At 34.6% G+C, this 128,649-nt stretch overlaps 8 protein-coding genes across 11 annotated transcripts; 3 read left to right on the top strand and 5 right to left on the bottom strand.

Moving 5' to 3' along the window:
- Positions 1-26,175: 26,175 nt before the first annotated feature.
- On the top strand, positions 26,176-26,610 carry LOC141715232 (uncharacterized). The gene has a single exon (XM_074518707.1). It carries the CDS (start codon positions 26,176-26,178, stop codon positions 26,608-26,610), a length of 435 nt encoding a protein of 144 aa, XP_074374808.1.
- An 11,044-nt stretch (positions 26,611-37,654) lies between these two features.
- LOC141711168 (uncharacterized) lies at positions 37,655-42,114 on the bottom strand. Its single transcript, XM_074513593.1, has 5 exons — positions 42,025-42,114; positions 38,845-38,970; positions 38,236-38,343; positions 38,039-38,140; positions 37,655-37,935 (listed from the first exon to the last, which is right to left on the bottom strand). The coding sequence occupies exons 1-5, from the start codon at positions 42,028-42,030 to the stop codon at positions 37,885-37,887; spliced, it is 393 nt and encodes a 130-aa protein (XP_074369694.1). The 5' UTR covers positions 42,031-42,114; the 3' UTR covers positions 37,655-37,884.
- A 1,554-nt stretch (positions 42,115-43,668) lies between these two features.
- LOC141713669 (transcription factor MYB3R-3) lies at positions 43,669-52,525 on the bottom strand. Of its 4 annotated transcripts, none has more exons than XM_074517183.1 (9): positions 52,380-52,525; positions 51,835-52,014; positions 50,701-50,752; positions 50,542-50,599; positions 48,640-48,734; positions 48,411-48,514; positions 47,681-47,809; positions 44,536-45,583; positions 43,671-44,119 (listed from the first exon to the last, which is right to left on the bottom strand). In XM_074517183.1, exons 2-8 carry the CDS (start codon positions 51,981-51,983, stop codon positions 44,545-44,547), a joined length of 1,626 nt encoding a protein of 541 aa, XP_074373284.1. In that variant the 5' UTR covers positions 51,984-52,014; positions 52,380-52,525; the 3' UTR covers positions 43,671-44,119; positions 44,536-44,544. The 4 variants fall into 4 exon arrangements, with proteins under 4 accessions (XP_074373286.1, XP_074373284.1, XP_074373285.1 ...); XM_074517184.1 differs by lacking the exon at positions 52,380-52,525 and adding an exon at positions 52,150-52,338; XM_074517185.1 differs by lacking the exon at positions 52,380-52,525 and having other exon boundaries at positions 43,669-44,115; positions 51,835-52,339.
- A 28,660-nt stretch (positions 52,526-81,185) lies between these two features.
- Positions 81,186-82,951, bottom strand: LOC141711167 (metallothionein-like protein type 2). Its single transcript, XM_074513592.1, has 3 exons — positions 82,813-82,951; positions 82,623-82,697; positions 81,186-81,508 (listed from the first exon to the last, which is right to left on the bottom strand). Exons 1-3 carry the CDS (start codon positions 82,878-82,880, stop codon positions 81,409-81,411), a joined length of 243 nt encoding a protein of 80 aa, XP_074369693.1. The 5' UTR covers positions 82,881-82,951; the 3' UTR covers positions 81,186-81,408.
- An 861-nt stretch (positions 82,952-83,812) lies between these two features.
- On the top strand, positions 83,813-86,247 carry LOC141715231 (putative inactive receptor kinase At2g26730). The gene is made up of 2 exons (XM_074518706.1): positions 83,813-85,100; positions 85,434-86,247. Exons 1-2 carry the CDS (start codon positions 83,813-83,815, stop codon positions 86,024-86,026), a joined length of 1,881 nt encoding a protein of 626 aa, XP_074374807.1. The 3' UTR covers positions 86,027-86,247.
- A 1,334-nt stretch (positions 86,248-87,581) lies between these two features.
- Positions 87,582-89,082, top strand: LOC141715230 (myb family transcription factor EFM-like). The gene is made up of 4 exons (XM_074518705.1): positions 87,582-87,799; positions 87,859-88,307; positions 88,388-88,464; positions 88,651-89,082. Exons 1-4 carry the CDS (start codon positions 87,663-87,665, stop codon positions 89,038-89,040), a joined length of 1,053 nt encoding a protein of 350 aa, XP_074374806.1. The 5' UTR covers positions 87,582-87,662; the 3' UTR covers positions 89,041-89,082.
- A 130-nt stretch (positions 89,083-89,212) lies between these two features.
- LOC141713668 (uncharacterized) lies at positions 89,213-96,985 on the bottom strand. The gene is made up of 7 exons (XM_074517179.1): positions 96,548-96,985; positions 95,924-96,059; positions 94,562-94,643; positions 91,666-91,841; positions 90,377-90,514; positions 90,161-90,300; positions 89,213-89,672 (listed from the first exon to the last, which is right to left on the bottom strand). Exons 1-7 carry the CDS (start codon positions 96,672-96,674, stop codon positions 89,392-89,394), a joined length of 1,080 nt encoding a protein of 359 aa, XP_074373280.1. The 5' UTR covers positions 96,675-96,985; the 3' UTR covers positions 89,213-89,391.
- Positions 96,986-125,368: 28,383 nt separating this feature from the next.
- On the bottom strand, positions 125,369-128,407 carry LOC141715229 (putative nucleoredoxin 1-1). Its single transcript, XM_074518704.1, has 4 exons — positions 127,958-128,407; positions 126,562-127,089; positions 125,922-126,434; positions 125,369-125,815 (listed from the first exon to the last, which is right to left on the bottom strand). The coding sequence occupies exons 1-4, from the start codon at positions 128,405-128,407 to the stop codon at positions 125,369-125,371; spliced, it is 1,938 nt and encodes a 645-aa protein (XP_074374805.1).
- Between the last annotated feature and the right edge of the window lie 242 nt (positions 128,408-128,649).

The raw sequence follows: 128,649 nt of genomic DNA, 5'->3' as shown, positions 1-128,649 counted from the left end.
TCACATTTAATCCATATTGATATTTTAATTTGAACGAGCCCATATTTCGCGGAATTCGGACGAGAAACCATTGGGATTTGGCTGAAATGGTAGTTTTACCGGTGGAAAACTCAAAGGAGGTTATAGTACAACATGGTTTTTCCTCTGATACTGATCGTCGGGTATGCACTTATGGAGATTTTTCACATACTGTTAAAAATATCCATATTGATATTTTAATTTGAACGCGGGAGCCATATTCCGCGGAATTCGGACGAGAAAACCGGATAGATTTGGCGGAAATGGAGTTGTTCGGTGAAAACTCACAGGGTTAGTTATATCCACGTTTTTTCCTCTAGATTACTGATCGGGGAATGCATTTGATGGATAGTTTTCACATACTTTAAAATCCATATTGATATTTTAATTTGAACCGAGCCATATTTGCGCGGAATTCGGACGAGAACCGAGTAGATTTGGCTGAAATGGAGTTTTCGGTGAAAAACTCAAAGGGGTTAGTTAGTACACGGTTTTTTCTCCGATACTGAGTCGGGATTGCAGTTATGGATATTTTCACATACTTTAATCCATATTGATATTTTAATTTGAACCGAGCCATATTTCGCGGAATTCGGACGAGAAACCGAGTAGATTTGGCTGAAATGGAGTTTTCGGTGAAAACTCAAAGGGGTTAGTACACGGTTTTTCTCCGATACTGAGTCGGGATGCATTATGGATATTTTCACATATTAATCCATATTGATATTTTAATTTGAACCGAGCCATATTTCGCGGAATTCGGACGAGAAACCGAGTAGATTTGGCTGAAATGGAGTTTTCGGTGAAAACTCAAAGGGTTAGTTAGTACACGGTTTTTTCTCCGATACTGAGTCGGGATGCATTATGGATATTTTCACATACTTTAATCCATATTGATATTTTAATTTGAACCGAGCCATATTTCGCGGAATTCGGACGAGAAACCGAGTAGATTTGGCTGAAATGGAGTTTTCGGTGAAAACTCAAAGGGGTTAGTACACGGTTTTTTCTCCGATACTGAGTCGGGATGCATTATGGATATTTTTCACATACTTGAATCCTATTGATATTTAATTGAACCGAGCCATATTTCGCGGAATTTCGGACGAGAAAACCGAGTAGGATTTGGCTGAAATGGAGTTTTCGGGTGAAAACTCAAAGGGGTTAGTTAGTACACGGCTTTTTTCTCCGATACTGAGTCGGGATGCATTATGGGATATTTTCACATACTTTAATCAATATTGATATTTTAATTTGAACCGAGCCATATTTCGCGGAATTCGGACGAGAAACCGAGTAGATTTGGCAGAAATGGAGTTTTCGAGTGAAAACTCAAAGGGGTTAGTACACGGTTTTTTCTCCTGATACTGAGTCGGGTTGCATTATGGATATTTTCACATACTTTAATCCATATTGATATTTTATTTGAACCGAGCCATATTTCGCGGAATTCGGACGAGTAACCGAGTAGATTTGGCTGAAATGGAGTTTTCGGTGAAAACTCAAAGGGGTTAGTTAGTACACGGTTTTTTCTCCAATACTGAGTCGGGATGCATTATGGATATTTTCACATACTTTAATCCATATTGATATTTTAATTTGAACCGAGCCATATTTCGCGGAATTCGGACGAGAAACCGAGTAGATTTGGCTGAAATGGAGTTTTCGGTGAAACTCAAAGGGGTTAGTTAGTACACGGTTTTTTCTCCGATACTGAGTCGGGACTGCATTATGGATATTTTTCACATACTTTAATCCATATTGATATTTAATTTGAACCGAGCCATATTTCGCGGAATTTGGACGAGAAACCGAAGTAGATTTGGCTGAAATGCAGTTTCGGTGAACAACTCAAAGGGGTTAGTAGTAACACGGTTTTTTCTCCGATACTGAGTCGGGATGCATTATGGATATTTTCACATACTTTTAATCCATATTGATATTTTAATTTGAACCGAGCCATATTTTGCGGAATTCGGACGAGAAAAACCGAGTAGATTTTGCTGAAATGCAGTTTTCGGTGAAAACTCAAAGGGTGGTTAGTTAGTACACGGCTTTTTCTCCGATACTTAGTCGGGATGAATTATGGAATTTTTCAATACTTTAGTCCATATTGATATTTTAATTTGAACCGAGCCATATTTCGCGGAATTCGGACGAGAAACCGAAGTAGATTCGGCAGAAATGGAGTTTTCGGTGAAAACCTCAAAGGGGTATAGTACACGGTTTTTTCTCCGATACTGAGTCGGGTTGCATTATGGATATCTTTCCACATACTTTAATCCATATTGATATTTTAATTTGAACCGAGCATATTTCCGACGGAATTCGGACGAGGAAACCGAGTCGATTTGGCTGAAATGGAGTTTTCGGTGACAACTCAAAGGGGGTTAGTTAGTACCCGGTTTTTTTTCTCCGATACTGAGGTCGGGATGCATTATGGCTATTTTTACATACTTTAATCCATATTGATATTTTAATGTTGAACCGAGCCATATTTCGCGGAATTCGGACGAGAAACCGAGTAGATTTGCAGAAAATGGAGTCTTCGGTGAAAACTCAAAGGGTTAATACACGGTTTTTTCTCCGATACTGAGTCGGGTTGCATTATGGATATTTTCACATACTTGAATCCATATTGATATTTTAATTGAACCGAGCCATATTTCGCGGATTCGGATGAGAAACCGAGTGGATTTGGCTGAAATGGAGGTTTCGGTGAAAACTCAAAGAGGTTAGTACACGGTTTTTTTCTTGATACTGAGGTCGGGATGCATTATGGATATTTTCACATACTTTAATCCATATTGATATTTTAATTTGAACCGAGCCATATTTCGCGGAATTCGGACGAGGAAACCGAGTAGATTTGCTGGAAATCGGAGTTTTCGGTGAAAACTCACCAGGGTTCGTTACACGGTTTTTTTCTGATACTGAGGTCGGGATGCATTATGGATATTTTCACATACTTAATCCATATTGATTATTTAATTTGAACCGAGCCATATTTCGCCAGGAATTCCGGACGAGTAACCGAGTAGATTTGGCTGAAATGGAGTTTTCGGTGAAAACTCAAAGGGGTAGTTAGTACACGGTTTTTTCTCCAATACTGAGTCGGGATGCATTATGGATATTTTCACATACTTTAATCCATATTGATATTTTAATTTGAACCGAGCCATATTTCGCGGAATTCGGACGAGAAACCGAGTAGATTTGGCTTGAAATGGAGTTTTCGGTGAAAACTCAAAGGGGTTAGTTAGTACACGGTTTTTTCTCCGATACTGAGTCGGGACGCATTATGGATATTTTCACATACTTTAATCCATATTGATATTTTAATTTGAACCGAGCCATATTTTGCGGAATTGGACGAGAAACCGAGTAGATTTGGCTGAAATGCAGTTTTCGGTGAAAACTCAAAGGGGTTAGTTAGTACACGGTTTTTTCTCCGATACTGAGTCGGGATGCATTATGGATATTTTCACATACTTTAATCCATATTGATATTTTAATTTGAACCGAGCCATATTTCGCGGAATTCGGACGAGAAACGAGTAGATTTTGCTGAAATGGAGTTTCGGTGAAAACTCAAAGGGGTTAGTTAGTACACGGCTTTTTCTCCGATACTTAGTCGGGATGAATTATGGATATTTTCACATACTTTAGTCCATATTGATATTTTAATTTGAACCGAGCCATATTTCGCGGAATTCGGACGAGAAACCGAGTAGATTTGGCAGAAATGGAGTTTTCGGTGAAAACTCAAAGGGGTTAGTACACGGTTTTTTCTCCGATACTGAGTCGGGTTGCATTATGGATATTTTCACATACTTTAATCCATATTGATATTTTAATTTGAACCGAGCCATATTTCGCGGAATTCGGACGAGAAACCGAGTAGATTTGGCTGAAATGGAGTTTTCGGTGAAAACTCAAAGGGGTTAGTTAGTACACGGTTTTTTCTCCGATACTGAGTCGGGATGCATTATGGATATTTTTACATACTTTAATCCATATTGATATTTTAATTTGAACCGAGCCATATTTCGCGGAATTCGGACGAGAAACCGAGTAGATTTGGCAGAAATGGAGTTTTCGGTGAAAACTCAAAGGGGTTAATACATGGTTTTTTCTCCGATACTGAGTCGGGTTGCATTATGGATATTTTCACATACTTTAATCCATATTGATATTTTAATTTGAACCGAGCCATATTTCGCGGAATTCGGACGAGAAACCGAGTGGATTTGGCTGAAATGGAGTTTTCGGTGAAAACTCAAAGAGGTTAGTACACGGTTTTTTCTCCGATACTGAGTCGGGATGCATTATGGATATTTTCACATACTTTAATCCATATTGATATTTTAATTTGAACCGAGCCATATTTCGCGAAATTCGGACGAAAAACCGAGTAGATTTGGCTGAAATGGAGTTTTCGGTGAAAACTCAAAGGGGTTAGTTAGTACACGGTTTTTTCTCCGATACTGAGTCGGGATGAATTATGGATATTTTCACATACCTTAATCCATATTGATATTTTAATTTGAACCGAGCCATATTTCGCGGAATTCGGACGAGAAACCGAGTAGATTTGGCTGAAATGGAGTTTTCGGTGAAAACTCAAAGGGGTTAGTTAGTACACGGTTTTTTCTCCGATACTGAGTCGGGATGCATTATGGATATTTTCACATACTTTAATCCATATTGATATTTTAATTTGAACCGAGCCATATTTCGCGGAATTCGGACGAGAAACCGAGTAGATTTTGCTGAAATGGAGTTTTCGGTGAAAACTCAAAGGGGTTAGTTAGTACACGGCTTTTTCTCCGATACTTAGTCGGGATGAATTATGGATATTTTCACATACTTTAATCCATATTGATATTTTAATTTGAACCGAGCCATATTTCGCGGAATTCGGACGAGAAACCGAGTAGATTTGGCAGAAATGGAGTTTTCGGTGAAAACTCAAAGGGGTTAATACATGGTTTTTTCTCCGATACTGAGTCGGGTTGCATTATGGATATTTTCACATACTTTAATCCATATTGATATTTTAATTTGAACCGAGCCATATTTCGCGGAATTCGGACGAGAAACCGAGTGGATTTGGCTGAAATGGAGTTTTCGGTGAAAACTCAAAGAGGTTAGTACACGGTTTTTTCTCCGATACTGAGTCGGGATGCATTATGGATATTTTCACATACTTTAATCCATATTGATATTTTAATTTGAACCGAGCCATATTTCGCGAAATTCGGACGAAAAACCGAGTAGATTTGGCTGAAATGGAGTTTTCGGTGAAAACTCAAAGGGGTTAGTTAGTACACGGTTTTTTCTCCGATACTGAGTCGGGATGAATTATGGATATTTTCACATACCTTAATCCATATTGATATTTTAATTTGAACCGAGCCATATTTCGCGGAATTCGGACGAGAAACCGAGTAGATTTGGCTGAAATGGAGTTTTCGGTGAAAACTCAAAGGGGTTAGTTAGTACACGGTTTTTTCTCCGATACTGAGTCGGGATGCATTATGGATATTTTCACATACTTTAATCCATATTGATATTTTAATTTGAACCGAGCCATATTTCGCGGAATTCGGACGAGAAACCGAGTAGATTTTGCTGAAATGGAGTTTTCGGTGAAAACTCACAGGGGTTAGTACACGGTTTTTTCTCCGATACTGAGTCGGGATGCATTATGGATATTTTCACATACTTTAATCCATATTGATATTTTAATTTGAACCGAGCCATATTTCGCGGAATTCGGACGAGAATTCGAGTAGATTTGGCTGAAATGGAGTTTTCGGTGAAAACTCAAAGGGGTTAGTTAGTACACGGTTTTTTCTCCAATACTGAGTCGGGATGCATTATGGATATTTTCACATACTTTAATCCATATTGATATTTTAATTTGAACCGATACATATTTCGCGGAATTTGGACGAGAAACCGAGTAGATTTGGCTGAAATGGAGTTTTCGGTGAAAACTCAAAGAGGTTAGTGTTAGGAATATGTGTATTAGTTTGATGATGAGTTAAACAAAACACTTAAGTAGAAATCTAGTGTTTGTAGCCTCAACGGATAAGACCATCTTGGCTATCCGTTGAAGGAGTAGCTTTACTTAGCAATAAGTTCAGTATTGTAGCACATTTCATTCTCTGGATTAAAGTTGTAATTCTTAGATGTTGTAGGAAATTATCAGTCATGTTGACTACTAGTGGATATGAAAATAGGAGGGCTAATTGTAAATATTTCATGCCTTGTAATTTTGTATAAGTGAAGAAGTATCAACTGATATTGAAGATCTTCAACGGATAAGAAACAAAGCTTCCACGGATGTCTCTAAAGCTTCAACGGATAATATCCATCAACGGATAAGTGCTTCAACGGATAAAGACTTCAACTGCTAATGCATCAACGGATAAAGCATCAACGGATGAAGCCTCAACGGATAAGGCATCAACGGATGAAAGCTTCAACGGATGCTTAGTTCATTAGTAGTTGATAGTGAAAATTCATAAGCTGACAGAGGCACATGGGTTGACAGAGACAAACTGGAATGTGGAAGCCTCTAGGAGGAATCAAGAAAATGCAGCATTTCCATTCTGGTGCAAACAAGGAAGTATTCAAAGATTAACAGTTAAGCCTAAATTGCATTGGATAGAGAAATGAAGAAGAAACATGTGAAGAGCCTTTTTAATTATATTTTACAGTTTTGTCTTCACTTGTAAACTTGGTGATATATAAACCAAGTAGCAGCTAGTAATTAGATATGAATTTTTCCAGAGCTGTTTAGAAAAATCCAGAGAGAAAATCATCTAGTTTGTACTAGGAAGCAGCTGTGATTTAATTCTTTGAATCACAGATTTTCTGAAATAACACATCTCTGGTGGAACAACAAATCCACCAGAAAAGTTGTTAAGTTCTCTGTGTTCTTTACATTTATGTTTGAATACATATTTGTCTGCATTAGCTTCAAGCAATTCACACACACTTGCTCTCAAAAACACTTAGCCTTAGAAACTGCTCAAAACTTGAAAAAGTTTTGAGATTTACATTCAACCCCCCTTCTGTAAATCTCATTGTTAGTCCACTGGGAATAACAATTGGTATCAGAGCAAGCTCTTAACATACAAAGAGTTTAAAGATCTATTCTACTAACATCATGAGTAAGAAGGATATTGGTGTAAAGATTCCAATCTTGGAAAGAGATAACTATCATCACTGGAAGGTGAAGATGCATTTACATCTTCTCTCTCAAGATGAAAGCTACATCAACTGCATTGAAAATGGTCCTCACATCCCTCACAAGGTGGCCACAGCTGCTACTGCAACAGTTGCTATTGGACAGTCTATTCCCAAGCCAAAAGCAGAATGGACTTGTAATAACCCCAATTTTTGGGAAATTTTTGAAACCCTTATGAATAGTGTTTTTGCTGAATGAGAAAACTTTTCATGCCACACTATGTAGGGGTTCTGATATGGATATTCTGAGATTTTATTAGTACTTTATATGGGATATAAGTGTATGTAAAGATCGTCAGAATCCAAATCCGAACACTTTGATTTTTCCCGGAAATACACTAGATACGGAAAGATTTGAGAAAAAGGTAACAGGATAAAAAGGATTTAAATTAAAGGATTATAGGAGAGGATCATAAAAGGAATATAATATATTGAGAAAGGTTAAGGGAACCTAAGTAATAAGATCCCGGGTATGATCCCTCAAACGATAAACGAAAACGAAAGTTAAGCGAACCGTATAACAGATCAGCGGTCATTAGACAAACAATTAGGAAGTTAATCAAAGGGATTAGAGAGGATGATGTCACCCAACCAATGAGAAGAGGACAAGGAGGGAAGGATGACATCATGAGGATGATGCAAGCATGACATAAGAGGGAAGGAAATGTGGTGGAATATTAACCACACAAAGTCAAGGCTACAAAGGGAATTAACCAAAAAAACAAGACAAAAAGCAACCAACCAAGCAAAACAAATCACAAAACACCAAACCTTCCATTTCTTCATGAAGCTCTCGGCTTCTTTCTTAAGAAATGGGAAGTCCAAGCTCCTCCACTTGCTATTTTACAAGGTAATTATCCTAGCTTCTCCTAGTTAAGTTACATACTTCCTAGAAATCTTAGCTTCAAAATCCTTTCCTAGCATTTCCTATAAATCATTCAAGAAGATGGTGAATAGTACTTTCTTGAAATTAATTTTTGTGTTCTTGATTTCTTTGAAAGAACAAGCTTGTAGGAGGTTAGATTAAGGCTTCCATGGGCATTCCAAGGACCTTTCATGGATTAAAAGCTTCAAGGAAGGTATAACTCTTCATGGTCTTAGTTTTAAGTTTTGTTGTTTAGATTTCCTAATGTTTAGATGATGGGTTAGTGTAATCATGTTTAGAGCTTGTTATGAGTAGTTTAGTTGGTGAGAGGCATGATTATTGTGTGTTTAGAGATTGGTTGATTTTGTGATATTTTTGGAGTTGGAAATCTTGGTTATTAGTTAATGAACTTAAGTAAACTCTTAGTTCATAATTGAGAAATAAGTATGAATTGGAAATATTGAATTGTTGGGGCTGTTGTAGTATGGTATGGATGGATGTTGGTTGTATGAATGATATGTGGTTGAATTGTGGTTGTTTTGAATTGGTTTAAAATTGGGAAATCGCGTAAACATAGCCGTCGTAATGTCCGATTTACTTTAGACTGCTTTTGTTCATAACATTAGGACCCGAGAACCCCCTGCTAGAATATGACCACTGCCATGTTTAGATAGCTCATGTTACGAGCTTCGTTTTGATATGTAGTTTGTTCGATTCCGATGCACGGTTTAGGAGAAACGACCGTTTCAAGTAACGGCGTTTCGTGAACGAAACTTTTCCCCTCGCCTTACTTTGAAACATAGGTTAAAGACCAAAAAGGGTTAATTAATGTATGAAACATTTATGGTAAGTGTGCTAGGCAGTTAGTAAGACACTCGCGAAGGAATCGCCTTAAAACTCGTAAAGGTTAAATTATTAAAAATGGTGGAGCCGAGGGTACCCGAGTGACTTAAGCGAATCAGTGAGCGCAAAACAAGCGTTAGAGTCTAAGTTAGTTAAAGTATAGATTTACAAGTGACTTTGGTTTAATTCCAACTTACTTGTTGTTTATAGGTTACCAGACTCGTCCCGAGCCATTCGTAACCCCAGTCGCTCAGGCAAGTTTTCTACCAGTTATAACTGTTGTTGTGATGTAAATATATGTATATGCATTATCTTGTGATAGTGCATGATTGTTATTAGCAAATTCTTGCGATATATTGTAGCATGTGATATGGTATATATGCATGCCTGTTTCATATTCTTGAAATATATATCTGTTGGTTCAGTTGATAATACCTATGCTAGAGGATAGCGGTAACTTGCATATACCCTTAGTATAGGGACCCAAAGGTGAAAATATTTTCTAAAACCGGGAGTCGAGGATCTCGAGTAGATTTTGTATATATGGATATGGATATATATATATATATATTTATATATATATGGTTATAGTTTTCCAAACTGTTAATCGAATAAGGTTTATTCGATAACTTTAACTTTATTTTATTATTGAATATTATTTTGAATATTCATTTGAGGACTTATGACTCCTTTTATTTTAATTATCTGAATATTATTTGAATATTCATTCGAAGGCTTATGACTCAGTTTATATTATTTAATGAATATTATTTGAATATTCATTTGAGGATCTATGACTCCGATTATTTGCTGAAATATATTCTTTATTTTATTAAAGAATAAGGTGTTAATAATCAAACTTATTTTTGATTATTCAAATAAAGATAATACTTTCATATAAGTATATCTTTGGTTATTTAATACTCGTTTCAAGTATAAGTTTTAATACTTCTACTTCAATTATTTTTATAAAGATTATTCTTTATGGGAATATTAATTAAATAATAATATTCGGTCATTTTCTAAATATTCTGGGGACTGATTTACTTCATTAAATCAGCTTTACTCCAAACACTCTTTAAAGTGTTTTCGAGTCTTCAAAATGATTTTTAAAAGTCAGAGTGGATCCCAAAACTCTTTTTTTTATATTTAAGATCTTCCTTTTAAGGGGATTTAAATACTCGCTCAAAACCTGGGGAATCCGGCTCTGTGGTGTATTTTATATTCGCAACGAGGTTGCAGTTTTGGTAAATGAATTGATTACTTGCCCAACGTTCGGGAAGTAAGCCCATCTAATTGAGTCGGCATAAGCGACAGGCCGGGGTACGGTCTATTATTGTGTAAGTGGCTGGGTGGCAGTCCATCAACGTGAGGGGCCGGGTAACGGTCTAGCGCGAGGTCCTAATGCGGCCAGGGTAATGACCGGTGAGGAATTCATCCATCTACAGTAGAAAAGGTTACTTATTGGTATCTTTGCCTGATCAGCAAGATATCTGGTTTATGCCAAAATTCTTTTCCTTTCCAAAATTCATTGGATGTTTCAAACTCTGTTCATACTTTTCATGACAGAGGTTTCAGGAAATGTATGGGAGATATATATGAATATATATATATATCAGAACTTAATGAAGTATGTCATAACTTCATTTCCTTTAATGATATTTTAAAGATGGAATCTATTCAAATCTTGTCTTGTAGTCTCATCTATGTGATGAACTTTTGAAGCTGATTATAACTTGAACGGTGGTAGTTCAAGTAGTATTGGGAAAGATATAAGTATATTGGGGTATTTGGTAACCTCATCTTTTAAACTTATATCTAATTAATAATTATCTTATGGATGACAAAGATTTTCAGAAAAACGTTGAGACAAGGTTAGATATATGAGATCACCTTGCAACGATATTTTTTATACAGTGATACACTGGAACGTTGTGTATATTATGCATGGAAGAGGACTTCCAATATTTTGAAAAGTATATATGTATATATATACTGAATATTTTGAGACTTCATCGCATTAAGATATCAACTTGGTTCATTTCTTTTGACCAAGACTTTCATGAGTACTATGAGAAGGCTCATATATTGTTAATCATTATACATATTATTTTGGTGGGCTTGCTGCTCACCCTTGCTTTCTTCTTTCATCACACAACATCAGATAGACAAGATGAACCGGACCAAGCTCCCGATTCGCAAGAGGTTAGGAGACGTTCCGCAGTTTTCTAGAAGCACTGATGCCGCCATAGCTGAGGTAGGAACTACCAATAGGCTAGGCTTTCAACTTTTGATGTATCAGATTATGTATATTTATGAATTGTAATAATGGCAAAGAAATGTAAATTTATTCAGAAACCTGTTTAAGGTGTATTGGCATATAATTGTGGAATAAAATGACTTGTGATTATTTTTGGATATTCATCTCTGAGACTATAACTTGTGGTGTGTGTGTTTATTGTGGGGTCACAGTACAGAGTAGTTGATTATTTATTAAGATTGGGTGTTGTTAAGGGAAATGGAACTCGTGACGACCCGGATCCCCGACCCCGGATCTGGGGGTGTTACAGAAATGGTATCAGAGCTAAGCGTTATAAACCTCAGAGATGATGGGACGTTAAGATAATAAGTTCACTAAGATAATAAGAACTCTTGCCAAGTTCATAGTCGGGCTACCTAACGTAGTACTGACAGTTAAAACCCTTATGGGAACCCTTATAAATATCGTGATAGGAGCGTAGTTCGTTATCGTATATGGTAGCGGGACTCCGAACCCTGAGGTTGAGGAGCAACATCGCGATGATATTTTATTACTAATTGGAGATCGGATTGTGGATCCGATAGAGTGTCCTAATGCAGGACCGGATGATGTTGATATTGAGGATTTAGCGGTTGAGGATGTTGTCCTAGAAGGGATAGTTGTTGAGGAGGATCCCATGGAGGATCCTGACAGGATTGGATAAAGGACCATTGATGAATTGATGACCATGGTTTGGTCGACTACCAGAGGTAGGATTGGCCGGTCACTACCGGAGGTTCGTTCAAGTTGTAAAGATAGTAGCCCCTTTAACGCGGCTTACTCGTAAGACTGAGAAGTTCGAATGGACAGAGAAATGCGAGAACAGCTTTCAAGAACTGAAGCAGAGGTTGGTGATGGCCCTTATGCTGGCGTTGCCGGATGGAAAATGAGGATTTTAAATTAAAAGATGACCCCAATTATGGGGAGTAGGATGAAACATTTTATACTAAGGAAACAGAAAGTCGAGTAAGGAAAGGAGACCCGAGACGGTGCTCCTATACGGCAATTCATGGACCTGTCTAAAAATAACTTAGACTATTATCCCCAACCACCACCCTGAGGAGACAGTGCGGTGAGAAATTCTTTCAGGACCTTTAAATCGCTAAGCTCTCAGAGTTCCAAGGAACAAGCTGACCCAGTCGAGGCAAGAGCCTGGCTAAAGGAAATATAGGAATCATTTGAGATTCTAAATGATTGACGAATCACAAAAGACTGTTTTTATCACTTACCCTCCTAAGAGAGAGACAACCCGCCGGTAAAAGGCCAAGGAAGGCACGGAGCAAGAGATTATAATAAACTGATTTAAGTTCAGTCAATTGTTTTCGGGAAAGTAATTCCCAAAGATAAGGAGATAGTGTAAAAGCTTTAGAGCCAGAACAAAGGCAGACGAGTATGATAAATTATGAATCTAAGTTGTAAAAGTTATCAAGATTCGTTCTGAGGACACGAATCCAGAATGACGGGATGTTTGAAATCAATGCTTATGTTGTGTTGGTTCATGAAATAATGATAAGAGAAAGGAAAATAAAAAGAAATTGAAGTGGAAAGGAATATAACGGCAATAGAGTTTGAGGTATGATAAGGGAGTTGGGTATGAGGAAACCCTAACGACTCGTAGCAATAGAAATAGAAAAGTATGCATTCGTCAGGATGAGGGTGATTCACCATAAGTTAAAATTGATGGTTGAGGGCATAAGAGATACATATAGTTTATCCCCTGTAAGTTGGGAGGATTCGAGGAAACCTTGAGATAATTCGAAGGATAAATAATGAGACGCGGATAGACTAAGGGGATAAGGAAGTAAGAAATTAGGAAAAATTGGATGAAGGAAGTGACCTTCAAGAAGGAAATATAAGACCGGTGGCTTGATACCCAGAAAGGGAGACGCCAGGTATGAAAGATATCCCAACATTGAGGTGACTGTTGAGATAAACAACAGAAGTAAATAAGGAATTATTAAGAAGAAGTTCACGTTGAACACGACCAATATCTTCCAGAACATCCTTGTTATCGTTACCAAATTAGGCAAGACAAGCGGATAACCGTTGTTATCTTTTGGAGGCCATATGGATTGACCTCAATTTGAATAAGGATGCTATTATGAAGTTAGGTATAGACTATCGAGGTGGGAATGATGAATATGATAATCTATCAAGGAAATATGACTTGATTTATTCGTGGAAGGATGCAGGTACCTTTTAAAGGTGGAATTAAGGATAGAACATTGGTAACTTAAAATGAATCCTAGGGGACTGCATAAAGGTTGGCATGTCACCCTTAATAGGGACAGTATGAGTTTTGACAGTATGATTGGGAAAGGGTTAAGGTAACAACAACCTTTAAGAATCAGTGGAGAAATTTTGCAGAAGTATATAGACAATGGTTCTACTATTAGTAAATGGTATTGTGATATGCCCTGTATCTAGGGAATACAGGAGGAACGATTGAAGGATAACCTTAGAGGTTTTATAAGGAAAAAGGTAATATTCAAAATTCTCAAGAATAGAAATGTGGATAAAGGAAATATGACGTAATTATAATGATGCCAAGTGGGGCACGTGTTAAACCACGAGAAAGTATGGATCGAACCAGTAATGGTCGAAATTGTTCAGGGCAATTAGGACTTAAGATAAAAAAAAATGTTCTAAGTATGATTGAGAGTCAGTCTTGACAGTGATTAGCCTCTAAAGACTGAGGCAATAACTTATGGAAAAATGGTGATATTTTTTTTCCCATCTGATTTTAAGGAAAACATCTTCACTCAAGCAGTGATCGGAAATAAGGTAGAAAATTTATTTGGAGGTGGTTAAAATGACATTGACTGTAAGGAAATTTTACTATCAGGAAAGGCCAAAGAGGTGGCCGACACTTTAAGGGTAAGAGGATAATTATAGGCGCGTGTGCCAAAAGAATACAGTGATGATGGTTAAAAATGTGAAGGTTGAATTATGGTTTGGAAGATTGACATTCCTTCTGATGACTGTGCAATACCCAACCGTAATAGTAGTTGGTAAAGGTTTAATTCGTGTAATCGCCATGAACGGGCTATCTATCTTAGAAGGTCCTATCTTGAGATAATCCAGGACCATGTTTCAAAAAGGACTAGATGAACCCTTGAGTTAATTCTTCTATTTAGGGCGTATGATTAAGAATAGTATTAACCTGCTATCGTTGCTTTGATTGAAACTCTTCTGCACTTTTATCTGCTTCATGTCATGTATGTATGTCAGGATCAGGAGTGTTCTTCATGAATCATGAATGGTGATTATGTTACCTCCTTAGAAGGATTTGGTACGACATGTATGGACTCCGTATGGTTAGCTATTAAGACTTCATGGTAAATGAATGACGACAGTAGGTCAGTGGTGGACCATAGTAAGGCAGCAATGATTCTGCGAGTATTGAGCTGATTACAACCGTGAGAGTTGTATTAGAATGGGTGTTGAGATTGAGTACCACTAATCGGGTCGTGGTAGTGTATAAGTTATCATTGATAGACTAATTAAGTAGAGTATCTACCTAGTGAATAATTATTCTTTCTTATCAATAAGAGAGTCGTATTATTATACGAGGAAGGTTGCGGTGCGAGCATAGAATTCTAGTAACGATGATGTATAGAATGAGATCCCAGATTCGATTTTCGATGTCGAGGGAGTTTCAAAGGTAATTGTGTATAAGCTCGAGGAAGAGCATGGGTCCATAGAATGATGGACGGGATAGCGAAAATATTTAGGCACGTGAAATGCGATGCTATAATACTTGATGTTGATATAAATACATATATGTTTTGTTCTTCTATGACAAACCTCTATAGTTCAGAGGTAGATTCCAAGCCAGATATTTTATGGCAATAAAATTTTTTTATGAATATACAATTCTCTTCAATTTGTTCTTTTCTCTTCTTTTCATTTCATGTAAGCTGAGAAGAACAACCCTTCCAGAAGGGGAGGTATTGCCGAATGACTATCTATCTGTGTGATAGAAGCCGAGTAGGATACCAGCTATTGTTTAATTGCTTGTCAAGTACTAAAGGCTGGCCACCTTCTGTACTAACTATGCGATATAACAAGTGTTCATGATCATAGTGATCTCTCAACAAATTCCTTTACTTCTATTTGATTGATCAAATTTTGGAAAATAGAAACAACTGAAAAAGGAGTAATAAAGTGGTGGTAGTATGCGGAATGGGAACACATTCGTGATACTAAGGTTGACGTGGTTATTAAAAGGTTATAGAACGCTAGCGAGCAAAAGTATAACCAGTATAATATTAGGAACGAAAGGTGATAGCGATTACGAACTGGAAAAGAATGGGTATTGAGAAGCAAAAGTTCTAATGCTAAAAGCTATAATGAGAGTCTGTGCAATAGACTTGAAAGAATTTGGAATGATCATTTAACGCGGATTAAGTTATCTTACGACAATAGATCATATGTCAGTATTGAGGTATCGCCTTATGAGATCCTTGAGGGAAGACAATGTCGATCTCCCTTATGTTAGGATGAAGTTGTAGAGCGCAAGATGCTCGGACCCGCAGTAGTCCAAAGGACCAGGGATATAATAGATCTAATCAGAGGACGGCTGGTAGTAACCCAAGATGGACATAAGAGGTATGCTGATTTGACTCAAAAAAGGACAAAGAGTATGAAATAGGGGGCCTAGTAATGTTATAGGTATCCCCTTGGAAACCCTTGAAAAGGATTGATGAGGTTCGGAAAGAAAGGAAAGCTAAGTCTACAATTTGTTGGACCCTTGGATATATTAAGACGTTTGGGAAGTTAGCATATGAGTTAGCCCTACCCCCGAACCTGTAGCAAGTTCATAACGTGTTCCACGTATCAATGTTAAGGAAGTGTAATTCGGATGCCAGACAAATAGGGGCATATGAGCGCATAGACATGCAACCAGACGTAACCTATATGGAGCAACCAGGAAGGGTATAGAGTAAAAAGGAACGAGTGCTTAGGAGAAGGGTTATCAAACTAGTAAGAGTTTGATGGTAGAACCACAATGTGGGAAAATTTACTCGAGAGTTAGAAAGTGCAATGCTAAGAGAGTATCCCTATTCACTTTCTATCTGATTCCGGGACGGAATCCTTTTAAGGAGGGGAGACTGTAATAACCCCAATTTTTGGGAAATTTTTGAAACCCTTATGAATAGTGTTTTTGCTGAATGAGAAAACTTTTCATGCCACACTATGTAGGGGTTCTGATATGGATATTCTGAGATTTTATTAGTACTTTATATGGGATATAAGTGTATGTAAAGATCGTCAGAATCCAAATCCGAACACTTTGATTTTTCCCGGAAATACACTAGATACGGAAAGATTTGAGAAAAAGGTAACAGGATAAAAAGGATTTAAATTAAAGGATTATAGGAGAGGATCATAAAAGGAATATAATATATTGAGAAAGGTTAAGGGAACCTAAGTAATAAGATCCCGGGTATGATCCCTCAAACGATAAACGAAAACGAAAGTTAAGCGAACCGTATAACAGATCAGCGGTCATTAGACAAACAATTAGGAAGTTAATCAAAGGGATTAGAGAGGATGATGTCACCCAACCAATGAGAAGAGGACAAGGAGGGAAGGATGACATCATGAGGATGATGCAAGCATGACATAAGAGGGAAGGAAATGTGGTGGAATATTAACCACACAAAGTCAAGGCTACAAAGGGAATTAACCAAAAAACAAGACAAAAAGCAACCAACCAAGCAAAACAAATCACAAAACACCAAACCTTCCATTTCTTCATGAAGCTCTCGGCTTCTTTCTTAAGAAATGGGAAGTCCAAGCTCCTCCACTTGCTATTTTACAAGGTAATTATCCTAGCTTCTCCTAGTTAAGTTACATACTTCCTAGAAATCTTAGCTTCAAAATCCTTTCCTAGCATTTCCTATAAATCATTCAAGAAGATGGTGAATAGTACTTTCTTGAAATTAATTTTTGTGTTCTTGATTTCTTTGAAAGAACAAGCTTGTAGGAGGTTAGATTAAGGCTTCCATGGGCATTCCAAGGACCTTTCATGGATTAAAAGCTTCAAGGAAGGTATAACTCTTCATGGTCTTAGTTTTAAGTTTTGTTGTTTAGATTTCCTAATGTTTAGATGATGGGTTAGTGTAATCATGTTTAGAGCTTGTTATGAGTAGTTTAGTTGGTGAGAGGCATGATTATTGTGTGTTTAGAGATTGGTTGATTTTGTGATATTTTTGGAGGTGGAAATCTTGGTTATTAGTTAATGAACTTAAGTAAACTCTTAGTTCATAATTGAGAAATAAGTATGAATTGGAAATATTGAATTGTTGGGGCTGTTGTAGTATGGTATGGATGGATGTTGTTTGTATGAATGATATGTGGTTGAATTGTGGTTGTTTTGAATTGGTTTAAAATTGGGAAATCGCGTAAACATAGCCGTCGTAATGTCCGATTTACTTTAGACTGCTTTTGTTCATAACATTAGGACCCGAGACCCCCTGCTAGAATATGACCACTGCCATGTTTAGATAGCTCATGTTATGAGCTTCGTTTTGATATGTAGTTCGTTCGATTCCGATGCACGGTTTAGGAGAAACGACCGTTTCAAGTAACGGCGTTTCGTGAACGAAACTTTTCCCCTCGCCTTACTTTGAAACATAGGTTAAAGACCAAAAAGGGTTAATTAATGTATGAAACATTTATGGTAAGTGTGCTAGGCAGTTAGTAAGACACTCGCGAAGGAATCGCCTTAAAACTCGTAAAGGTTAAATTATTAAAAATGGTGGAGCCGAGGGTACCCGAGTGACTTAAGCGAATCAGTGAGCGCAAAACAAGCGTTAGAGTCTAAGTTAGTTAAAGTATAGATTTACAAGTGACTTTGGTTTAATTCCAACTTACTTGTTGTTTATAGGTTACCAGACTCGTCCCGAGCCATTCGTAACCCCAGTCGCTCAGGCAAGTTTTCTACCAGTTATAACTGTTGTTGTGATGTAAATATATGTATATGCATTATCTTGTGATAGTGCATGATTGTTATTAGCAAATTCTTGCGATATATTGTAGCATGTGATATGGTATATATGCATGCCTGTTTCATATTCTTGAAATATATATCTGTTGGTTCAGTTGATAATACCTATGCTAGAGGATAGCGGTAACTTGCATATACCCTTAGTATAGGGACCCAAAGGTGAAAATATTTTCTAAAACCGGGAGTCGAGGATCCCGAGTAGATTTTGTATATATGGATATGGATATATATATATATATATATATATATATATATATATATTTATATATATATATGGTTATAGTTTTCCAAACTGTTAATCGAATAAGGTTTATTCGATAACTTTAACTTTATTTTATTATTGAATATTATTTTGAATATTCATTCGAGGACTTATGACTCCTTTTATTTTAATTATCTGAATATTATTTGAATATTCATTCGAAGGCTTATGACTCAGTTTATATTATTTAATGAATATTATTTGAATATTCATTTGAGGATCTATGACTCCGATTATTTGCTGAAATATATTCTTTATTTTATTAAAGAATAAGGTGTTAATAATCAAACTTATTTTCGATTATTCAAATAAAGATAATACTTTCATATAAGTATATCTTTGGTTATTTAATACTCGTTTCAAGTATAAGTTTTAATACTTCTACTTCAATTATTTTTATAAAGATTATTCTTTATGGGAATATTAATTAAATAATAATATTCGGTCATTTTCTAAATATTCTGGGGACTGATTTACTTCATTAAATCAGCTTTACTCCAAACACTCTTTAAAGTGTTTTCGAGTCTTCAAAATGATTTTTAAAAGTCAGAGTGGATCCCAAAACTCTTTTTTTTATATTTAAGATCTTCCTTTTAAGGGGATTTAAATACTCGCTCAAAACCTGGGGAATCCGGCTCTGTGGTGTATTTTATATTCGCAACGAGGTTGCAGTTTTGGTAAATGAATTGATTACTTGCCCAACGTTCGGGAAGTAAGCCCATCTAATTGAGTCGGCATAAGCGACAGGCCGGGGTACGGTCTATTATTGTGTAAGTGGCTGGGTGGCAGTCCATCAACGCGTGAGGGGCCGGGTAACGGTCTAGCGCGAGGTCCTAATGCGGCCAGGGTGATGACCGGTGAGGAATTCATCCATCTACAGTAGAAAAGGTTACTTATTGGTATCTTTGCCTGATCAGCAAGATATCTGGTTTATGCCAAAATTCTTTTCCTTTCCAAAATTCATTGGATGTTTCAAACTCTGTTCATACTTTTCATGACAGAGGTTTCAGGAAATGTATGGGAGATATATATGAATATATATATATATATCAGAACTTAATGAAGTATGTCATAACTTCATTTCCTTTAATGATATTTTAAAGATGGAATCTATTCAAATCTTGTCTTGTAGTCTCATCTATGTGATGAACTTTTGAAGCTGATTATAACTTGAACGGTGGTAGTTCAAGTAGTATTGGGAAAGATATAAGTATATTGGGGTATTTGGTAACCTCATCTTTTAAACTTATATCTAATTAATAATTATCTTATGGATGACAAAGATTTTCAGAAAAACGTTGAGACAAGGTTAGATATATGAGATCACCTTGCAACGATATTTTTTATACAGTGATACACTGGAACGTTGTGTATATTATGCATGGAAGAGGACTTCCAATATTTTGAAAAGTATATATGTATATATATATATACTGAATATTTTGCGACTTCATCGCATTAAGATATCAACTTGGTTCATTTCTTTTGACCAAGACTTTCATGAGTACTATGAGAAGGCTCATATATTGTTAATCATTATACATATTATTTTGGTGGGCTTGCTGCTCACCCTTGCTTTCTTCTTTCATCACACAACATCAGATAGACAAGATGAACCGGACCAAGCTCCCGATTCGCAAGAGGTTAGGAGACGTTCCGCAGTTTTCTAGAAGCACTGATGCCGCCATAGCTGAGGTAGGAACTACCAATAGGCTAGGCTTTCAACTTTTGATGTATCAGATTATGTATATTTATGAATTGTAATAATGGCAAAGAAATGTAAATTTATTCAGAAACCTGTTTAAGGTGTATTGGCATATAATTGTGGAATAAAATGACTTGTGATTATTTTTGGATATTCATCTCTGAGACTATAACTTGTGGTGTGTGTGTTTATTGTGGGGTCACAGTACAGAGTAGTTGATTATTTATTAAGATTGGGTGTTGTTAAGGGAAATGGAACTCGTGACGACCCGGATCCCCGACCCCGGATCTGGGGGTGTTACAGGACTGTTGAAGATATTGAAGAGGTTCACAAGGACAAGAAAGCCATGAACATTCTGTTTAATGGCCTGGATCAAGATATGTTTGACAATGTCATTAACAGCCAAACTGCTAAGGAAATTTGGGATATTGTGCAGCTTATCTGTGAAGGCACTGAGCAAGTTAGAGAAAACAAAATGCAACTTCTCATTCAACAGTATGAATATTTTCATTTTGAAGAAGGAGAATCATTGAATGATACCTTCAACAGATTTCAGAAACTGTTGAATGGATTGAAGTTGTATGGGAGAGTGTACCAAGTCAAGGACTCCAATTTAAAATTTTTAAGGTCTCTACCAAAGGAATGGAAGCCTATGACTGTTTCTCTAAGAAATTCTCAAGATTATAAGGACTTCACACTTGAAATATTATATGAAATTTTGAAGACATATGAACTTAAGATGGAGCAAGATGAGCTGTTGGAAAAGGGGAAGAGAAAAGGAGGAGCAATTGCACTTGTAGCTGACAGTGAGAAGGTTGAAGCCAGGAATGAGGAGAAGACAATGCCAAGTCTCAAAATTGGCACAAGCAAATCAGAATCAAGCAAGGGTAAAGATCAAGTAGCTGAGGATGAAAACAATTCCAGTCAGGATGACTCTGATGATGTTGATGAACATCTGGCTTTTCTGTCCAGGAGGTTTGCAAAGATGAAGTTCAAGAAAAATACAAAATTCACTAAGCCAAACAAAAACATGGTGGAAAAATACAAGTTCAAATGTTATAACTATGGCATTAGTGGACACTTTGCAAGTGAGTGTAGGAAGCCAACCTCTGATAAGAAGAAATTTGAGCAAGTTGATTACAAAAAGAAGTACTTTGATTTGCTCAAACAAAAGGAAAGAGCCTTTCTAACTCAAGATGATTGGGCAGCAGATGGAGTCAATGAAGATGATGATATGGAATATGTCAACCTAGCCCTGATGGCTAATTCTGATGAAAATGAAACTAGTTCATCAAGTAACCAGGTAATTACTACTGATCTCTCTCAGCTTTCTAAAAATGAATGCAATGAAGCCATAAATAATATGTCAAATGAATTATATCATTTGCGAGTTTCCCTTAAATCACTAACCAAGGAAAACACTAGGATCAAAGAGAATAATGTGTTTTTAAGTGATAGAAATGTTGTGTTAGAGGATCAGGTAATTGAGCTTGAAAAGATTAAACTTAAATGCTTGATTGTTGAGAGTGAACTAGAAGAAGCTGTTAAGAAAGTAGAAATTCTTTCTAAACAGTTAGAAAGTGAACAAGAGGTAATCAAGGCCTGGAAAACATCTAGGGATGTTAGTGTTCAGATTGTCAAGGTTCAGGGAATTGAATCATTCTGTGAGGATGCCTGGAAGAAAAACAAAAAGGAGTTAGAATTAATTGATGGATTGTCAACGGATGTGGAATCAACGGATGATGAAAGTTATCCGTTGAAGGAAGAAAAAGAGCATCCATTGAAGGCTCATCAATTAAAACAGGCAAGTAATTTTAAAAATAAAAATCTCAATAAGAAGGATGATTCAACTTTCAAGAACTTTGTCAAAGAAGGAGCTAGCACATCCAAAGATGTCAGTAAGGTGAATATAGGACACATGACTTTAGATCAGCTGAAAAATAGGCTTAAGTTGGTTGAGGATAAGAAGGAAACTAAAAGAAAATCTAAAAGAAATGGGAAGGTAGGGATTAATAAACATAACAATTACACACCTGATAGGTATGCTCCTAGAAAAAGCTATGTGCATTGTAAAAGTGTTAATCACCTATCTGATAATTGCAAATCTGTTAAAAATGCTCCCATGCCTTCAAATCCCTCCATGCCTAACATGTCCATGTCACCTCTGCATGCTATGTCTGTTATGTCTCATCAGAATCCCCATGCATATTTTGCAAACATGCCATATATTAATAATCCTTATTTTACTGCATTTAGTATGCCTCAAATGCCATACAATATGCCTATGTGGAATAACATGTTTGCACAATCTATGCCTTATCAAATTCAATCAAATGTGCTAAATGATTCTGTGACTAACCCTACACTTCAACCAATCACATCTGAGATCAAGGTTGACCCAAAGTTACCTAAGTCAAAAGATGCAGGAGGAATGAAGTCTAGGAAAAAGACTAACAAGGCTGGACCCAAGGAAACTTGGGTACCAAAATCAACTTGATTGATTTTGTTGTGTGCAGGGAAAAAGAAGGAATTTATGGTACTTGGACAGTGGTTGTTCAAGACACATGACAGGAGATTTCACCCTGCTCACAGAGTTTAAGGAGAGAGCTGGCCCTAGCATAACCTTTGGAGATGACAGCAAAGGATTCACTATGGGATATGGCTTGATTTCAAAAGAAAATGTCATCATTGATGAAGTTGCATTGGTTGATGGTCTCAAACATAATTTATTGAGCATCAGTCAACTATGTGACAGAGGGAATACTGTTTCCTTCAATTCTGAAGCCTGTATTATCACAAGTAAGAAGGACAATAAAGTAATTCTAACTGGAGTTAGAAAAGGGAATGTGTACTTAGCTGACTTCAACTCTACAGATGTAGAATCCATTACTTGTCTTCTCAGCAAAGCAAGTCCAGTTGAAAGTTGGCTATGGCACAAGAAGTTGTCTCATTTGAATTTCAAGATAATGAATGATCTAGTCAAAAAGGACTTAGTTAGAGGAATGCCTCTAGTAGAATTCACAAGGGATGGACTGTGTGATGCTTGTCAGAAAGGAAAGCAAAATAAAGTATCATTCAGTAAGAAGCTTGAATCTGCAATTGATGAACCATTACAACTGCTACAATGGATCTTTTTGGACCAGTCAATGTATTGTCAATTTCAAGGAAAAGATATTGCCTAGTGATTGTAGATGATTTGTCAAAGTTTTCATGGGTTTATTTTCTTGGATCAAAGGATGAAGCTAGTGAAATCATTATCAATCATATCAAGCAAGTCAACAATCATCTTGATTTCAAAGTAAGGAATATTAGGAGTGACAATGGAACTGAGTTCAAGAATTCAACCATGAAGTTGTTCTGTGAAGAAAATGGGATCATGCATGAGTTCTCAGCTCCAAGGACCCCACAACAAAATGGTGTGGTAGAAAGGAAGAACAGGTCACTAATTGAAGCTGCAAGGACAATGCTTGAAGAGTCAAAACTCCCAACTTACTTTTGGGATGAGGCTGTTAACTGTGCATGTTACACTCAGAATATTTCTCTAATCAATCAGGAAAAAGGCATGACTCCCTATCAATTATTCAAGAGAAGAAAACCAACTTTAAACTTTCTGCATGTCTTTGGTTGCAAATGCTACATCTTAAGGAATCAATCTGATCACAAAGGGAAGTTTGATGCAAAGGCTGATGAAGGAATATTTGTTGGATATTCTGCTCGAAAATCATATAGGGTCTACAATCTAAGAACCAACATTGTCATGGAATCTGTGCATGTTGTGTTTGATGATAAAAAGATTGATGGACTAACAGATGAGGGACATCATGAAGGACTCAAATTTGACAATATTGAGATATATTGTGATGATAGTGAAGATGAGAATGATAAAGAAGGCATCTCAAGAAGAACTTAAAATCTGCCTTTGGATAATGCACAGAATGTTGCATCCGTTGAAAGTCATAATGCAGCATTCGTTGAAAGACAAAGTGCATCATCCGTTGAAGTTCATAATGAAGCATCCGTTGATCACAGTCTGTCGACGGATAATCAATTCACTTCATCAGTTGATAGATCTCCCAACTCCTTTCAAAGGATCAACAACTCAGGGGGAGTGTCAACCAATCAACATTCTATCTCACATCATGACAATACTGAGGCAACCTCATCTAGAGCTAATCTACCACCTCAAAGGAAATGGACCAAGAATCACCCTTTTGAACTGATCATTGGTGATGCTACATCTAAAGTGCAAACTAGAAGGGCTACTCAAGATGAATGTCTGTATAGTAGCTTTCTATCACAGGAGGAACCTAAGAGAGTAGAAGAAGCTCTATTGGATCCAGATTGGATTTTAACAATGCAAGAGGAGCTAAACCAATTTGAGAGGAACAAAGTATGGAAGCTGGTACTCAAGCCAAAGAACAAGAGTTCTATTGACACAAAATGGGTATTCAGAAACAAGATGGATGAAAATGGCATTGTCATAAGGAATAAAGCTAGATTGGTTGCTAAAGGCTATTCTCAACAAGAGGGAATAGATTTTGTCAGGAGGTACAGGAACAACTTCAGGTGCGCGAGAATGAGAACCCAGGAAATTATTTGGGTTTACCTATGAGAGTTGGTCAAAATAAAAAAGCAGTGTTCGGGTTCCTAGTAGAGCTGTTAGTTCTAAGTTACAAGCACGGTGAATGGGGAATATTTCTAAAGTTGGTAAGGTAAAACTGCTTAAATCAACAGCACAAACTATACCAACATTTTGGATGAATCTGCTACTAATTTCCTCGGATGTATGTGATAGAATTAAAGAGAAGATGAATTTGTACTGGTGGGGGGGGTTGAAGGGAACATGGTGAAATTCGATGGATTAGCTGGGACCGGTTATGTTAAGTGAAGGAAGTGGGTGGGTTTGGATTTCAGAAATTGAAGGAGTTTAATGTGGTAATGTTAGCCAAGAAAGGTTGGAGATTAATAAATAACTCCAATCCACTACTGGTTGCAATCATAAAGGCAAGGTACTTCGCGAACACTGATTTTTTAAATGCAGAATTGGGATCGAATCCTAGTTTTATGTGGAGAAGTATCATTGAATCGCAAGAGATAATAAAATGAGGGTGTAGGAGAAAAATAGGAGATGGTTGAGATACTAATATGTGGATGAGTCCGTGGTTACCATGTATAGAGAATGGTTTTCTTACGAGTAATGCTTATGTTAGTCTTCAGGATGCAACTATCAATGGACTGATGATGGAGGGGCAAAAGAAATGGGATATAGAGGTGCTGAATGATATTTGTAATGAACGTGATAGGAACTTGATACATCAGATTCATGTCCCTAGTAGAAATATTATGGATTTTTGGTACTGGTTGCTAGATGATAAGGGGGAATTCTCGGTTAAGAGTTGTTATAGACAGCTGAGGGGTGAGAGGGAGAGTCATAATAGAGGATTTTGGAATAAATTGTGGAGCTTAAATCGACCAGGAAAGATAGTAAACTTTCTATGGAGGGTATGTTGAAATTTGTTGCCTACAACTATTGAGTTGATTAGGTGTGTAGGTTCAACAGATGTGTTCGTGGTGTCATTTGCAGGTTGAAGATACGGTACATACATTGTTCTCTTGTTGTTTTGCTCGTGACTTGTGTAGCACGGTGGGATTGAAGGAGGTGGTGAGAGTCAAGGAGGGTATGAAGGGGTTGTAGGTGCTCAGACATGTATTTCAATATAGTAACAGGGAACAATGTATTATGTTGGGTGTCATTAGTTGGAGCTTGTGGGTTAGACGGAATGAATGGGTATGGAATAAAAAGAACATGTCAGTTTTTGGTGTTCGGTCTATGGCTTTGAACCTGATATGGGAATGAAAAAACGTTAATGAAAGTGGGGTTGGAGGTATGAAGCTGAAGGAACCATCGATGAAGAAATGGGGTCGACCACTTGAGGGTTGGATAAAAATCAATGTAGGTTATATAGGTCAGGGTAATACGGAGAATATAGGAGTGGCTTGTATAGCTCGTGATGACATTGGAAGATTCTTGGGTGCTAGAAGTTTTAATTATCGGGGGTACACACAGATTAGAGAGGCAGAAGTAGTGGGACTTCGTGATGCATTAGTATGGATGGAAAAATGGAGAACTACGAACTGCATATTTGAATTGGACGTGAAACTGGTGTTGAAGGTCATCTATAATAACAAGGGAAGATCGAACTTTCATAGTATTATAGATGATTGTGTGAGTTTACTTCAATATTTTGAGAATGTGTTAGTTGTGCATGAATATCGATCTTCGAATAATGTAGCTCATATGTCGGCTCGAGTTGCATTTTCTATGACAGGTCATATGGAATGATTTCATACCGCCCCATAGTTTATTCGTTGTAATTTGATTTCGAAAGGATATTAATATATGTAAGTACGATTATTTCAAAAAAAAATACTTTTTATCTATAGGTTTACAATCATGAAACATTAGATTTTTTTCCAAACAGACTTATTTTCAACATGTATGGTTGTTGCTTCTCTCAAAGGAAAATGAATTGTCTTCAACAGTCTCCTCGACCCCGGTGCCTGACAAGCAATTAATGTAGCAAATTTGTACTCAGTTTCACAAGTTGAGAGGGTTACTTTTTGATGTTTCCAAAGAAGTGTCTTCCATGAAAAATATGAACCCACCGGTACTTTTACGATCATCAATATCTCCTTCCCAATCAGTATCTCTATAACCATAAATTTTAAATCTTGTAGACGGAAAATAGGCAAGACCATAGTTAAGGGTAGCTTTGTTGTAAGGGAGAATCCTTTTTGGCACTTTTATATGTGTCCCAATAGGTGCTTCCATATACCTACTAACGAGGCTAATACCATAACACCTAAATTTCTCACACTTCCGATAAGGCTTCTATGACAGATTAAATTTCATAGTTGCATAAAACTTTGTCAGTTTAGTTCCACATACAACTGGTGTACTTATGGGCTTGCAATTCTGCACCTAAGACTTTTAAGAATTTTCTCTACAGAACCTTTTTGAGAAACAAAAATATGATTTTCACTTCGCTTCAGTTCCATTTCCAAAATATTATGTCATAAGACTAACATCAGTCATCTTAAACTCTAGTGGCATTGCCTCCTTGAATTCTTCAATCAATGGTGCATTATTTCCTACGAATTTTAAATCATCTACATATATATACACACAAATATATCTATAGGTTGTTCTATATAAAATTCTTCTTCAAAAATAATTAAGCTTATTTGACATTCACTGAAATATTCTAATTATCCTGAGCTGCCACAAAATAATTAAACGAATGGTTTCTAAACGCGCAACAAGGACAAATATGTCTATTTATAGTCGATTTCATACTTCTGAAAATATTGTGATTAGGTAATATTTCTTTTCTGCTATTAAGGGAAATTATATTTCTTATTAAAAAAAGACTCTCGTGTTATAAGATAAATGATAAATATGTGATTCAAAAATTAAATACTGAAAATCGAAAAAAATTACATTCGTCTTGCTTTCAAAATTTAATTTTATTAATTCGTTATTATTTTTACAAATTTCAACAATTTAAGTTCTAAAGTAATAACTTTATCTAGTTTTATAATAAACTATAAGTCCAAAAATACCTTTTGCCGATAAGTAATGAAAGTATGACCTTCATGATTTTAAATTTTGAAATCACTACTTTTCCTGCACATAGGTTTTGATCCATCTTTATTGAATGATTTGATACCGACTGGCAGCAATAAATAAGCACCAAATAAAGAAATCCAGTTTTCTTTATTCTAATATTAGTATATGTATAGATATGAATACATGGTTGGGGATATATGTGAATACGTGGTTGGAGATAGACTGAAACATGTTTACAATTTAGCTGACATATTTTGATTGCTTTTAATTTCATTAATAATGATAACCCACTGTATGCACACAAAATCTCATCAATTAAAATGATTGGTTTTAGTTTCAATAATAATGATGACCCACTGTATTCCCAATTCAACTTCGGTGTAATAATAAGTTAATCTGGTTTTTGTAGGTAATTGAAAATACAAGAGCTGTGAAGTTTGTAAGCGTGTTAATAGTAGAACCTCAACCAATGTATAACTTGATTTCATCCTTCTTCATTCACTCGAGATATTCACGGATGTGAACATTGAGGGAAACGTGTCCCATATCCATTTCATAAGCTTCAAGGTTGACGTACTGTTAATTTCCAACTTGGCTTAGCTATGTAATGGGTTACCTTCACTGTGGACCCTTTGTTCTTTGGGTTTTTGGTTTGGTTTGGGCATTCATTTTAAAATCATTGATGGACAGAAAGGCATGTCGGCATAAAATAAATTAAAGATGCTGAACTTTTTGATACAATAACGATATTTCTTTCACTTTTCTAATTTCATATTAAATATCAAGTAAGACACGCGCACACATATATATAGTCTGGATATTATAACAAGAACATTATTAATAATAAAAACAAGGCCTTTTGTTTCCTTTATTGGGTTGTCCAATATCTCCACATATCGAAACACGCCACAGCCTGCTACACCATAAAGGTTATAGCTAAATGTTATAGTTGTGTTTTCTCCATAAATAGATGCTTTTGGAGTCGCGGAAAGCGTTTGATCTTAACATCCTTTTCTATTACGACTCTTCTCTGGACCAGAATTTAATCTAACCTTATAACTAATCATTTTTTTCAAGTGAAAAGACTTTATTTAAAATCAAGTTTTTAATATCCAACACTCCTTTTTAAACTTGATTTTATTTCCTGACTTCAATCCACGTATGTAGTCTTATAAAATGTTGAGACTTCAGAGCCTTATTAAAAATAACTGCAACTTGATCATTTGTGTTAACATATGTCAACTCAACCGCTTTAAATTACGCACATACTTTTGGCTCCTTAACATCTACAAGCTCTCATCAGCCTAGCTCAACCTCTACAAATCTTCAAATCCAATCTCTTCAACAACAAGTCTCAGACTTGCAAACTTCAAATGCATCTCTCAATGCTCAAGTTCAGGCTTTGACTTCTCTAGTCAAAAGTCAACAATCAGACATCAAACCCCTGGTGGACTCTCACAAGCATCTTCAAATACAAAATTATGTTGCTTTGGGAGCCATTATGGGGAAACTCAATATACCACTGCCCTCATTACCTGAACAAATAAGGCCAGAAATTCCAACTCCCCTACTCATGCCTGTCACCAAGACTAAGGGGAAGATTGAGGCTAGGATTCAACAATCTAGAGATGCTAAGGCAAAATCTCAAGAGCCTATTCAAGTTGGTCAAAGCTCAAGTGCTCAAATTGATGTTGGAAAAGAAAGACTTCAAAAGGCTGTAGATGGACCCAATCAAGATCAGGAATTCAATGACCTTCTTACAGCACTAAGAGTGTCTCTTCAAAATAACTATGTGACCTGCAAGAAAGCTTTGGCTAAGAACATCAACTTTATAAGGGCAGTGCTGGTGAAAATTGATAACTTTTTGGAGAAAAGGATTGTCATGAACATCAATGATGGTGGTGTGGACAGGTGTCTTCAGGTGACTCTCACAAATCTTCAAACTTTAAGAGCATCTGAACTGGATGTAATGATTGACAGAGTGAATCCGGTTATTCCAGAAGACACTCAACTTCTCCAAGAGCTCAAAAAGGCACAGATAACAGCTTTTTCAGAAGCCTATCTATATCCAAATCAAGGAGTAGTTTATGTATGTCCAACAACCAAACAATCCAGACATCTCCTTGTTCCTAAACATTGTTCAGATCAAACATGAGGTTGATCATGACCTTGCAGTCTAATTTAAAATACAAAAAGAACAAGAAGCATGAGGATGTTGAGATGATAAAGATTTTGGACAGATATCTTGTAAATATTGACACCATATTGCCAAACACTCAATACAATTTAAGAAAAGACAAGGATGATGATGAGCAGAAGGATGACAAACAAAAGCCTTCTGGCTCAAATCCAAGTCAAGCTTCTAAAGCAACTGGCAGCAAGGACAAGAGTCAAGGAGAGAAGGAGGATGAGAAGAAGGATGGTGAAAGTAAAAGGAGAGGAGAAAGGAGGAGCAAACAAAGACATGATGGCTCAGAACCACAACAACCCCTAAAAATCCAAATAAATCTAGCTTAACCTTCAATGCTAACAACCTTAATCATTAAACCACCTCTAGCCTCTAAGCCGAAGTTTCTATACAAATAAACTGCAAACACCTTCCTAAAAACACCAATCATCTCAAACCAAACATCTCTCAAGAAAATCACAAACTTACCTTTAGACAAGCCTTCACTCAACATTCACTACAAAACTATTGGGAGGAAACCTAAGAAGGCTAAGGATGCAGAAAAAGAACAAGTTATTGAAAGGGTCATCTGGAACTGTTTCAAGCAAAGTGACTTTCTACCTTTAAATTGGTGCATCTCATATGAAGATTATTTTCAACAACTAGCTGAGGAAATAGTTAAAGTATGGATTGTATCTCTAAGAGAAGTTAGAATTTACTATGAAGATGGGTCCTTCACATTCCTTGGTTGTGCTTTAATGGACCCTCTCTCCCACAGAAATCAAGAGAGTGATAAGCTTGCTAAAAGATAAAGATACTGCTACAAGAGCATGAAGATCAGTTTTGGCTGAGTGGTTGATTATAAGGGAGGAAATAAGAAAAAGAAATGAGGCTGAATATGAAGAAAGAAATAGGAAGTATGATGAGGAAATTGAGATGTTCATAAGAAGATCAGAAGAACTCAAGCACAAAGGAATCAGAAGAATCTCTAAGGATGGAAAGTTTCTAAACATTAAAGCTGGAAAATTCACAAGATTTAGGATTGATTTACTAGACAGTGGTTATCTAAAGGTAGACAGACTCAAACTTGTAGAAGCTCTAAGTGGACCACCTATTATAGAAGAACTTGAAATTCTTGATTACTTAAAGGGTCTCATTAGAAAAGAAGCAGAAGCAAAACAGTCTTTACCTGATGCTTATAACTATTTAAACTCTGTAAATCTCCTAATGTATAAAAGTTGTAATTGTGTCAATTTTTATGTATTAATTTTATTTTCCATTATAACTTGGGGTTAGTCTTGTTAACAGGCATGAAATTGTGTTAAACAATCTTCTCATAAATTGGGGGAGATTGTTGTGCAAGACATGTCTGTACTTTAACAAGACTAAGTAAAATTGACAACCCTAAGTAAGTTGTATTGTAATATTAGTTTGTATTTTGTATTGTAACATTTAAAGTCTGTAAAAAATGTCAAAGAGCAGACTGGAGTATTTTTCTTTAAACAGTATCAAGCCTAAGAATTCTATCAGGAAGAAGATCAAGAAGATCATACCTCGGAAGAATTATGAAGAAGCTTGGAGTTTAATAAATATGTTTTGAGAAAAATATTCTAAGTCAAGATCTCTACAAGACACAGATTTAGTGTTATAGAGATGTCATTCGAAAAGTTCAGAATGACTTATAGAGAACTCAGGAAAACTACTAGAGAACTCAGAGATATCGACAAGACAAACTGAAGACATGAAGATTGGAGATATCGACAAGTCATTTCTTCACTAGAGAACTCAGAGTTATCGACAAGTCAAATATCACTAGAGAACTCTGAGTTATCGACAAGTCAAATATTATTAGCGAACTCTGAGATATCGATAAGTCAATTATCACTAGAGAACTCTGATATATCGACAAGTCAAATATCACTAGAGAACTCTGAGTTATTGACAAGTCAATTAGTCACTACAGAACTCAGAGATGTCTATAAGCCAAAGTGGAGACATGAAGTGGAGAGATCTCGACAAGCTAAATTCTCTTATAGAGAACTCAGAGACCTCTATAAGTCAAATCAACTATAGAGTAATGAGAGATCTCGATAAGCCAATATACTTATCAAGATGTCAAGTTCTCTATATACCAAACTGGAGATCTCGAGGTAAAACTCAAAGTGCAAAAGTTCAGACCAGTTCAATATCCAAGATTAACAATCAACAAACAATCCAATCAGTTGGATTGACAAGTCTACAAAAAGCAGCTTGAAGAGTGTGCAAGATCAAGGGTGAAGATTAACTGACAAAGGAAGATCAAATTTAACACAGTATGCAAAGATATGCTAAGCCGGAAATGGAAGATATATTTTTCCTAAAATAGAATGATAAGTGGCAGTTTACTAAAGTAAATAGCATCTCTTATTATACATTGTGTAAACCAGTAGTTAACTATTGTATAAAGTTAACACTGATCCTTTGTTAGAAGTAACAATTTAGATAAGAAAAACCTTGTAATCTCTCAAGAAGAAGCTAAGCTCTTTTTCAACAAAGAGCTTAGAAATTTTGTAGCAAAACATTCTTAATTTTAATATAAAATTAAGTGAGTTCTGAAAGATCTGTGTTATTCATTGTTGCATGTTTAATTTCAGCACTAACACATTTCACTACAAGAATTGATTTACTTTGTTCACAACCATAAACACTTCAAGAAAAGCATAAAAACACAAAAACACAAAAGAGGCAGAAGCAAAAACAGTCTGTACCTGATGCTTATAACTATTTAAACTCTGTAAATCTCCTAATGTATAAAAGTTGTAATTGTGTCAATTTTTATGTATTAATTTTATTTTCCATTATAACTTGGGGTTAGTCTTGTTAACAGGCATGAAATTGTGTTAAACAATCTTCTCATAAATTGGGGGAGATTGTTGTGCAAGACATGTCTGTACTTTAACAAGACTAAGTAAAATTGACAACCCTAAGTAAGTTGTATTGTAATATTAGTTTGTATTTTGTATTGTAACATTTAAAGTCTGTAAAAATGTCAAAGAGCAGACTTGAGTTTTTTTCTTTAAACAGTATCAAGCATAAGAATTCTATCTGGAAGAAGATCAAGAAGATCATGCCTCGGAAGAATTATGAAGAAGCTTGGAGTTGAATAAATATGTTTTGAGAAAAATATTCTAAGTCAAGATCTCTACAAGACACAGATTTAGTGTTATAGAGATGTCATTCAAGAAGTCCAGAATGACTTATAGAGAACTCAGGAAAACTACTAGAGAACTCAGAGATATCGACAAGACAAACTGAAGACATGAAGATTGGAGATATCGACAAGTCATTTCTTCACTAGAGAACTCAGAGTTATCGACAAGTAAAATATCACTAGAGAACTCTGAGTTATCGACAAGTCAAATATTATTAGCGAACTCTGAGATATCGATAAGTCAATTATCACTAGAGAACTCTGATATATCGATAAGTCAAATATCACTAGAGAACTCTGAGTTATTGACAAGTCAATTAGTCACTACTGAACTTAGAGATGTCTATAAGCCAAAGTGGAGACATGAAGTGGAGAGATCTCGACAAGCTAAATTCTCTTATAGAGAACTCAGAGACCTCTATAAGTCAAATCAACTATAGAGTAATGAGAGATCTCGATAAGCCCATATACTTATCAAGATGTCAAATTCTCTATATACCAAACCGGAGATCTCGAGGTAAAACTCAAAGTGCAAAAGTTCAGACCAGTTCAATATCCAAGATTAACAATCAACAAACAATCCTATCAGTTGGATTGACAAGTCTACAAAAAGCAGCTTGAAGAGTGTGCAAGATCAAGGGTGAAGATTAACTAACAAAGGAAGATCAAAGTTAACACAGTATGCAAAGATATGCTAAGCCGGAAATGGAAGATATATTTTTCCTAAAATAGAATGATAAGTGACAGTTTACTAAAGTGAATAGCATCTCTTATTTTACATTGTGTAAACCAGTAGTTAACTATTGTATAAAGTTAACACTGATCCTTTGTTAGAAGTAACAATTTAGATAAGAAAAATCTTGTACTCTCTCAAGAAGAAGCTAAGCTCTTTATCAACAAAGAGCCTAGAAATTTTGTAGCAAAACATTCTTAATTTTAATATAAAATTAAGTGAGTTTTGAAAGATCTGTGTTATTCATTGTTGCATGTTTAATTTCAGCACTAACACATTTCACTACAAGAATTGATTTACTTTGTTCACAACCATAAACACTTCAAAAAAAGCATAAAAACACAAAAACACAAAAGAAGCAGAAGCAAAAACAGTCTTTACCTGATGCTTATAACTATTTAAACTCTGTAAATCTCCTAATGTATAAAAGTTGTAATTGTGTCAATTTTTATGTATTAATTTTATTTTCCATTATAACTTGGGGTTAGTCTTGTTAACAGACATGAAATTGTGTTAAACAATCTTCTCATAAATTGGGGGAGATTGTTGTGCAAGACATGTCTGTACTTTAACAAGACTAAGTAAAATTGACAACCCTAAGTAAGTTGTATTGTAATCTTAGTTTGTATTTTGCATTGTAACATTTAAAGTCTGTAAAAATGTCAAAGAGCAGACTTGAGTTTTTTTCTTTAAACAGTATCAAGCCTAAGAATTCTATCAGGAAGAAGATCAAGAAGATCATGCCTCGGAAGAATTATGAAGAAGCTTGGAGTTGAATAAATATGTTTTGAGAAAAATATTCTAAGTCAAGATCTCTACAAGACACAGATTTAGTGTTATAGAGATGTCATTCGAGAAGTCCAGAATGACTTATAGAGAACTCAAGAAAACTACTAGAGAACTCAGAGATATCGACAAGACAGACTGAAGACATGAAGATTGGAGATATCGACAAGTCATTTCTTCACTAGAGAACTCAGAGTTATCGACAAGTAAAATATCACTAGAGAACTCTGAGTTATCGACAAGTCAAATATTATTAGTGAACTCTGAGATATCGATAAGTCAATTATCACTAGAGAACTCTGATATATCGACAAGTCAAATATCACTAGAGAACTCTGAGTTATTGACAAGTCAATTAGTCACTACAGAACTCAGAGATGTCTATAAGCCAAAGTGGAGACATGAAGTGGAGAGATCTCGACAAGCTAAATTCTCTTATAGGGAACTCAGAGACCTCTATAAGTCAAATCAACTATAGAGTAATGAGAGATCTCGATAAGCCAATATACTTATCAAGATGTCAAGTTCTCTATATAACAAACTGGAGATCTCGAGGTAAAACTCAAAGTGCAAAAGTTCAGACCAGTTCAATATCCAAGATTAACAATCAACAAACAATCCAATCAGTTGGATTGACAAGTCTACAAAAAGCAGCTTGAAGAGTGTGCAAGATAAAGGGTGAAGATTAACTGACAAAGGAAGATCAAAGTTAACACAGTATGCAAAGATATTCTAAGCCGGAAATGGAAGATATATTTTTCCTAAAATAGAATGATAAGTGACAGTTTACTAAAGTGAATAGCATCTCTTATTATACATTGTGTAAACCAGTAGTTAACTATTGTATAAAGTTAATACTGATCCTTTGTTAGAAGTAACAATTTAGATAAGAAAAATCTTGTACTCTCTCAAGAAGAAGCTAAGCTCTTTTTCAACAAAGAGCCTAGAAATTTTGTAGCAAAACATTCTTAATTTTAATATAAAATTAAGTGAGTTTTGAAAGATCTGTGTTATTCATTGTTGCATGTTTAATTTCAGCACTAACACATTTCACTACAAGAATTGATTTACTTTGTTCACAACCATAAACACTTCAAGAAAAGTATAAAAACACAAAAACACATTCCCCCCCCCCCCCGGTGTGTAATTCATTACCTAACAGTTATAATCAACTATAGATTAAAGTGACTGATAATAATATGCAATTGATCATAAAAACTCATTGAATAATTTCATCAAACAACTGATATGCACAGAGAATTAATCACGATTTATAATCATGTTAAGAATGAATAACTAAGATGTTTCATCTATATAGCAGAAATCTGACATAATAGAAATTCAATTAACAGTTGAATATTTGGATTAAATCACATTACTCGAAGATATATACAAAAAAGGATAACTTTACTAACCTGATCTTTCCATTTGTAGATAGAATTGGATAGAATTTAATAGATGTAAAGACTCCAAACAACACAATTGAACAAAAAAATTTAAATATAAAATTTTATATTATTTATTAGTATGGACATTAGAGATCAAAGTGAAAACCTCGTGTGCCTAAATCAGGATGCTAATTCTCCAGGTTAGGATCAGCAGGCGACGCCTTTGGGTTACAAATGTAATAAACTTAGGAGTAACTCATAAAACAACAATAAGAACAGAAATACAACAATCGATATTACCATTTGGCAAAGATGAATGCGAGTGCGGGCCGAACCTTTCAAAAGTTGTTGTTATGATGTTAACGTACATAAACATGGATAAAAACCGATAGCCTATGGGTAGTCCGTCTGTTGGTAAAGTATTGTTATGGGTTTTTTAAATTTGTATAAAAAATAAGTGTAGTTGGGTCATGGGTAGTGATCCAGAATCCACGGGTAGGTGTAAATATAATAAGTTGGATATCCAACTTGGAATCCTTTGCTAGTAGGTTTTAAGAATATATAGACAGTAATAGATAGTACAAAATTAAACATGGATGTATATGGTATACAAAATTATATGTATATATATATATATATATATATATCGTGAGGCGGGACAGATTTTCTCGCAGAAATCACATAAATATCATACATGCCCCATATATATGTGGGACGAATACTTTATATCCACTCAGTGCCTCATTCCCCCACTTAGTGCCTCATTCCCCGTTATATCGGGGTGGGTCCCCGTATTCCCCTCCCCATTTTAAAGCTTACGGGATACGAAAACATATTGGTATATTGGTAAGGCGGGTTTTGCTTATAAAGTTGATACTTAGAGTAAGTCAAGTTCTAAATTTAAAAATGTTTATAGTTATTTCTATAATTTGAAATTAAAAAGTGTATTTTTGTGTTAAAATAAGATTTTAACTCCAATGTTAGTTCTATTTTATAAGCAAATATTTTCACATTTAGTAAAATCTTTTCTCTTTCCCCTAAATTTCATATAAAGCAATTCAACATGCATTTTATTTATAGTTATTTAATTTAATGATTTGGCAAAAATAGCTATATTTATCTTTAATTTTAAATATAGGATCAACTATCCATTTATGCATTTTTAAAACCAAGATAATATAGAATTATTTATAATTCGTAATTCAACAGTGGTCCAACATGTAGCCCAAAATCGGATAGACAACAACTTATTCCTTCAAAATCCAATTTGTTTCTGGAAAATTACTGGTATTTCCTTGGAAAGCATTAAAATTGATTATTGTATTAGATTATCATATATTATTTGTACAAGTAGTAATTAAATGAAGAGACGCACTTTTAGAGGGAAGATTTGAATGTCCCTTTCCCAGATGATTTCAGATTACGGGAACCAAACACGAAGAGTCATTCTATCAGTATGAACAGAAAAATAAAGAACCATCGACAGATAATAATTAGTCAAATACAACAGCTACAATAATTACGAGAAATATGTTTCCAAGATCTTAAACAGAAACAAGTTCCTGATATGATCATTATACAAATACATATGTTCTTAGCTAGCTAGGTTTGATTATCAGAGTCACTCTTTGGAATAGCTAGAGAGGTAGCTGTACTGTAATCTCCCACCTGAGAATGAGTCGAAGGGGCCAACTGAGAATTAGAATTTGAAGCAGCTGAAGCCCTAGGGGCTTTTCTCCTGCCTTGGATCTGGCTGATTTAAGGCTAACCTTTCCTACAAAAATAATGTTCAGGAATGTACTTATGTCATCAAACGAAACTGCTTAGACATACATAATCAGCTCCTTGTAATAATATACAGCAATGAGAATCCTCACCAATGGTTCATCTGCGTTCTCCAAGCATGGGGGGTACCCCAGATAGATATAACGCTTCACATCTTTAAAAGTTCGATACTTCTTATCTCCATGGTAATAGAACTGTGCATATGTAGCATTGCATTAAGTTAAGATGATGATAATAACAATAAATAACTACAATAAAGACTTCACATTAGGGTTGTAGAAAATATTACAGTATCATGAATCCCGCTGGTACGAACACGAACTTCTTTTGTCCAGCCAACAAGCCTTTCAGCTAAAGGAAGCCAATTCTCATGGCCAAGCGATACAAGCTTTGTGGTCTGTACATGAATGTTTCGACAACACAGTATTTTCATTGTATCAATATGTTATCACAACATTCATTCAAAACGAATATATATTATATGTACTCATGTGTGTTCCCAATCATAATTATTTTCAAATACTACATCATATTACATGCATGCTCTAAAATCAATGTATTTTATATTGCTTCCGTTTCTCTTTTCTGCCTAATGTAAGTACCATTTATTCTCTCATAAAAATTATATATTTTCTGATGAAGTAAGAACATAGCTAGGGCTTGTACATTCTTATTTTGTTCACTTGTGCAATTTATTTTTATGATCCAGGGATAGGTGTATCCGTGTAATATTATTGTGAACTTATTTTTTTTTTGTTCTTCAATATATGCACTCGATTTAATTATCAACAACTGGCTAAATATCAAATTCAATTATTTTCGCCTATCACTCCAACGAACACAATGAATAGACACTCAATTCATATCCCTGTAAGAAACTAAGACCCGTTGTAATTACCTCATCGTCCATCACCGGAACATAGTCTTCTGGTAACACAAAGTTGAACCGGAAAAGTTCAGCTAACATGGTTCTTAGTTTAGGTCGTTTTTGATGTTCCGTCTCCAACTCTAGAGCCATCTGTTGCTGCAACATATCTTCAGATATAAGTAAATTCAAAAAACATTTGACAACTTTGCATAAAAGAGAACTGAAAAAAAACAACTTAAAAACCAAAAGAATCTTATTACATTTTGATTTAAACTATGCAAAGGGCCACAAATTAATTGTATCTGCTTTAGGACTCTGCAAACTTACTTCAGTCATATACTTACATATATAGTACATTTAGTAGTATAAATGGACAAATAAATAATTTCATATGTAGATGTCAATTACATGTAAGTTTAAGTGAAATCCTCACTCACCGCATGCTTATCATGCGACACATAAAACACATATCTAAATTTCCATTCGTGAAGACAATTTTTTTCTGTTGCCTGTCTGCTAAGAACTACTAGTAGCACCTTCACGTACTCTGCTACACTAACAACATTGAGGATTAAAATCATCTTTTAATTAAATATCAATTGGCATTTACCTCTATAAAAAATCATCAAACGCACGCTACGTTATTTTTAAATTTCATTCCCATATGACCATATGTACTGGCCTTAAATATGTACCAGCCATATTACAATGCGAACTGCAACTGAATCTGCACCACTAAATTTTTATATCTTTTAATCTGGGCCACATACGCCTATTTAGCTTTTATACGTGTGACATAAACATATATCCATATCATTTCTCTCTCGTCATCAACACTCATCCACCTGCTCATACCCAATCTAATTTTTTTTCAACCATTTTTACATTTCTTCGAAGTACTTGGGTCTACCTAACATATTGGGGTGTAACAAATTTGTGGTGTTTGGTTATTTACGGGACAAGGTGAAGAATACCATTCAGAGGTAGAATGAAAAGAAGGTATCTAAACCATCTAAGGAAGTTCTCATAAAGATGGTGGCTCAGACCCTCCCTTCCTTTGCTATGAATGTCTTTCTTCTTCCATTGGAGCTTACTCGTGAGATAGAGAAGTATATGGCGAAGTTTTTCTGGAGTACATCGCCAAAAAATGGCTCAAAAATCAATTGGATGTCTTGGGACAGAATGGCTAAGCACAAGCATTCAGGTGGATTAGTATTCAGAAATCTTCATGATTTTAATTTGGCAATGTTGGGAAAGGTGTGCTGACGTTTTATTACGAATGAAGATAGCTTGGTTACTCGTATCTACAAGGCACGTTATTATGCAGATAAGAACTTTTTGGAGGCCACTATAGGTAACAGTCCCAGCTTTATTTGGCGAAGTGTTATCGAAGCTAGGAAGGTTATTAGTGCGGGATCGAGTTGGCGAATTGGTACAGGGGAGGCCATTTCTATTCTACACCAACCTTGGTTGGCCAGTGCTGCTAATCGTTATATTATTACTGAGTCACCTTCACCAACAAATCAGAAAGTGGCTTCGTTGTTTTGTATTGGTACCAAAATCTGGGACATGGAGATTATTCGAGATATTTTCATTGAGAGGGATCAACAATGTATCATTAACACTACTGTCAAACAGGATCTTGGTGTGGATATTTTATGCTGGGACCTTGAACATTCTGGGCAATATTCAGTTAGGAGTGCTTATAAGTTACTTCAAAGACAAAAATGTGACTGGAATGCAGAGGCAAATATGATCGTTTGGAAGATGATATGGAACATTAAGGCCCCCCCAAAGGTCCTTACTGTAATTTGGAGAGCTCTTAATCAGTGTCTACCAACTAAAACTCAGTTGCAAAGCAAACATGTGCGAATCGACAATACTTGTACAATGTGCAATGAACATGAGGAAACTATTTAATCCGAACATTGTCACTAATAACAACTTGAATTTTGTAGAATGGCTGGAGAACTTATTGACTGGTGGAATAAAAAGCAATGGACGCCCTTGCGAGTTGTTGCTAAAGCTTAGGGGTATCTTTCACAGTGGACAGAAGTTCAGTGTAGATCATTTGTTGCACCTCTTCAGCCTCTAAACTTAGGAGATGGTGCCACCTGCTGGGTTAAGCCACGACAAAATGAAGTAAAGATAACAGTTGATGCAGCAGTTTTCGAAGATAAGGGAAGTTCTGGTATAGGCATCATTGCTCGTGTTCATGGAGGTTATATGCTTCATGCTAAGACCAAGTGCTATTCTGAAGTTCTGCATCCTACTTTGGCAGAAGCTATGGCTATCAAAGAGGCCTTGAGTTGGATCAAGACTATGGAATGGAATGTGGTTACCATCGAATCTGACTGTTTGGTGGTTGTGCAGATGATTCGAAGTTCAGCCCCCATGAGATCAAGACTTGGTCAGGTTATTCAGGAGTGTAAGGAAATAATAAGAGAGGCAAACAACCTTAAGTTGTATTTCATTAAACGGTCTGCGAATATGCCGGCACACGAGCTTGCTCATGTCGCTCATATGTATCCTGATCGTATCTTTGACTGGAGTTCTGTTCCAGTTAAGGTTAGAGATTGTATACAGTATGATTTGGAGTAATGAAATTTGCATTTTGTCAACAAAAAAAAATGCCTGACTGGGCTTGTTTGTAGCAAGGGCAACTTCAAGTCTCCAAAACAGCAACGTCTGTAACAAGTGGAAGTGGGCCTTGTATTCTCTTACATTCAGAGTCTATACTAGTACTTTACAATACAAATGGGCTTGTATTGGGCTTGTACTATTTCATTATTTTTTTACTTTTCAGCATTATTTTTTATCAGCATGATTAAATAAAATTATTTAAAATTTATTCTTAAAATTTTAAGTTTAATATACTGCAAGTCAATAATTTGTTCCTTAAATTTTTATTTGAGAAATAGTATAATAATATTATTAGTGCAATAATTAGAACTTTAACATTCAAGATTTTTTTTAATAATAAAATTTATATGCCTTAAAGATGAGTATAAGTGTAACAAATATTGGGACACGAAATATATAGCGTTACGGGGCTTACGGGTCGGATATGTTACAAGTAGTAGTTATCTAAATAAAATTGTGCAGATCTAACAAATTAATTTCGCAACTCGAAAGTAACAGCATAGATAGATAGATACAACTAAGATGTATGTACTACCTAGGTCTCTCCGACAGTGAGTTAAAACATACCTGCATCAGCTCCGAGATTTCTCTTCTCTTCCTCCTCTTGTTACTTGAACTCGAAGCTGAGTTAGCTGAAGCCTACAAAATCAAAATCAACGCTACACTATTAATTATCGTAAATACAAAGATCGTAAATACAAAGAATCAAAACACAAAAACACGAAGATAGATGAGAAAGAAGATATTTAATTACGTGCTCAGGCATGACGAAAGAGACGGGAGTCGCGGAAATGGGAGCTTCGGAGTCGGAGAAGATCGGCTGTAATTGAGATAATTGAGATTATTTAAATATTCGAGAAGCTGAAAAATGGGAAATAATTTGATTGATTGCGAAATTGAAATTAAATTAAATTACCTCGAAAGGAACTAAGGCGTTGTGATTAGCATTAACATCATCAGCAGCAGAATCGTCATGTTGAAGTTCGGTGTTGGAAGCCATGGGGAATTGAAATTGTGTTGAAATTTATTGAAAGTTTGTGAACTAAGAAGAAGAGGAGTGAACATATAACATTTGGGGAGTTTTGTTGTTTGAGTGTGCTTATATATAGGCAAAGAAAATGTGGGCGCGCAATGCAAGAAAAAAATAAATAAAATATTGAAATAAGATCAACTGGGTTTCAAATTCTAATTTTTGTAAAAAAAGGTAATATATATTGTTATTGTTTAGAAAAGTTTAGTATATATGCAATTTTTAGTATAGGCAAATTCATAACTGCTACAAAATTAGTAGTGTACATAAATTGATAAAAGTTAACAAATTAAAATATAGAGTATAAAAAAACTTTTATTTTGGGTTTACTTTCCTTTAATTAAGTCCATCATTTGTAATTTATAATAATAAAATTATGTTACAATTATTATGATTATCTTTAATACCTTTTTATTTGGTGAAAAAAATAAAAAAAATTAACAAAATCGGCAAATAATCATATATACCTTAATTACTTCTAATATTATAATATATTTTTAAAACTATAAAAAAAATTGTATATTTTCAAATTTTATATAAAAAAATCGATTTTTTAATCGGGCTTTTCATAGTGTCCGGGCTTTTATTCGGGACGAACCGGGTTTTTATCCCGGTATTTTTAGATCCGGATTTTTATCCGGGCTTTGTTAAATCCGGACTTGTATCCGAATTTTTCAGGATTCAGGCCGGGCCGAATTTTGGAGAAAAAAGAAAGTCAATTTAAGGCACGCGGGCCGGGTTGAATAGGGCCGGATTTTTTCCGGATCAGATTATTCAGACTTTTTTCCGGATCGGATCGGATTTTGGGATTCCGATTTTTTGAATATCTCTACCAGCGACTCCGCCTATCTTACAAGTTACCAAATTCTATAATAATTTGAATACTACTATTATTCTATAATCATGTATTTTTTTTCAACCCGCGAGAAGAACAATTCTCACTATTACAAGTTACCATTCAAATGCTACTATTATTCTATAATCATGTATTCTTTTCAACCCGCGACAAGAACAATTCTCACTATTTAACAAGTTACCATTCAAATGCTACTATTATAATCATGTATTTTTTTCAACCAGCGAGAAGAACAATTCTCACTATTTAACAAGTTACCAAAACCGATTATATATTCATATTCATTTCAATCCGCTGGAAGAAGAATTGCCCCTATTTAACAAGTTACAAAATCCGAATGCTATCATTGTTCGATATCCATATTCATTTCAACTCTGGAAGAATGGAACAGAATCACAGCTCCAACTTTATTAAAATGTTGTATTCGGTGTCTGCAAATGTAAACATCCAAGATGAACAGCTAGCTATCAAAGAGTAAGATTTATCAAATCCCCCTACACTCAACCAGGTTTTTGTATGTACAGCAGCACCATTATAATCAGAAGAATATTTTTGCAAATTAAATAGCTATTATTACTATAAACTCTAACAATGGACAAAAATTAGGACCCTCTGTGTATCTAAAATTTATGATGTTTTGGGTCTGACGCCATTTAACTACTGCTTCGGGTTACATTGGCAACCTCCATCACATCATGGATCTTCAGCGATAGCATATCTAACTTGATTTACCACGAAGAGAAATAACTGCCTTGAAGAGTGCGCCCACCATCTTCCTAAATCAACAAATTACCAAGTAGTTAATACCAATTGCAACCATTACCAATATGTTAATAGCAAAAGCAATGGTATTTAACAAGCCAACAACTTAGCAAATCGACTAGAAGCACAATAGCAATAATTACAAAAAAAAAATCATGCTCAAGTAAATAACATTAAATTTAACTCCAAAAGTCTTTTAAAAAATATACAGAAATTTAAGTTGAGCTTTGTTCTTTCCGATAACAGCATTTAAAAATAATTGGGTATAATGGACCAGCTCCAGAAACACTCAAACCACAGTAACATCTGTAGAAGTCATTCATGGGAGAATGGAGATGCAATTCACATAAACTGTTTAGTATGAATAAAACATCTACGTCAGGTGAAAGAGATAATCTTAAGAAAGTTTGTAGGTCAAAAAGGCACTTACAGAGAGCTTCTAGGTGACACCCATGTTAGATGCATGACAACAATCTTCATTTACAGCAGGTTTTTCCCTAGATTTAGCATCAGTGTCTTGCTGCTCCTTGCTAAGTGTAAATTCAAGCTGCTTTTCCACACTCTTAAACATAGAAGTGCGTTTGGATCTTAACCGGTATGGAGGAGAAGCATTAAAAGCCTTAGCATTGTTTACAGGAACAGAAGCAGCTGGACTTCCACACAATATCCTGTCATGCAACCCAGAATCTTTCAGAGAGCTGTTACCTTGCCCCAGTCTATCAGAAGTCAAAGAACTCTCCTCAACTGCTTTGTTGTCTTCCATCCTGCTTTCATTTAGTGGTGAATTTTTTGGGGTTTCTGCTTTTCTTTTTCGTAAGATAGAAGGTGTATTTGGAAAGCTCTTAGCAGCCATTTTCAGAATGGATTCTGGTGACAACCCATACAAACTGCTGCTTTTCATGGAAGGTGGAGTGAAATTATTAATAGGCAACGCTACTGGCTCCGGTTCAAGTTGCATCTCCAACTCATTATTTGTGTCAGTTACGAGGTAATGCTCTAACAGCGGAGACTGATAGTACAAGGAACCATATACTTGAGTTCTGTATGGCAATGATGTTGCAATTGCTTTGTCTACGCCATTGGTTCTCAAGCTCTCAATTTCAGATGCTGCATAGACATGGTTATCATCTAAATTGGATGATTGTGGCCTGGATTTGGCCAGATCGGATGCAGTAGGCTCATTATTGAGGAAACCTGAAGAAACCCCCATATCATGAGATGGCGTCAACAATCCTAACTGATTGCCATCTTCTTCAATTTTACATACTTCTGTGGTTCCTGATGAAGTTTGCACTGTTGACTCTGACCCTATATTATTAGAACCAAGTACTTTCCCGGTTGAAGTTGTGAGATACGAGTCCTTGGCACTAGTTTGAAGACCATTTCTTGCAGCTGGTGGAAGATTTCCAGTGACTAAATAAAACTCTAACTTCTTTTTCAAAGAACTATTCCAGTGATTCTTGATCGCATTATCAGTCCTGCAGATGAAAAATAATCAGTTGTGAGCAAACTAAAATTCATTGCATACGAGATGCACTCTAAATTAGCCATAACAGCATACAGTATACAACAAATTCAGTGGCCTCTAGATTCCAATATGGCTAATAATTTGCAAAATGAAACAAACACCAACGATAACTACGATGGGTTTCCTGGCAAGCTGATGCTGGAAATATACGAGGCAGAAAAGAATAAATTCATCAACAGTGAACCCAAACCTATACATTGAAGAAAAGGTTTGACCTAATCTTGATCTTTATAAAAAAGGAAAGCATCCAGTATATTAAGAAAATCTCGATCCATTACACTTAAAGAAACTACTTTGATAAAATAGAACTTCAAGGATCTACACCAACTTGAGAGTCTTAAATTTACTACTAAAAACAAAAACAATCCGAAACCCAGATAATACAAGTAGGGCTGTAATTCGGGACGAGCGAGCCGAGTTTCGAGCCGGGCATAATTCGAACCAAGATTAATCGAGTCGAGCCGAGCCAGCTCGTTTAGTTAAACGAGCCTAAATCTCTGCCCGAACTCGACTCGTTTAATTTCACGAGTCGAGTCGAGCCGGCTCGGTTAGTTAAACGAGCCGGTTTTAACTAGTCGGGCGAGCCGGCTCGTTTAATTTTACACTTAATCGAGCCTAAACCTCTACCCGAACTCGGCTCGTATAATTTCACGAGTCGAGACGAGCTGACTCGTATAATATGAAATTATGCTTTAAACGAGCATTGAAAAACGTGCCGAAAAATAACACAAATAATCTAGAGGGACTGAGGGAGTAGATTAAGAAATAAACTTAGAGGGTGAATGTGCGTATATAATTGTTGTAAAATAAGACTAGTATATGATTTTGATACAACTTATAAAATTATAAATAGTATTTTAAAGTTGATCAATTGAAAAATATGTGTAAACTATTATTGGACAACTCGACTCGGCTCGAATTCGGCTCAGTTCGGTTGTTCGTGAACAATCTCGTGATACGAGCCGAGTTTGAACTTCACTTTCGACTCGGTTATTAAACTCGGTTCAGCTCGGCTTGTTTTAAAAAATTTACCTCGATCAGAACTCGTCTCGACTCTGTTTATTTACGCTATGGTCATATGTATTTTTTTGTGTTTCATTATTTTAAATATGACTATTCATCTGCACAAAGGGGTGCTTCAATTAAATAAATTCAAATTAAAGGGCTGACTTTTATAGGGTTCACTCCGGATCTCGCATTGCTTATACAGGTTGCCGCAAAAGTTGTTTGCTCGTGCATGTCAGATGGGAACTGGAAGTGGGATTATTCTCTGTACCAGCCTGTTTCGTATAATTTCACGAGTCGAGCCGAGCTGACTCGAGTAAATAAACGAGCCGGAACTTCTGCCCGAACTCGGCTCGTTTAGTTAAACGAGCCGAGTCGAGCTCACTTAAACGAGTTCGAGCCGGGCGAGCTCGCGAGCCGCCCGACTCGAATTACAGCCCTAAATACAAGAAAGAAAAAGGGAAACAGAAAATACACGAGAAAACAAAACGATAAGCAAAAAAAGAGTGAATGACAATAATACACAAAACCTGATTTCCGTCCTCCACCAAAAACATTAGTTGAACTGAAAGTGGATAATGTGCAGAGTTATGATCTGTTAATATTTGATGCTACTCCATAATTAAACACAATTAAACAAGCTTTCAGAGTACGAGTATACTAGTATATGTGTGCATGATTGTCTTATATTGTGACTGAAAATGACCAACGAACCACGATAAAGTCTGCTACTTGAAGGATACAAATATTACACACTGACATCTGAGAGATATGAATTACATTCTTTTATTGATTATTGATTTGCCCTTTAAACTATTTTCCGTTTAGAGGTAACGGGATAAGTTCTGCATATGTCCTACCCTCCCCAGGCCTTGATCTCTACAAGTGTGATATGCAAGGTATGGTTTAGTAACATTGTTCTTGTATCTTTTAAATGGCACAAAATTTATTCGGAATCAAAACTAGGACAAGCTACCATTACAGTGCCCGGACACCATAGACAATAAACTAACATGAGAGTTTCCTAATAACTATTACTTGCCTTCCAGGTAGGACCTTAGCTATTTCAGCCCATTTGTTTCCATATAACCGGTGGGCATTCATGAGGGCTAATTCTTCCTCCAATGTCCAAGCATCCTTTTTTATATATGGATTCAAATGATTGTGCCACCTGTAAAAAGCCATTATGTCATTCTCCAAAATTGTGTGAATAAACTACAATGACTTCCATGACATCAGCATGCAGATATTTGTTACATTAGACGAACGAGTAGAAAAAGGATCGACCAGGGACAATCTGAAACAAAGTATGCTGTATGTATATACAAATATATGACTGAACAGTAAAAGTTTATAGTGAAATAAATACTAATAGTTGAACATGATTCATACACACAAAATTACAGTATATTTCAGAGATGTGGACATATGTATAATTTTTGCCTGTGTATCAACTGGCTACAATCGAGGAGGACACATAAATTCAGAAATAGTAGCACCCAACCTAGTAATAAAAACAAGCGATAATTGACTTGCACAACCATTATTAGAAAAACAAAGAATGGCTAAACTAGATTATTTTATAATAATTAGACTTGATGCAATATAAGTTTAAATCTTATCTACCTCTAGACCTAGTTATAAAATGAAACAATAAAATGACTCGTACAACCATTAAAAACGAAGAGCTGCCGAACTTGATTTTTTTACAAAATATTAGACTCCCAAAAAATTCTATATGCTTGATGCAACAAATTAAAAATATTATGTACCTCTCACGACATTGTTTCCCGATACGACCAGGCAGAGATTTTGCAATAAGTGACCACTTTGTAGGTCCATATTTTGCTACCAATTCAGTAATTTTCACATCCTCCTAGAAAAAACAATTTATAGATGTCACAACTATGAAAAAATAACTCAGCAACTTTTCATGAAAATTCTAACATTTGTAGTAATAGTAATAGATGTAAATTCGCAGAAGGAAAATTAGGTGCCAACCTCTTGAGTCCAAGGTCCTTTAATAAGTTCAGGATTAAGAACCTTTTGCCACCGATGTAGACACTGTACTTCTGATCGATCTGGAAAGAATTCCGCTGCAAAGAATATATATTTACAGATATTAAAAATAAGAACTTGAAAAAATAAATGTTAGGGAACAATTTAGTAATTTAGTGATTCACGAGATTATATAGTAATTATTTAATCAAGTAACAAAATTTAGTGGGAAAGGGACTTGTAGGTGTTACAAATCCAGCAAATAAAATAATAAATTATAATGCAACATAGAAAACCAAAATTTTGAAACAATCGTGTTATAAACATGTATAAGTATCAAACTATAAAACTATCGGAAATGGTTAACTGAAAACTTTATATCAAATAATGAAAGAGATGTAATTCCTATTTCCTCCTCATCACTATTCATCTTGTCTTCGGAGAACCTGCAACATTTTTATCTACTTTTAACCTATCATATATATGACTTCAAATTTTTGGAGAAGAAACTTACGATTTGAAAGGGAGGAAAAGCACAAGAACTCCATGTAGATTTTACGAGGAAACACATCCATACAATGATTAAAAAATTTTAAAAAATAATTCTGCGAATATCTACTTCTCCATCCATAATCTATTGATGTACCCTATAGGTCTTCTTACTTAAAATAAGAATAACAGAAAAGATCAATTGGATATTTCAACCTTTTTATTGTTCTGCTTCAGTCAGGAGACAGGGAGAGATAGTTAACAGGGAAAGCTTAAAGTTATTGCTGGTCTCTAGTTACAGTTTGATCCCCATACCATCACTCGGAGCTTTTGTTAATTGTAAGAATTTTGGCTTCGACTTGTATATTCAGGTCTCCATTATTTGAAAAATGTAATGGTATATCAACAGGTGTCAATAAATATTCAGAAAGATATAGAGATTTATAAAATGAGTGAATTAGATGAACGAAAAGAGGCGAGAATTGCAGAGAACTGAAAAGAAGCAAAACGGAGAAAGAGAGAGGAGATACATGTAGACTGCTGAGGAAGAAACCTAGAAAAATGAGAGCTCAAAGTTCGGATTCAAGAAAGAATGTAGAGATAGATAGGTAGCACTCCTATCTATCTCTACATTCTTTCTTGAATCCGAACTTTGAGCTCTCATTTTTCTAGGTAGCACTAGTCCATTCAGACATATTCAATATGTACAGTACATTGTAAGTTAAGGTTTCAGTGCCGGTATACAAAGATGCCGGTATACAAAGAAGAAACTTACTTGACTACGTTGAATTCCTGGCTAGCTAAAGCTAGTTTTAATGACTCAATGCTCTAGCTTAATTCTCCTCTATTCTAATTTTGGATATCTAAACTAATCAGTTAAACTAAACTGGTAAAGAGGCACCCAGTACCGTGGCCAACAAGATTTTTGTTGGTGCTTGTTTGGCGGGTCAACATAATCAAAAGAAAAGATAAAGAATTATTAGATTAAGGTTTAAACAGGTTTCTTCTCATCCTACTATGAGTCTATGACATATGTGTTAACTTAAATTGATGTTTAAACTTAAAATTAATATAATATTATGAATACAGAACCTATTCTCCTTAAGACCGGTGAGAAGTGAGCTTTTACTCATATAGCAAAAGTAAAATAAGACTGCTGGATAGCAGAATGGAGGTACAAGGTTCTGCGCATACTAAACAAATTTAGTTTGAAACATGAACTTACAACAAGTTACTTAACCTTTAAACTCAATGTACAAGAAAATCACAATGGGTACAAAAGGGAACTGACTATCCTCTTTTGTTCCAAAACTTACGTTTAATTAATTTAGTTTGAAACATATAGTTATAACAAGTAACTTCACCTTCAAACTGAATGTACAAGAAAATCACAATAGGCATGAAAAGGGGACTAACCTATTTTCTTCCAACACTTTCCTTTGTAAATTGTAACAGCTCTCTTCAATGTATCATCCTGTGCAAAATTCAACAATTTATATGACAATTGGTGGTGCTATTAAACTTAAGTAAATTCCTAATTCTTAGTATTATAGTCTAACAAACAGGAAGTCTTACCTCCTCTGGAGTCCATCCGCCCTTTGCTCGACGAATTGGTCCACTTATCCGCCTATAAGAAATATGACCAAATTATTACAAATAGTATCCCGTGACCTCTAGACTGCTCAAGATGATAGAAAACCAAAAAAAACACGGAAAAAAGAAGAGGTATTATATGATACAAGCATGACATCAGAACTGGAAAGAGAAAGACATGACTGCTAATAGAGATTTGTTTGTATAAACGACTGACTTGGGCTATGTGCTAAATTCTAATGTTTCAACCTTAAAATTAGCAACAAAAGAAAAGGTTTACATAGACCCTAAATATATTATCAGTTTCGCGGCTTCAAAGGTTACATAATAGTAAATATAAAAGTATACTGATTGACAAAAAATAAAAATAAAAACTGGTAAAAAAGGCCTCGAAAAGGTCACTTGTATAAAAAACAAGGGTATAAAAAGAGTGGTCTAATGAAATTCTAAATGTGAATCAAATGTCAATATTCCTTTCCTTCCATAATCTACTTTCATCTTTCTCTTCCTCTTGACAAAATATCAAATAGCTATTTAGGTAAGCTTATTGACTAGTATAAAGACAGTGACATAAGACTAAACCATGTTGGTCGTAAGAATAAAGAGCTGAACTGAGAACGAGGCAAATAGTTGAAAATTTTATTTGCCTCACATAAAATGGTTTAAGTGGTAAGATGCTGATTTCCGTAATCTGAATCAGCATAAGTGGCTTTCTTTTGTAAATCTTGTATTCAGGTAAAGAAATACACTAATCATCAGGCACATGCAGAACCAAAAACCAAAATAAATCAAATGAACACCCTAAAAATTACAGAAACAGGGAAAAATCATCTTCTATTCTATGCATTTAGAGTTGGCAAAACAACACTATTTCCAATTTGTCTTTAAATTCTTTAGTCAATGACTCGATACACACAAATCAAATCTTTCTGACTTTCTGCAATAACTAGATCAAGATAACATACTAAATTGGGATAGCATAATAAAATAAAGCAAAGCAACATCCAATTCGGAAAGTTTTGAATGCACTGTGCAATTCCGTACAATAAATTTTCCTCCATACAAAACATCTAATCAATATCTATAATAAAAAAGCACCGAGTTTAAGTTGACTACCTTTGAGCTACGGACGAGTCAGGCGTAGGACTACAAACCCCAGGCGACTTAAAATTAACACTCTCACTCGTCTCCGAAACCGAAGAGCTAGACACCGCGGCAGACTGCTTATTCTCCAAACAACACTCCTCTAATTTAACCTCATCCATTTCAAACCAACCGTCATCCAAATTCAAAAACCTATCACAAAAACCAAAATTAAACTTCTCACACAAACAATTCCACGGAACGATATCGATAACCGATATCGAATCGATATCGTTCCGCTTCAGCTACAACAAATCAAACAACACAACACAAAACAAACCACAAAACCTTAATTAAAGCCACAAATCACAACTCGCAACTTCAATCACATAAAATCAATAATCAAAACCTCAGATCTTCAATAAAATCACAATCAGATCATAATTAAACACACATAAACAATAAAACAGATTAAAAAGGCATAATTAAACGTAATTAAACACAAATTAATGATGAATTAAATATAACTAACTATACACACGCATATAGATACAAAAATTAAAAATTAAAAATCTGACCTAAATAAAACTCGCCCGTTGAAACGAGAGAAATAGTAGATACAATTTTTTGTATGTAACGAATATAAATTATAAACACCAACCGACGGCTCCGTTAGGGGGACGTTAAGTTGGGGGGGTTTGTGGGGAAGGGAGTTAACGGTGAGAAACGGAGGACGTTAAGTTTTGGGGGATTAAAATAATAATAAAATAGGTTTGAACCTCAAACGGCTTACTATTGTGATGGCTATCCTTTTGTGTATCGGGCAAGTCTTGCTTTTGGTTCGCGGGCTAATCTGGACCGTCCGATTGAATGAAAGATACGTTACAATTTCAGAACATCTTTCACGGCCATAAAATTGTTTTTGGATTTTATTTCATTTATATTATTACTATGCTATTTTTAAAGCCGGATTTTAATTTACAGGAAAATGAAGTGTGAAAAGATAAAACTTACCTCTGGATTGGATGCACAATCAACGGCAAAATAAAAAATTAATATGAGGGAAGTTTTGTATTTTCCTGCACCGGAAATTAAAGTTTGGCTTTGAAAAATAGTATTTCATAGTTAATATATTTTATAAGCAAAATTAATGTTTATATAATCTTTTCAATATATAATAGCCCAATATGACTATAAAATTAGTGAGACTTGTTGTTGGCGGAAATCGAACCACAATCTGACAATTAGTTTTAACACTAGAATACCACTATGACACTATAATTTTTATATTTTTAACAAACACTAAATATGTGTCTCTCACAAAAGAGTAAAATTTCACCTTTCCATTGCAATTAATGAAATAACATTTTTTAGTCATATTTTTCCATTCATATATATATATATATATATATATATTGATTTAATTAGTTATATATTATTAAATAATAAAAGTTACAATTTAGATAATAATTTTGATCAAAATCTAACATATATAGATAATCATTATACGAAAAATATAAATAAATTAAGATATAACATATATTTAGTAAATAATGTAATATGTTTTCAAGTAATCGTCTTGTTAAAATCTACGATATTATATATAAGAATTAATTAATATTGTCAAATAATCAAGTTCATACTAATACGAAAAATAAACAAATAAAGTTTATAATACGTGTTTATTCAATAAAAATTATATTGTGAGAACATATACATAATATAATTTTAAGAAAATAAAATGCTACTCCCAACCATTTCTTTATAGTTTCCTTTTTGGATGTCTCATCCAATTCTTTACATTTCAAAACTTACCAAAAATAGTCAATGGGTCCCACCACTTTTCCACTTTTCTTCCTTTTTCACACTACTTTCACTCCACTATCTCCTTTTTATACATTAAAAATCAATGGGTTCCACCACTTCACCCACTTTTCTTCTTCTTTTTCACTATTTTATACATATTTCTTAACCTCCGTACCCAAACCAAACGTAAAGGATTGGCCGGGACGGAGGGTGTACATTTTAGTCATTTGACCAAATTGACAACAAAAGATCAAATCAATCAACAATTATGGGATAAATGAAATAATGTTAGATGTACACAAAATTTATAAATTTATTTAATTTTTGATTTATACCAACATATTTAGGTGTATTTCGAATTTAACATCATAATCTACTCGATTTAAAATAAATCAAAATTTGACCATTTTGGAAAACAATGAAAAAGTCTCAGAAAAAACTTGACAATCACTATCTATCTGAATTACAATAATTCAATTCGTGGGAACACGATTATTTTTGCTTGAAATGAGGTCGAAATTATTCAAACTTCAGTTTCTCATTCTCCCAGAATTATAAATTTTTCAATATTATAAAATTTCAGAATACTCACCATCCTCACAAAATTCTAAAACTTTATACGCAAAATTTCGATATTGCTAGAAAACAGTTTGTGCCTCGCACGGGTTATGATGCTAGTGATTAAAAAGTCTCATTGAAAAGAGTAAAGTACCCTTGTTTTTAATATTTACATAAAAGATGTGATTTGTGGGAATCGAACTCAGGATACTTTATTCACCTATACAATCTCATACCACTACACCATATTGTCACATGTGTTTTTATCATACACATAATATATAAATGTGCTGAATTAATATCTTATTTAACTTTAAAAGTAGTTACTTGAATTCCGCAAAAAAATAATAGTTACTTGAATATTTGAAAAGTTAATTTTAAACAACTTAATTCCAGATATAAAGTTAGGCATAGTACAAAAATGAATTATTATCTTATTTATTAATTATTTTTTAGTTTGAAAATATATCTTATATATTTTTAACATATTTTCTATTATAAAAAGTAATTAAAATGTATATATATATTTTTTTTAAATATTGAAAATAGAATCACGTATATATAAATAATCTGTATTGGTATTATATATTTTGATAAGTTATTGTTAGGAATATGTGTATTAGTTTGATGATAAGTTAAACAAAACACTTAAGTAGAAATCTAGTGTTTGTAGCCTCAACGGATAAGACCATCTTGACTATCCGTTGAAGGAGTAGCTTTACTTAGCAATAAGTTTAGTATTGTAGCACATTTCATTCTCTGGATTCAAGTTGTAATTCTTAGATGTTGTAGAAAATTATCAGTCATGTTGACTACTAGTGGATATGCAAATAGGAGGGCTAATTGTAAATATTTCATGCCTTGTAATTTTGTATAAGTGAAGAAGTATCAACTGATATTGAAGACCTTCAACGGATAAGAAACAAAGCTTCAACGGATGTCTCTAAAGCTTCAACGGATAATATCCATCAACGGATAAGTGCTTCAACGGATAAAGACTTCAACTGCTAATGCATCAACGGATAAAACTTCAACGGATAAAGCTTCAACGGATAAGGCATCAACGGATGAAAGCTTCAACGGATGCTTAGTTCATTAGCAGTTGATAGTGACAATTTATAAGCTGACAGAGGCACATGGGTTGACAGAGACAAACTGAAATATGGAAACCTCTAGGAGGAATCAAGAAAATATAGCATTTCCATTCTGGTGCAAACAAGGAAGTATTCAAAGATTAACAGCTAAGCCTAAATTGCATTGGATAGAGAAATGAAGAAGAAACATGTGAAGAGCCTTTTTAATTGTATTTTACAGTTTTGTCTTCACTTGTAAACTTGGTGATATATAAACCAAGTAGCAGCTAGTAATTAGATGTGAATTTTCCAGAGCTGTTTAGAAAAATCCAGAGAGAAAATCATCTAGTTTGTACTAGGAAGCAGCTGTGATTTAATTCTTTGAATCACAGATTTTCTGAAATAACACATCTCTGGTGGAACAACAAATCCACCAGAAAAGTTTTTAAGTTCTTTGTGTTCTCTACATTTGTGTTTGAATATATATATCTGTCTGTATTAGCTTCAAGCCATTCACACACATTTGCTCACTAAAACACTTAGCCTTAGAAACTACTCAAAACTTGAAAAAGTTTTGAGATTTACATTCAACCCCCCTTCTATAAATCTCATTGTTAGTCCACTGGGAATAACAATTGGTATCAGAGCAAGCTCTTAACATACAAAGAGTTTAAAGATCTATTCTGCTAACATCATGAGTAAGAAGGATATTGGTGTAAAGATTCCAATCTTGGAAAGAGATAACTATCATCACTGGAAAGTGAAGATGCATTTACATCTTCTCTCTCAAGATGAAAGCTACATCAACTGCATTGAAAATGGTCCTCACATCCCTCACAAGGTGACCATAGCTGCTACTGCAACAGTTGCTGTTGGACAGTCTATTCCCAAGCCAAAAGCAGAATGGACTGTTGAAGATATTGAAGAGGTTCACAAGAACAAGAAAGACATGAACATTCTGTTTAATGGCCTAGATCAAGATATGTTTGACAATGTCATTAACAGCCAAACTGCTAAGGAAATTTGGGATACTGTGCTGCTTATCTGTGAAGGCACTGAGCAAGTTAGAGAAAACAAAATGCAGCTTCTCATTCAACAGTATGAATATTTTCATTTTGAAGAAGGAGAATCATTGAATGATACCTTCAACAGATTTCAGAAACTGTTGAATGGATTGAAGCTGTATGGCAGAATGTACCAAGTCAAGGACTCCAATTTAAAATTTCTAAGGTCTCTACCAAAGGAATGGAAGCCTATGACTGTTTCTCTGAGAAATTCTCAAGATTATAAGGACTTCACACTTGAAAGATTATATGGAATTCTGAAGACATATGAACTTGAGATGGAGCAAGATGAGCTGTTGGAAAAGGAAAAGAGAAAAGGAGGATCAGTTGCACTTGTAGCTAACAGTGAGAAGGTTGGAGCCAGGAATAGGAGAAGACAATGCCAAGTCTCAAAATTGGCACAAGCAAATCAGAATCAAGCAAGGGTAAAGAGCAAGTAGTTGAGGATGAAAACAATTCCAGTCATGATGACTCTGATGATGTTGATGAACATCTGGCTTTTCTGTCCAGGAGGTTTGCAAAGATGAAGTTCAGGAAAAATACAAAATTCACTAAGCCAAACAAAAACATGGTGGACAAATCCAAGTTCAAATGTTATAACTGTGGCATTAGTGGACACTTTGTAAGTGAGTGTAGGAAGCCAACCTTTGATAAGAAGAAATTTCAGCAAGTTGATTACAAAAAGAAGTATTTTGATTTGCTCAAATAAAAGGAAAGAGCTTTTCTCACTCAAGATGATTGGGCAGCAGATGGAGTCAATGAAGATGATGATATGGAATATGTCAACCTAGCCCTGATGGCTAATTCTGATGAAAATAAAACTAGTTCATCAAGCAACCAGGTAATTACTACCGATCTCTCTCAACTTTCTAAAAATGAATGCAATGAAGCCATAAATGATATGTCCAATGAATTATATCATTTGCGAGTTTCCCTTAAATCACTAGCTAAAGAAAATGCTAGGATCAAAGAGAATAATGTATTTTTAAGTGATAGGAATGCTGTGTTAGAAGATCAGGTAATTGAGCTTAAAAAGATTAAACTTAGATGCTTGACTGTTGAGAGTGAACTAGAAGAAGCTGTTAAGAAAGTAGAAATTCTTTCTAAACAGTTAGAAAGTGAGCAAGAGGTAATCAAGGCCTGGAAAACATCTAGGGATGTTAGTGTTCAGATTGCCAAGGTTCAGGGAATTGAATCATTCTGTGAGGATGCCTGGAAGAAAAATAAAAAGGAGTTAGAATTAATTGATGGATTGTCAATGGATGATGAAAGTTATCCGTTGAAGGAAGAAAAAGAGCATCCGTTGAAGGCTCATCAATTAAAACAGGCAAGTAATTTTAAAAATAAAAATCTCAATAAGAAGGATGATTCAACTTTCAAGAACTTTGTCAAAGAAGGAGCTAGCACATCCAAAGATGCCAGTAAGGTGAATATAGGACACATGACTTTAGATCAGCTGAAAAATAGGCTTAAGTTGGTTGAGGATAAGAAGGAAACTAAAAGAAAATCTAAAAGAAATGGGAAGGTAGAGATTAATAAACATAACAATTACACACCTGATAGTTATGCTCCTAGAAAAAGCCGTGTGCATTGTAAAAGTGTTAATCACCTATCTGATAATTGCAAATCTGTTAAAAATGCTCCCATGCCTTCAAATCCCTCCATGCCTAACATGTCTGTATCACCTCCGCATGTTATGCCTGTTATGTCTCATCAGAATCCCCATGCACATTTTGCAAATATGTCATATATTAATAATCCTTATTTTACTGCATTTAGTATGCCTCAAATGCCATACAATATGCCCATGTGGAATAACATGTTTGCACTATCTATGCCTTATCAAATTCAATCAAATGTGCTAAATGATTCTGTGACTAACCCTACACTTCAACCAACCACATCTGAGATCAAGGTTGACCCAAAGTTACCTAAGTCAAAAGATGCAGGAGGAATGAAGTCTAGGAAGAAGACTAGCAAGGCTGGACCCAAGGAAACTTGGGTACCAAAATCAACTTGATTGATTTTATTGTGTGCAGGGAAAAAGAAGGAATCTATGGTACTTGGACAGTGGTTGTTCAAGACACATGACAGGAGATTTCACCCTACTCACAGAGTTTAAGGAGAGAGCTGACCCTAGCATAACCTTCGGAGATGACAGCAAAGGATTCACTATGGGATATGGCTTGATTTCAAAAGAAAATGTCATCATTGATGAAGTTGCATTGGTTGATGGTCTCAAACACAACTTATTGAGCATCAGTCAACTATATGACAGAGGGAATAATGTTTCCTTCAATTCTGAAGCTTGTATTGTCACAAGTAAGAAGGACAATAAAGTGGTTCTAACTGGAGTTAGAAAAGGGAATGTGTACTTAGCTGACTTCAACTCTACAGATGCAGAATCTATTACTTGTCTTCTCAGCAAAGCAAGCTCAGTTGAAAGTTGGCTATGGCACAAGAAGCTGTCCCATTTGAATTTCAAGACAATGAATGATCTAGTCAAAAAGGACTTAGTTAGAAGAATACCTCTAGTAGAATTCATAAGGGATGGACTGTGTGATGCTTGTCAGAAAGGAAAGCAAAAGAAAGTATCATTCAGTAAGAAGCTTGAATCTGCAATTGATGAACCATTACAACTGCTACACATGGATCTTTTTGGACCAGTCAATGTATTGTCAATTTCAAGGAAAAAATATTGCCTAGTGATTGTAGATGATTTCTCAAAGTTTTCATGGGTTTATTTTCTTGGATCAAAGGATGAAGCTAGTGAAATCATTATCAATCATATCAAGCAAGTCAACAATCATCCTGATTTCAAAGTAAGGAATATTAGGAGTGGCAATGGAACTGAGTTCAAGAATTCAACCATGAAGTTGTTCTGTGAAGAAAATGGGATCATGCATGAGTTCTCAGCTCCAAGGATCCCACAACAAAATGGTGTGGTGGAAAGGAAGAACAGGTCACTAATTGAAGTTGCAAGGACAATGCTTGAAGAGTCAAAACTCCCAACTTACTTTTGGGCTGAGGCTGTTAACTGTGCATGTTACACTCAGAATATTTCTCTAATCAATCAGGCAAAAGGCATGACTCCCTATCAATTATTCAAGAGAAGAAAACCAACTTTAAACTTTCTACATGTCTGTGGTTGCAAATGTTACATCTTAAGGAATCAATCTGATCACAAAGGGAAGTTTGATGCAAAGGCTGATGAAGGAATATTTGTTGGTTATTCTGCTGGAAAATCATATAGGGTCTACAATCTAAGAACCAACATTGTCATGGAATCTGTGCATGTTGTGTTTGATGATAAAAAGATTGATGGACTAACAGATGATGGACATCATGAAGGACTCAAATTTGACAATATTGAGATATATTGTGATGATAGTGAAGATGAGAATGATGAAGAAGGCATCTCAAGAAGAATTCAAAATCTGCCTTTGGATAATGCACAGAATGTTGCATCCGTTGAAAGTCATAATTCAGCTTCCGTTGAAAGAAGCAATGCAGCATCCGTTGAAAGACAAAGTGCATCATCCGTTGAAGTTCATAATGAAGCATCCGTTGATCACGGTCTGTCAACGGATAATCAATTCACTTCATCAGTTGATAGAGCTCCCAATTCCTTTCAAAGGATCAGCAACTCAGGGGGAGTTTCAACCAATCAACATTCTATCACACATCATGACAATACTGAGGCAACCTCATCTAGAGCTAATCTACCACCTCAAAGGAAATGGACCAAGAATCACCCTTTTGAACTGATCATTGGTGATGCTACATCTAAAGTGCAAACTAGAAGGGCTACTCAAGATGAATGTCTGTATAGTAGCTTTCTATCACATGAGGAACCTAAGAGAGTAGAAGAAGCTCTATTGGATCCAGATTGGATTTTAGCAATGCAAGAGGAGCTAAACCAATTTGAGAGGAACAAAGTATGGAAGCTGGAACCCAAGCCAAAGAACAAGAGTTCTATTGACACAAAATGGGTATTCAGAAACAAGATGGATGAAAATGGCATTGTCATAAGGAATAAAGCCAGATTGGTTGCTAAAGGTTATTCTCAACAAGAGGGAATAGATTTTGATGAAACATTTGCTCCAGTTGCCAGACTTGAGGCCATCAGAATCTTTCTAGCCTATGCAGCCCATGCCAATTTCAAAGTCTATCAAGTGGATGTCAAGAGTGCATTTCTAAATGAGGAATTGGAGGAAGAAGTTTATGTAAGCCAACCTCCGGGATTTGAAGATCCAAACTTTCCAGACTATGTGTATTATCCGTTGAAAGCACTTTATGGACTAAAGCAAACACCTAGAGCCTGGTATGAGACTTTGTCAAAATTTCTTCTAGATAATCACTTCACAAGAGGTACTGTTGACAAAACTCTTTTCTTTAGAAATGTTAATGGCTCTACAATACTTGTTCAAATTTATGTAGATGATATTATATTTGGATCTACAGATGATAAGCTTTGTAAAAAGTTTGCTAAGTTAATGCAAAGTAAATATGAAATGAGCATGATGGGAGAGCTAACTTATTTTCTTGGTTTACAAGTTAAACAAGTTAGTGGTGGAATTTTCATTAGTCAAACTAAATATATTTATGATCTTTTAAAGAAGTTTGACTTAATGGACTGTTCATCTGCAAAAACTCTCATGGCCACTGCCACCAAGCTTGAATTAAACAAGGCTGAAAAGTCTGTGGACATTTCAAGTTATAGAGGCATGATTGGTTCACTTTTATATTTAACTGCTAGTAGACCTGATATAATGTTTTCTACATGTCTCTGTGCTAGATTTCAAGCTGACCCTAAAGAATCTCACTTAGTGGCTATTAAAAGAATCTTCAGATATCTCAAAGGGACTCCAAATCTAGGAATTTGGTACCCTAGAATCTGGTTTTAATCTAATTGGCTACTCAGATGCAGATTATGCAGGCTGTAAAATAGACAGGAAAAGCACAACTGGCACCTGTCAATTTCTAGGGAACAAGTTTGTGTCATAGTTCAGCAAGAAGCAAAATTTTGTTTCTACATCAACAGCTGAAGCTGAGTACATTGCTGCTGGCAGTTGCTGTGCACAGATACTATGGATGAGGAATCAACTATTTGACTATGGACTAACGGTTGACAAAATTCCTATATTATGTGACAACACAAGTGTCATTGCCATTACTGAAAATCCAGTGCAGCACTCAAGAACCAAGCACATTGACATCAAGTACCACTTCATTAGGGAACATGTGATGAAATGTACAGTGGAACTTCATTTTGTTCCAAGTGAAAAGCAGATTGCAGACATATTTACCAAGCCACTTGATGAATTAGCATTCACAAGATTAGTAAGTGAGCTAGGTATGCTTAATTATTCATAAATTTATGTCCTCTTTGAAATCTGCCTTGAAGCCTGAAATGAATTTGCTGCAAGAACAAAGTTGGCTTTGAGTAAGACTTATTCTATCAACAGATATTCCCTATCCGTTGAAAGCCAAAATTGTTCTATCAACGGATGTTCATTATCCGTTGAAAGACAAATACATTTCTGGTAATTTTATCCCTCAACGGATAAAATAGTGTTGATCATCAACGGATAACTATTTACCTTATCTGTTGAAGTGTCACATCAGTTACTTTAAGTGAGTCACAGCCGTTGATACAGATATACACTGTTGTATGTATTTGTATTAAAGGCAGTTTTCAGAATTTCTACAGTTTTCTTTTTTCTTAAACGGCTGTAATTTATTTAAAAGTATCATTTAATCATTTTATTTACGTTTTAATTCAAAAAAGTATAAAATCCCATTGAATTCTTATTTTCACTTTACGCTTTCTTGCAATTTTTATTCTCCTTCTCTCCCAAAATTCTCAAGTTTTTCTCTGCAACCTCTACTCACAACAATGGCACCAGTAGTCAAAATTATGTCTCAATCTGGATTTGTTTATGAAAAGAATAATTTCGTAGCCTTGGTTGAAAAGAATGAAGCCCATTCTGATTAACACAAGATGATGGACTTCATCAAAAACTGCAAACTAAGCTATGCAATGCTAGAAGCCCCAACCATCTACTGTGAGGTGATTGAGGAGATTTGGACAACTGCAGAGTTCAACTCCACATATATGACTATTGTCTTCTCTCTCAAAGGTACGGATTACTGCATTAACTGTGATGATATACAGTCTTATTTTAAGTTGCCTGAGAATAATGCCATGACACCACACACTGATAAAGATGTATCTGCTATGTTAGATTCCATAGGCTATGCTTTTGATTCTGCTAGTTTAGGTAGTATTAGACGGAAGGGCCTTAGGAAAGACTGAAGTTTTCTTGGAGATGCCTTTATCAAGGTTTTCTCTGGGAAGATCAGCAATTTTGATGCCATAACTTCATTGTTGGATTTTAAACGCAGCGGGGTCATGGCAAAACACTTTTACACATACAAAATCCAAATAAAAGCATATAAATCGTGAATAAAAATTCGAGGGATCGAATCTAACCTTTTAAAATAATTCGGAGACAACGATCAGAGATCCTTAGCAGTTGCTCCTCAAGTGTGAAGCACTCCACCGGTATCCACCAAGAAAACGATGTTAAGGAGGAGGAAGAAGGTGGAGAGAATTAGGTTTTCCAACCTTTTTGGGTTTTCGGGTTCGATGTGGGTTAGAATAAAATAGGGTCTATAATAGTGTATTTATAGGCAAAATTTTCAGCTGAAATTTTCCCATAAATAATATTATTATTATCCCATTTATTATTCTTATTAATAATTAAAACACCTTTTAATTATTAATCCTTTTTCTAAACACTTTAGAAATAATTCTCTCGCTTGATTTAATTTCCAAAAATTAAATCCTTAATTAATAATATTAAGAACTTTTCTTAATTAATTTATAATCAATTAAATCTTATTTAATAAATTATTAAATTTGCCAATTAATTATTAATTTCATAAATAAATAATTATTAGCCATTATTAATTAATTCCTCCACCATTAAATCATTCTCTTTTTATGGTGTGACCCTGTAGGTTCAATATTAAGCCGGTAGTAGAAATAAATAATAATAAAACTATTTTATCATTATTTATATAAATTCTCTAATTTATTAAATATGATTAATTAATTAATCACATTTATTCTACATCGTGAGGGATACTTCTCAGCATATCGCGACTATCCGGATAATATGAATTCACTGCTTAGAATACCAAGAACCTATTCAGTGAATAGTTACCGTACAATAAACTCCTTCTACCCTACAATGTCCCGATTAAATACAAGGCATGGATATCGTGTCAAGCCTATCTAATTCAATCACTTGCTTACCATTTACTATGCGTAGTTCTATGCAAATTAGAAACTCCTTTCTAATTTCATTCACTCTGGCCAGAGATTCCTGAACTAGCATAAGTGGATCAGCCTTGAACATTCGCTTCCTTCACTGGAAGGGGTAGATCCTTTATTGATCATACACTATCTTCGTGTACAAATTCCTATACCCAGAAGAGCCCTAATAATTGTCCCTGGAGACTAAGAACTAAACCAAAGCATAGTTCAGTGTACACAAGATGACTATGATGACCTCAAGTCTAAGGATACTTGTACAACTATCACTGTGTGAACAACTGCTGACACGTGAGTGAACTCCATCAGTTGTTCAGCTGTGCGAGTCATGTCCAGTGAACTTATTCTATAATAAGCACCTACATACTAGCTATAGTGTCACCACACAAATGTCTATGAGAACAGACATCCTTCATAATGAAGCAAGCATAGTATGTACCGATCTTTGCGGATTATTAATTACCAGTTAGTAATCCTATGACCAGGAACTATTTAAGTTTAGAGTTATCATCTTTTTAGGTCTCACTATTATGATCTCATCATAATCCATAAAAAACTTTACTCTAAACTATGGTATATCTTATTTAAACACTTAAATAGATAAAGTCCGTAATAAAAACAAAACAAGTCTTTTATTAATATCAATGAAATCAAAACAGATTACATAAAGAGTTATTCCTAAATCCTAATTCATGATTGGACTTAGGACATATTCCTTTCATTCATCTCTTGTTAATATGCTCTATATGCTAGTTTCTGATAGGTACTTTAATTTTAGCAACTATGTCATGCTAGAATTAGGTTCCAGATTAGGTAACAAAGCTAATAGACCACATAACATCTACTATGCTAGATTCTTTATGTTATTGGCTAACCATGTTGCTGAAGGATTGGTTATATCTAATGAGAACAATAAACTCAAATGATGGGCACAAGAGAAAAGGGTCCTTGCAGACCTTTTGAGAATGAACCTCAACAGCCAGGTGCCATTGGTATATTTGCCAATCATGAATGCACCACAGGTAAGTGAGGTAAACACTTCTATAACTCCTACTGTTTCCAACCCCATTGTTTCTTTGCCTTCCAGTGTGGCAATGGAATCTGTGTCTTTGTCCAAACAGGTTCCTACCAAAGCCACCAAAACTAAAATTTCAAAACACAAGCCAAAGAAAACCACCTCTGCTGTCTCTCAAAAGACAACAGTTGTAACAACTACCATAAACCCTGAAGGGAGTGAACAGGGTGTGAGTGGTGAGGGGAGGGGTGAACATCAAGAAACCCCCCAGGATAAGGTGGGAGAGGTGAGTGGTACCCCAGCCAGCCAAGCCACAGTCTCACAAAAGACTGTGGTGGTTCAAAAGGAGTCAAACACATCCCTAGTTGCATCCTCCCAAAAGGGTGCAACTATTGAAAATAGTCCCCAACCAGGGATACAGAACAAAAGAGGGAGGGACACTGAAGCCACACATTCACCAATCAAAGCCTTTTCAAGGAAGAAGAAGGCCAAAAACCTAGTTTCCACACAAGGGGTACACACAGCACAGATACATCGACCTGTATCTTTGCCTTCTCAAATTCAGCTTGATGTGACTCCAACAAATGTGGAGTCACAACCCCATTCTCTCATAATAGAAACACATCAATCATCAAACTCTCCATCACCCTCTCTGGATGTGGATATGATATTCACATCAATTCCTGATTCTCCCTCATTAAAACTCAGGAAGGAGCCCCACTCAAAACCTGATGATCATCATCTTTTAGATGATTTGTTGGATCATCAGCCAATTCTTTCAGATATAGTTGAAGCATCTGTGTCACCTCACTTAAAATCAATTCACACAGATTCAACAATTATATCACTTTCAATATCTACATCTTTTCCTTCTTCAACGGATATCTCTCATCCGTTGACAAATAGTTGTTCTTCGACGGATAAGCTTAACAGCAGTTATCCGTTGATACCATCAGTTTCCACTTCAACGGATACTCCCTATCCGTTGATGGTCTCTACACATATAACAGAAATAATTCCAACTGTAGAGGACATGGTTACTGTACAATCACTTTTAGGTTTGAGGGAAGGGAGTGATAATTTGAGTGAGAGGCTGGGTTGCTCCCAGGCAAAAGGAGAGGTTGAGAGTCACCATATGCATGCTATTTCTTCTAGCATGGCAAAAGTGAGTGAGGGGAGTGCCACCTTAGAAGGTGAGGGTGTGAGGGTGTGTGTGAGCCAGGGGGAGCCCCTGATGCAAGAAAATAGAGAAAATGAGAGAAAGGCAGGTACAGAAGCTATAAGGGTGGATCCAGCCATTGCTAGTGAGTCAGTGATTGTGGATGATGCAGACAAGGGAAGACAATTTCAGCAACATTACAAAGCTGTAATTGATAACATTTCCTTGGATGCTGACACTTTTACTCACCCCGTTCCAGCCTATCAATTGTTGGCTGCTCAGGGCAATGTGGAGGCAGAACAGACTTTAAACATTGTACACACTTCAGAATCTCTTCTCAGAGACAAAGCTGCTATTAACAGGCTGCCTTCTCAAGCTGGTGAGCCATCTGAAGAATTTGGAGTAAATTCTAATGATGATGACTCTAATTCTTTGTATGAGAGCATGAACTTAGGGGGAGAAGTAGGCCCAAGTTCTGTTCTAGATCTACCTGATTGGGCATGGGCAAAGGCATCTACACCAGGAGAGTTTGGTGTAACTTTGGTCAGGCAAGTAATGACTATTCAGAAGGCCCTTCAAGAGACTACAGATGCTGGTACCAAGGCAATTCTTCAAGCTCATCTGGACTCTCTGCATCTCTTGCAGTTGAAGCATTTCAAACAGAATCTAAGTATGGATGAACTCAAGCAGGACATTGCTGATCTGAAATCCTACAATGCTGAGAAGATGGATTCAGTCATGCCTTATGGTACTATGCAAGATTTGTTGGGGAGACTGAGGAAAGCATCTGATGCTGACAATAGGCTGGCCAGGTTGGAAGACAGAGTTCAGATCATTGAAGACTCTATGGTCACCATTCTTCAGAATCAAAAACTCAGATAAATCTACTAATGCAGCTGGCAAAAGCACAAGGCTTGACCCCTACCCTTGATGATAACAAAAAGGGGGAGAATAAAGGGGAAGGGGAAGGAGAGCCATCAACAACAGTTCAAATATCTCAAGTGCTAGTTCCTGCCACCACCACTTCTCTAACTATTCAAATCAAAGGAAAGCTTGATGGAATTGATCTAATCCAGATAGCAGCAGCTGAATTGCAAGTCAAAGAGCAAAGGAGGAAAATTGATGAAAAGATGCAACAAATTTTTGGTTCTACAACTTCTAAATCACAATCTGTGAAGCATAGCACAAAGGTGGAACCAATTATTATGGAGCTCAAGCCAGTAAGGAGGAATAAGGTTGGAGAGACTTCTTCCAAGAATCTGAAACCTATGGTTCTCAAGCCCAACAACAGATCCAACAAGGACTCTACAAAGAACCCTTTAAGCCTTGCTCAGTTGAAAGAAGTTGACTTTCCTCTTCCAAAGCTTGATGAAGACAAGGTTTTGGGTGGGAGTATCATAAAGCACAAAGAGACCATGAATGTGGTTGAAAGGATGAACATGGCTATTATCTTTAGAGAGGGAAAGAGCATCTGTGTGATGCAAGGACATCCCAAATTCTCAATAGCCAAGAGGGAAGAAACCAGAAGGTTGAAGGAAGAAGCCAAAAAGCTAAAGGATGACAAAAGAGCACAAGCAAAGCTTAAAAAACAGCTAAAGTCAAGTCAAGCTGAAGAAAAGAAAGAAATTGAAGACAAAAGTGAAGATGGAGGTATGGGGGACATGGTTGATAATGATATGGAAGAAAGAAGTAAGGAAAGAGAGGAATGGCAGAAAGGGAACAGAAAGAAGGCCAATGCAAAGAGAAAGATGGTAGATGAGACTGAAGAAACCCAATCAAAATCCAAACCACTACCTTCTATTCCTGAACCCATTGTGCCTGACCCCTTCATAAACATTCATGGTGAAACAATCATTCCTAAGGAGGAACCAATTGATTGGGACACCATCAAATTGCCCACCTTCTTAACCTCTTCTCCACCATCAAAGAAGCAGAAAAGAAGAATCAAATCAACACCTCCTAAAACCTCAATCAAATTCACTCAGAAGCCTAAGCCTAAGCCACAAGCATCTAAGGATGATTATGTTCACATTTGTGACATAAAAGAATTTTCAGACATTGAACTCTATCTGGATGAGCTGAAGGAAGTAAGGAGAATAGCTGCCTACAGACATCTACCAAAAAGACTAGTGTTCAAATACAAAGAAAGTGGGGAAAGAACTTGGCCTCTCTACATGATTCTGAATGAAGGCTACTCTACCTTGGTTAGAGTCTACTCAGTCATACAAATGGATTCTGGCTTTACCAGGACTGCCAAGACTGAGATTCTCAACAAGATTGCCAACATAAGGAAAACTTGGAGGGAGCCCAATGCCTTGCCTAGAACATTACTCATTCAAGAAAGAGGAATTACAGTTCACAAATCACCTCATTGGTTGATGGAGTTCAGAGACAACAAAGGAGTCAGAAGATTTTTCAAACTTGAAGATCAGCTCAAGATTGCCAGTAATGAAACTCTCAAGGATATGCAATCTAAGTTGGACATCAATGAAGAAGATGAAGCTGAATTCTACAGACAACTTCAACTTCAAATAGAGGAGAATGACAGGAGGCTAGGAAAGAAAACAAGGGATCAAAGGAAAAGAAATTAATCTGCTCAGGCTAAAGGAGCACCCTTGGAAACAATGTAATTCTTCAATTCCATCTCAGCATACACATTTTTGCAGCACTTTTGAATTTCTGCTTTATTACAGTTAATATATTTGTCAAGTGTTTTGTTATCATCAAGCTAAACCTAAATTTATGCCTACAGTTCTAGTAGACATAAATAGGGGGAGATTGTTAGGAATATATGTATTAGTTTGATGATAAGTTAAACAAAACACTTAAGTAGAAATCTAGTGTTTGTAGCCTCAACGGATAAGACCATCTTGACTATCCGTTGAAGGAGTAGCTTTACTTAGCAATAAGTTTAGTATTGTAGCACATTTCATTCTCTGGATTCAAGTTGTAATTCTTAGATGTTGTAGAAAATTATCAGTCATGTAACACCCCCAGATCCGGGGTCGGGGATCCGGGTCGTCACGGTCTTTCTTTCCACAATATCACTTCACTTAATTAATAATAACCAACCTTATGCTGTGACCCCACACTAACATACACCACAACCCGTTATAGTCTCAGAGATGAAATTCAAATAAGTACAAGTCTTTGAATCCACAATTTAAAAGTTATTACAACCCAAAACGATTACTTGATAAATTTACAGTTAATTGCCATTATCTGCCACAAGTTATAATTATACATAATTGATTCTCAAAAACAAATGGTCTAATCTACAATAGATCTACCTCTGCAGCTATAGCAGCTACGACATCAACGGGAAGACGCGGAACGCTTTCCACGCGCTTGCGCTGGGTCTGCTGGAGTCTGGTCATCTTTCCTAACTGTTGTTGTGTGATGAAAGAAGAAAGCAAGGGTGAGCAGCAAGCCCACCAAAATAATATGCATAATTATTTACAGTATATGAGTCTACTCATAATACTCATGAAAGTCTTGGTCAAAAGAAATGAACCAAGTTGATCACTTAATGCGATGAAGTCGCAAAATATTCAGTATATATATATATACATATATACTTTTCAAAATATTGGAAGTCCGCTTCCATGCATAATATACACAAAGTCCCAGTGTATAACTGTATATAAAAAAAATATATCGTTGCAAGGTGATCTCATATATCTAACCTTGTCTCAACGTTTTTCTGAAAATCTTTGTCATTCATAAGACAATTATTAATTAGATATAAGTTCTAAAGATGAAGTTACCAAATACTTCACTACATTTATATCATTCCCAATACTACTTGAACTACCACCGTTCAAGTTATAATCAATTTCAAAAGTTCATCCCACTGATGAGACCACAAGATAAGACTTGAATAGATTCAATCTTTGAAAGATTATTGAATGAAAAAGTTATGAGATACTTTATTTATTCCCGATATATATAACCACATATATATATCCCTTTAAACATTTCCTGGAACCTCTGTTATGTGAAGTATGAACAGAGTTCGAAACATCCAATGAATTTTGGAAAGGAAAAGAATTTTGGCATAAACCCGATATCTCGCTGATCAGGCAAAGATACCAATAAGTAACCTTTTCTACTAGTAGATGGACGAATTCCCCACTGGTCATCACCCTGGTCATAATTAAGACCTATGCTGGACTGCCACTCAGCCACCTATGCATTTGATGGACTCCCACTGAGCCACTTACACAATAATAGACCGTACCTCGGCCTGTCGCTTATGCCGACTCAATGAGAGGGGCTTACTTCCCGAACGTTGGGCAAGTAATCAATTCATTTACCAAATCTGCAACCTTGTTGCGAATGTAAATACACCACAGAGCCGGATTTCCCAGGTTTTGAGCGAGTATTTAAATCCCCTTTAAAAAGGAAGATCTTAAATATAAAAATGAGTTTTGGGATCCGCTCTGACTTTTAAAAATCATTTTGAAGACTCGAAAACACTTTAAAGAGTGTTTGGAGTAAGGCTGATTTAATGAAGTAAATCAGTCCCCAGAATATTAGAAAATATCTGAATATTATTAATTAAATAATATTCCCATAAAGAATAGTCTTTATAAAAATAATTGAAGTAGAAGTATTAAAATTTATACTAGAAACGAGTATTAATTAACCAAAGCTATACTTATATGAAAGTATTATCTTTATTTGAATAATCGAAAATAAGTTTGATTATTGACATCTTATTCTTTAATAAAATAAAGAATATATTTCAGCAAATAATCGGAGTCATAGATCCTCAAATGAATATTCAAATAATATTCAATAAATAAAATAAGCTGAGTCATAATACCTCGAATGAATATTATAAATAATATTCATTAAATAAAATAAAGGAGTCATAAGTCCTCCGATGAATATTCAAATCATATTGAAATAATAAAATAAACTGAGTCATAACCCTCGAATGAATATTCAAATAATATTCATTAAATAATATAAAAGAGTCTTAAGTCCTCGAATGAATATTCAAAATAATATTCATTAAATAATATAAAAGAGTCATAAGTCCTCGAATGAATATTCAAAATAATATTCATTTAATATAAAGGAGTCATACGCCTTCGAATAATATTCGAAATAATACTCGATAATAAAATAAAGTTTAAAGTTATCGAATAAACCTTATTCGATTAATAGTTTGGAAAAACTATAACCATATATATATATAAATATATATATATATATATATCCATATCCATATAAACTCTACTCGGGATCCTCGACTCCCGGTTTTAGAAAATATTTTCACCTTTGGGTCCCTATACTAAGGGTATATGCAAGATACCGCTATCCTCTAGCATAGGTATTATCAACTGAACCAACAGATATATATTTCAAGAATATGAAACAGGCATGCATATATACCATATCACATGCTACAATATATCGCAAGAATTTGCTAAATAACCAACATGCATCTATCGCAAGATAATGCATATACAAGTGTATTCATCACAACAACAGTATAACGGATAGAATACTTGCCTGAGCGACTTGGGGGTGAGAAAGGCTCGGGACGAGTCTGATAACCTATAAACAACAAGTAAGTTGGAATTAAACCAAAATCACTTGTAAATCTATGCTTTAACTAACTTAGACTCTAATGCTAGTTTTGCGCTCACCGATTCGCTTAAGTCACTCGGGTACCCTCGGCTCCACCATTTTTAATAACTTAACCTTTACGAGTTTTAAAGCGATTCCTTCGCGAATGACTTACCAACTGCCTAACACACTTACCATAAATGTTTCACACATTAATTAACCCTTTTTGGTCTTTAACCTATGTTTCAAAGTAAGGCGAGGGAAAAAGTTTCGTTCGCGAAACGCCGTTACTTGAAACGGTCGTTTCTCCTAAACCGTGCATCGGAATCGAACGAACTACATATCAAAACGAAGCTCGTAACATGAGCTATCTAAACATGGCAGTGGTCACAATCTAGCAGGGGGTTCTCGGGTCCTAATGCTATGCACAAAAACAGTCCAAAGAAAATCGGACGTTACGACGGCTATGTTTACGTGATTTCCAAATTTTTAAACCATCCACAATCAACCCAAACCCTCCTCAAATCCAACACACAACAAACATCCATCCTTATCACATCATAACAACCCCAACCAATTCAATTTAACCATTCATACTTATGCTTAAACTTTACTTTAATCATTCTTAAGTTTCTTTAAATCAAAACCACAAAATTACCATTTCATTTCACTACCATTCCAAATCTCAAACTCTAATCATAACATCAACTACAATAACATCCTACTCATCAAAATCACCTTATAATATATATGGACCTAGGGTTTGAAAATGGTATACCTTCCTTGAAGTGGTGGGTTGAGCTAGGAAGCCTTAAGAAGCTTGGAGAAGCCTTAGGAAAGCTTGGATCTTCAAGAAAAACAAGAAAAAGTTCAAGTTAAAAACTTGAAAACACTATTCATTGTCTTCTTCATTGATTAAATGGAGAAGCTAGAGAAAGAATTAATGGCTTAAACTCATGATATAGCCATAACTAAGCATAAAGATGGTTAGGGAATTTTCTTACCAATTAAGGATGCTTGGATCTTGATTTTGGAAATTTTTTTCTTTGAAAAAAATGAAAAGCCGAGAGCTAGGTGAGGAACAAATGCCTTGGCTGATTTTTTGATTCTTGATGAAATGATTTGCTAGCTTGGTTGGCTTGGTTTTGTTTTTGATTTAGCAAATTACCACCTTGCCCTTGAATTTGTGTGGTCCTTAATCAACCACACCTCCCTTCTTCCATGTCATGCTTATGTCACCCTTATGATGTCATCCTCCCTTCCTTGTCTCCTTTCTATTGGTTGGATGACATCACTCCCATTAAACCCTTTGATTAGCTTCCTAATCGTTTGCCTAATGACCGCTGATCTGTTGTACGGTTCGCTTAACTTTCGTTCTCGTTTATCGTTTGAAGGATCATACCCGGGATCTTATTACTTAGGTTCCCTTAACCTTTCTCAATACGTTATATTCCTTTTTATGATCCTCTATTATAATCCTTTAATTTAAATCCTTTTTATCCTGTTACCTTATACTCAATTCTCTCCGTATCTTGTGGATTTCCGGGAAAAATCAAAATGTTCGGAATTGGATTCTGACGATCTTCACATACACTTATATACTTCATAGAGTACTAATAATATCCCAGAATATCCATAACAGAACCCCTACATAGTGTGGCATGAAAAGTTTTCTCGTTCAGCAAAAACACTATTCATAAGGGTTTCAAAATTTCTCAAAAATTGGGGTTATTACAAGTCATGTTGACTACTAGTGGATATGCAAATAGGAGGGCTAATTGTAAATATTTCATGCCTTGTAATTTTGTATAAGTGAAGAAGTATCAACTGATATTGAAGACCTTCAACGGATAAGAAACAAAGCTTCAACGGATGTCTCTAAAGCTTCAACAGATAATATCCATCAACAGATAAGTGCTTCAACGGATAAAGACTTCAACTGCTAATGCATCAACGGATAAAACTTCAACGGATAAAGCTTCAACGGATAAGGCATCAACGGATGAAAGCTTCAACGGATGCTTAGTTCATTAGCAGTTGATAGTGACAATTTATAAGCTGACAGAGGCACATGGGTTGACAGAGACAAACTGAAATATGGAAACCTCTAGGAGGAATCAAGAAAATGTAGCATTTCCATTCTGGTGCAAACAAGGAAGTATTCAAAGATTAACAGCTAAGCCTAAATTGCATTGGATAGAGAAATGAAGAAGAAACATGTGAAGAGCCTTTTTAATTGTATTTTACAGTTTTGTCTTCACTTGTAAACTTGGTGATATATAAACCAAGTAGCAGCTAGTAATTAGATGTGAATTTTCCAGAGCTGTTTAGAAAAATCCAGAGAGAAAATCATCTAGTTTGTACTAGGAAGCAGCTGTGATTTAATTCTTTGAATCACAGATTTTCTGAAATAACACATCTCTGGTGGAACAACAAATCCACCAGAAAAGTTTTTAAGTTCTTTGTGTTCTCTACATTTGTGTTTGAATATATATATCTGTCTGTATTAGCTTCAAGCCATTCACACATATTTGCTCACTAAAACACTTAGCCTTAGAAACTACTCAAAACTTGAAAAAGTTTTGAGATTTACATTCAACCCCCCTTTCTGTAAATCTCATTGTTAGTCCACTGGGAATAACAGTTATAATTATAATGAGTCGATGCGTTTTATTTTATTTCGAATTTGAAATCAAAACTTGGCCTATAGTTAAAAAAATACTTAAAATTTGATTACACGACAAATTTAAACTTTTGACTACACGATCCGTCCGAAAATCATCGTCACATTCTACGTTTAGTAAATTTAAATTACAAGCTCGGCAATAATATCTTACCAATAATATGAAATATTTTAATATCTTATGTTAATATAAATTAATGTATTTGAGGTCTTTATAGGATCAAGTCAATTGATTATTTGTATTAAAATTACTCACTTCACGGGTAGCGTATTATTATTTTTGGGAGTTGTCCCGATTTTAAAAATATCGAAATTTGATATAAGATATCACGATATTTGTTAAAACTACGATGATATATTAAATTTATTTATTATTCATTTTTCACTTGAAAAAGACTAGCCTTTTAAAAAGAATTATTTTCGATAAGCAATATTCATTGATCAAGAAAATATTGTACAAGTAATTTTAATTATTTTAATATTTTAAAATTTTCAAATAAAAGTTATATCTATATTATATTATAGCATTTGGTTCAATGCATTTTATATTATTTAAAGGAAAAAAATATATATTATTCAATAATTTGAATAAATTAACTAGTTCAACTGATATTTATAAAACTTTATCGAGTTAAAAAATATTTAATTTTAGAAGAATAGTATACAATATTATCAAATTATTATATGAAGAAATATTAGAGTCGTAATAAAATAAACTTAAAAAAGGTTTAAATAACGATATAATTACAATTTTTCCGTCGAATTCTTGAAAAAAAATCATGAATATCAATAACAAGTCTTCACAATTTATAATTTAATTTTATTTTACGACCATGATTGGTACTTGATTGCGTAAAAAATAGTTATGAATTTTTTGTTAGTGATAATGTGAATACCATATATAAATTATTGCAATTTATTTATTACATAATTTTAATTTTTGAATAATTATAAATGCATGTTATTAAGTAATCAATTATCTCACTAGATGTTAATAATGAATATACATGTACATAAATCATATATTTAACATATAAATAATTGAAACCATCGTAATTTACTAAGAAATGTAACATACGATAATTTACATGCTGACACACATATAACTTAATCTTACTTTGTTAACAGTAGTGTAAATAAAAAACTAACATTTTTTCATACATGCGTACGTTGAATTTCAAAAAGTAACGTTTTTAATTAAAATCAACTTTTATATTAACAGTAGTATAAATTTTACATTATTGTATATTATGATTGCAAGTCATTCTGACTTCAGTTATGCATTTTTTATCTTTTTAAATTGAGTAAGTTAATTGTAAGTTAGTGGTGAACTCAATAATAATACAGAGCAGTACATATAGTTTATTTAAATAAAATTCAAAAATTTTGATCAACTTTATATTGAACATATATGGTATTTTTTAGTTTTTTCTTTGTAAACATAGTAACGACATAATCGTTTCATTTTAAACGTTCATTGATTATCCTATTTATATTCATTCATTAAATACAATTTACACAACACAAATAAGAATATATATATATATATTGCTTAATGAGCTATATTAGAAACGTTATGTAATTTGGTAATGTCTTGTATGAAAATATTATATGATGATAAACAATCAACTTGTATTTAATATACGTTAGACATTGTACAACATTTACAAATAAGGAAACAACTAAGAACATTATAATTGCATGATGCATAAAAAAATTCTAGAAAATGACTCGTGCCTCGCACGGGTTATTATGCTAGTTTATAATAATATATCAACATACAAAAGTAGCTAATTTATCGGATTTTACAAGTTCAAATTATTTATTACTACAAATTAACAAATGATAATTTTCTATTTACAATAAAATGTATATATATCTAAAATCATAGTAACAACTTTACAAGCATGAAATATTGAACAAATAACTTAAGAAAACAAATTCAAAATGAGTAAGCAATTTTTCACTATAACATACGTGAGTTTATAATAACTAAGATCATCGGTTAAAATAAAAACAATAATCTTAAAATTAATAACAATTTAAATTTTATCATTTTACAACGGAAAATCATACTTGTCAACATTTTAGCACTTAAAAAAAAATTTTAACTTTCCAAACGTCATACACTTATATAATAAAAATATCTATTCTACAAACATTTAAGGATGATAAAATAATCATATAACGAATATTCGATGCTAAATTTTGAATTTATAGAACCCAATTTTTTAAATATAAATTTGAATATAGATTAAATTTTTAAACTTTTTCATCCACACTGGCTTCCTTGTTTATAAATTTGTTAAACCTTTCAAAAAACTCAGTAATGCCTTCTTAAGGTTTAGCCATGAAACCCTCATATTGTGAGATCAGAATTCTTCTCTAGTTTGACCTCACTTCCTCAGTACCTTTACACAGAATCTTTATCTTCTCCCAAATCTGTTTGGCTGACTCACAATTGATAATGTTGTTATACATGACATTATCAAGAGATTCAACTAGAATGAGTTGCAAGCTATTGTCAAGTGAAACTTTATCTTTTTCAGGTTCAGTGTATGTAGATGGATATTTAGGAGCATAGTGACCACGAATGACTATATCACATTCAGTTGCTTCAGGTAAGCTTATCATAAGAATGCAGGGTTCATATTTGAGAATTTCAAGTTATAGTGGATGAGCCATCCTGATGAACAATATCATTTTTTTCTTCCATAAAGTGTAGTTCACTTTGCCAAAAACAGGAATCTTGATACTGCTATATATTTGTGCATTCAAACTTCCAAGATCTAATATGTCTACTTTCAGATTTTGCTCGTATACCACTTGTTAGGTATGAAATGCACATTGAAGGTATATGTATTTTCTTGATTTCACCTACTTAAAAACTTTGTTTGAATGTTTTTAAGGTAAATGTAGTGATAATCAAATAACTGTAAAGACTGAAACACAATTATCAAAACTTACTTGATTTATATTAAAATCAAATTAGTTGTTATACAAATTTGTGTTCTTGAATAATAAGAACTCGGCTATTTCTCTTAAGGGAAGACAAAATTTCTAGATCTATTTTTGTTACTTTGAACTAAGGACCCGTGAACATGCTTTATAGATCAACATGCACAGTTTACAGAATTTGCACTAAAATAGACTAACACATTTTCTAAAGTCATTTTGTTTATATCCATTTTAAGTGCAACAAATCTGCATATAATTTTCTAGGTATGTGATCCTCCTTTGTCCAGTTCATCTTGACCCTTGATCTTGCACTCCTCAAACTGCATTTGTAGACTTTCCATTTCAGTGATAAAATGGTTTGTTGACTAATAATATTGAATCTCCAAGTTGGTTGCTTTCTGTAATTTGAGTTGTTATCGAGATCTTCATTACTGTATAAAGATGTGGCATATTGATATGTAGAATGACTTACCGAAATCTCCATTTCTCTACAAGAGTTATGACTTACTGATATCTCTAGTTCTCTATATGCAGCTTGACTTGTCGATATCTCCAATTCTCTATATGCAGTTTGACTTGTCGATATCTCCAGTTCTCTACATGCAGTTTTAACTTATCGATATCTCCACTTCTCTACATGCAGTTTTGACTTGTCGATATCTCCACTTCTCTACATATCATTTTGGCTTGTCGATATCTCCACTTCTCTATATATATTTTTTACTTGTCGATATCTCCACTTCTCTACATGTATTTTTGACTTCTCTACAAGTAGAGTGACATCCCTACATGTATAATGACTTCTCTACAAGTAGAGTGACATCTCTACGAGTGTAATGACTTCTCTACCAGCTTATCTGACTTCTCGATAGACTTCTGGATATAACTTGATATATAACTTCTTGACATTTGACTTAGAACATTTTTCAACCCACGACATTTTGGTTCACCAAGCAGTTTATTTTCATTCTGAGACATGATCAGTCTTGATTTTCTTCCAGAAACCTATTCCTAATTTGTTGGCTGTTTATTGAAAAATATTTCAGGGAAGTCTACTTAACAATTTTACGGACTCAAGAAACATCATCATAAAATACATAAAAATTACAATTCAACTAAATCTTGGGATTGTCAAATTGACTTGGTATTGTTATGTGAAGACATGTATTACACAACATTAAGTAATTCTATTATTTTAAGTTAACAAGTATTTTTTCTACATACTTTTGATATTAATTTTAAATTTTTATTTTTATTTTCAACCATTTTAAGTTATATAAAGGCTTATGTTTTAGTAAGAAAGTATTAAAAGTCAGGATGTATAAAATGCTAAATAGTAGGTTAGGAATAAAAGAGATAACTAGTCTGTAAAATAACGACCGTGATTTTGTAACGAATTAAGATATATGTCAAGATTTACTGTATTTGTTTCATTAATTGGCAATCAAAATTGTCAAAACACATCAAACTAGGGTTATAATTCGGGCCGATCGAGCCGAATTTCGAGTCGGGCGTAATTCGAGCCAAGATTAATCGAGTCGAATCGAGCCGGCATATTTAACTAATTGAGCGTAAACCTCTACCCGAACTCGACTCGTTTAATTTCACGAGTCGAGTCGGCTCGTTTAATTTTGCACTTAATCGAGCCTAAAACTTTACCCGAACTCGGCTCGTTTAATTTTACGAGTCGAGTCGAGTCGAGGCGGTTCGGGTAATTAAACGAGTCAGAATTTCTGCTCACTTAAACGAGTTCGAGCCGGGCGGGCGAGCTCGCCGCCCGACTCGAATTACAGCCCTACATCTAACCAAAGTTGTCAAATACATGAAACAAAGTATGTTTAAAACTAGATAGTAAGACCTGACAAAAAAAACTAGATAGTAAGTACCCCTCACAAAAAAAAATGTTTACTATTTTTTTCATTTTCAAAGGGATTCAAAAATGTCAAAGATTACCTATTTTAATTGACATAATGTCTATGGGTAATCAAAGAGAATGTAATGTTGCAAGACATTTTGACACTTTTTTGAAATCTCCGTTTGAAATGATCTAATAAATTAATCTTTTTCAAATAAATCTGTTTAAATTTAGCTTAAATTTCATAAAAATCAAACCCGATTTAATTTAAAAATTACAGATTTGTAGAAGCACGATCTGAATGAGACTTGATTCAAATTTATTCAAACTATAATTATATTGGAAAAATTAGTGTTGTTGACAAAGAAGTAAAGATGCACAAATTTTATCGGACTGGGCTTTATTCAAACTGGGTAGGGTTGGGCTTTCTTTAAAAATATGAGACTGGTTTTAGACTCGCGGGTCGGATCAGACTTTATCCAAAAAAATTTAGTTATATATTAAGTACTATTTATTATTTTTTGTCATGATCCTATGAGTAATTTAGATACCGAACGAAATATTAAATTAAACTCTAATATAGAATAATTAAACTATGAGAAAGAAGAGTTCAAATATCGAATGAAATATTAAGTTAAACTATGAGAAAGAGGAGTTGAGAAACATAAACAAAAATTATTATTATATATTGCATTCAATTGTTATCGATTATTAACCTAAAACTATAACAATTGTTATTTAGAGTATTAAATCGACAAAACAACCAAATGTACCGTGTTCTACATCTAATAAAACAATATAAATAATTATATATTTTTAATTTTATATAAAAAATCGATTTTTTATTCGGACTTATTGAAAATCCAAAATTTTATCTGGGCCTAACCGAACTTTTATCTGGACTTTTTTAAATCTATATTTTTATCGGAATATTTCAATTGGCAGGACGGATTTTTAGGAAAAAAATAGGCTCATTTAATGCCCGCAAACCAGGCTAAGGATCATACTTTTCAAGATTTTTTTCAAATCAAATCGAATTTCGAATTTTTTACGCATCTCTACGAATGAGCACTTTTTTATTGTGAGTTGTTTTTTCCTAACTCTTAATTGGTTAGAAGAATATACATGATTAAAAAAATCAAACAAACTTGTTCCCAAAGTAGTCGAAAAAAGGTGCTCATTGCTGAGTATATTTACTCACAATCATATATATATATATAGGGAGTTACTCAAATGAGAACCCCAATTATAATGAGATATGAGATCTAATCTCAGCCCTCTATTTTGTTATATTTTAACATTTTTGTTTTAATCCCTACCACACATTTAAATTGTCTTGCCCTTATCCCTGCACATCTCTTCACCCCACCTGCCGCCGCCTCGGAACTGCTCCACCACCGCCCATCCAATAACCACCGCGAACTCCTCTCCCTCCCCTCTCTCCCTCCCCCCTCTTTATCTCTCCCCGTCCCTCCATCTTCATCCCCTACCTCCACTGCCTTGCATCACCGCACCTGATATCTTTTCTCAACGGAATAATTTTCGGTCTTTTTCAGCTTCAAAACCTGCGATTATAGAGATTTAAACAACCTCCGAATTAACAGAAATTTCAAATTTGTTTATATTCGGATCTGGTAATTTTATTAAGAGTTTGTAGTTGGCCGAAAATGGTGAAGAAAAGTGGGTGAGGCTTGGAATTGTTGAATGAATACAGGTGGTGTTGATTTTGTGAATTGTTTGGTGTGGTGATTTTTGTTATGATGTTCATGGTTTAATGAACATAGTTTTTCCGTGTGGTCGAATCAGATGGAGCAGAAATAGTGATTGGATGCGGTGATTTTTATTTCCTGGTGGTGATTTATCATTTTCCGTCGGTGATTTTTCATTTTCTGGTGGTGATTTTTGATTTGACGATGGTGATTTTATGTTTGCCGGTGGTGATTTTCTGGTGATCGCTGGAGTTGGTGGTGGTCGCCGGTGGTGGTGGTGGCCAGAAATGATGGTTGCTGGTTGTTGGAGGTGGTGGTGGGGGTAAGTAGAAAGAAGAAGCTGGAAGAGATGATGGTTGGAGAAGATGATTAGGTTTAAAATGAATGGTCTAGATTAAAAATAGATTTAAATTTTTATGGTTGAGATTAGATCTCATATCTCACCAAAAAAAGGTTCTCAATGGAGTAAGACCCTATATATATATGTTTTTTTAAAAACAGTACTTGCATTAGATTAAATCAAAAGTAAGTACATCCGATAATAATCCGGGAATAGTATATAACTTTGTTCGCAGACCTATATACACATAATTCTCCAATTAAAACAGATGATATTTAGTTATTTACAAACATCATTGCTTATATACACAAACACCAAGAGTAAAATCAAAACAACCATTATTAATCAAAACATCATTGCATTAAGAAAGAAGAAAAACTACTATCCCATAACCAAAGTAAGTAGTTACAAGTTTATTTCATAACCAGAAAAGGGACTACATATTGATCCAGTGTCATCAATGTTTCATTTGCAGGTGCATGGGTTGCAGGTGCACTTATCTCCACACTTGCATTTGCAGCCATCATTCTCTGCTCCCATTTCATTTTCACATCCCACCGTGTAGCTGCGCAAACAACTATTCATATTTAATCCGAACATTTTCATTTTAAATCATAAATGAAATACGATAGGTAGAAGTAAGCGTAAGGCTAATCTAGGCTACAGTTCGGGCTGAGTATACAAAATTGACGATTTTCACCTCTCTTAATCTAAAACTCATCTTTCAAATTTGATAGATAACTTTTTCCTAAATCCTAAAATTTGTTTACAAATTAGTGAAAGTTGATCAACGACGGCCTTCAAAATTAGTGAAAAAAATCATATTTCATATTTAATCCGAACATTTTCATTCTAAATCGTAAATGAAATACGATAGGTAGGAGTAGGCGTAAAGCTAATCTAAGCTACAGTTCCGGCTGAATGTACAAAATTGACGATTTTCACCTCTCTGAATCTAAAACTCGTCATCTTAAAAAATTCGATAAATAACTTTTTCCCAAATCCTAAAATTTGTTTAAAAATTAGTGAAAGTTTATCTACGATGACCTTCAAAATTAGTGAAAAATTCATTTTTAGTCCGGACTGTTTCAAACATTTCATGGAATAACGAATAGTACCTTTTGTAACCTTCACAATTATTATTATTAATATATTGGTCTTTCTAAAGTAAAAGAATAACAAATAGTACCATTTTCGAAATGTATGTTCAAATATCAAGTAAACACGCGAGAAGACGTTTAGATTTTTGTAACGAATCATTAAAGAAATATTTCATAATGTGTAAGGCTAATCTAGGATACAGTTCGGGCTGAAAATGTACAAAATTGACGATTTTCACCTCTCTGAATCTAAAACTTATCTTGCAAAATTTGATAGATAACTTTTTCCTAAATCCTAAAATTTGTTTAAAAATTAGTGAAATTTGATCAACGATGGCTTTCTAAATTCGTGAAAATTTCATTTTAGTCCTGATTGTTTCAAACATTTCATGGAATAACGAATATTACCCTATCATGATATAAACTTGAGGTAAATGAATCCTTTTAACCAACATTTTAAAGAACATGAAGACGATTTAATCAACGATGTCAAATATCAAGTAAACACGCATGAAGACGTTTAAATTTCTGTAACGAATCATTTAAAGAAATATTTCATGATGTGTAAAAGTAACATACTTGATCTGGGGTGCAAGACCATCAATGAGAGTTTCACTAGGGTTTCCGTTGATCATGTCTGGGTACATTCCGCATCTGCAAAATCAATCCATACATTAATACGAGATTATCGAAAATATGAACATGAGTCATCATATGTGAAACATCGGTAGCTCGAGAAATTCGAAGTCGACAAGTACAAGAGACAGACCCTGTGCAGCCGGTGCCGCACTTGCAACCAGAGCCGCACGTACATTTACCTCCACAGCAGTCCGACATTGTTTGCTAGAGTTTAAGATTGATTAATTAGGCAGATAATAATAAGTAATTAGAGAAAATTAAGAAAGAAAGAAAGAAAGAGATGAGATTGATGTGAAGAGAGATAGTTGTATAAATAAAGAGATTAGAGTTGCCAAATAATTCAAGGTTGGCCGGGATTTAAGTGTTGACCAAGTTTAGAGGGAATGGTAAACATCTAGAGCGAAATTCGTTGAGAAAGTACATAAATTTAGCACTAACTAGTAACTTCTTATATGACTCTTATTATTACAGATTTAAATTTTGAAACTGCAGTATCTGTTAGTTTGATCCGATCTTAATTAATTTTTTACTAACGCATAATTAGAAAAGTGCGGAAAATAACTAACTAGCACTCTGTTTTACCTCTGTTGTTTTTACTGGTGTCACTGTCAGTGTAGCTACCAGCTCTCTCTCTCTCTCCCTCTCTCTCTCCCTCTCTCTCTCTGTCCATATACTGAAATCTGGACTGAAAATTGCATTTTAATTCCTCCTTTCTCTCTCTCTCTCTCTCTCTCTCTCTCTCTCTCTCTCTCTCCCTTTCTCTCTCCCTCTCCCTCTCTCTCTCTCCCCCTCTCTCCCTCTCCCTCTCACTCTCTCTCTCTCTCCCCCTCTCTCCCCCTCTCTCTCCCTCTCCCCTCTCTCTCTCTCTCTCTCTCTCTCTCTCCCCCTCTCCCTCTCTCTCTCTCTCTCCCTCTCCCTCTCTCTCTCCATATACTGAAATCTGGACTGAAAATTGCATTTTAATTCTTCCTCTCTCCCTCTCTCTTTCTCCATCTATCCCTCCTCTCTCTCTCTCTCTCTCTCTCTCTCTCTCTCTCTCTCTCTCTCTCTCTCTTTATAAGTTGCATTTTAATTCTTGGTTCGGTTACAGTCAGATCGAGCCGTAAGTGAAATGAAAAAGGCCTGAATCGATGACAGTGTGGAGTGGCACGAGATTACACATACTGATTCATGTTATCTTATCTGCATGGCTTATAATAACGCGAGCCGAATCAGAGCCGAGTCGAGACAAGCAAGCACTACTTGCATTCATCACACAAATCCCCCATGCAGATCGAATTCAGTGGAATGAATCAGACACACCATGCAACTGGGTCGGCGTAAAATGTGACCCTACCAAATCCTACGTGACTGAACTCCATCTCCCCGGTGTTGGTCTTATGGGACCAATCCCAGCCAACACACTCGGTAACCTTACTCAGCTCCGTGTCATTAGTATCAGATCTAACGGTTTGGCTGGTACAGTCCCTCCAGACTTCTCGAATCTTAAAAAACTTCGAAGTCTTTACCTCCAGAAAAATCAGTTCTCGGGTGAATTCCCGTCGAGTTTGCCTCAGTTAAGTGGTTTAACTCGTCTAGACATATCGACAAATAATTTCACAGGTGAAATCCCTCCCTCTATCAATAACCTTACTAAATTAACCGGATTGTTTATGGCCAACAATAAATTTTCGGGTGCCATACCGAGCTTAAAGTTACAAAAATTAGTCGATTTAAACGTGTCGAATAATAAATTTAATGGCTCGATCCCAACTACATTACAAAAATATCCTCAGTCTGCATTCTCCGGTAATACTGATCTTTGTGGAGGTCCGTTAACGAAATGTAAGCCTAACATTTCGTCTCCGTCAGATTTCACCTCATCAACACATGACAATCCACAATCAAAACTTGAGAAATCGAAAAAGATGTCTATAGGCTTGATCATTGCTATTGCAGGCGCTTCAGCTGTAATTGTCATACTTCTGTTTATAGTTGTTTCGATTTTTTGTATGATGAAGAGAAAGCATGACAAAGATGAAGCTATTGAACGTCGACAAGCAGCCTCCGCTAGAGTATCAGGAGAGGCTGCTGGAGTTCCTGTTGATGCAGGGGCCAAGAGGACTAAACTGGTCTTTCTTGGAGGAGGAGCGCGTAAATTTGAGATGGATGATTTATTGAGGGCTTCGGCAGATATGTTGGGGAAAGGAAGCTATGGAGTCTCGTATAAGGCGGAGATAAACGATGAGACAGTGGTGGCCGTGAAGAGATTGATAGATGCAAATGTGAGTGAGAAGGACTTTGAAGTGCAAGCGGAGATTTTGGGGACAATAAGGCATGAGAATATAGTTCCTCTCTTGGCTTTCTGCTACACTCAAGATGAGAAGCTGTTTATCTATGACTACATGCCTGCTGGAAGTTTGTCTATGCTTCTTCATGGTATGTAAACTTTATCTTTTATAGTTCTTTTTGGGAGTTCAGAAGCAAACGATTATTAGCAGCATACTATACCACAAAAATTTTTGTAACACGTGTAAAGATGGGCCTATGCGTTCCACGTATGCACATTAAAAAGTCTCCTATACACGTACGGTGTTAATTTTCGCGGTATGATATGCTGCAACAATCACTTACCCTCTGAACGGACCACATTCTTCATTGCATGCTTGTTCTTAAATAATTCACTCTCCTAGCTAATTAGTTACAAAGATAAGGGAATTCATGACAAGCTTGTATTGTTACATAACTGGTGATGGCCTATCTTTGTTACAGGTAGCAATTCACCACCAAACTGGGAAACCCGTGTAAGAATTGCAACAAGTGCAGCAAGGGGGCTGGCTCATCTACACTCTTTCGAGAAGATAGTACATGGGAACTTAAAATCCTCCAACATTCTTCTCAGTAACGACGAAGCCCCTGAAGCCACAATCATCGACTATGGACTCAGCACATTCTTGTCCGACGACTCAAATTACCCTGATCACCACAGAGCAGGAGGGTACCGTGCACCAGAAGTCCTTGAACCTCGAAAAGCCACATTGAAGTCGGACGTGTACAGCTTCGGAGTACTCCTGTTGGAGTTGATAACGGGGAAATCTCCGTGTCAGCAGACATCAACAGGGGAAGAAGGAATCGATTTGCCTAGGTGGGTGCAGTCGGTAGGTAAAGAAAACTGGGCTGCAGAAGTGTTTGATACGGAGTTACTGAGATACGAGGATGTCGAGGAAGAGATGGGACAGCTGCTGCAGATAGCCATGACTTGTGTCGCCACCGTGCCTAATCAACGGCCCGCGATGCTCGATGTTGTCAGGTTGATTGAGGATACCGTTGGAACTGGAGAGCCGCCTATCACTATCATACCATAATTACTCCGCCATCATTAAATTAGTACTCTAAGTGATCATTCAGTTAGTTTTAATCAGTGTTTTACTTTGAGGAATTTATATGGTAGCACGGTGATTGAATCTGATTCCCGCTTTTTACAACATACTGTACCACAAAGTAATACCCAGCATAATGCCGGTTAATTGTTCCTTTTTACAACATACTGTAACACAAAGTGATTGACTCTGATTCCCGATTTTTACCCTTTTGTTAGTTTGCATTTATATTTCCTTTCAATTTGTGATATTTTCGAGTTGCATTTCCGTTTTTCATTGATTTTATGACCCCGGGCACTAATTGAGGTTCTATTGGCTTCGATATAACCAAGTTCTTTGATACATCACTTTGATGTTAGAACACGGTTATAAGCTTCGTTATGACTCTAATATAACCAAGTTCTTCGATACATCATCTTGATGTTATTCCACCGTTGTAGCTTCGTTACAAAATTTTAGGCAATAACTTGAAAATTAATTGAACATGTAGCATGGTGATACCAGAGATCTATGCAATCTCCATCGTTGTTTCCGGAATCTAAGAAAAGAAAGGCAAAGGCCGGAGCCTAGCTTGAACTCTAAGTCTGATCCTCAGTTTCCTAATACGGAAAGCCAATATTCCCCTCCATCCCCTGTTACATTAAAAACAAAATATCTCGATCCACGGACGATTGTTACAGCATATCTTACAATGATGTTTTTATTACTCAGCAATCAGCATACCTGCCAGAAAACAAAGTGACACCTCTTTAAAAACTGAGTTACTATTATCTAGTGTTTTGAATTTCACATGAAATTTTGCTATCTCCGGAGTTTCATTTCAAAACCAATGATGAACAAGGATATCGATGCAACTGTTAAAATATGAGATATGATCCCGGTAAACCCAATTCCTAACACCTCAAGGTTTTAGGAAAACTAGTAACTTAACAGCAACAAACACAACTTTTATTTGGTCGCAGAAATGGATCATGACTGAGATCTGAACTCTTTTTGGCTTGGGAAGCAGTGAAAAAGAACTGGTTTAGAGTGAATCTTCTTACCTTCCAAAGCTTCCAACCCAATTCTCTCCCAAGATAAAAACTGAAAACATGCAGTGTTAGAACAAGAAAGGAGGTTGTTTTATTTTTGTGCACTTTTACTTTTTTGGCTTTGTGACTTTGTATGTTCCCCTTGAATCTCGAGTCTGTGAAATAAGCTTTAGATATTCCTTTCTTAAAAGGCATACATTATACTTTTGAATTAATCGTCTCATGGCTTTTAGATTAACACCTTGTTCACCAGTTTTAAAAAGGGTGGAAAGCAAGTGTAAGGTAGGTAAAATAGTTTCACTTTCATTCATAATCGTGCTCCCGAGTTTTTAAAAGGAATAAAAGCAAAAGCAAAAACTGATGAATATAAATTTCACAAACTTATGTCCAAAACTTTCATCCCATTTTTGAAATGAAAGTACTTTACGTCTCAATCACTTACTTCCTTCCCTACTAAAAACTCAGAAGCAGGGCCTAAATCTTTTCTTCTCTTCTGTTCTTTTCTCACTTTCATGACTTGAAAGTAGAAAACTACGATTTGATCTATTGTAATACGTGTTTGTTCAATATTCGTTGTTTTTGTAGATGTTATGCGCCTTTTATCCCCTCAAAAGCTTGAAGGCTTACTTTCCTGCCTCGAAGAAGAATGTCACAAGATCGATGCCTTCAAGCGCGAGCTTCCCCTTGGCCTGCAACTTCTTGATAATGGTATCCCAGATATTCTACTGTAATTTCTTGTTTTCTAGTGCATCTTATGTGTAGCAATTAAATCATAACATATATTAGACTTCCTTTCTATACCAAACAACCAACTATACCCTCTGCATCTCCTGAAGAAACTCAAAGTATTGGTTTTGTTGGTAGTCGAAAGCCAGGCAATGTTGCCGACTTTCTTCCCTTCTCGAAAGAAAGAAACTCACGTCCTTGCACTATAGGAGCTCTTCCTGAATTAGCTCTAGTATCAGTTGATAAAGAGACAGAAGATAAGAACTGGACAGAACGTATCGATAACAAAATTTCTAACTGTTCAAGGGGCGAAAATCCTGCACTAACTGCAGAGATGACAATAGAGCGAGGGAAAAGAGTAATATTTGAATACCCACAAACCATTAGCACTAACACTGGTGTCACCTCAACCACAAGTCTTCAGACTCGCAGGAAAGCAAGGCGGTGTTGGTCACCTGACTTGCACCGTCGCTTTGTCAATGCTCTTCAGATGTTAGGTGGTTCTCAAGGTAAAGAAATCGGAACTTGTATAACTTTATCTTGGCCTATTTGTTCATCTGAGTGTGATGTTTTTGGCTAATGATTGCAGTGGCTACCCCAAAACAAATTAGAGAACTAATGAAGGTTGAAGGTCTACCTAATGATGAAGTTAAAAGCCATTTGCAGGTACAATACCCCACCATCCTCCACACTCTAGATATATGTACATCAAACCTGTATCAAGCAGCAAAAAAATTACCCAAAATCTACAGGACTGAACTCTGCATGTTCAGATAAGTTGCACTAGTAATACAACATGTAAGACTAGAACTGATGCCTTTTGCATAACTTTTTTCTCCATGTATTATGCAGAAGTACAGAATCCACACAAAAAGACCAAGTCCAAGTCTGCAATCTGCATACCAAGGTTGCATTAAATCTCAACACTACCAAGTTCCCCAAGAATACTATTCTGCAATTGCACCACAAGCACAAGGTCACCACCAGTTACACAACCATACCTTGCACCACCAGCTCCACATGTACAAGCAGCCTTCTTCACAAACTTATAGCTCTGCTGAGTCCGATATGAGAGGTAACACGACTAATCAGTCTGAGTACATCGAAGGTGGAAAATCGGAGAGCTGTAGCTGGAAGGCTGGCAGTGAAGGTACTACCGAGAATGGAAGAGATAAAAAAGCATTGATGCCTAAGGAAGAAAGGGGAGAGAGTAATGAAAGTGACATCACTTTAAAGTTTTAGGTTTAATATTAGTTCAATTTTTTGGTCTAATTCAATTATTTAGTACTAATTCTGGAGGGGACAATTGCTCTTGTTCTGGTAAAATCCAATACTCTGATACTTTAGAATGATGATCGATTAAAGAAAGGCTATATTCCAAAACAGCATCATAGCAGTAAAAGTTTCCTGAAAGTTGATACTCAAATATGTATATATATGGAGATAAATGGATCTAAACCATGGAACCACAGTAAGCAGAAAACGCAACAACATGGTTAAGCATCCCCATACTCCAAAAAGGGGGGGGGGGTATGGAACCTAAACAGAGAGATTGGCTGGAGTTTAATTAACTTCACAAGAAAAGCAAAGTACTTAAGCTACTTCCTTATCTTTGTTTTTCCCTACAACTTCCTCATCTTTAGTTTTTCCTTCATCTGAAATTTTAAAGCCCTCAATCTTGCGCCGAATCACTTCTCCAGGAGCCCTCACCTTCCCGCTAGAGCCATTTGTTTTGACTGTATCGTTTTCATCACGGGTTAAAGAGCCTGTTTGCCATATCCTGATTGTTCCATCCTCGGATCCAGAGGCATATGTGTCTCCTTCTGGTGAGAATCTAACACAGTGAACTGGCCCATGGTGACCCTTGTTACATGCTACAATCAAATATCAAATATAGCAATTAATACTACAGAATACCCCCGAAAATGAAAAAATATATATAAAAAATATATGATAATAAAGTAATTTAACTATCCTGTCAATAAAACATGTGAAAGCATAATGAATTTTTGTATCAGAGGTCACACAGCCTATAGAAGTATTCCAACCAAGCCTAGAGGTAAGCGGCCTACTTAAGGCAAGTCCAAAAGGATGAATATTATTCTGAATTTCTAACTAATTCCCATGATAAAAATGAACTCAGTTCCAACTAAATGTCAACTCATAATTTCCCCAGCCAAATGGGAGCATGTATACACAAGTTTAATATTTATATCTTTCATGTTTATTTCAAAGTTTGACTTAAGCATACTAGTTGTAAAATTGTTATCTAATAAATTTCTATCTGAAAAGAAAAAAACAATCCTAAAAAGGCTCGCATTTTAAAATGAACACAACACGTAAAGCACTCAGCAGTACTTACCAATTTCTTCACCGGTGTAAAAATCAAACATATGAATCCACATGTCCTCTCCAGCAGCAACAAACTTGGCTCCATACTTTGGTTCCAATGAAGCAGATTCGATGGTACACGGCATGTTATAATTCCTGACCAATCCAAAACTGGAAGCAATGAAGTAAATAATTAGTTAGGTGACAATCACAAGGTTTCAGCAGACAAGCATGCAGCTGAACTTACTAATTTGAATCCCAAAACTTGACGCTGAACCCATCAGCAGTAGTTATATACCGACCATCTTGGCTTACTTCAGTACTAGTCACAGATGATTTAGTCTCCAGAGTACGGACTATGTTACCAGTTCTTATGTCCCATAACCTGTAAAATGGCAACTACGTTTAGTCAGAGAACAGAAAGACTCGGATTTTATACAAAGACAGGGATTTTACAGGTGTGTCTATGTTATAAAAGAAAATTACTTATGGCCTATGGTATACTAGTTGCCTCCAGTTTTTATCTGATTTAAAGATAAAATAGAAACTACGAGTAATATTTATAGCAAATTATATTAGTGAGCAGGTCAACTGTGTTTTAAACTTAACACCGCAAAACAGGGTACTGACTTACTGTTCATTTAAAATTAATGTTACTTGGTTCTCTAATACTAATTGCTTCACTATCGCATATTGAATTTAGTTACGATGCTGGAATATCATATTGCTATAGTACTAGATTATTTACATCAAATGACTTTTAGTTGTCAATATACCAAAGTGGCTAATCCTGCACTTACTTCCATGCATCTTAATTATAAAATAAAATATATAAGAACCATAACACTTTTAGGGTTTCTGGCATATGTGTTGTGTAGCACCAATGCATTTTTTTACATTTTTTCAGCTAATGTAACTACTTATGCAAGTAAATTCTAGGGGGAAAAAATCTTCCAATAAGATTTACAAATACTAATTTAATGGTGATCATTATTAAAAAAAAATAGAGGTCTTAAATAAACTCATATCCTCACGTTAATGTTAAGATTTTGAAATCCAATCATAGGAGCAGTGCCTTGTTGTTTCATAATCCTGCTATTCAATACTTCCTGTCTATTTACAGCTCCTCAAATTAGATCTATCCACTTTCGTTCCATATATGGTAAACTTGTAATTTTATATAATAAATAGAATAATAGATATATGAAGTTGCTTCGTCAAAGAGAAGCTTTCTTTAATTTATAAGCAACTATGGGTACATAAATTACTTTTTCTATTTAACAATAAATTTTTACTTAATAATATGATACTGAACCTTTCTGACTAATAAAAAACATATTATAATGGGACAGAAAATGAGCTTGAGTGCTTGACCAAAAAGCCGAAAAGGAAAAAAAAGGAACAGGAAAAAAGAACTTTTTAAAGTGAACGAAAGTTCCTCAACATAAAACAAAGCAGCCTATATGATCAGATAAGGATGTAATTATACTAGTATCATTTGGACCATAATATTATGGTTGCACAAGGTAAGTGTACCTGACTCCTCCCATATCAGTACAAGAGCTTAATATTGTTTGATCACTGTGAAGCCAGGTAGCAGTTCTGACAGATCCAGGGGACTTGTCTAATTCTCTAGGAGGTGCATCAGGGCGATTCATGTCATAGATACGAAGAAGCCTCTCAACTCCTCCAGTAAGTAGAAATTGAGTGTCCTGTAACAAATAGAAATCTAACTGAGTGCTACATATAGAGAATAGAATACAAAAAGTGCACATTGCATTAATTTTACTAGCCGATCACAGAACAAAATAATATTTTATTCTATAAATATAGTAAATACACTAAATTGAGTATTACAATTATTTAATATCCATATTAAGATTTATATGTAAATTCTAAAATTTTACTCGAATTACATGTAAGTCCCAAATACAAAGCCACACATATACAATTAAATGCTCGTAAATTTACACGGTTAATTATCAATATGAAATAGTTTGCAATAATTTAGTGATATAAAGGAAATATTCTTTTATTAATATCACTATGCTATTATGACCGGATACGAATTACTTGTAGTTGTCAATAGTACGTTGAATCAAGTATTACAAATATACATATTACGATTTAGATGTAGATTCTAAAATACTACTCGAATTACTATGAGTCTCAAATCCAAAATTATACATTTACAATTACATACTCGTACATTAACACAAAATTAAATATCCTCTTGGCAGCCTCCCTACTTTCATCCTCTCTGTTAGGGTTTGTCTATTTTCAAGTAAATCGAGGGGCTTCCACTGGTTTTCTCCGGTGGAAAGCCCCAACCCCTTCATTCTCTGTTATTCTCGTTTATTTCCTTTCAATAAAACCCAATTTTTTGGTTGTTTGTGTGTCTCTCCTCTTGGAGTGTGTGTTTTGTGTCTTCTTTTTGGAGTGTTTGTTATATTTTTATTTAGTCATGCTTGGGTTTATCTGGTGATGGATCTGTTGAGGACGAATTTATTGATGTTTTTGGTGATCTGCAAAGCCTACATCGGATCTGGGACGGTGGTGATTATTGCAAGAGCTCACATCTCACAACTAAAGATTGTTCATCTTTCATGGGTTTATACTATGGGTTTATACTTTCGGCATGTCTATAACTGGTATCCGGCATATAGATAGCTGAGGTGCCTTCGGCATGTCTATAGCTGGTGTCCGGCATGTAGATAGGCATGTAGATAGCTGGGGTGCCGCTTCTCCAATCTCATTTTATGCGATTGGTGTTCTGAACACTGGGCTAACCATAGTTTTTATGTGATATGGTCAATTGCGATGTTGCTATTTTCAGAGATGCTGCTGCAATTTGGATCGCTTGGAATGTCTTTGATTTCGTTTTTAATTTCAAGAATTTTTAAATTCTATGTGTTAAACGATCAGGAAACAAATCATCTAATTGTTTTTAGTATGTTATTTGTTTTATCACCTGGTTGTATCGACAGTTGGGGGTTTGTCCCGACTGTACTATATTCAATTTAATGAGAACTTTCTGCATTTGTCAAAAAAAAAAAAAAATCCTCTTGGCATGTGCGCGAGTTTAACTATCAAAATAATAATAATAATAATAATCAACATATAAAACATTTAACAATAAATTAGTAATAGAATAAAATAAAAATTCTTTTATAAATATCACTATACTGTTAGTTATGATTGGATGTGGGATACTTTTAGTTGGTACTTAGTAATAAATATTTTAAATGGTCGGTATCAAGTACTATACGCCAAATGTAACATAAAATCTATGCTCATACTCAAGATTCGATATTCAGACTCAAAAATATTTAATACAGAGAGGTGATAACTAAATTTTGGTAATTTGGTACTACAGGCATTTCACCAGTAGTAGGAGTAGTAGTAGTGTTAAAATAGAGTTCTTTAAAGTACTTTTAGTAGGAGATGTAATAGCTGTAATAATTTTTTTAAAAAAACAAAAAGTAATGATAATCTTTTGGTAGTTCGATACTTTGGTGCAATGGTATTGTACTATGTTCCACTCAAAAGGGTTTTCGCTTATCAACGAAGAGTGTAGATGTCTTTTTTTAAATTAAAATAGGAATTTTTGAAAGATAAAATATGACAATGCAGATAATAATTCTGATTTTAGTTCAATAGAATGAAATCTAGTGGGACTGAAATGAGAATTTAAAGCAAGGGCTAATATACATTAAGGGTCGGGAGGACACACACTAATTGTGAGAGAAAAAAATAGAGTTTGTGGGTAAGGACGGAGGAGAACATAGAAGGTGATGAGAACAAGGATATCATCAAATTCATGAACATTACTGGTTATGAGTATGGGATGAGGTAATCCATATGAAATGGAAGGACTAAATAATAGCATAATATATCAGAATGGATAATTATGGATAAAGTTTATGATTATCTTCATATCAATGAAATAGCTTAATAAAGTAATTTCAATCCCACGTCATACCAATCCTACCAGTCAAACACGACATAAACTAAATATCATATGTAATTCAAATCCAATTGAGCAACATTAAAGCATGAGATAACCATTTGACACTAGATTTATTCTTAATCGGTACCACGCTTTATTTGCATTTTTTAGTGAACTCTACAATCTGTATCTTAGTTAAGCAAACAGATTCTTCCATCAATGTGTGGTTCTAATATCCATAAGCATCATGGAATTAAGGCAAATTTACCCCTTTCAGCCCATTTAAAATGTGCAATGTACTAGCATATTTATAAGACAGAAGCTGTAGACAACTACATTTCAATTTCGTCAACAAGTATATGCAAATCAAAGTAGCCTCTAAGTGAGTTCAAACAAAGTCTTGAAAACTATGTTCGTCTAATTAATTAAGAACATAATTCTTGGTTAAAATATATAGTAGTGCATGTGAGCTTAGACACTTACCTCAGAAAAAGCACAGGTTCGAACAATGTGTTTGTGCTCAAAAGAGTGAAGTACCTCTCCTTTTAATGCATCCCAGATTTTCCTACATTCGCATTTGTTGTACAAAAACATGTCAGCCCATCCGATTACAGCAACGACTACCAAGCAATAACAAAAACAACACACACACACACATATATATATATATTCGTCATAGCTTAAAAACCTAAAGAACGCTCTACACCAAAAATAGCTCATGAGAAGATAAGCACTTGCGTGTTTTTGAATAAACTTTGAACATAATTAAGAAATAGTTTTAAATGCATTTAAATGACCCTACTACATCGAACCCTTAAAAAAAGTAAATACACATATTCGAAAATATTTAAGTCCTATATTCCAGAAATAACAAGGACAGACTTATATTTTAGCATAAAAGTTAATATCACTTATTATGGGTAGTCACTTTTACCATTAAATAACCTACTAGTTACTAAAATAAGTTTAGAAAAAAAAAATTATTCGTCTTTAAAAGCAACTTATAACTGACCTACAAGCTAAATTTTGAGAAGTAGAAAATATCTACTTATTTCAATTGCTTACCTAAAATTCGTAATTAGACTCAACAAAAAAATTCAATACTACCATTTTAAATGTAACTTCTATTATAATTTTTTTGTTATATAATACATCTTATCTTACGAGTTCTACCTTGTTGAGAAGATTATCCAAACTGATAGTAACTTATTGGTCTGCTTATAGTTACGAAACTAACTTAAACTCTTTAAGTAACAAATAATTGTTTTAGAGCAAGCGAAACAGGTCCCAAGGTTAGGTAGATATAAAAATTAAGCTATTGCCATATCAACTGCAACTAATATCATAAAAACCTAGCCTGTGTGGCTTATTTCCTCGCTTCAATCAAATTCTACATCTTCAAGCCTAATCTAACAAACCGTAATAAAGTTGTGGGCACAACATAATAGGAGCTACAATCTAGTATAGGTATGTATCTCACAACATTAATGAAAGTATTTGAAATTACTAAAATATAATCTGTCTAAGACAGAAATAGCTATAAAAAACATGGTTCAAAGTAATCTAGAAAACCTATTAGGTTTTAGCTAGGAAGCAACTCGCTTTCGCTAGTTTCTACATACGTAATTGATTCTTATATCATAATGGAAGTCAAACAACCTGAGTTTGTACTAACAGATTATGGAAATTCTAAACTGAAAACTTCATGTAAAAGGAAACATACAATCATTTAAGAGAGACTGATTATACGTTATATTTAGCAAGGGAAAAATTATTTTACACCAATAACATTTGATTTCTCGAGTGGATAAATGGTTTTGTTCACTTGTTAATTAAGGAACTTACGCAGTAAAGTCAGCGGAACCGGATGCAGCACGTAAAGCGTTTGTATCCAAGCAGCAACTCCAAACTGCGCCCTTATGACCTTCAAATGTTCCAATCCAGTCCCCAGCTTCTCCATTTCTGAGCATTGGCTTGGAATCTGAATAAGTAAATGTAATTTATCCACAGGTTATATTAAATTAATTTAATACTCTTAAATCCCCAAAACAAATTTGTAGGAACAAAAACCCTAGTAACATCATTAAACTCCATAATCATTATCATCATCATCATCATCCAAAATCAAAATTGAAACAACCAAATTGCAAAATTACATTATGTCCAATGCGGAAAAACGGAACCCTTTCTCATACATAAAAACGCAGTACCAACATTTCCCTTTCAATTTCTTTATTACACATGAACATAACCATCTAAACACGAAAAAATCAACAAAAAATCCTCCAACATGTCATAATTAACAATTAAATGGTAAAATGAACAAATTTCGAAATGTAAACATAATCATCTAAAAATGAAAAATTCAACTAAAAAAATTCCAACATGTCATAATTGAATGGTAAAATATCGAAAAATCGAAACGTATATATACAAACATATATATAAAGAAGGGGAAGAGCTTAATACCCTTGCTAGCACTGATGAGAAAGTAACCATCTTGAGTGACTGGACTATAAAACAAATCAACAACTGGTCTAGAATGACCATGGCACACCAATGGCACTGCTACTTTCTTTTTCTCTATTCTCTCCATTCTTGAAAAATCACAAAAATAAAAAAATCACCCAGATAAAAAGAACTTAAATTATGACAACCCAATACAAATTGAGTTGTGAGATTGTGAAAAAGATGAAAGCCCAGTTGTTAGAAATTAAAAAGAATGAGTTTTGATCAAATTCAGACAGGGTACATATGATGTTTTTTTGGTGTCTGTGTGTGTATGTGTTTGTGAATGTAAGTGATTGTATAGGGTTTGGGAAAGGGTAGAGATGTTTATGTTATGTTATGTTATAAAAAGAGTGATGTATTGTCTGAGAAACGAGGCTTCTGGAAACTGGGGTTTCGGCTGTTACGAATGGGAAATGAGACAGTGTGGGGCGAGGCGTGGGCCGGGCTTTATCCGAGTTTTTTTAAATGAATTGGATGGATTTTTTTAAAAAATATGGGCTGAGGAGGCGGAATTTTCTCAGAATATGAGATTTGTATTGGGCTCGCGGGCCGAGTCGAATTCGACATCATTTAAATTATATTTAAATTATTTATTAGTATCTTTAACCGGTTTAAATATCAAATTAGTTGTTTCGGTAAACGTCATCTATCACTTAATTTATTAATTTTAACGGGATATCATTTTGATTCACTAAACTTATATAAATATCTTTAAAATTTGTCGAGAAAGTAATTGAGTTGAGTTCTACGTATTTTCTTTAAACGTTAATATAACCAAGTGAGAAGTTGTGAATTTTAGTAAATAAATAGTAAATAAATTTTAAAATCAAAACATATATCTAAAATACTAGAATTCAAAATTTTTATTTGATTGTAGTACGGTAAAAAAATGTATAGAATTGAAGAAAAGATAATATTAAGGGCTTTATTCGGGTTTTTTTAAATGAACTGGATTGGGTTTTAAAAAAAAAATGGGCCGAGGAGGCGGAATTTTCTCGGAATATGAGATTTGTATTGGGCTCGCGGGCGGGCCGGGTCGATTTCAACATCATTTGAATTATATTTAAATTATTTATTAGTATTTCTTTATGTTTAATGACATAAAATAATATCTTTAACCGGTTTAAATATCAAATTAGTTGTTTTAGTGAACGTCCTGTATCAGTTAATTTATTAATTTTAATGGGATATCATTTTGATTCACTAAACTCATATAAATATCTTTAAAATTTGTCGAGAAAGTAATTGAGTTGAGTTCTACGTATTTTCTTTAAACGCTACTATAACCAAGTGAGAATTTGTGAATTTAAGTAAATAAATAGTAAATAAATTTTAAAATCTAAACATATAACTAAAATACTAGAATTCAAAATTTTTATTTGATTGTAGTACGGTGAAAAAAAATATATAGAATTGAAGAAAAGATAATATTAAGGGCTTAATTCGGGTTTTTTTTTATTCGGGTTTTTTTAAATAAACTGGATGGGGTTTTTTTAAAAAAAATGGGCTGGGGAGGCGGAATTTTCTCAGAATATGAGATTTGTATTGGGCTCGCGGACCGGGTCGAATTCGACATCATTTGAATTATATTTAAATTATTTATTAGTATTTTTTTATATTTAATGACATAAAATAATATCTTTAATCGGTTTAAATATCAAATCAGTTGTTTCAAGTGAACGTCCTGTATCACTTAATTTATTAATTTTAACGAAATATCATTTTGATTCACTAAACTCATACAAATATCTTTAAAATTTGTCGAGAAAGTAATTGAGCTGAGTTCTACGTATTTTCTTTAAACGCTACTATAACCAAGTCAGAAGTTGTGAATTTTAGTAAATAAATAGTAAATAAATTTTAAAATCAAAACATATATCTAAAATACTAGAATTCAAAATTTTTATTTGATTGTAATACGGTAAAGAAAAATGTATAGAATTGAAGAAAAGATAATATTAAGGGCTTTATTCGGGTTTTTTTAAATGAACTGGATTGGGTTTTAAAAAAAATGGGCCAAGGAGGCGGAATTTTCTCAGAATATGAGATTTGTATTGGGCTGGCGGGCCGGGTCGAATTCGACATCATTTGAATTATATTTAAATTATTTATTAGTATTTCTTTATGTTTAATGACATAAAATAATATCTTTAACCGGTTTAAATATCAAATTAGTTGTTTCAGTGAACGTCCTCTATCACTTAATTTATTAATTTTAACGGGATATCATTTTGATTCACTAAACTCATATAAATATCTTTAGAATTTGTCGAGAAAGTAATTGAGTTGAGTTCTACGTATTTTCTTTAACGCTACTATAACCAAGTGAGAAGTTGTGAATTTTAGTAAATAAATAGTAAATAAATTTTAAAATCTAAACATATATCTAAAATACTAGAATTCAAAATTTTTATTTGATTGTAGTACGGTGAAGAAAAATATATAGAATTGAAGAAAAGATAATATTAAGGGCTTTATTCGGGTTTTTTTTTATTTGGGTTTTTTTGAATGAACTAGATTGAGTTTTTTTTAAAAAAATGGGCTGAGGAGGCAGAATTTTCTCAGAATATGAGATTTGTATTGGGCTCGCGGGCCGGGTCGAATTCGACATCATTTGAATTATATTTAAATTATTTATTAGTATTTCTTTATGTTTAGTGACATAAAATAATATCTTTAATCAGTTTAAATATCAAATCAGTTGTTTCAAGTGAACGTCCTGTATCACTTAATTTATTAATTTTAACCGGATATCATTTTGATTCACTAAACTCATATAAATATCTTTAAAATTTGTTGAGAAAGTAATTGAGCTGAGTTCTACGTATTTTCTTTAAACGCTACTATAACCAAGTGAGAAGTTGTGAATTTTAGTAAATAAATAGTAAATAAATTTTAAGATCTAAACATATATTTAAAATACTAGAATTCAAAATTTTTATTTGATTGTAGTACGGTGAAGAAAAATGTATAAAATTGAAGAAAAGATAATATCAAGGGCTTTATTCTGGTTTTTTTAAATGAACTGGATTGGGTTTTTAAAAAAAAAATGGGCTGAGGATGCAGAATTTTCTCAGAATATGAGATTTGTATTGAGCTCGCGGGCCGGGTCGAATTCGACATCATTTGAATTATATTTAAATTATTTATTAGTTTTTCTTTATGTTTAATGACATAAAATAATATCTTTAACCGGTTTAAATATCAAATTAGTTGTTTCAGTGAACGTCCTGTATCAATTAATTTATTAATTTTAACGGGATATCATTTTGATTCACTAAACTCATATAAATATCTTTAAAATTTGTCGAGAAAGTAATTGAGTTGAGTTCTACGTATTTTCTTTAAACGCTACTATAACCAAGTAAGAAGTTGTGAATTTTAGTAAATAAATAGTAAATAAATTTTAAAATCTAAACACATATCTAAAATACTAGAATTCAAAATTTTTATTTGATTGTAGTACGGTGAAGAAATATGTATAGAATTGAAGAAAAGATAATATTAAGGGCTTTATCCGGGGTTTTTTAAATGAATTGGATTGGGTTTTTTTTTTAAAAAGGATGAGGAGGCGGAATTTTCTCAGAATATGAGATCTGTATTGGGCTCACGGGCCGGGTCGAATTCGACATCATTTGAATTATATTTAAATTATTTATTAGTATTTCTTTATGTTTAATGACATAAAATAATATCTTTAACCGGTTTAAATATCAAATTAGTTGTTTCAGTGAACGTCCTGTATCACTTAATTTATTAATTTTAACGGGATATCATTTTGATTCACTAAACTTATATAAATATCTTTAAAATTTGTCGAGAAAGTAATTGAGTTGAGTTCTACGTATTTTCTTTAAACGCTACTATAACCAATTGAGAAGTTTTGAATTTTAGTAAATAAATAGTAAATAAATTTTAAAATCTAAACATATATCTAAAATACTAGAATTCAAAAATTTTATTTGATTGTAGTACGATGAAGAAAAATGTATAGAATTGAAGAAAAGATAATATTAATCTCCTCAAACATATACTTAAAGAATCTATATAATATTTATATATTTTAAATAATTAAAATAATATCTCGTTAAGATCTATGTAGGAAGTAACATATAGGCTTAAATTCGGTGATTAATTTAATATTTAACCCCATGTTAATGTTAAACTTGAATGGGAGTAGCTTAGATTACCAAATAAATAATATAATTTTATGTAACATTTTTTTTAAAAGACAAGTGCATTAAGATAGAAAGAAGTTCATTATATGGTTATAAACAAAATGGTGCGACCAAGAAAGCTTAAATAAAATTTCAACAAAATTTAAAGCATTTACATGATTATAAACGAGATGGAGCAATCGAAAAATCTTAAATAATAATTTTGTTATTTTGTTTGTAATTTCTTGGAGAACATAGTTAACACTTATTTGCTGGGTGTGACTTTGTTTCTTTTAGATGCCTCTTTCGCGGTCGTTGGATATATTTTTTGTGCTTGTATACTCTCGCCTTTTTGCTTACTTCATGTCACCCCGGTTAGAATCTCTTGGAAGCATAAAAGAGTGTTTGAATACTTAGTACTACTGTACCACTAGGCTATAACCTGGAGGACCTGTTGTTTGCTTATTCTGCTAAGGCGATTACAAAGTTTGGGGTTTGTGTTATAAGATAGTGTTGACATCATTCTTGTAGTTTGGGGTTTGCTTTCTTCAACAAAATCAGTTGGTTCCTATGTAAATGCAAGCTTGAGCAACTTTATTTATAAGGAAGGGCTGGTGATGCTGTTTGTTGAGCTCTCTAGTGACGCGATTTTCGGTCGTCGAACTGTTTGTTGTGATGTGTTGTTCAAACATCCAATCTGCTCGGTTCTTGGATTTCCACCCTTACAGTCGCCTTGCTAAGCTTAGTTCAACCTTACCACCTTGTTTGAGTTGACATAGATTGTTGGGTTGATGTTGCATTTAATGGACAGCCTAAACTACTTGGACCTAGTTGATTAATTGCTAATATTGGTTGGGTTTCATATAAGAGTGCATGGATGCTTAGTATGTGTTAAGCAACTGGGTTTAACTTTGTGTCATTATGTTCACTTGGCTTTTGGTTACATATTAGATGGTTTTCATGTTCCCCTCAAAATCAGTTTGGTTTTATCAGAAATTGGCATCTTAGTAGAATTTTGATTGCGACTGTTATCTGAGTTGATGCTAGCACGGATGAGTTGCACACTAGGGAGATGCCCTAGTCTATGTCAAACTGCATGCTGTTGTGTTTAGCCCAATTTGGTTAACTGTAATCTTGGTTGATTGTTGGATGGTTTTCAGTGGTTCTCATATTCTTAGTGGTCTTGAGTTTGGCTACTTATTAAGTGACTCATATTTGTTCTTGTCACGACACTTTGGTTCGCAATGAAAAGTGCTTGAATGCTTAGTAGTTGATAAATCATTGTGCTTAAACTTTAATGGATGGTGTCGAGCTAATTATGCTTAGCTTAACTCAAGTTTGGGGTTCTAGCTATACATTATTTTCTGCTTAACACTTGGTCTGCTTGGTTAGGCTTCTTCTCTGCATTCTTTTGGACAACTTAGTTCAAACTTGAGCACCTTGTTTGAGTTGTGCAAAGTATAAGGGGTTGTTACCGATACTGGACGGCCATGTCATTATCAACCTTGGCCAGTTTTGTTCAATGCTCAGCGGGTCCTCATTGAAGAGTGTGTGGATGATTAGTAGGAGTCGATTTCTGGGCGTTAGATGCATATTGGTTGGGTTGCTCGCTTTCATGGTTGCAGATTGGTTTTGGCTATTAGTTCTCTCTCTAAGGAAGTAAGTTATATATGAAGTGTAGCTCCTGCTCAAGTTTGGTCTTGTTGATTTGATCGTTCTTGTCCTTGTTATGTAAAATTTGAAACTAGCAGGGAGGAGCCGCATGCTAAGGAGATGCCTTAGCCTTCATCAATCTGTTGGCTCAATGTGAACTTAGATTTTAGCCTCAACAAGGATGCATCTAGGAAAACTAGTATGCTTAGAAGATGCCTTGGCCTTGTTTAATTGCTAGTTTGCTAAAGTCACTTGGTTCGAGAGGTTAGGCAGAGGCACCATCCAAGTAGTTTCTTCATTATTGTATTTTATTTAAATTTCTTCATCCCCTCCGTGGGACTGATTTTCTTAATCATTGATAGTCCTCACCTTGGCGTGCTAAGGTGTAGAGGTCAATCCCTCACTTGTACTCGTTTTAATTTATACAATACAAACTTAGCAAAAAAAATCTTAAATAAGTTAAAAGATAAATCCATCAAGATACAACTTAAAAATCAACTTTACTACCTTATCCATATGAACATAAATGCATACTTTGCTAGATAATGAATCACACACAGGGGGGGTGAATGTGTTTTTATATTTTTCTGTTTTTCTTGAAGTGTTTATGGTGATGAACAAAGTAAATTAAAATCTTGTAGTTAAATGTGTTAGTACTGAATTTAGACAGATAAAACAGTGAATATAAATATTTCAAAACTCACTTAATTTTATATTAAAATTAAGAATATTTTGCTACAAAATTTCTAGGCTCTTTGTTGATAAAGAGTTTAGCTTCTTCTTTGAGTGAATACAAGATTTTCTTATCTAAATTGTTACAACTAACAAAGCATCCAGTGTTTACTTTATAGAATAGTAAACACTGGTTATTACACAGCATGCAACAGCATGTACTAAACCCTATTTTTGGATAACCAAATCTTTCTGTTTCTGGCTTAGTGTATCTTTGCTAATCTTCCACGCATGTGACTTTACTTTGCTAGTTAATCTTGGCCTTTAATCTCGTACTCTTCAAGCTGCTTTTGTAGACTTGTCAATCCAACTGATTAGATTGTTTGTTGATTGATAATCTTGGATACTTAACTGGTCTGCACTTTGTACTTTGAGTTTTACCTCGAGATCTCCAGTTTGGTATATAGAGAACTTGACATCTCGATAAGTATATTGGCTTATCGAGATCTCTAATCACTCTACAGTTATTTTGACTTATCGAAATCTCTGAGTTCTCTATAACATAATTTGGCTTGTCGAGATCTCTCATCTTCATGTCTTCACTTTGGCTTATCGATAATTCTGAGTTCTCTAGTGACAATTTGGCTTATCGATAACTCTGAGTTCTCTAGTGACAATTTGGCTTATCGATAACTCGGAGTTCTCTAGTAACAAATTGACTTATCGATAACTCTGAGTTCTCTAGTGATAAATTGACTTATCGATAACTCTGAGTTCTCTAGTGAAGAAATGACTTGTCGATATCTTCGTTCTTCATGTCTTCAAATTGGCTTGTCGATATCTCTGAGTTCTCTAGTAGCTTTTCTTGACTTGTCGATAAGTCATTCTGGAGTTCTTGAATGACTTCTCTATAATACTTAATCTGTGACTTGTAGAGATCTTGACTTAGAATATTTTTCTCAAAACAGATTTATTCAACTCCAAGCTTCTTCATAATTCTTCTGAACCATGATCTTCTTGATCTTCTTCCAGATAGAATCCTTAGGTTTGATACTGTTTACAAAAAAGACTCCAGTCTTCCCTTGAGCATTTTTACAGACTTAAGTGGTACAATACAAAATGCAAACTTAGATTATAATACAACTTACTTAGGGTTGTCAATTTGACTTAGTCTTATTATTGTACAGGCATGTCTTGCACAACAATCTCCCCCAATTTGTGAGAAGATTTTTTATCACAAATTCATGTCTGTTAACAAGCTAACCCCAAGCTACAATGGAAAATTAGACTAATACATAAAAATTGACACAAATATAACATTTATACATTAGGTGAATTCTTGAGTTTAAACAGTTACATGCATCAGACAAAGACTGTGTCTTTTGTTTCTTCTCTAATGAGGTCCTTTAGATATACAAGAATTTCAAGTTCCTCTATGATTGGTGTCCCTCTTAGAGCTTCCACAAGTTTGAGTCTGTCAGGCTTTGGATATCCATCTAGCAAATCAATCCTAAACTTTGAGAATGTGCCAGCTTTGACATTTAGAAATCTTCCATCCTTGGAAATTCTGTTCATTCCTGTTTCCTTGAGTTCTTCTGATCTTTTAATGTATATTTCAATCTCCTCATCATACTTCCTTATCTTCTCCTCATATTCAACCTTATTCCTTGCTCTCCTTTCCTCCCTTACTATCAACCATTCAGCTAAAACAGATCTTCATGCTCTTGTAACAGTATCCTTATCCTTCAGTAAACTTATCACTCTCTTGAATTCTGTGGGTGAAAAGGTGTCCATTAAGGTACTGCCAAGAAATGTGAAGGAACCATCTTTATAGTAGATTCTTACTTCCCTTAGTGTTACAACCCAAACTCTGACTATTTCCTCAGCTAGTTGTTGAAAGTAGTCTTCATCTGAGTTGCACCAGTTTATAGGTAGCAAAACACTTTGCTTGTAACAATTCCAGATGGCCCTCTCAGTAACTTGCACTTTTTCAGTATGCTTAGCTTTCTTAGGTTTCCTCCCAACAGACTTGTAGTTAACTTTGAGTGATGGTTTTACAGAAGGTAGGTTTGTGATTTTTTTGAGAAATGTTTGGCTTGAGGTGATTGGTATTTTTAGAAAGGTGTTAGCAGTTTGTTTGTATATGAATTTAGGCTTTGAGGTAGGAGGTGGTTCAGTGTATGAGTTTGATGGCTTTGAAGGTTGAGCTTCATTTGTTTGAATTTGTAGGGTTTGTTGGTGTGGTCCTGAGCCATCTTACTTTTTCTTCCTTCTTCTCTCATCCCCTTTCTTTTTTTCATCATCCTTCTTCTCTTCTTGCTTCTTATCCTTGCTGCCACTTGCTCTTGATGATTGACTTGGATTTGAGCCAAAAGGTTTATGTTCATCATGCTTCTGCTCATCATCATCCTTGTCATCTTTTAGATTATAGTATTTTTTAGGCAACACGGTGTTTACATTTTGAAGATATCTCCCCAAGATTCTGATCATTTCCTCATCTTCAGGCTTCTTATAAATTTGGACTTTAGATCAGTTTCAAGGGTCATAATTAGTCTCAGATTATTTCTTACACAATTCTTGGGAACTATGAAGTGTCTGGATTTTCTGGTTTGTGGACAGATGTAGGTAATCCCCCTGCTTGGATTGAGATAGGCTTCAGAAAAAGCAGCTATCTGAGTATTTTTTAGTTCCTTTAGCAGTTGGGTGTCCTCTGGAATTACTCTATGCACTTTATCAATCATCACATCCCGCTCAGATGCTCTCATTTTTTGAATATTGGTGAGAGACACATGGAGACATCTGTCTAGACCACAGTCATTCACATTAGCTATGATTCTCTTTTCCGGAAAATGGTCAATCTTTACAATTACCACTCATACGAAGTTGATGTTGTTGGCCAAGGCTTTCTTATATGTGGCATAGTTGTTGTAAATAGATATCCTTAAAACTGACAGAAGTTCATTAAATTCCTGATCTTGACAGGGTCCTTCTGCAGCTTTTTGGTGTTTGTCTTGTCCAACATCTTTTGAGAGTTGAGCTTTAGCAGAGCCTGTGGTTGATGTACTAGTCTCCTTTGACTTACCAGCATCCTTGGATTTTTGAATCCTAGCTTATATCTCCTCCTTAGTCTTGGTGACAGACATGATTAGGGGAGTTGGTAATTCTGGACTCACAGACTCAGGAAGTGCAGGCAGTGGGATATTGAGTTTGCCCATGATGGCTCTCAAAGCAACAAAATTTTGCATTTATAAGTACTTGTGGGAGTCCACCAAGGATTGAATGTCTACCTATTGACTTTGCACCAGTGTAGTGAGAGCATGCACATGAGTTGTGAATTGGTCATTGGAAGTTTGCAGATTTGAGACTTGACCTTGGAGAGCTTGAATCGTTAGATTGTTGATGTAGAGACAGGTTGAGATGTGGAAGTAGATGTGGAAACCCCAAAGTGTCCTGCACAGCCTTCTTAATTTCATCCATTAGCAAGGCTGAAGGAGTGTATTTTCTAGTGTGCATTTGACCCAACTTCAGTCTTGTATCATAAGAATTAATGATGTATTGTTGAACTTGTGTATTCAGGGCCATAAATGAAGTTTTGAGATTTTTGACACATGTCTCTACTCCACTCAGATCATACCTAGACATCTGATCAACAAAATTGGAGAATTTGTTTTTGATCTCAGTCTGAGAAGGGATGATTTGATCCATCTTTTCCCTCACCATCTTCATTATTTTATCTTGATTTCAATTTAATGTGATTTAAAGTGTCTTTCCATAGTTGTGGAAGGCCTTGATTTGAGCTTTGTATACATCATTGATGGCATCATACACTTCCTGAGGAGTTAGGGATCTAGCATTACTTCCCAGAATAGTGATATGCTCCTCCCTGAACTGAGCTAGCACAACATCCATTTCAATAGAGAATTCCTTATCCATCCAAGCATTATAGTTTGCATCCTGACCAGCTTCATCAATAATTTTAGCTTGATTTTCTTTAATATCTGTCTGGTAGGTGAGCATAATAGCTTGTTAGTCCTGGTTTGACATATTGGATGTGAGCAGCTATTGTGATATTTGTGCAAGGCCTCCAATCTGGTCAACTACAAGATCTTCAGTGGCTGAAGGTTGATTTCAGTTTCTTGGAGCCACTGGGAGATGAGATGAGATGGTTGAGGTTGAGATTGGGAAGTTGAGGGTTGGTTTGAAGGGACAGAACCAGCTGTGACAGGAGTCACAGTTTGACTCATAAATTTTTATGTGTTTATGACAAGTTGTTGTTCTCCATTTGTGGTGGGAACCTCCAATTGAATTGGAGGGGATTTGATTGGGTTACTGTCATGTGCACCAGTCTCAAACCCTTGTGTGTCTTGCACCATATTGTCACTTAACTGTGCTATACTTGCCTCATCTATGACAGGATCATTGGCAATTGTACTCCTAGCATCAACTGCTAATGCAATAACTGCTAGGGTTTTGAGGGGAGTTGTTCCTGGAACATGAACCTTCAATTGAATTGGAGAGGAGTTAGATAGCTCTCCCTCAGGAGTACTACCCTCAAACCTAACAGTCTGTGAATACTGATTTGCACATGAAGGTGCATTTGTGTTTATCACGGGGTCTTCAGTAAAAACTGATGAAACCCCTGTGTTTGTGATGGTATCATCAAGGTCTACCCCAGCTAGTAGCCTCTCACCATCCGAATTTGGTGTCTGGGTGGTGAGCAAGGTTCATTGAACCAAGTCACTTAAATGGAGCAACACTTGAGGATTTGATTCAATTGTTTCAGTATAGGAAGAAGAAATGTTAGATATAAGAGTTTGAAGTTTAGGATTGAGTGTTGGTAGCTCCCCCGAATGGATGAGGGAGCTTCAAGAAATGGGTTCTCCTTGTGTGTGTTATCCTTGTTTCTCCTTCCATACACTTGTACTTGATCAAGTGATGGTTGTGCAGACTCTTTACATGGTGCATTGGGGAGAATGCTCTTTTCAATAGAAAAACCCTGTTGAGAGGATGTCTCTAGAATCTGTTTTGTCCCCATTTATACAACTACATCCTATTGGGAGGATACAGAGGTGGCTTGAGTGGTCAACTCAGTTTTCTTAGCCTTCTTTATTTTTCTGACCAAGGGTGACTCGGTTGGTGTTTGTTCCTCACCATTCTCATTCATTATAGTAATGGTTATCTTCTTTCTCTTCTTTCTACTCACTTCATCCTTTTGAGAGGATTCGGTGGTTGGTTTCCTAGCTGATATTTGTTTTGAAGAAGTGGTCTCAGCTTAGGAAGGCCCCTGTTAGTTTTTCTGTATTTGAGCTTCTACAGGTTCAGGGACCATAGTTGTACTAGATTGAGCATTTGATCTCATGTCAGGCATATGGTAAGGGTATGTCATAAACCTCTCCATCATGAATGAAGTGATTTTCAGGCTCACATTTACCTTATTCTTTGTAGTAAATGAGCCAAATATAATTTTGGACACTTGCTTACAGTTGCCTATTTTAGTGTTGTCTATACCATTCAACAAATGTAGGCCTGCTACTTTATGATTTAAAGTAGACATAATAAATCTATGAAAGAAGATTTCCTTACCTCTAGCAGATTGGGGCATAGTTAGCCTGGTTGCAAGTTCTTCCAAGATCAATAGACCAACATTCAAGTGCCTGTTGTGGGCTATTGAGAACACCAGCTTCTACACCACATTTGAGATGTTGTCATATCCTGTCTTCCTGCATGTGAAGGCCCTCACTATAAAATCAAACACAAAGGACCATTCCTTTCTTAGGTTTGTTCTGTTCAAGCTTGCCAAGTTGATTCTTCCACCATAGTTGATGAAGTCCATTAACTCAGCTAGTTCATCCTGGGTTAGCACCTCCACTAGATTTACAGTTGGAAGACCCAAAGTTGCATTCACATCTTGCTCATTGAACTCTATCTGTTGGCCTTCAATTGAGCATGTTACCACCAAAGACACAGAGTTATCATTCATAACAGTTCTCACCACAGCTGTTATCCGAAATTCATGCAGGACATCTAAGTATAGGACTGGGTTAGCAGTTAAAGCACCTGCAAGATACGATTCAGACAGAAATTTCACAAACCCCATGAAACTGTCAGAGGCTTGGTTAGCATGAGTGAAAGCAATATAGTTGGTTCCTTTCTCTAGGATTACAGCTCTAACATTGTTGAGGGCCATTGTTGTTGAGTAAGAGTAAATGGGTAAGAAAAATTAGTGAAAAATGGTTTGAAATGAGAGAGAAATCGATTTGGAATTGAAAAGGTTAGGTCACTTAGAGTTCTCGAAGGCGTAAGTATATATGTATCGAGATGTCTGGGTATATATAGTAAAAGTAGATGACTTGTCGAGAACTCAAAAATAGACGTTTAGAAGTTGTCTATCCAGAAGTCATTTTGGAAAGAGAGGTACATAATAATAAGTTATTTTATTTTAATTCTTGTAGAGAACTAAAAATAAGCTTATCGAGATGTCAAACAAATACCCAGTTTGTCCAAAATGGACTGAATTATTTCCAATTTTTATTTGAATAAATAAAAATAAAATCAAAATAATTTTGCCAAAAGTATTTTACCAAAATAATTTATTGAATTAAATTATTTCAGTTCTGAGTTATTTATAAAGCTAAAATAGTACTTGTAGAGAACTCTGCTAGTAAACAATTATAGAGAACTCTACAATAAATTATCGATAAGTCATAATAAAGCTTATCGAGAAGTCAGGAAAAATGACTTATCGAGAACTCACTCGAGAAGTCTTAAAATGACTTGTCGATAAGTCAATTAGACTTATCGAGAACTCAGTTCTCAATATACTTTTGATTGTTCTGATTCTGCCTTGTGTTAATTTTACATATTAAAGATGTAAATTAACAATTAGACAGTTTACTTATAATTTGGAAAAATCCAAGCTAAATTTTAAATTTTGAAAAATAAATATGCAGATATTTCTGAAATATTTATAATTCATATTTCAGTTAATTTCTAATTAAATCAAATTAATTTTGATTTATTAGAAATTAATCTGCTATAACACATTATCTGAGTTCTTGCCTTAGGATGAAGAATTTAACATTCCAATTTCACCTACAAGTCTAGTGAAAGTTGCTTCATCCAAAGGTTTAGTAAAAATGTCAGCTAATTGTTTTTCCGTTGGAACAAAAATGAGCTCAATGGTACCATTTGCAGCATGTTCTCTAATAAAATAGTACCTTACATTAATGTGCTTTATCCTAGAATGATTAATTGGATTAGCCACAATAGATATAGCACTAGTATTGTCACACATAACTAGAATTTTGTGTAACACTAGGCCATAGTCCATTAGTTGATTTCTAATCCAAAGCACTTGAGCACATCAACTTCCAACAGCTATGTATTCAGCTTCAACTGTGGAAGTTGACACAGATTGTTATTTCTTGCTATACTAGGATACAAGTCTTTGTCCTAGAAACTGACAGCTTCCACTAGTACTCTTTCTGTCAACCCTACATCCAGCAAAATCTGCATCTGTGTATCCAACAAATTCAAAACCAATTCCCTTAGGATACCACAATCCCAAGTTTGGAGTCTCCTTCAAGTATCTGAAAATCCTTTTCACATCCATCAAATGTGATTCTTTTGGATTGGATTGAAATCTTGCACACAGACATGTAGCAAACATGATATCTGGTCTACTTGCAGTTAAGTAAAGCAATGATCCAATCACTCCCTTGTAGCTTATAATAACTACACTCTTGCCATTTTTATCTTCATCCAACTTTGTTGTTGTAGACATAGGTGTAGATGCAGGTGAACAATCAACCATGCCAAACTTTTTCAATAAATCTTTAACATACTTAGTCTGACTGATGAAGATCCCATCACTTCTTTGACTGACTTGAAGTCCAAAAAAGTAACATAATTCCCCCATCATACTCATTTGACATTCACTCTGCATAAGCTTAGAGAATCTTTGACATAGCTTCTCATTAGTAGAAACAAAAATGATATCATCCACATAATTCTGAACTAGGATCATATCACCACCATGTAGCTTGTAGAAGAGTGTCTTGTCTATTGTTCCTCTAGTGAAACCATGTTTAAGTAGAAAATCTGTTAGTGTGTCATACCAAGCTCTAGGTGCCTGCTTTAGTCCATATAGAGCCTTGAGTAGCTTGTACACAAAATCTGGAAATTATGGATCTTCAAAGCCAGGTGGCTGTTGCACATAAACTTCTTCTTCTAACTCACCATTTAGAAAGGAACTCTTGACATCCATTTGATACACTTTGAAGTTTGAATGTGCAGCAAATGCTAGAAAAATCCTTATTGTTTCAAGTCTTGCAACTGGAGCAAAAGTTTCATCATAATCAATTCCTTCTTTTCGTGAGTAGCCTTTTACAACCTTGCCTTATTTCTGGTAACTATACCATTTTCATCCATCTTGTTCCTGAACACCCATTTTGTTCCAATTACACTTCTGTCCTTAGGTGTAGGAACTAACTCCTAAACTTTGTTTCTTTCAAACTGATTAAGCTCTTCTTGCATGGCAGATATCCAATCAGGATCAATAAGAGCTTTTTCAATTTTCTTAGGCTCTACTTGAGACAGAAAGCATGCATGTAAGTACTCCTTAGCAGTTGCACTTCTAGTCCTTATACCAGAATTGGGATCACCAATTATTGCATTTTGATTGTGACTCATATCCCATTTTCTGGTGTGAGTTTGTTGACTGGTGCCTTCATCATTTTCTTCATTATTGATATGACTAGTAGATCATTCTTCTCTTTTTCCTGCTGAGTTTGTACTATCAAATTCAGGTGTCTGAGATGAGATTCCATTTCCATGATTTTCCTATTCAGTGGTCTCTTCATTCAACATCTGTTGTGCATTGTCTTTGTCCTCTTCATCAGAATCATTGTTAATGTTGAGATTTTCAAATGCAAGGCTTCAGCTTCATTATCATCAAGGCATTCTAATCCTGGACACTTGTTATCATCAAAAGTCACATATGTGCTCTCCATGATTTTCTTTTGATCAATTACATAGACCTTGTAGGTAGTTCTCTCCAATGAATATCCCAGAAAAATTGCTTCAAAAACCTTTGAGTAAAATTTTCCCACATATTCAGAGTTGTCTTTTAAAATGTAACACTTGCTTCCAAACACATGAAGATTTTTTACAGTAGGCTTTCTCTTAGACATGATTGAGTAAGGTGATTTACCATGAACCTTGTTAATGAGATATCTGTTTTGAGTGTAGCAGGCAGTATTTACAGCTTCTTCCCAAAACTAGTTGGCAGATTGGCATCTTGCAGTATTATCCTTGCAGTTTCTACTAATGTTCTGTTCTCAACTACCCCATTTTGTTGAGGTGTTCTAGCAGCATATAACTCTTGAACAATGCCTTTATTTTTGCAGAATTCACTCAATATTGCATTTTTGAATTATGTTCCATTATCACTTCTCAATCTCTACACACAGTTTTGATCTTCAGCTTGTTTCTCTATCTTCTTTATGTGCTCAATTATGATGTGTGGAGTCTCATCTTTATAATGCATAAATTCTAACCATGTGTATCTTGAGTAGTCATCCACCATCACAAGTGCATATTTGTTCCTTGAGATTGATAAGACATTCACAGGCCCAAACAAGTCCATGTGAATAAGTTGCAATGGTGCACTTATGGAATTCACAGTTTTTGACTTGTGACTTGATCTTTTCATTTTTCCTTTCTGACAGGCTTCACAGACTTCAATTTAAGCAAACTCTAATTTTGGCATGTCTCTCACCAGCTCTTTCTTGACTAGATTGTTGATTGCCTTGTAGTTTAGATGTGAGAGTTTCTTATGCCATAATTTGCTTTGCTCTATGGATTCCTTGGTGTAGAAGCAACAAATTCCATCCTTATTTGTTGAGTCCAGGTATGCAAAAAACAAGCTTCCTTTTTTTGCTCCTTTCAGAGCAAGTATATTGGTTTTCTTGCTGATGAAAATACATTCTTCTTTGTCAAATAGAAATTTAAAGCCATTGTTTGCAAACTGGATGACATTGAGAAGATTTACTTCAAGACCAGCTACCAATGCTACATCATCAATGATAACATTTCCAGAAACAATCTTGTCATATCTCATTGTGAATCCTTTGTTGTTGTCTCCAAAGGTCGCTAAAGGGCCAACCTTCTCCTCAAATTGTGATAGCAGGGCCTTATCACCTGTCATATATCTAGAACATCCACTGTCTATGATCCATATGACCTTCTTCATTTTGCCCTGCACAGAATGAGTTTAAGCGTGTTTAGCAACCCAAGCAGTGTTGGGTACTTTCTTCTTGTTAACTGATTTAGCAGAAGTAGAGTTAGAAGTCTCAGAAAGAATAGCATTCATAGATGTTTGTGCATTTTCCCTTGCAGTTGTAGATCCAATACAGACTTCTTTGAGATCTATTCTCATCTTGTGGCAACTTTTCATTACTTTTAAGTTACAGGGAATGCAGTCAAAATTATCACAAAATGAATAGGGATCACTAGCCTTGGCTTCATTATACTTACAGGCTCCTTCAACTGGATTGCAAACAACCTTTTTACAAAGGTGAGTTAGGTGATTCACAGAGCCACACTTTTCACATTTCTTCCTTGGAGCATCTGCAACATAAGAAAAATTGTTGATTTTGTTTATCCTAATTTTCCCATTTCTATTCTTCTTCTTCTTTCTTGCATCTACAGTTTTCACTTCCTTGACAGGTGTCTTGGAATCTTGGTTGACCATAAGCTTATTTTCATCTTTGGAAGTTAGAGTTGTTTCTGTATTCTTCTTCTCATTGTTTTCATCAGCAATTTCTTGCTTTATGATCAACTCTTCTTCACTAAAATCCACTTCACATGCTTTAAACATAGGGAAACAACTTTTTTAAGCATAGCTGGAACATCTTTATTTTTATTTGCTTTTCCTTCTTCACCTACAGCTTTCTTCTTATTGTTCAAAGCATCATAATCAAGACCAATAGCAATATTAGCACATGACTTGTTCTTCTCATGGTATTGTCCAACCAACTCAGATGCATTCCTGAAAGATTTTAACTTGACTTCATTCTTTTCTAGCTTCTCCCTTAACACTGCTTCAATTTTATTTGCACACTTGAGCTTGTTCTTCAGATATGCATTTTCTTATTTCACAACTTGAAGCTCTACCAGCAACAACTTAGTTTCTTGTTTCTCATTTTCAAGCTACTCATTTATCTTTGTCAGTCTACTAACCTCTTCATTAGCAGCAAGCATACTTGTATGAATGTGAAGCATTTTTGTGCTCATCTTTTCAACAGTTTCCTTATATTGACTCACATTTAAATCAATGATGGTAAGAGTTGGTACCTGTATTTTTGATGAGGATGACTCTCCTTGCTCCAAGGCCATAAGTGCATAATTTCCAACTTCCTCATCTTCATCATTTTCAGAATTATCCCAACTATTTCCCTTTGCAATATAGGCTTTATTTTGTTATTTTTTTAGAAGAGCTTTATACTTTGCTTCCATTTCAAGATAAGCTTTATCTTTCTTTGCTTTCTTGGGTTTCCTGCATTCTGTATCAAAATGGCCTAGCTCATCACAGTTATAGCACCTTATCTTTGATCTGTCAACAAATCCAGTTTTATAGCCATTTTTTATATTAGTTGTGTACTTCCCTTTTGTGACGCCCTCCAAACCCGGGGTCTAGATTTGGGGGTCACTAACGGATAAACAAAATTAAAATAGGCACAGCGGAATAATATAATAGATATGACCCCTTGCATACAACTGGATCGATCATATGTTATAGTATGAAACAGACGCTAATACAAACCAAATGTTATTATAACCCATAAGTCTATTTAGTTTTACGAACTATTTAAAATTTTATTACAAACCTCTAGACTAGCACTCTACTTGGAAATTACACCAAACTATTTACAAACAGACAACTCCCGGGGAAACCTGGAACTCAGGCCTGCTCTGGTCTAGCTGAAAGAATCAGAATAATGAACAAGTATGAGCGAAAGAAATGCTCAGCAAGCAGTATATAGCTTATGATTTGGAACAACAACAAAAATATATCTGATGAGCAAAACTAAACAACAATACCTGAACAGTATCAAAAACTGATATAAGTTTTGATAATAAACAACACTTTTATATATCTTTTTATTTTGGATTAGAATCGTCGAACGACAGTGTGTTGTCGTCGGTGATCAGCCGCGAAGCAACACTAGTATTATATCTTGTATAATACATAGCTCACACTGGACCGCCGCCACGGCCTCTTACGCAACCATCCAATCCATAAAAACAATTTTTAATCAAAGGAGTCAAATCAAACGACATCCTTAATAACATAACTCCCCATTTCTCATGGTCCAGAGTTATCTCAACAACCGATGGCGAAATTACTATAACAATTAGTAATTCGCTAATCTCAATTCAAAGTTTCATTGTATAGAGTAATTTGTAGCGAAATGTAAAAATATTTAACTATTCTAAACTTATAATAAGGAAACAGTACTTGCAATATAACACAAGGAGGTTATAGAATATTTGCATGATATAATTAACAATTTGATAAGTAGAATGATAACTATTCTGAAATTAGAATAGCATAAAAAACTTACAGAATAGAAATCATAATAATTATCACTTGAACGATAAGTGAAGGTAGGGTACTTGCCTGGTATGCTCAATAACTTCTTATTATAACTCTGGCTTATAGTTGCCGGCTATTAACTTCGTCTAACACTTGACTGCACTCATTGCTACTCGATTCTATAAACAAAAGGACTATCTTAATTGACAGAACCAAACTCAATCAACGTAACTATACGTCTTGACATCTACCCGATCGTTTATAACTAACCATGGCATTCTAAAACTGTAAACAGATATCATGCTTATCATATAGCATGTAATCATCGTATTCATATAACACGTAATCATATATTTCATATAACACATAAATCAGATAGTCAAAAGATAGGTCTTAGTACGTTTATAATTGAAATCAGGTCAATAACAGTGTTTATCGATCAAATACCAATCCAGTATGACTCATAAATCAAATGACCTTTCATTACAAAAGAAATTAGGGCTCGAAAGTATTTTTATTGAAAGCGTAATATTTTTCTGAGTCTATACGCGCTCGTTTCGTATTAAACGGACGAACGGTTTATTTATTACGAATAAAATAAGAATAATAGGGAATAAATCAATTAATAATAATATTAATTGATTTTTAAATACTTAACTATAAATTTTAAAAGCTTAAAAGTAATTTTTAGGAATTATTTGAATTAATTATAAATAATTGTATTTTATTTAACTATCAGCCACCAGAATCAACGAATCAATCGTCGATTCCGTCGATTTGCAGACCACCGTCGGCTACAAGTCCGACCAAACTCCGATAACACCCATTTCTCAACCAAAAATCGCGTTTAACATACCAATATAAAGCTTACAATTCGTATAATTCATTCAAATCATTCAAATCATCAGTCAAACAAGAATCAATCCCCAAAAGTCGAAATATAAAAACCAAAAACCCAAGAACTCGACCAATTGATTCCAGCAACATAACAACAAAAATTTATACTTAAACAAACTCTAATCATCATGGTAATGCTTATTATATCATCCAAATCAATTAACAATCACTGGAAATCAAAAACGATTTCAACATTAAGAACATCAAAAATCGATTTTTTTCAATACTTACCTTCAGATTCTGAAATTGGTATAGTTAGAAAGTGATTGAAACAAGGATCAATTTGGTATGTAGAGTGTTTGATTTGGTTTCCTGGTCAATACAAAATCATCAATCAGAGTTTGGTTCAAGGATTTTACCCCCAATATTTGTTCTTCAATTTCTTTCTATTTTCTGAAATTTTATGAAATAAATGAATAAAATTAAATTTTATCACTATTTATATTTACAGAAAATTATACCCCTAAAATAATTAAGGGTGTTTTTATTCTCATGATTAAAATAATTAAGCCCCACAATAATAATTATGGGAAATAATTTTTAAAGCAATAAAATACAAAATTTATATCAAAATTTCCCAAAAATTGCGAATAATTCAAAACTGCAAAAATATTGGGTATTTGAAATATGTATAGTTCTCTAAAAATAACAACATGAATTTTATGGGTTTCGACGTCCCGGTGGGGTCCCGGTTCGTTGATTTTTGAAAACAGAAACGATTCCTGAATTAACAAAAAACCCCGAAAACACATAAAATACATTCAAACGCACATAAAACGAGATAAAATGGATATCTCGATAAAACGCAAATAAATACGAGTTCCGATTGCAGATCGATTTATATAAATGCAGTTTAAACACATAACAATTACTCGAAAAATTTTCTGGTTCACACGAGAATACAAATAACAGTTATAACACATAATATCATGGCAATATTCAGTTTAAACTTATAAAACATATTATATTTATTCATTTAACATAAAATATTCATATAATTTTCCCAGATATTACACCTTTTTCCTTCCAGCTGCTGTCTTTGTTGAATGATTGTCCTTTTTCCTTGAAGAATCCTGGCTTCTTTACTCTAATGTTAGAGAACTTTCTTGCCCCATAGGCCATTGATTGATCTACGTCATCAAGTTCATCCAGGGTGTAGAACTCATCTTCTTCCGATTCCGGAATGACTTGCTCCTGTGAATCATTGTTTCTTTGCTCACTTGTTGAGGCAACTAGAGCCGGGGATCTTGGCTCATTATTAGAGATCTGGCTTTTATTGACAATTAGAGCACTTGAACCATCTACAACATGCCCTTGATCAGCCCTTAATGACTTCCTTTGAATCATTTCCAATTCATATGTTTTTAAGATTCCATATAGATTTCCAGAGTTATTCTACTCAAGTCTCTCCCTTCTCTGATTGCTGAAATTTTCTGTTCCAAATGGTCAGGAGTGTGAGCAAAAACTTCAAGTTCACTTCTTCAGCTTCATAATATTTATCATGTAGTTGCAAGTCATTAATCATCTTGTTAAACCTTTCAAACATATCAGTACTACTTTCCTTTGGCTTAGCCATGAATCCTTCATACTGTGAAATCAGTATCCTTCTTTGATTTGACCTAACTTCCTCTGTTCCTTCACAAAGTATCTCTATCTTCTCCCAGATCTGCTTTGCAGTGTCACAGTTGACAATGTTTTTGTGTTTTTACTTTCAGATTTTTCTCTGATACCACTTGTTAGATAATGAATCACACACAGAAGGGGGTGAATATTTTTTTTCTGCTTTTTTGAAGTGTTTATGGTGATGAACAAAGTAAATTAAAATCTAGTAGTTAAATATGTTAGTACTGAATTTAGACAGATAAAATAGTGAACACAAATATTTCAAAACTCACTTAATTTTATATTAAAATTAATAATGTTTTGATACAAAATTTCTAGGCTCTTTGTTGATAAAGAGCTTAGCTTCTTCCTTGAGAGAATACAAGATTTTCTTATCTAAATTGTTACAACTAACAAAACATCCAGTGTTTACTTTATAGAATAGTAAACACTGGTTATTACACAGCATGCAACTGCATGTACTAAACCCTGTTTTTGGATAACCAAATCTTTCTATTTCTGGCTCAGTATATCTTTGCTAATCTTGCACGCCCGTGACTTTACTTTTCCAGTTAATCTTGGCCTTTGATCTTGTACTCTTCAAGCTGCTTTTGTAGACTTGTCAATCCAACTGATTAGATTATTTGTTGATTGATAATCTTGGATATTTAACTGGTTTGCACTTTGTACTTTGAGTTTTACCTCGAGATCTCCAGTTTGGTATATAGAGAACTTGACATCTCGATAAGTATATTGGCTTATCGAGATCTCTAATCACTCTACAGTTGTTTTGACTTATCGAAGTCTTTGAGTTCTCTGTAATAGAATTTGGCTTGTCGAGATCTCTCATCTTCATGTCTTCACTTTGTCTTATCGATAACTCTGAGTTCTCTAGTGACAATTTGGCTTATCAATAACTCTGAGTTCTCCAGTGACAATTTGGCTTATCGATAACTCTGAGTTCTCTAGTGACAAATTGACTTATCGATAACTCTGAGTTCTCTAGTGATAAATTGACTTATCGATAACTCTGAGTTCTCTAGTGAAGAAATGACTTGTCGATATCTTCATTCTTTATGTCTTGAAATTGGCTTATCGATGTCTCTGAGTTCTCTATTAGCTTTTCTTGACTTGTCGATAAGTCATTCTGGAGTTCTCGAATGACTTCTCTATAATACTTAATCTGTGACTTCTTGACTTAAAATATTTTTCTCAAAAAAGATTTATTCAACTCCAAGCTTCTTCATAATTCTTCTGAGGCATGATCTTCTTGATCTTCTTTCAGATAGAACCCTTAGGCTTGATACTATTTAGTGGAAAAAGACTCCAGTCTGCCCTTGAGCATTTTTACAGACTTGAGTGGTACAATACAAAATGCAAAATTAGATTACAATACAACTTACTTAGGATTGTTAATTTGACTTAGTCTTGTTATTGTACAGGCATGTCTTGCATAACATACTTTTATCAGATTTTTTTTATTCGAACTTTTTTAAAACTAGATTTTTATGGGTAAAATATTAATACACCCAGCATTCGGGTACAAATACCCAAAATGCTGATTGATAGTACATTCCGTCCAAAATAACCACGAAATACGTATTATGGACATGCGCATTCAATTTTTAAAATTTAATAAAGAACAAGCATGTTACACATGTGTGTTCAGTTTTGTTTTTTATTGAATGCGCATCACAAGGATTTGTATTCCTTTTTGGGTACTCTTTCAATTTTTATCCAAATTTTTTTAATCCGATTTTGCGGGTTTCATGCTGTATTTTCATTAAAAAAAGAGGTATGTTTACATATTTCGGTCCAGTTCAGTCTTAAAATAATATTTTTTTTTCTTTTACTTTCATCTATTGGGTTTGGTCCGGATTTTGACGGAACCAATCAAATATTCAGCCCTAAAATTTGATATGTTTTTTATTTCTCTAAAATAATTCAAACTGAAAATGATTATATGTAGTTAATTAGATTTTAATATGTTGTTGATCTTTGTACGAAATAACTTTAGTTTTTAATATTTACGTTTCTTATTAACTTGGGTTGAAAATTCTAGAAATCAACCAATCAATCAAACGTACTCAGTAATATTGCATAAAGTGTATGGGAGGATATGATATACGCAACATTATCCTCATTCAAAAAAAAAATTAAGAGGTTATTTTTGCAAAATTCCCTACTTGTTTGTGCACGGATAAGTGTGTTCTATATAAAAAGTGATATATAATGATACGTAAAAGTATGTAAAAACTCAACATATATAATTTGATAATATATTTTTATAAAAAGAGACAATACACTGACACATGGTTTTCTTCACGGACTTACCTCTACGGTAAAAATATTTTCTCAGGGTTAGTGTTTGGGCTCATTGCTCGCAGAGAAGGATTCTGACACCACACACAAAAACTACAATCATGTAATTATAGACTTGCTTCCAAATTCGCCACTATATATAAAATTGAAATTATTTGCACTGAATTTCTTTAAAATTATAAAAAATTATCAAATTACATCACTTTTGATTTTAACCGCCCAAAATATCAATTTTTCGGAGAGATTACTTAAAATACCTATGAAGAAGTACGCATTTCCCAAATGCATATTCAATTTTTAAAATTTTAATAAAAAACATGCATGTGAAGCAAACATGTTTACTTTCTTATTTTAACTGAGTTAGTATTGTGCAAACACGTATTTGCCAAAGGACGAAAGTGAATACCATATATTACACATGCGTTTTGTATGTTAAAATTGTTATAATTTGTAGTGTGTTAGTATTTTGGACGGTAATCAACGTTTTTAGCTAATTTGTTTATTTTAATTTCAAAAGTGGATATTTTGATACAACATCGCAAAATTTAATGATTATGATTAAAAAAATAGTCAAAGTAAAGATTTAATCAAATTAGAAATTATAATTTATGTACTTATTACAGTGCAACATAAATTAATTTTTTCTTTCGAAATTAATTGTCCTGATTGTTCTTTTATGAATAAAATTAACCAAATATTAATATTTAGAAAAAAAATAAAATAGGCATTATTAAATAAGTATATCGAACCTACATTACAATATAATATTTAATTTTTAAATTTTTAGTTAAAATTATATTTATTTGATAAAAAAATCAAGTTGTCGCTAATTTGGAACCAAGAAAATATTAAAATGGAAAGGAACCATGTCCTCGAAGCAATTGATAAAGTATGGAGAAAAGAGATCAAAATATAGTTTTATTATAATATGACTTGTTCTTGATTACAACAGAAGAGAGGCTTATATAGCCAACAATAATACATTATAAAGGAAAATATCCTAACAAGAAAACTATTATAATAATGAAACTATCCAATAATATAATATCACTATATATGTTAACATCCCCCCTCAAACTCACGATGTTGAATCGAGAGTTTGACAACCAAGAGACGGAGTCACGTAACTAAACAAATTCAAAACTGCAACACCAGATTCAAGAGTATCCAAACATATGCAAAAACTTCCAAACGAATTCAAAGACACAACAACAAAAGAGAACGCAACAACAAAAGAGAAATCATCCAAAGACGCAACAACCCAAGAGAAAATAAAGCAATCAAAACACCAAAGTAACAAATCTGCAACCATCGAAAATAATACCAAAACTGTATGCGAAACCGAATCCAAAACCAAACTCCATAATCAACACAATACAAAATCCAAATAACTGAATTTAAATCAACAAACTGTATCCAATCCTCAACCAAATTGTATCCCAATTCAAATTGTATCTCAGTCTAATCAAATTCCGTGAATGGCCAGTGTGCCTAGAGTATCAGATAAACTAAACTAATGTGCCTAGAGCACCAAATAAACTAAACCAATCCCCATGACAGGCCAATGTGCCTAGAGCACCAAATAAACTAAATCAGACCCTTAAAGAACCAATGTGCCTATAGCACCAAATAAACTAAACAATCCCTCGCCGGGCCAATGTGCCTAGAGCACCAAATATACTAAAACAATGTGCCTAGAGCACCAAATAACCTACACCAATCCCGCGAATGGCCAATATGCCTATAACACCAGATAAAATAAAATAAAAAAGTGGAGAAGTATACAGATGTGCCTAGGGCTACCCCCATCACCGACACGAGAAAAAGAAAAGAAGATGAGAGCGAAAGAAGAAAAAAAACAATATTATCAAGGAGTCATTATCGTCAATGCGAGACCGAGAGTGTGTATTAGATTCCCAACCAAAACCAGCAGAAAAATTTGTTAGTCCCTAACAATGCAACAAGAATTACAAAAGGGGGTTGAATGGAATTCTTGAAACTTTTTCTTGGTTTAAAAGTGTTCTAACTTAAAATATATATCTGTGTGAATTGATTTGCAAAGTGCGGAATAATAACTTGGAATGAATCAAAACACAAGTAATTAAAAATACAAGTCTTTAAAAACTTTCTGGTGGATTTGAATGTATCCACCAGATATATATATTATATCAAGAGAACTGTGTGTAGCAAGATTAGCTCACAACTGCTTACAAATATGAACAACTAAGTTTTACAGAGAAATGCCAAGAATACAGCTTACAAATGTTTCTCTGAGAATTTTCTGCTTAGTGTTCTTGTTGTTCTATTTGCTACTTCTTGGTTTATATATCACCAAGATTACAAAGTAATAAGACAAGATAATAAAATAAAATCTATCAAGTCTAATACTCTGCTGCTTCATTACTCTATTCCAGCATCTTTGAACATCTTCATAATAGCATGAAAATGGCAATGCTTCTTTGTTCTCTAAAACTCAGTTGAATAGGCTTTCACATTCCTTTTGCATACACTCGACGCATGTGACTGTGTTGTCACTGTCAACAGATGTTTGAATTAATTATTCGTCAGGTACATGATCATCCGTCGGGTTGCCTTGTTGATCATCCGTCGAGTGGCATTGTTATTTATCCGTCGGGTAGCTATCTGGCACTTGACTTCACTTCATTTATGCAGAATTACAAGACATCATCTATGTATAGTTAATCAACCTATTCTGCATATCTAATTAAAGTCAACATGACTTGAGTGCTACTACAGAATCTAAACAAGGTGTATACAGAAATGTGCTACAGACTCATTATTACACAAGCTACTCACTCGATGAATAATAAATCATCATCCGTCGGGACTATATTGAGTCATCCGTCGGGACTATATTTCTTATCCGTCGAGTGCTACATTTTTCACTAAGTAAATTCTACTAAGGTGTTTTGTTAATGCAATCATCAAGTTCACAACATTTCCACAACAAAATTGTATGAGAGTTCCAACCAAAACCAGCAGAAAAGTTGTATGAGAATCCCAACCAAAACCAGCAGAAAAACAAACTTTAGCCAAAATCAATTTTATTTACCCATGAGAAACCAACTAAATCGAAGAAAAAAAAATAATAGTCATGATTAAAATTCAAAATCATCCGAGAAAAAGAAAAAAATTATTCGATTTGAATAAGAAGAATACGAGAAAAAACAATGGTCATATCACATGTTTTAAACCCAACATGTGAAACCCAACCCAATATAACTCAGCATCAACCTATCCAGAACTGAACCATAACTCTTGATACCATGATAAAGTATGGAGAGAAGAGAGAAAAATATAGTTTTACTATAATATGACTTGTCCTTGATTACAACAGAAGAGAGGCTTATATAGCCAACAATCATACATAATAAAGGAAAATATCCTAATAAGAAAACTATTATAATAATGAAAATATCCAATAATATAATATCACTATATATGTTAACAGCAATGAGTAAAAAAATGATAGGTGCACGAAATATTAATACAATTAGATTAGCATGAGTTATAACTTTCTAATTTTTTTTATTTTATCAATTAATCTCAATTAATTTTTTATAATGTAACCAGTCGATTCGAATTTTGAAATTCGATTAATTATTAAAAATTCTCCTTCACCGTAAAATCTATAATAAATTATTAAAATTATAATAATATCTTAATTAAATATTAATAATTATAAAATTTAGAATTTTTTAGTAACTAATAGAAACATAAGCCACAACTCCAATATTTTCGTCCATTTTTAGTTGTCACATTTGACTTTTGTGTGGTTAAATTGACTAAAATTATTTAGCAAAAAAAAGACTAAAATTCGATTGAAATTTATTCAATTAAAAAAGTAAAAAAATTATATCATTATAAAGAACATTTAATTTATTATAATATGCAATTTTTAGTTTTTTAAAATAATATAAAAATAATTTTTAATTTCACCTATAAAAATAGAAATGCTACAGCTACGAAAAGTAACTATATAAAAAGGGACTGATGGAGTACTTAGCAGAGCTGAGCTGTTTAATGAGGCTGAAATCTGAAGAGCTTATTAGGAAACAGCATGATTGAAGTTAATGGAGTTACTCATGAATTTTCAGTCAGAAGATCTTCTGAGGTTTTAATGCAGCAATTAACTGAAGTGCATCGTGGAGTATAGTTTAAGTGATGAGATGAAGCTGAAAATGAAGGCAACCAATTTTATTGAAATTGAATGATGCGTACATATGAAAACTAATCCTGGTGAGACTTTTTTTTTGACAAATATGGTTAATAGCCTTAGAAATGAGTATCCGTTCTCGTAAATTCTCGGGGTGAGCTCCAAAGCATGGAACTTGCTCACTGTATCATAATCCTAACCAAGTTGATCTAATGGACTGTCAGTGGATCTCCATCACAGCCTTGCTGCCAAAACCTTCCACCTCATCTTTTTGATACAGACACTAAAATGTGATCCACTCCAACAGTCAGATTGCAGAACTCGTGATCGCGGTCAGCTCCAGATGGCAACCTTAGGTCACTGAGAAAGATTATCGGGCCTAGTGAGTTGTCATTGAAATTGAAAGAAAAGAATCTGCATATGTATAGAGTTAAACTCTGAATATGTATAGAGTTTCATCAGAGTATTGTCACTTCTGATAGAAACACAGATATTGCAGTAAAATATAAATCCGATACATAACATAAAAACAATCCACACATCACATGTCCTGATGTGATCATAAGATACAAAAATAAGCTGAAACTTAAAGACATTTCTCCGGCCACAAGCATGACACTCCGGGGAATCAGAGGTACCAAAAGATAGAGGATAACTAGTTAGCTAGACACTTTTCTGAACAACAGATATAAGGAGTAGGTTCAGCACGTAAAGTAGAGGTCCCATTCATATCGCTTAATTAGTCTCCTTAAGGCATCCTTTTCTAAACCACCACCATAAAAAGGAAAAACCATATTCCCTCTTTCAATAGAAGGAAACACTGTTCTCCTCACGACCCTTCCATCACGATCAAAAGCAAGAAGTCCGGCATCTTTGCCCATAAAACTAAGACGATATAACAATTTACTTATATTTGATCCCAGGCAAATAGGAGGATGCCTCAGCCAGGAGCATGAAGATATAACATGCTCACCATATGGAGATGGAGATCCATCTCTTTCACAGATGCATATCACCTCAAACTCATTATCAGTGTCCTTCAATTGGAGATATCTTGCTTTAAGCTTCTGCCAGAACTTGTTGCTTACATAAGCCCTACCCTCAATAACAACCATGATTCTCTTCCCCACAAGTTGCGACAACTTAACCTGTAGAGTTCAAAAAATAATAATCAGCAGTGAAACAGAAACTTCCAAACACAAGATAGGAGACCACATACAACCGAGAACAAGAAAGAATGTCAAAAGAACTTACCTCAGTCCCGTTATTTTGCATGAAAGAAGCATCAGGATCCCAGAACATACTCAGATCCAGCTTCCGTATAGATTCAGCTTCTAACTGAGCAGCTCTTTGGCGGGTGAAAGGATATGCTACAATACCAAAGTCCTTCAAGACATCAGCACCACACGGCTCAAAGAATTTTCCTTGCGGTCCAACAATCAGAAGACTAGGATCTGGCCAAGGGCCATAGGTTTCATAAGGAAATTTGAAGATCCTCTGCAAAGTCAAACACTTTGGGTCTCTAAATGGGAGTGCCAACCAAGGCATGTCACGGAATTTGTGCCGGAATGTTTCTTCGCTCGGAGGAATATAAGAATCAGTGGTTTTATGAATGTAAACAAGCACAATCTCAAAGTTTCCCTCTTTAGCCCACTGTTCATGGGCCATCTTCAATTCTTTTGTAAGTTGGCGTTGATCATCATCATCATAATCAATGTAAAAATACAACGCTACCACCTTATCTTCAAGAGTATGAACAGGTACCACCTAATAAAAGAAGTAGGAAATGATGGGAATCAACAATGTGCCAAGAGAATACTTTAACAGAGTAAGACTATTAAATGATGAATATGTCAGTATACTGGATGACATGATGTTGCGACAAGATGGATACCTGATTCTTAGAGTTAATGAGGTAATCACGTCGAGGAGAAGTGAGGAGTGTTGTAATGGATGGATGATTTTTTAGGGCTGCTTTGTCTTGAGATTTAACAAAATCTATCGCTTGGTCGGAGAAAGGGTAAGCCTCCGCTCCATAGTCACAGAAAGCAGTACCTGCCCCATATCTCAAAACTACACCTGTAGGATCAATAACAACTGAAAATGGATAGGTTGTACCCAACCAATGAGAGCGAAATCTAAAATTTGTTGTGAAATACTCAGGGGGTTTGATATCAAAGAACGGGATGGCAGGCCAGGGCATGGTAGAAAATGTATTGTCATAGTACTTGAGTAGCTTCTCTGGGTTGGAATATTGAGCCAACTTAATTCCAATGAAAACCACCTCAAAACCACCCTTAGGGTGTATTGCATTGTATATATCCACCAAGGATGCAGTTTCTACCGAATTCAATTCTTTCCGAGGAATCAGAGGGACAAAATGTAAGACAATAACCTTACCTTCCAGGTCCTTAGCTTGGACCTACAAACGGGAAAGGAGAGGGGTTACATTAAATATATTCATACAGAAAAAAAACAATGAAAAGCTTGGTGGCTAAAGGCAGTTCTTATTGTTTTTTCTAACTGTTATATTATTTTTGAATGCCCTATGGTTGTTTTGTAAGAATTATTTGGAATTAGAACATGTTATAATCCTTTAGACCAAGTGCCATGGCTTCATAATAAAGTGACTCATAGTGTACAATAAAACTCAGGAAGAAAAAAGAAGGAATCCGAAAAAAGAGCCAAAAAAACAAGGGTCAGTACAACCTGGGTTGTTCATGCAATTGTGGAAGGAGATTACAACAATTTGGATGCTGATCTTCATAACATTTAGCTTATAGATGAATTATTGTCTTGTGAGGGCATATTCAGCGAAACAGGCAATCAACCTATGTTAGAATTACAAGTTTATTCCATATATTCAGCGAGAGACCTAAGAGAATACAGAAACTAAGCAAAAACTGCAGAAAAAGTGGAACTCTAATAGAATATGGGTGCAATTACAATTTCAAATTTGAAGAGGAAAACATACAACAGACAAAAACACAACAATGAGTGCTTGTAAAGCTATAAGAAAATCAAGATGCAAACATAGATTTTTAGCATAGAAAACATAGAAATAAGCATGGTATGTTGATAATCATGTTATTGAGTATAAGATCATGTTCGGACCTTCATCTACAAAATCAAGATGCAAACATAGATTTTTAGCATAGAGAACGTAGAAATAAGCATGGTATGTTGATAATCATGTTCACGAGTATAAGATCATGTCCGGGCCTTCCTCTACAACCTTAAGATTTTAGACGGACTGGTTAATTAACAAACCATAGACTAAACTAGTGTACCTGACAATCGCGGTCATTGTACGTGACGAGAAAATCTCTGTGTTCGGAGAAGAGCAAGTCGGAAAAATTAAGTGTGTTGGGAGGAATCACAGGACGAGGCTCAGCAGGCATGTTGAGTATTTCCTTCCTGAAAGAACCATCATCATGGCTTTGTAATCCATAATACTCATCATAGGCAGTTGAATCGAAATGTGTTCTTCTTTTTATTTTGTTTGTCACCATGTCAATCTCAAAACTTTCATCAAAGACAGTTGAAGTACACTTGTTTAACCTCAAACTTTTTCTTCTTCTTTTTTGCTTAGGAGATTTAACATCAGAATCGTTTTTCTTCTTCTTCTTCGATATCTTCTTGCCTTCATCATCATAATGATTACTATTACTATTACTATTAATCTTCTTCGTCTTTTTTTTGTTAGAACAAACAATCCCTAACCTCAATCCCCTCGCCATTGTCATCATCTTCGCCTCGCCAGGGTTCACTCTTTCTCTTTTTCTTTTGGGTTCCTAAGTTGGAGTTTATAACTAGTGCATGTTCTTTTAAAGATTGTTGTTTTATTATTTTAAGAGTTATTTGCAAAATGATTCGGCCAAAATGCATTTTTTTACCTATACTTTAGATAACTGCACTTTGCATCCCCTTACTATTTCGGCGCGACAAATTGCACCATTTTCGTTAATTTTGTTAAAATTTT

This window comes from Apium graveolens, chromosome 3, assembly GCF_009905375.1.
Source record: "Apium graveolens cultivar Ventura chromosome 3, ASM990537v1, whole genome shotgun sequence".
Taxonomy (NCBI): Eukaryota; Viridiplantae; Streptophyta; class Magnoliopsida; order Apiales; family Apiaceae; genus Apium; species Apium graveolens.
Note: the sequence above shows the minus strand (reverse complement) of the source record. Positions and strands in the feature narration are given on the sequence as shown.

Bases quoted from the DNA above. Each gene is read 5' to 3' on its own strand.
- LOC141715232 (XM_074518707.1), top strand. From the start codon at position 26,176: ATGAAGAAATGGGGTCGACCACTTGAGGGTTGGATAAAAATCAATGTA.
- LOC141711168 (XM_074513593.1), bottom strand. The intron at 38,344-38,844 runs GTAATTACAACG...ATTCATGTACAG, and splicing joins TTCCGGTGATGGACGATGAG to ACCACAAAGCTTGTATCGCT. The intron at 37,936-38,038 runs GTGAGGATTCTC...TTATTTTTGTAG, and splicing joins AGAACGCAGATGAACCATTG to GAAAGGTTAGCCTTAAATCA.
- LOC141713669 (XM_074517183.1), bottom strand. From the start codon at position 51,983: ATGGATGAGGTTAAATTAGAGGAGTGTTGTTTGGAGAATAAGCAGTCT. The intron at 47,810-48,410 runs GTACATAATATT...GGCTTTTTACAG, and splicing joins GGGAAACAATGTCGTGAGAG to GTGGCACAATCATTTGAATC. The intron at 45,584-47,680 runs GCAAGTAATAGT...TTTCATCTGCAG, and splicing joins GCTAAGGTCCTACCTGGAAG to GACTGATAATGCGATCAAGA.
- LOC141711167 (XM_074513592.1), bottom strand. From the start codon at position 82,880: ATGTCGGACTGCTGTGGAGGTAAATGTACGTGCGGCTCTGGTTGCAAG. The intron at 82,698-82,812 runs GTCTGTCTCTTG...TTGATTTTGCAG, and splicing joins TGCGGCACCGGCTGCACAGG to ATGCGGAATGTACCCAGACA. The intron at 81,509-82,622 runs GTATGTTACTTT...TTGTTTGCGCAG, and splicing joins GGTCTTGCACCCCAGATCAA to CTACACGGTGGGATGTGAAA.
- LOC141715231 (XM_074518706.1), top strand. From the start codon at position 83,813: ATGACAGTGTGGAGTGGCACGAGATTACACATACTGATTCATGTTATC. The intron at 85,101-85,433 runs GTATGTAAACTT...TCTTTGTTACAG, and splicing joins TTTGTCTATGCTTCTTCATG to GTAGCAATTCACCACCAAAC.
- LOC141715230 (XM_074518705.1), top strand. From the start codon at position 87,663: ATGCGCCTTTTATCCCCTCAAAAGCTTGAAGGCTTACTTTCCTGCCTC. The intron at 88,308-88,387 runs GTAAAGAAATCG...TAATGATTGCAG, and splicing joins GATGTTAGGTGGTTCTCAAG to TGGCTACCCCAAAACAAATT. The intron at 88,465-88,650 runs GTACAATACCCC...TGTATTATGCAG, and splicing joins AAGTTAAAAGCCATTTGCAG to AAGTACAGAATCCACACAAA.
- LOC141713668 (XM_074517179.1), bottom strand. From the start codon at position 96,674: ATGGAGAGAATAGAGAAAAAGAAAGTAGCAGTGCCATTGGTGTGCCAT. The intron at 96,060-96,547 runs GTATTAAGCTCT...TTACTTATTCAG, and splicing joins TCTCATCAGTGCTAGCAAGG to ATTCCAAGCCAATGCTCAGA. The intron at 90,301-90,376 runs GTAAGTTCAGCT...CATTGCTTCCAG, and splicing joins AAGTTTTGGGATTCAAATTA to TTTTGGATTGGTCAGGAATT.
- LOC141715229 (XM_074518704.1), bottom strand. From the start codon at position 128,407: ATGGCGAGGGGATTGAGGTTAGGGATTGTTTGTTCTAACAAAAAAAAG. The intron at 126,435-126,561 runs GTATCCATCTTG...TTCTTTTATTAG, and splicing joins TCATTAACTCTAAGAATCAG to GTGGTACCTGTTCATACTCT. The intron at 125,816-125,921 runs GTAAGTTCTTTT...TGAACTCTACAG, and splicing joins TGCAAAATAACGGGACTGAG to GTTAAGTTGTCGCAACTTGT.